The sequence below is a fragment of the Diospyros lotus genome, chromosome 11 (genome assembly GCF_014633365.1).
Source record: "Diospyros lotus cultivar Yz01 chromosome 11, ASM1463336v1, whole genome shotgun sequence".
Classification (NCBI taxonomy): Eukaryota; Viridiplantae; Streptophyta; class Magnoliopsida; order Ericales; family Ebenaceae; genus Diospyros; species Diospyros lotus.
The window spans coordinates 2,868,357-3,012,535 of record NC_068348.1 but is presented as its reverse complement, the minus strand read 5'-3'; the positions used below and the strand labels follow the sequence as shown (position 1 = coordinate 3,012,535).

Here is a 144,179-nt window from a genome sequence, read left to right as displayed (position 1 = left end):
CCGTTGCATCCTCCGCTCCCGCCGTCGCCTCGCCAATCTTACTCTAAGGTATGGCCAAAAGCTGTATCCTCCGCTCTCGCCTTTCCGCTGCATCCTCCGCTCTTGTCGGGCTGAGCTCAAATTTGTCTCAAATTTGTCGACCGAGCCGAGTCGAGCTCGGCTCGGTCGCAACCCCAGTTTCTACACAAAAAATAGAGAGAGAGATAGACCGTAGCAGCCCTATATATACCTTATTTATTTTGGAGCACAAAAAATAGTGAATATATTCTCTATGTATAGAGAGAGAGATAGCCGGATCCGAAAACCCGGATCGGCCCGTTCGGGTCAGTAGAAATGAGAACCCTAAGGTCTCCACCTTCTGCATTTTGTGCCGCTTCTCACTCTTTTTCCCAATTCTGCACTCTCTTTATCTCAACTCGCTCACCCTCTTTCAAACGAACTGAACAGCGACCCGTCCAGTTCCGGCAAGCCCGTAGCAGCCCTCCGGTAAGACCTTCAGCAACTCTTCCCCTTTTTTGGTTCATATATACGAGCACTGCATATATATAGACATGCGTGGTTGGGTTGAATCCCGGCTTCTATAAATAAAAATCTACTAAGATCCATTAGATCATTGCAGTTTTTAGATATGTGGCTCACCAGGCCAAGGGAAGTCCGATGGTCGGTTCCGAGCATCGGAATCACCGGTCACGGTGGCTGGCGGCGTTTTCCCGAAAATGTTCATGTTTGGCCGAAAATTAAAACTTAGATCTACTAAAATATGCAATTTCATTAATCTCTGCATCTCTCTGGCTCTCGGTCTCTTATCAATCTTGATATAGATACAATTCCCATTTAGATAGGATGTTGCGGACATATGGTTGACCCTTGTTTTATTCTCTTGGTTATTGGTTGAGTTAGTTCTTTGTTTCTCTTTCATCAGTTTGATAGTTATTTTAGTGATTCTGATGTAAAATGTGCTGCTCTTTGAATAAGGTTTTGATATGGCTGGTGGTGATACCAAAAATTCTAGTTCCAATGCAAAAAGCAGTGAGTACTGATGCTTTGGTCCAAACTTTTTGCAGACTGCTATCTTTCTTTGTCACTCCCTCTCTTTTATCTCCGAATAGTGCATTTACGTGGCATATATTCTCTGCATCTATCGCTAATTTTTCTTTGTTGGACAAAGGAAAAAAGAAGGAAGTGAAGAAAGAGACCGGTCTAGGCCTCTCTAGTAAGAAGGATGAGAACTTTGGGGAGTGGTATTCCGAGGTAATCATAAATTTCTGGTCATGTGTGACTGTTTTGTTGTGAGTATTCTCTCCTCCCCTGTTACCTATTTGACTGTCTGTTGTTTAGTTCATAGGAGGTGTAGCTAGAAGTTGTACAATATTTTCTTTGTAAGAGGAATTAGATTACTTGAGGGTTTAGTTGGCAACATTATTGTAGTCCAGATAAAGAAGATTAGGATCACTGACTACAAAAGAAAGTTATCTAAAAATTGAATTCTTAGAATTCAGGATTTACTATAGAATTTTTTCTGGACCACATACTCTCAGTCTATAAAAGTTATTCAAAACCAGAATGGATGGAGAAAATATTGAATACCCATACTGGAGGGAAACATTCAATTGTCTAGGTAAATCAAATTACTGAAATGAAGGTGATGGGCATGCTTAGAATACAGTGGTCTTTCTGTTGAAGCCTTGGAGCTGATGTGATTAGTTAATTGTTGATCATATTAGCCTGCCAAATTCATGTGGATGGAGGTTTATATTTATTTTGGTGTCTACTACCAGTCCCAAGCTTGGTTTGCCTATATTAGTCTGCTTTTATTTAGGTTATTTTACATTTAAATGAATATTTGAGTGTGCCAATTGTTGTATTATGTGAGATATGGACTTTACAATTAATGCATCTATTTATAATGGAGTTTTTCTGGATTCAGACTTCTCATAAAGTGCATATCAAATGTTCTACTTGTCTCATGTTAGGAGTTTGATTTGGAGTTAATTTGTTAAGTAGGTAATTTTGAAGTGGTTCAAAGCAAAGAATTGTATCCATATGGTATATGGCAGTGTACAAGTTTGTTTGTCTAGATAACATTGTTTAGAATTTTGATGTGCTGTTGTAGAAGAAAAGACATACTGTGTGATAGTGACTGAGGTTTTTGAACAATACATAGTGGTGTACACTTTTGTGGTTTCACAAACCTTTTCCTAATATTTATTAGTATAAAACAATGCATAAGGATATACACCCAGTATGTAGATATGCATATATAATTTGAATATCTTTTTGGTATAGCTACAACAATCTCTTAGGATAAAAAATTGCATTGAATCCATAACTCAGCTATTTGCCATATGACTTCATATCTCAATGTAAAACTTATTTTGTTTGTGTTAGAGATATAATCCTGACAAGGCAGAAGTTGTATGTTGACCTAATCTTCTGCCTTATTCAAATACTCTACACTCAAGACTACCGGAAAATGCTCATACACGAATTGCCTTAGAGAACAGAAAATGAAAACTGAAAATAAGAACATTCAATCACACAAGACCCACAAATTTATCCTGGTTCAGTTTCCGTTAAGGAAACCTACATCCAGACTGCTAGGTGCCTTTCTCCACTATCTTGAATATCAGAACCAATTACATGCACTGCCCATAGACTCTCTCTCTCTCTCTCTCAACCCAATACCAGGCTATACAGAGAACTAAAACAGATTAAAAAGCCCTCAAAAGCTTTCCTCTATCACAGCACATTCTCACTCAAAATTCCCCAAGATAGCATAAAGAACCGGTGAGAAAAACACCCGACCCGACCCCCCCTTATTTATAGAACATAAGGGTGGACTTTACAAGGTTTTAAAATAACTGAACACTAGGGATACAACTAAGCAAACAAACCTCTAGGAGAAATAAGCACTCCTGACATAAACTGTTTTAATCGAGACAACCAACTAATCTAATACAAATGATTTAACATTGTATGTGTGGGCTTCCTATAAGGTCTCTACTAAGGAAGAAATCAACTACTAATTCATTTTTTTTTTTATAATTATGAATTGGCTTTTTCAAAATCCCAAATTCATCACTATAAAAATGCTTAGAGATTCCCTCAGTAAAATCCCTGATAGATTCACTTGAAATTATAAGTGAAAAAACAACAGCTGAATTATGGACTCTGGATGTTTTCATAATTCCTTAAGTTGGTGGGTCCATTATATTAAGTATATTTGTCATTTTAATCCAGTGAGTAAATTCAGAATTGGACATTATGCTGACATGGATGTCAGAACTTATGTCGATGGATTTAGGTGATTCTTTTCTAAAACATGGAATGCCCTCTTCCTAAATAAGAAAATCATTGGGGGTGGAGATCCAGTTATGTGACAAAATGTCAAACTGTAAAGGTTAAATATCATTTGGAACATTGATGTGCATGGAAGAATTACTTTTGAGCTTTGCATATTGGAAGGTATTGCCAAATCAGTGCTGAGTGCTTGAACCAAAAATTTGTTTTGTACATGATTTAGATGTAGATGCTGCATATCTATAATTTTTGGACCACATTAGGTGATTGAAGGTGGTGTAGAGTAAGCCCTACAACTTTTATGAAGTCCTTTTTCTAGGTAATAATGCTAGTTTTCTCTGTGAAATAATTTTAGGAGCATAAAGCAGGTGGAAAAATGGATTGATGTGCACAAAGACACTCATTTCTGTTTTATAGCAAATTTGGAAAGCTGATAGGTTTCTGGTATCTAAGATTCTGTCCTCAGTGTGGGTTTGCTTCTCTAAGTAGCATGTATTCATGCAGTTGTTTCTTGTCTCTCTTCTAGCTAATTTATTCTTGACAGCATGTTATGATTAAGGGGACTCTTTGAATTTTCTTACCAGGTTGTTGTCAGTGGCGAACTGATTGAGTATTATGACATATCTGGTTGCTATATCCTGCGCCCATGGACAATGTCCATTTGGGAGATCATGCAAGTAAGTGATGAACATTTGAAAGAGTTTTCTTTTCCCCCAAGCATAGGGTTTAATGATGTGGTGTTTTCTATTTGTTGTTAGCTAAGGAATGATAAATTTTCTTTTGTCTTCTACAAGATAAGCTGATGCGATGTCACTGTTGTAAAATGAATGAATAAGTTACTTATTCTCATTTGTACTTTAATATTGAGAGTTCTTAGTTTTTAGTTTTTACATATCTATTTTTGGGGCTTGTATTTCTCAATCTGGTTCCTTTTTTCAAATTTGGGTTTGTGTAGGGGACTAATGAATGTGCATGTGCAGGCTTTCTTTGATGCTGAAATTAAGAAGATGAAGATTAAGAACTGCTACTTCCCTCTTTTTGTATCTCCCAGTGTTCTACAAAAGGAGAAGGATCACATTGAAGGTTTTGCTCCTGAGGTGAAAGCTTGAATGCCTTTGCATGGTTGAGTTTAGCTTGACTTTGTTTGACTTTTAGAGGAAAAAGTTACAGATTTGAACTTTATCTGAATGGTTCTCCTGAAACTTGTTGAAAGTTGTCTGTTTTTACCCCCATTAATTTTTTTTTTTTTTCCGGCTGAGATTGTCTTTCATTATACAACATTTCATAACATACTGGTTAACAAGGAATAGCAGCATGGAAATGCTGAGGCATGGATGCCTTCTTCTATTAGAGTCAAATTAGAGAAAATTTTGGACTGGATATTTGATGATTTCAGCCCACTGAGAAATTCCTTATTCCCTTTTTAGCAGTATGCCTATTCCAGAGGATCTACAGGGGAATAAAATTTACCGAGCATTAGGTCAGTGATGACATTGGTGTTATACTGATACTATTTTGTAATCTGATGGTGGTAACTCTTTAAGTACAAGTTTTCCATCCCATGTTTTTTGTGCTACAAGCAGTTTTTTAGAGCTGGCCATTCAAAATTAAAGTATTGGATAACATTCTGAGAAGTTTCTGATCCAGACCTTTGTGATTATTTTCTTTCCTTGAGGGAAAAAAATTGGTCTGAAATAAGATACAGAGCGGGGTGAGTTGAGGATACCAATAAAGTATCAACAGAGGCATGCCAATATTTGTATGCTTATGCTGCAGTTAGATTTTATTTGGACACTTTACGGTGCATTCCTTTGTATGTTTATGAGCAGTTGATATTTGAACCGTGGGTCAGTGACCAGTGACCAGTGCATGGCTTTGGCAATGCTTTGGTGATGTATAAATGTTGTTCATTAAGGTTTTACATTAATTATTGTGAAGTGATCTATTTGGAGTTTTTCTTTTCCTTGTATGTATGTGATTTTAGGAGTTTTGCTCTGGCAATCTGTCATATTCAAGTTGGCATGCGCAGTTTTGTTTGTGTTGATACTCAACAGTAGATTTTTGAAGATTTCTGCTGACTGTTCTTCCCTTTCTAGGAAGTTCTTTCTTTAATATTTATCTAAATTGACTTTTCAGGTCGCTTGGGTCACAAAATCAGGACAAACTGATTTGGAAGTGCCAATTGCAATTCGCCCTACAAGTGAAACTGTCATGTATCCCTACTATTCTAAGTGGATAAGAGGACACAGGGACTTGCCTTTGAAACTTAACCAATGGTGCAATGTTGTTCGATGGGAGTTCAGCAATCCTACTCCATTTATTCGGTAGTTATTTGGTGGATCTTCTGTTGTTCAGTTGGTTATTTATCCTGTTTATGAGATGTTATGAAAGTTTTTAAACTTTAAACTCTAGGTAAAAATTTGGGTGATACAAGCACTTTTAGTTTTTGTTTGAAGAAGAGACAAAAATGTATATTCTTATTTTATTCATGTGTTAGGTATATATACTACTTTACAAGGTACTGTCAGGTCTCGGTGGACTGACTTGATATTTTAGAGAATGGGAGAGGGAAATCAGAGAGAATTAAGAGAGAGAAAGGAAGAACAGGGAGAGAAATTGGTAGGATAGTGATATTACTTCTCAATGGAATCCAATCGGGAGAGAGATAGCCCATATATAGTTGGGATTCTCCTCACGTGCTGTAACCGATTACAGCTATAAGGAATGTACAAGTTTAATAAAGCAGCAACAAATTATGTACTACCCTCACAGCAGCTAACTAACTCAGCCTAACCTTTCTTATCCAGCCCTCCTATTACCTTTTATTGCAAAACTACCCTACCCAACGGTACATGACAATTACTCTGCCCTTCAAAACTTTTCTTGTCCACAAGAAATATGGAGGAGGCTGGCCACACGCGGGAATTGGTTCAAAATGTGTGGGAGGTACTCCCACGTATTATCTTCGAAGTGTTGATCAACCCATTTAATGAGAACTTGAGTGATTGGAGCACCTTGTCTATAAATCACCTTTTTGTCCAGTATAGCTATAGGTTCTCGGAGAGGAACTTCAGTTTGGTGAAGGTTAGGTAGGATGGAACTTGCTGGCTGTGCCCCCACTGCTTTCTTGAGAAGCGAAACATGAAAAACTGGATGTATATTAGTACCTTCCGGTAATTCCAAACGGTATGCCATTGATCCTATTCGTGCAATAACTGGAAAAGGCCCATAGAACTTCGGATGTAATTTAGAACTGGGATGGGGGAGTAGTGTCCGTAGGTGTCCCGGTTTCAATTTGAGATACACTATATCACCAACCTGGAATTCTCTTTCACTTCCTTTCTTGTCAGCAAATTGCTTCATCCTATTTTGGGAAGTAGCCAGCTCCTCCTTAATTCCCTACAAGGCTTGCTGCCTTTGCTGTAGGTATGTGTCCAGAGAGGCCACCGTTGAATTATCCACCAGTGTCGGTAGAAGTGGGGGTTTGTAACCATAAAGGGCTTCAAAAGGGGACAGTTTTATGGCTAAATGACGGCTAGAATTATACCACCATTGAGCCATCGGAAGCCACTTATGCCATGTTTTTGGTTGCCAAAAACAAGTACACCAGAGATACATTTCCAAGCACTGGTTAACCCTTTCGGTTTGTCCATTCGATTCAGGATGGTATGCACTAGACATCTTTAGTTTCACTCCCAGCAACCCCATCAATTCCTTCCACACTCGACTAGTAAAGATCTTATCCCTATCGGAAACTATGGCCTTGGGTGTTCCATGTAGTTTTACTACTCGGTCTAGGAATATTCTGGCCACTTCTTGGGCAGTGTATGGATGAATCAATCCCATAAAGTGCCCATATTTGGTAAAACGGTCCACGACCACCATAATGCAGTCTCTACTTTCTGATTTGGGTAGCCCCTCTATAAAATCCATCGAAATATCTTCCCATGGACCCCCAGGAATATTCAGAGGTTGGAGTAACCCAGGTGTTGCCACATTTTCTGGTTTGCACCGCTTGTAAGTATCACATCTGATCACAAATTCCATAACATCCTTCTTAAGTCCTGCCTATCGGAAGAGTTGTTTGACTCGATGATAGGTGTTTACAATACCCGAGTGGCCCCTATGGGGGAGGCGTGCAGTGCCTCTATAATTTTCCTTTTCAGTGCTTCCTCCTCCCCAATCACCAGCTTCCCTCGATGTCTAATCATCCCATTACTCAAAGTGTAGCCTGGTTTGGAGGAGGGATTGATTGCCAACTGCTGTAAGAGTTCTCGGGTCTTGTCACTTGAGAGATAACTAGCAGCGATCTCTTGGCACCATTCTGGAACAATGGTTGAAATGGCAGCTGCACTTCCCTCTTCAAGACATCTGGATAGAGCATCGGTTGCAAAATTTTCTTTACCCTTCCTATATTGGATCACATAGTTCAAACCCATTAATTTAGTCATACCTTTGCGTTGTAGTTGAGTATGTAGCTTTTGTTGTAACAAGAATTTGAGGCTCTCATGGTCAGTCTTGATTACAAAACTCCCTCCCTCAAGATAATGGCGCCATCTTTCTACCGCCATCAGCACTGCCAACAGTTCCTTCTCATATATGCTCAATTCGAGATGTCTTGGTGCAAGGGCTTGACTGAGGAAGGCTATGGGTCTGCCTTCCTGAACCAAGACTGCTCCAATCCCATTGCTGCTGGCGTCAGTTTCTAAGATGAACTGTTTGTTAAAGTTAGGTAATCCTAGAGTGGGCACTTCACTCATAGCCTGCTTAAGTTTGTAGAAAGCTTCCTCGGCCGTAGCATCCCACCTGAATCCATCTTTCTTCAATAGGTTAGTGAGAGGTCGACTGATTATGCCATACCCTTTAACGAACTGGCGATAGTATCCGGTTAACCCTAGGAATCCTCTCAACCCCTTCACATTTTGCGGTCGAGGCCAAGACACCATGGCCGTAACTTTACTTGGATATGTGCTTACCCCTGAACTAGAAATAATATGCCCAAGATACTCAACTTGTTGCTTAGCAAAAGTACACTTTGACTCCTTAACATATAGCTTATTGATTCTAAGGACTTCAAAGGTGGTTTAGGTGCTGTGCAAAGGTGGGACTGTAAATTAAAATGTCATCAAAGAATACTAGGATGAATTTGCGCAAATATGGTTCGAAAATTTTGTTCATTAACGCCTGAAAAGTTGCGGGGGCGTTAGTTAGGCCAAAGGGCATTACAAGAAATTCATAATGCCCTTGATGAGTGGTAAAAGTTGTCTTAGGAATGTCTTCAGGCCGCATCCTAATTTGATGGTAGCCTGATTGGAGATCTAACTTGGTAAAAATAGAAGCATTGTTTAGTTCATCAAGGAGATCTTCCACAATTGGTATGGGAAACTTGTTCTTGATGGTCATAGCATTAAGTTGACGGTAGTCAACACAAAACCTCCATGACCCATCTTTTTTCTTAACAAGCAATACAGGTGATGCAAATGGGCTATGGCTGGTTTGGATAATGGACTTCTTTAGCATATCTGTTATGAGTTTTTCTATCTCAGTCTTTTGTCTGGGTGGGTATCGATAGGCTCTTAGGTTCACTGGTTCTGCATGAGGCTTAAGATGAATAGCATGGTCATAGGGTCGCTTGGGTGGTAGGGAACTTGGCTTGGAAAAGATGTCCTTATAATCAATTAACAGTATGTTAAGGGAGTCAAATTCATGTGCCTGCCATGGGCTATGAGTGTTACTGCCCGGTGTGCGTGCCAGTTGAAGTTTTGCTCCTTGCTCCCCGAGGGTAACACCCATGGTATGGATAGAAAATAGTTGAGCCACTCATGGGTCTGACCTCATCCCCTGGGCCACTGATGAAGCTCGATACATAATACTCCGCGGAGAGCTGGGGATTATGTATCATCATCAGCGATCTAAGCTCCTCGAATTTTTGCTGATATATCTGGATCGTCCCTTCTTGTTTGAGTTTGTTAAACTCTTCTATGATGTCTCGCATGCATTTATCTCCAAACCTTACACACAAATCTTCTACAAACACACTCTAAGGACTCCCTTCCTTGACTGTGAGCCACCCTTGATACCAAGCATCTCCTGTATCATTCAAGTAAGCAGAAGCCATGGTGACCTTCTATTGTTCTGGAATTTGATATAAGGAAAATACTCATTCGCATCTTCTCGACCGCCATCTCGGGTTCTCTCCTTCAAATAAAGGAATCTCGAGCTTCAACGTGGGGTAATTCGGATGGTGTCGATTAGTCGTCGCTCCCAACCTCCTTTCCCTTACATTTTCTCCCATTGTGTCCGTATCAAACTCGAACTCCGACGCTCCTCCTGGTCGAGGTTCAACCCTTACTCCTGGAAAAATAGGCTCCGTTCCGTCTCTCGGAGGAAACTCAGGAGAGAGCCTCAATGGTTGCTGTTGAGTGAACATTCGCACGATCATTTGCATTTGTTCCATCATTTGCTCTCGAAAGAGAGTGTTCTGCTCGCGACTCTCCATCCTCCAACGTTCCATTGCTTGGTCAATTTTGGAATCGATTCCTGCTCCGATCGATAGTTCCAGTGATCCCACTCGATTTTGAACCTTCGTTATTGCCGTCGTCGTCTGTTGTAGTTGCGATTCCATCTGCTTCATTCTTGTCCCGTGTGCCATAGTGGTCGCACGACGCCCAAGAAGGATGCTCTGATACCAAAATGTCAGGTCCCGGTGGACTGACTTGATATTTTAGAGAATGGGAGAGGGAAATCAGAGAGAATTAAGAGAGAGAAAGGAAGAACAGGGAGAGAAATTGGTAGGATAGTGATATTACTTCTCAATGGAATCCAATCGGGAGAGAGATAGCCCATATATAGCTGGGATTCTCCTCACGTGCTGTAACCGATTACAGCTATAGGGAATGTACAAGTTTAATAGAGCAGCAACAAATTATGTACTACCCTCACAGCAGCTAACTAACTCAGCCTAACCTTTCTTATCCAGCCCTCCTATTACCTTTTATTGCAAAACTACCCTTATACCCAACAGTACATGACAGGTACAACTTAAGAAAGCTAGTAACAATGTACAAGGCTGAGCATGTACAACATTATAAAACTAACACTCCCCCTTAAGCAAGTGCACGTACGTCATTTGTGCCTAGCTTGGTACAAATGTAGTCAAGCCAAGGACCTTATAATGCCTGTGTAAGAAGATCAGTTAGCTGGTCATTAAATCCAACAAATGAAGTATTATTTTTTTTTTTAGAAATCAACTTCTATCTCATAGAGTGACAGTCTATCCCTTTCTTTTGTTTAGTTTGCTCATGAAAGACTAGATTAGAGGCAATATGAAGTTGCTTGATTATCACAAATAAGTTGCAAAGGCCTTGAATCTCCATATCTTAACTCCTTAAGAAGTTGTATGAGCCAAACCAACTCACATGTGGCTAAAGCGATGTTCTGACACTCTGCCTATGCATTAGATTTAGCAGCAACATTTTATTTCTTACTCTTCCAAACACTAAATTATCTCCAATCAAGACACAATAGCTCGAGGTAGGGCGCCTAATTGTAGGTTAACCAACCTAATCTGCATCCGCATATCCAACAACCTATTGGTGTCCTTTGTTCTCAAACAAGAAGCCTCTACCAAGAGCACTCTTAATGTACCTCAAGATACACACTAAAGCATGCCAGTGGCTATCATAGCGGGTGTTCCAGAACTGACTCACCACACTAACAGCTAAAGAGATGTCCAGTCATGTAATTGTGATGTAATTAAACTTCCCAACCAGTCTCCTATATCACCAAGGATCCTCCAATGGCTCTCCTTATACTGGTACAAGCTTAACATTAGGATCCATAGGTATATCTATAGGCTGGGAATCAAGCATACCAGTCTTCTTCAAGATATCCAAGGCGTACTTTATTTGAGAGATATACACACCATGTACAGATTGAGCTACCTCAATGTCAATGAAATACTTTAACCTGCCCAAATCCTTGGTCTGAAAATAAGAGTGCAATTGCCCAATACCAACCTCATCATCACCTGAAATAATGATATCATCTACATACACTACCAAGAATATTACTCCACCAGTAGAATGGTGATATAACATAGAATGATCAACTTTGCTTCTAGTCATACCAAAGGACTGAATGACAAAACTGAAGCGACCAAAACAAAACATCAGAGAGACTGCTTCACGACTGCAATGTTTTACTGCATTACTCAATGTTTCTGCATAGGAGCTTTAATTTATTTATTTATTTTTCACTTCTCATTTATTTATTTTTATTTTTTTCTTTGTTATTCTACAATATTTCCATTTTCATACCCACCCGTTTGAATGGGCTATGGTTTATGTGCTTCAATGGCTTATGCATGGTTGGCACTTGGCAAAGTTTTGTTCTCAGAAATAGAAGAAAATAAATGATATAGGAAGCATCCAGAGAAGGGCAGCTTCTGAAAAATGTTTTCTAAACATGTATGGAAACATCATCCATTAGGGTGTTCAGTGATAGAAAACTTCTAATTTTCAATTCCAATTTTTTAACTAAACATGTTGTTTCAAAAAGTAATACCATTCATTTCTAGAAAATTTAGAAAGCATCCTTTTAGATGTTTTACAATTCATAGTATAAAGTTGATAAATTAGAAAATTGAGTTTCTTATTTTCTAATGGGAGATTCAATCATTCAATAGAAAATTGAATTTGAAAAATTAGAATATGTTTTCTATGACAGAACAGGCCCTTAATTTCTCAGTCAAAAAGTTGATCTTATAAAAAGCTAAACTGAAAGGAAATTTATGCATTTTTTTTTATTTTCCCATTTTTATTTCCAGAAATACAATAAAGAAATGAAAAAGTAAAAAGATGAGACTAATTAAAATGAAATCAAACAGGCCTTTAGAAAATTTCTCTGTTAATCTATCCAAGTTTGAGACTCGTCATAAGCTGTTTCGTTGTAATATATCAGTGAATTGTATCTTTTGTGGTTGTAGGAGTCGTGAGTTTCTTTGGCAAGAGGGGCATACAGCTTTTGCCACAAAGGAGGAGGCTGATAAAGAGGTATCAAAGTTGTGATTTTTTGTCTTTGGGCCTTCAGATTAGGTTTTCAGATTGATTGCTTGTTTTCTACCAATATTTTTTGATATTGTATTAAAACCCCTGAAAAGTAACTTTGTATAATTGTTTGCTCTCCTAGCTTATCAGTTAGAACTGCACCATGTTTTTAGCTAAAAGGATAAGGAGTCATATTTCACAAGGTAGCAGGAATAAAAACAAAGCCCTAATATTCTTGTTTCAAATAATTTAAAAATCTCAACAAACACTCCTCCACGCCTCCTCCCCCCATTTTTTTTTTGGGGGGGGGTGGTGGGGGTGGGGAAGTAAAGCATCGTCCGAAAATCAATTACACAAGAGAGAAATATGTGCTCTTTTTAACTTTATGGGTTCTTTGCCACATGACAACCTGCTATGATTGCAATGACATTCTGTAACTCTTATGATTAAATTTTGAAACAAATATATTCAGGTGGCAAATGAATGGGTTCCAAACAGGCCATAGTTTAGAATTACAAATTTGAACCTAACCCAATTGAAAGTAGTAGGGTAGGATGCCAGCAGGGAAGACATGGTTCAATAAATACCCAGATTTGCCCGTTTTAGGGTTTAGATGTTGGAACTTTTTGTTCAGAATTGAAAACATGTAGTTTTGAAAATTATCTGTTGCTAGGTTGTTTTGGCACCATATTTACAATGTGATGTTTATTTCATTGGAGTTGGAGAATGCACGGGCATGTGCATATATAACATTTTTTCTTATTGTTAGTGATGTTAATGTTAGCACCATATTGAACTCACAGCAGATTGAAGTTTGGGGTTGCGATACTGGACTAGTTGCATTACTTGCTATTGTTGTTTCCTTTCATTTTCTCATAGAATTATCACTTGATTGTATGTGCCAGAAATTTATACTTAAAAAAGAGGGCTCATTTATCTTTTATTTTTTTAAGCTGTGCTTTTCTCACTTCTATAATCTGCTTCAGGTTCTTGAAATACTGGAATTGTATAGGTGCATATATGAAGAATACTTGGCTATTCCTGTTATTAAGGGTAAGAAAAGTGAACATGAAAAGTTTGCCGGTGGACTCTATACAACCAGTGTTGAGGTATCTAAATTTGCTTAATAGAGGCAATTGAACTGCTCATCTAATTTTGCTTTCATTTAAATAGGTTGTTTTATTGACCAATACTTGTTCTACTGCCAGGCTTTTGTTCCACAGACTGGCCGTGGTATTCAAGGTGCAACGTCACATTGTTTGGGTCAAAATTTTGCAAAGATGTTCGAGATAAACTTTGAAAATGAGAAGGGTGAGAAGGCTATGGTTTGGCAAAATTCCTGGGCATACAGTACCCGAACGGTAAAATAAACATACTTGTTTGTTTGAAGACAGTTTGTTGTTATATATATGAAACCAACCATCCCCCTAGAGCGGGAACACATTATTCTATTTATGAAGTACTATATTGTGTTATATACTCCATGTTATATAGTTGACTGTTCTTTATTGTTTGCTTAAGAATATAAAGTCAATGTTAAGCATGAGTAACTGTTGTTACTGTGGAACAATCAACTATTAATTCAGTTTAGCTATATGATATTTCATATTTCCTGTTTAAGATTAGAACATCTTGGTTCTTGGAGGTGTATAGGTACCTGTAGGTAATTTTGCTTGTTACCTTTCTTTTGCTCTATTCTGATCTGTTAATAGGGATTTGGCTTCTTTATAATTTTTCACTTAGTAACAGTAAGGGTCCCCTTTGTAAGCAAAAGGTCATGGGTGGGAGTTGTGCAAACAATCTCTTTGTGGGCAAAAAAAAAGGGGGGGGGGGGGGGGGAAGACTGCTTAAACATTCAACCTTCCCTCAATTTTCTCTAAGTCGGGAGCCTTGAGCACTAGGGATGTTTATAATTTTTTAACTCAGTCCAATAATTCCTCAAGAATGTGATAGTCTGATGGTTTCATATATTATTTGAAAGGATGAATTCTTTCATGGTTTGCAGTTAAAAGAACTTCCCCTGAACTTCTCTTGCCTTGATGTAATTTAATGCACTCTTTCTACTTAATGTTGTTAAAATTAGGAAAACGCTATTCACTCCTGTTGTTTGTAGTTAGATTTTGACCTCATGTGAATCTAGAACTTCTGTATCCATAAAAATTTATTGACATATTTATGTTACTATTAGAGTCCACTTGATGGCGTCCAATTAGGTTTCATCAATATATTGAATCCAAAGTCCATGGCTAAGAATTTCTTGAGCATGCAAATTAATAATAAACTTGGTGCACTTAGGCAATTTGATTGCAACTTGATGACATGAAATGGCTTACTGATGTCAAGTTGATAAGTTGTTTTCCATGCATTCTTTTTTAGTTATTTCACTCAAAGTTCTTATGCCATGTGCATGACCAAATATTGGAAGTTGGATGATGCGGAAAATATTTTCGGGGATTATTTTACAGTAGAAACTTAAGTTCTACCGGGCAGTGTTTAAAAAAGCAAGCTTAAGCGCAAAGCACAGCATGCTTAGGGCTTTTTGTGCATCAAGCTCAGCAACTTTAGCTGAGCGCAATTAATGCGTGCTTAAGTTATGCTTTTACCTAAGCTTCGAAGTGCTAAAAGTGTGCTTAAAAAATATGCCTTTTTTTTAATCAAACAGTATGAATGGTTGGATGTGTTTAAATTTTTGCAATGGTGTGGCTGCTTGTATGGAATCCTTACCCAAAAAAAGCTGTTATCAGATCTTAAACAAATCTAAATAAAACATATATAGATTTTTTTTAAAAAAGACTTAGCTGTATTTACCAAACAATTAATATTGAAGGAACATGCAATTAGGTGTAAATTACGATTGCTAATTTATTTTTCTGATTGATTGATTAGAGCTTGTTGTATATTTGGGGTTAATTGACTGGGGATTGTCGTAAATTAGGGATGTTTTTTTCTCCTTACGCTTTTTTGCTATGATTTTATGAACTTGTAAACGGGTATAAAATATAAATGAAAAATAGTATCTCAACTTTGTTAAATTTGCATCCTCATTCTTATTTAGTTTTTAATGACTTTTTAAATAGTTTCTATTTTTGATGGTTCTAAAAGTGTATATTCTTTATTTCATTTATGTGCGCTTCACTTAGCTTAAATGTGCACTTTTCTTTTCATTCAAACACCATAGGCCTCGTGCACTTAAGTGTGCTTAGTGCTTTTGGAAACACTGATCCCAGGTTAGGTTGCAATTACAGTCTTTTTATTCTCATCCTCTCTTCATTGTCTCCTTACTAAATTGGCAGATTGGTGTAATGGTGATGGTTCATGGTGATGATAAAGGCTTGGTGCTACCTCCAAAAGTAGCAGCTGTCCAAGTTATTGTGATTCCTGTACCTTACAAGGATGCTGATACTGATGGGATCATTAAAGCCTGTGAGGCCACCGTGGAAACATTAATTAAATCAGGTTTCCGTGCTGAAGTAGACTTCAGAGAAAACTATTCGCCTGGTTGGAAATATTCTAATTGGGAATTGAAAGGTGTTCCTTTAAGGATTGAAATAGGACCTAAAGATCTTGCAAATCAACAGGTAAAGTAACTCTCTTTTGTACTTCTTTATTCATTTGCAGCCTTTTCAGTGACATAAATTCAATTTCCATGATTTTTGTGATGGTTCCCTGAATAGGTACGCTGTGTTCGCCGTGATAATTCTTCTAAAATTGACATTCCAATGGACAAATTGGTTGTACAAGTAGAAGAAATCCTTGCTAATATTCAGCAAAACCTGTTTGATGTTGCAAAACAAAAAAGAGACGCTTGCATTCAGATTGTGAAAACTTGGGATGAATTCATGGAAGCACTCAGCCATAAAAAAATGATCTTGGCTCCTTGGTGTGACGAAGAGGTACAAGCTGTTTATATTATTTGATGTGTTGATCTTTGGAATATGTACCCATCTGTACTGAGTTCATCTTGGTAATGAGACTCCTGAGAGATAACCCATCCCTTAAACAATAATAAAAAATAAAGCAGATTGTTGTTGAATGATCATATGTAACCTCTCCTTCCATTGCTTTCATTTTCTGTTAATCTGGTAGATTGTGTATCCATATCTATTTGAAAGTTTCATACTCTATGTTTGGATGGAGGGTAGGAACGAGGAGGAGGGGAAGGGAGACTCTTTCCCTTTATGTTTCTTCCTTTACCACTCCATTCCTTTCTATTATGTAACATTATTCCATCCTTTACCCCACCCCTCTGCCTAATGTAGGCTTACTGTTTGTGTTTCTAATGCTCTAGGAGGTGGAGAAAGATGTGAAAGCACGAACAAAAGGGGAGATGGGGGCAGCTAAATCACTCTGTTCTCCATTTGAGCAGCCTGCACTAGATGAAGGTACCATTTTTTGTGGTTGGTAAATGTGTCTGATTGTTGTTAACAAACTTGTTTGTAACTAGATGAACAACATAGATCTGCTTTTAAATGGTTGGCCATGTATTTTGTCCTAGCCTTACACAAGTCATGCCATTAATTGAACTTGTAGACCTGGACTTTAGCTTGCTCACATATTTTGTCTTACATGTACAACCTTGTGTCTGTGACACAATTGAGCATTTTACCTGCAGCAGGTGCAGCAGTGTAGTCAAGGGTGAGCCTTGATAGAAGCAATAAGGTTGCTCTTTCATAATTGGAAGGTCACAGGTTTGAGTTGTGGAACAAAAACAAGCCTCGCTCAACCTTTGTAAAATGGGAAGCCTCATACATTGGAAACACCTTTCTTAGGTAGCAGTCTGGTCCTGCCTATTTCGTGCACGCCACCCCCGCCGGGTGGGGGGGGGGGGGGGGGGGGGGGGTTGGGTGGTCTTGATCACTATTTCTTTTGGTTTACAATCCAAACAGAGGAATTGCTCAAAAATTGTTTGGCATCCCTAGTTGGTTTCTTATTAAATGGAATATAAACTTATGTTATACTTCATGCGTCCAGCATATATTAATGGTGTTAAGGGTATAGTTTTATAGCCCTTCTAGGTGCATTGTTTTTACCATTTTCTTTTGGGTTTTAGCTTAAACTGGCCCAAGTTCGTCACTTTACTGGTGAAACAAACAGATCCAGTGTCCTGTCTCCACTCCAGTAGCGGCATGTCAAATCAAATTGTCAAATGTAGAAAGAAAATTCCCATTAGTTGAGAACATATTGCAAATTGATTGCATGTTATTTTGAACAATTTCGTTGTTTTTCTGCAGGCACGTTGTGCTTTGCCTCAAGCAAGCCTGCGAAGAAGTGGACCTACTGGGGACGAAGTTACTGATCGCCAATTCTAGTTCGTTTTTATTTACTCGATCATGTGTCTGTTTCCTCTATATGACAACTCTGATATTTATTGCCATGGTGTGAGCACCTTGCCCTTAAAATAGGAAGTATAGTTTTGCCCCCCATTTCAGGCAGCTTCTTACTTAGGGGGGTGGTCAGGAGGTTGAATTGATGACAAATTTTTTATACAATTATAATGTGAACTCTTAGAACCCTGACTTGGCTGGACCTGATCTGTACTTTACATATATGAATGTTGTCTCAACTGTCTCTTTATTCTCAATTATTACCTGAATCTTGTGCTAAAATGTAGTTGGAGGTGTAACGCCCCATTTTTAAGTATTACAACGATACTAAGTACATACTAAAAATTACATGCGGGTGTTAGGAAAATTTTTATCAGTGGAAGTAAAGGATTGACCTGAAAGCTAAAAATTAGCATTTCGACTATGTTTCTTGGGTACAGCTTAATGATAACACACAGCTTACACCCCTTAAGTTTTAATACAAAGTTCGGGATATACATAAAAAAAAAAAACCAACATTGTATCTTCTAGGGCCTTGATTATTCTTGAACCTTCTTATTTTGATCCCCAAATGCCCTAGGAAGAGGTTTCTTGCATTATTTATTGGTCCCTGATAAGGTTTTCAATACTTTTGATAAATTACATTTTCTCTTGAATTTTTCACGAAATTACGCTTTTGTCCTTGAACTTCTATGATTCCTTGAAAACATCATATTTCTTCAAATGTATAAGTTTTATAAAATCTCGGATATTATAGAAAGGACGTCAAATAAACCAGAAATGTGGCTATAGAAGCAGTGAGCCTAGCAATAATAAACCACAAGTCCATATGGACCTCTAGTTTTAGAGACAACTAAATCATGTAAGGGTATTTATGCAAATAACCTAAACCATAAGAGGTTTTAAAGAAATTTACCTTTAATAATATATTAAGATTGTTGTAACTGATTCATCTTTGCATTCATAGAGATCCTTTGAGACTATACATGTATGTAGGTGCAAATTAAAAAATAAAATATTTAAATAAAGATTCATTAAATGGAAATTAGAAATTATGAACGTTAGTGGTAGAAGAATTGCTTGTTTTATAACTTGAAGATCATGAATCCAAATTTTATTAATAAATTTTTTGTTTAAAAGAAAATATATAGAGTATTTTGGGAATTTACTAAAAAGTTTTATAACACCAAAATGCCATATTTGCTTATATAATAGTAAGTATAAGTATAAAGTATAGATTATATATACATACATATATATATATAAAACTTACCAAAAAAATATAAATGTTAAGACTTGAGCCTAGTAAACATAAAATAATTTTTGTGTAAAATACATTAACCTCTCTTGAGGTTAAGTGAAATTTTGGAGACTATCTATAATATCATAGTATTTTGAAAATAATAATAATTAATTTTTTATGTTTAAAATATTTTGATATCCATTAGAGTTATAATTGAGAAAACTAATGGCCTTAGAATTAGTGGGATAAGTTGAAAAAAAAGAAAAGGCCAAGTAAATGGGCTTAGAGTTAGTAGGTTAAGAAAGTGGGCTTAAAATTAATGAACTAAATGAAAGAATAATCTATTCAAAAGAAGATTTAATGGAAAATAATTAAGGTGACAAAATAATTAAAGATAGTGGTGAAATAATTGAGAAATGTGAGAGACAAAGTAGGGTGTAGACAAATAATTAAAGATTATGGGTAAGATTTAGTGGAAAAAAATTAAGAAATGTGACAAAATAATTAAAAATAATGGATGAAATAATTGAGAAATGTGAGAGGCAAAATATGGTGTGGACAAATAATAAAAAATAATGGGTGAAATAATTGAGAAATGTGGGAGACAAAGTAGGGTGTGGACAAATAATCAAAGATAATAGGTGAAATAATTGAGAAATATATGAGACAAAATAGGGTGTGGACAAATAATTAAAGATTATGAGTGAGATTTAGTGAAAAATAATTAAGAAATATGACAAAATAATTAAAGATAGTGGGTCACTATAATTATGCTAAACTTAATTCAACCTTTTATAAATAGAGAAAACTTGAAAGGTTGGAGGATTTAAATTAAAAAGAGAAAGGTTGTAAGAAAGAAAGATTTGAGAGTGAGAGAGAGATTTGAAAAAGAGAAAGAAAGAAATAGGAAAAAAATATAAAGAAAAATACCAAATTTTTTTAGAAAAATCCTATAGGCTGGATTTAGTAGTTCGTGTGAAAATTTGTAGCAGAAAGCGTCGTCGGATACGCAAACCGAGGCTTCATTGCAATATAGAAGAATACCGAATCGCTCCGCGGGAAGGTGAGTTATCTTTGAAAATTTCTTTAAAAATTTCAGAAATATGAGAATGATATTTTAGAATTGTTGATGATGAAATTGGAAGAGAAATGCATGATTGTATTTATTATGGATTTTTGAGGCAATAGATGATTAAAAATCAAAGATAAAATGAGAAATAAATAAAATATGGATTCTGAAAATTATGAGAAAATTTTTGGAGTTTAGGAATATGTTTTTAGGAATTATTGTGAATAGAATTTGAGAAAAATTTATAATAAAGTATTTATTTCATAATCTTGAGGAAATAATATGAGAAAATGAGATAAATTAGAAAAATTAGAGAAAATTAAAAATCTGATTTTTTTTAAGTAATTATGATGCCTAGGGTACATCAAGGTTCATAATTGAATATGATTGGAAGTCTGACGCGAATTTGAGGTAAAATTATGCTAAGGGCAAAATTATCTTTTTACAAGGTAAGTGGTACTTTCCAACTGGATTTAGTTTTATGAAAATGCTTGATTTGTAAGTGGTTCGACTCAAAATCTGATTTTACGTAAATGATTTTGTCATGTTGTCATGCCTTGATGTGAGTATATCATGTATATTGTATTTACATGTATTGATGATGAAATATGCATATAAGCATGATGAGATTCACATACGTTGCATGGGTTTGAGATTAGGTACTAGCGCTGTTGTTTTGCCAATGGTGCACCCATACACCCTGGTCTGGCAAAGAGACTGTAAAAAATGGCGAGTAATCTTAAGGTGCAATCGACCCAAACATAGAGTTACGATATTATGTGCATTACATACATACATGAGTATTAAATGTTTTGTTCCCTTACTTAGATAATTCATCATTTAACTTAGGTCTTATTCCTGGAATATTCAAACGTTCCAAATGGAGATTGTAGCAGAAACGAGGATGAATGAGGCATAAAATGGCACTTAGCAAAGTGCATGATGAGTTAAATGTATGTTATGTAGCCCATATATTTAAGTTCTGCTACTTTAAATTCTGAACGTTTTGAGAAATGATAATGTATAATCTTAATTATGGTTAATGAGGATGTAAGAATTAATTTATGATTAATGTTAAGATGTTAGGTTCGATTCTAGCTTTCGCATTTAATGTTTATGATGATTTTCTTTCGAGATAGATGTATAGAAATTTTGGGATGAATATAAAGAGCAATGATATAATTTAGTCATAGTTTTAAATAGAAAAAATTTATTATCTCAGAATTGTCTTAAATTATAGCGCGCTCGAAAAGTAGGGCGTTACATTATCCCTCTATTTTAATAAATTATAATGACTTCATTTGAAGTAAAAAACTTGACACATTTAACCCTTTACTATTAGATAACTATCGTTAAATTTTGAAAAATACCCAAAAGATTCTCAACTCTTTTATCTCTTTCTCTTTCTTTAATGTGGTATCTTTTTTTTGCTTTTCTTCCTTTTATTTTTTCTTATTTTTTTCTCTCTTTTTTTCAGCTCTTTCTTTTTTTTCCTTTTTTTATCTACCCTTTCTCTTTTTTCTCTTTCTATCTACTTTCATCCTTCTTTTATCAATCCGATGTGTCTTGGATCAAGGTCTACTTGTAAAACGATCAGACTCAATAATAAACAAATCCAAAAGAAACCTAAAGATGAAAGAGAAAACCATGAAGAGCTAGTAGACCTTCTCATTTAGGTTTCTGAGAGACGCACAAGTAACTCTTATCTAGGTGTTAAAGGAAAACTCATTTTCCTAGTGAATACGGTCTCAGTATGCCAACTAACCTCTGAAACTAATGCTTTGAAAGCCAAAACAAACAATCCAAAAAATAAGAATATTCTCCCATTTGTTAGCTTTAGTCTCTAAATGAGTGGCCTCATACATTTCAAATATGCCAAAAATTTTACAAAAAATTAATTTAGGTATCGGAAGACCCTCGCAAAAAACACCTCATGCCCTTCGACCATTTATTATTTTACAAGTCTCCTAAAGATTGATGATGACTCTCCCGCAACTATAAATTTATTATTATATCTTGATATCAATATTATCGTTTCTCAAAATCAAGCTAGGTTTTAGTATGGTCCCTAATGATAGTCACACATGATATATTTTTGTTTGTTTATTTTTTGAAATGAGAAAGGAGAAATAAATGGAAATAGTAGAATGAGAAATGAAAAAGAGAGAGGGGGAGGAGTAAAAAATGGTCAATTTACTCTTTTTTTTAAGAGTACGGTTCCTTATAATTTTTCAAAATGAAGAAAAAATCTTATGAATTTAGTCTAACCCTAAGGAAAGTCAATGTAATTTATCTTAATTTTTTTTATTTACAGTTAGTGTTAAGTCCAATAGTTATAAACATTCACAAAAGAAATGAATATAATCTTTATTTATTTTTTATTTTTTTAAGTAAAAGGTAAGAGTGAAATTTCAAAAGATATTGGAAGTCCCACTTATCATACTATCTTGTTTAGAACTCACAAGGTCAAACATACCCAAATTGCTAAAGAATCATGCTAGGTGTACACCCATTTTGTACATCTTGACTACATAAGGGGGTATTATGACCAAAATACCCTACGCCTCACATACGCCTCACGTGCCTCATGAATGATTTTTTTGTCATAATACTCCCTTATATAGCCCAAGATGTACAAAATGGATGTACCAATAGCATTTTCCATTGCTAAATATCCCAACAATGCTTCACCATGTTCGCATGATAGTGTCATATCCCAATCGAGCGGAGTCCACATGGGACCTCGTAAAATGTACTCATAATACAAGTGGATGGTTGGATTTGAACCAATGGGCTGATCTTGATGAGAAATAATATGGGTATGGGTCCAAGTCAAAGTCCAAATTCAGTTCTTCAGGCCAGATCTTTCATTTGGGCTTGGTATGCCCCCAAGTTGGATCTTGGTCTTGGACTTGGGATTCGTGGTGCCCATCGATCTTAACCCAAGTCTGAGATGTCCCTAGCCACTTGTCATCCTTAGAGAGCTTCCAAGGAAGGCCATTTTTGTAATTTCTCTTAAAATCAAGATGCCCCATCACCGTAACAAACACCCTAACCTAACCTAACCTAACCTAACCTAACCTAATCAAACAGGAAAGACAATCACAGCAAATCAAAACCACTCACCAAAATCCACAATCAAGTAATAACATGCTAACTGTGAATGGCGAGAATTGGCTAGTATTGAAGCAAGAAATTGGTACGAATTTTGATGCTAACAGAACAAACTCTGTGAAGCAAGAAGTGGAGTGAAAACTAATGAAGATGAGGCTCAAGGCCAAGAATTAGTGTTTTTCAAATGACATAAAAGTGAACTCCTTGTATCGTTCGATATTTATTTCATGTGAATTGAACCACAAAAGCAAGATGATTAGCCTAATCAATCTTCAAGGAATATTAAAAATCAGGGTCCAAAACCATATATATAGCAGGTTTGTACAGACATTAGAACATGTTATCAATCACAACAATGGAAGGTCATTGCTGAAGCACAATACCACCAAGAAGCTAAATAAGCAGCATCCCTCAAAGGTCACCATGATAGATTGAAATAAGGAAGATATAAGCAGAATTTCCATCTATGAACATGGTAAATATCCAACAAAGAAGACAAAATGAAAACAATTCAACCATCCGGTGTTGATCTGTACCAATATGGAGAAGTATATTTAGTTATTTACTTCTATTCTGTACCAATATGGAAAATTCTGCAACAACCGGAAAATTCTGCAACAACCATCCGGTGTTGATCTGTACCAATATGGAGAAGTATATTTAGTTATTTACTTCTATTCTGCCAATAATTACTGCTTTTGTGAATTATTCTTTAATTCATGATAAGAACAGAGACTGCAACATGGAGTACAATATAGGATAATGTAAGTTTGTCTCTACATGTGAATTATGTATTTTATACACATTTGAGCCATCTGATCTTGTCTTAAGCTCTAGTAACCAATTAATGCTTATGCATCCTATGAATGAACTGTAATATGTAGGAAGAATGCAAAAGGTTAATTGATATTCTTGAACATACCCTTGCTATATAAGAGGTAATATTTTTGGACCATCAAAATGTGTCCTTCGTAGTTTCTCAAATACATCCTTTTCAATGATTATAAAAGATTGAAGCTGAGGCAACTGTCGTCAATGCGGTTGGAGAGGGTCTCTGCCCTTCAACCCATCATGCTTGCTGGAATTTTCATACCAAAGCCCTGCTTTATTCTATCAACCCTGTCCAGTTGTCAAGTATGCATCCTTAAGTCAATCAATTCAGTGGTTATGGTACACTTAATTAAGGGAACTCAAATGAAAATCACAATTTCATAGCAAGTGTTGATCCATAATAAGTTAAAAATAGCTATCAACAAGTCTTATTCTAACTAGTGGGCCAGCTGCACTTATTTTAGCTGGCCAATATTTATCTCTGACCATATCTTCTATAAGTCAATTATAATCCATGTCACATGTAAAGACTTTCCTACCAAAATTTTTTCTTAGTCTGTTTGCATTTTTTTGTTAATTACCATCTACTTTCACTCCATCCACTCTATTCATGGAAGCATCTATTAGTTACCATTTTCTCCTATAATCAAACCATCTTAAATGCCCCTTATGCATTTTATCCTTAGTGAGAGCCACTCCAACCATATTATGGATAAGGTTACTTCTATGTCTGTCTTAAGATATCCTCATCTCGGTTACACTCATATTTGCATATTTAAGAACTTAATTTAGGGGAAGGAAGATTGTGACTCACGTCGGGGCAATTTTGCCAAGGCTATAAAGTTCTTCCCCAGTGAACTCATCAAAAACTCTACCAGAAATCTGGACAAGATACCGCTGATCCCTTATTGTTGGCAGGCCCCGGATAGACAGTATGAATAAATCCTTCTGATTTAGCTCTCTTCCATTCACAAAAATAGCAGTGTTTCCAGCAGCACAGTTCTCAAGCATTGGGTACTTGAATTCTTCAATAAATGGCTGCAAGAATAGAGTGATCTAGTGAGTTAGTAAAAATGAAACCAGCAGGGGTAGCTTGAGCCAAGTTAGTAGTTCATCTCACAGGAATTATGCCAAGGCAAGGCTGCCCCATCACACCCCAAAATCCAGCTTGGTAATCGTACCTGATCAGGCAGGAAGAATACAAAAGCAGCTATTAGAATAACAGCTTACTCATTAACAGAAGCACCGGGAAGCAAATGCTCCTTGTAATTGTACTTACCAATAGTTTCCTGGCTGAATAGGTCCAGCCATCTTTTCAGCATTCTTCACTGAATGATCTGATAAAGGTTGCCCATTAACAAAAACTTTTGGTCTTCCTGCCCGTAAATTTTGGCTGGATCTCAAGAAGCCTCTGAAACTCTTCTTGATGAGACTGCCAAAGATGGATTCACTTCTCTTGATGGTTCTAGGCCTATCTTCTTCTGTGTTCACCTCCCCGGAGTCTTGGGAGATGCTGCTCTGTGGAAATTTGTTGAAAGAAATTTCCATCTCAGTTGCCAATGAAACGTCTTTTGCAGAATACTGTCTTGAAATACTTCTATCAACGATCATCTTCTCTTGAGCATCACACTTGGTGTTTCCTGAACCGTAAACACTTAATGTATTATGAAAAGAAGCATAATTGGGATCTTTCTGACTAGAAGAGTTTGGAAGTGATGAATGTGCATCATCTTCTGCAGGCAGATCAATAACATGATTGGGAGGACTATGCTTCTCTAGAAGAATGGAAGATGGAAATGGTGGGTCCTGCTTCATATTAGATTGATCAGATTTTAGGCTTTGGTCAATTGATAAGACATTAGCTTCAATATCTTGAGACATGGTGCTATGTGGAAATTCATGCAAAGGAATTTCCATCTCAGTTGCCAGTGAAACATCTGCTGCAGAGTACTGTATCGAAGTACTTCTGTCAGCAATCGCCTTTGCTTGAACATCAGACCTGGTGTTGTTTCCTGAACCATACACACTCAATGTATCATCAGAAGCAGCATAGCTGGGTTTCTGACAAGGAGAATCCGGAAATGGTAAAGGTACATCTTCTGGAGGCAGATTGGCAGAGTCTGACATGTTGTTCCCCTGAAAAATCACACGATTGGAACTCTGCTTCTCTAAAGGAATGAAAGATGTAAATGGTGGCTCCTGTTCGATGCCAGATTCATCCAATTTTAGGCCTTGATCAACTGAAAAGACATTAGCTTCAGTATCTTGAGACATGCTGCCATGTGGAAATTCATTGAAAGTAATTTCCATCTCAGTTGCAATGGAAACATCTTCTGCATGTCTCAAAGGACTGTCAACGATCGCCTTCTCTTGAACATCACATTCAGTGTTGTTTCCCAAACCATAAACACTTAATGTATTATGAGAAGAAGCATAATTGGGATCTTCCTGACAAGGGGAATCTGGAATTGCTGAAAGCACATCATCTTCAGGAGGCAGATTAGCAAAGTCTGATGAAATGTCCTTGTCCCCATGAAAGATTGTACAATTGGGACTATCCTTCTCCAAAAGAATGGAAGATGGAGATGATGGCTCCTGTTTCATATCAGATTCATCAGAGCTTAGTCTTTGCTCAATTGATAAGTCATTTACTTCAGTATCTTTGTGGTCAATTGAATTATCTTCGTGGTCAGAGTGGGAGTTCATGGCACCATCACTCGAATAATTCTGTAAGGTCTGCAGGTTTTCGTTCAAGGCCTCACTGGAGCAATCATCATTTTTAGCACAAACTTGCTTGCTCTGTTTGAGAAGTGAAAGAAGAAGACCTTTTTTCTCAAACTCAATTGAGACTACAGCAGAACAAGCCCCACATTGCAGCTTCTGTCCATTCCTTGGCATTACCTTAAGTTTTGGCAGTTTCAGCAACTCAAAGCAACTAAGGCACGTTAAAAAGGGGGCACCACCTGTTATGGGATGGCAAATCCGTTTACTTCTACAAGCAACTGCCGTACTTCTTGGACGCTGGAAACCAAGAGGTCCAGGACCACCCATTCCTAAAGCCAAGTCAAGTGAGCTCCTTGTATTGGTCTTCCTAGTGAAAGCATGGAAATGGGGAGGATTAGCCCTTACGGGACTAAAATGCCAATGAAGAGAAGCAGGATTTATGGGGCTGTTTGATGACCTACTGCTAAAACCAGAGCACGTGTTTTGTTGAGGGATTTGTGAGAGACTGTTGTAGCACTTCGAACAAGAGCATGCCGGGTAAGGATGGTGCAAAAGGGTTTCGTCCTGGTGCGAACAAGGCAGTGGTTGATGCAGAGATCTGCCAAGTCTTTGTGGCAGATGGGAGCCTTTGCAACCCCCAAATTCACTCGGGAAATTCCATGGACGATAAACATCTTGCCCATCTGAACTGCATCTAGTGACCCAAGGAGCAGGCCCATGATTATGATTCAAATAAAGGGGCTGTGAAGCTTGTTTAGCTTGCATGTTTGGAGTGTACAAATTGGCTGGACCTTCCCGGAAATAACAATCCTGCCCAGAACGATGGCTGGGCAAGAATGGAGGTGGTGGCATCAGTTCTGAGGAAGCAACCTTCCTATCAACCTTAAGTATCCTTTCCCCCGGCTTTTGCATTACTTCACAAGATCTGCTAAGCTGATCCCTCAACTCGTCAATCTTCTGAAGGAGCTCATCTCTATCATGCCTCAAATATTCAACTCGATTAGGCACAAGCCCACAATTTGAAGGCCACCCTTCATCAGAATAGGACAAATTTGAAGACCTTCTCCTTTCTGCAAACCCTCTCCCAGTCCTACTAGAGGTCGCCAAACCATCTATCTCCACACCCCGCCAATCCATAACTCGCCGTGCTCTTAATGAAACTGCAGACTCACAAACTGGGAATTAAAGTTCATTATCAATAGATGATGATCTACAAATTCAGAGCTTTTCCCCTCTTCATTTCCTCAATCAATCCTTAAATGCATGGCTTCTCTTCTACACTTACTTTTTGTCAGATTTGTTCCCGAACTCCCTATTTTCTTTCCGAAGAACTAACTCTCCTTTTTCTCTTGAAAACAGAAACACAAACCTTTAAGTAACACAGCAAAAGGTCACAGACAGTTTCATGTAAACAATCTTAACATATATATAGGAAGAGAGAGGACCGTAACCATCTTTATGTAGCGGTTGGGCAGTTTCTCCTATCAAAATAACCGCCCACTATCCCACTAATCGGGCCACTTACTCGGGGAAATAAATCTTGTATTTTATGGCCTTTTGTCACTATATATAGGAAGAGAGAGGACCGTAACCATCTTTATGTAGCGGTTGGGCAGTTTCTCCTATCAAAATAACCGCCCCACTATCCCACTAAGTGGAATCCATCATAAATGGTTTCTATCGATTTACGTCTGGAGAGAAAAATTGAACCGAACTATTTTATTCTCTAACGAAGAAAACTATAGCGTCCTCATCATCGGTTAATTCAGGTACCCGTTTAGTTTTCAATATACAAACTAGCATGAACCCGTACAAATTTCACAATCTTGTTTATGTTTAATGCCTGTGAAAGGTAGAAATTTCTGATTACATATATATATCTAGAGAGAGTGAAGAAGCATATAGAAACTGTAATCAGAGAGCCCAGAAGCAAGATTTGGTAATAGAACACCAATTTGACATAAACCCAACCAGAATCCATACGGTTCATTTCATTTTACTTCAAAGCATCTCAAAAGTGAACCCAAAAATCTTTATTACACCAAACCCCAAAACCCAATTCCAATCAAAAGAAGAACCAGAGATAACCCATAATTCAGAAATAATCTAAACAAGAAAACAGGATTACTTAACATAAAACTATATGTACGCTTACTCTGAGATTTTGCTGTGTTTGTGTTTGAATCAATGTTTCTCAGGAACCAAACAGGGGAGATGGAAAGGTGGCAATTGGGCTGAGAGAAAATCCTCAATTCCAGAGAATAGGAAAAGGAAAAGGAAAATTTTGGAGGAAAGGGGAAAGGGTTACTACTGGTTTATGTCAAAGTGCAAGATCACCCTTCTAATCATTGAACAAAAATTAAAATTAAAATTAAAATTGGTTCAACAAACCTATTCATTAAGATTCTGATTGTCCAAAGTATAATAATCAATATATTGAGGGATAAAGTTATGAATTATTCAACGGGGGATTGATCAACATCTGTTGCTTGACAGTTGCATAATCAAATAAACTACTCTCAGTGGGTGAGAAGACTTTGTCAGGAGTATTATGTTGTAGTGACCTCAATAACGATCCAATTTCACAAATTTTGAAAAATAACTGGTAAACTTATAAATATGTATCTAATACACCATAATTCAACAACAACATATTCAGTCTTTATCCCATTACGTGGGGTCAGTTATATGAATTTAGACTTTTATGTATTTCTACCTTTTGTCATATCTTCATTTAGATCCATACACTTCACATCAAACTTTAATATCTCGCCTAAAGTCTTCTTGAGTCTGTCTCTACTTTTTTTTTTTTTTATTAATTGTTTCATTTCATCAACTCTTCTTTTCATATGACCAAATCATTTTAATCCAATTTCTCTCATTTTCTCCTCGATTGGCACTACTCCTATTTTATTACCAATAACTTCATCTAATACACCATAATTATTGTAGAAATATCATTATAGTAATATTTTATTTTTTTTATTTGTGATCTTTTTTAATTTAAGCTCATTACGTAAAATTTTTATGTTCTTTTGTGTGTTTGATGATTTATTTTTAATTTTAAATTCATATATTTTTTAATTAAAAATATAAATATAATTTACCCATGAAATAAACATGTATTTTTGCACAAAAATTGTTTCCTTGAAGTTGAAGCTGAATGTTTCAATATGATTGAGTCGTCTCTCATTAAAGTAAGAAATAATAATTTTAATTATGGATTAATATATGACATTATTTTAATTATGAAATAATAATTTTAATAGAAAAATTGAGTTGCCGACCTAGCTATACTATTCCATACTATATCCCATATTATTGCGGTTTAGTATAATATAATAATTAGAGATCATCCCTTATTTTTTAAAATATTATAGTTGATGTCCTTAAAAGATTAAAAAAATATAACACTTTGTCCCTTGTCAATTTTTAATCCAAAATGTCAATTTCTCTCTTTCCCCCTCTTTTAACAATTGAACCCATTGCTTTCTTCTTCTTCTTCTTTCTATAAAAGAGTATAGTAATGTTGGATTAGACCAATCTAGTAGGCCCATTTGTGAACTGAGCCAGCAGAGGCTCCCTACGTGTATTGTGACAAGCGTACCTTTTCTTTTCTTTTTTTTCTCTTCTTCTGTCACATGTGATAGAGCTTTTTGTTTATTCGAGTTATACTACAGGCTAGACAACCTTACAGGGAGGCTTATAGAATATAGTTGAAAAGACCAAAACACTTTCGCCCAAAATACAAATTTTCAATGGATGCCACTGCCAGCTCTCGCTCTCTCCTCTCTCGTTTCTCCTATGGTCGCCGACCGCCGTGCCTTGCCTCGCCCTAAGCATAGTCGCCTCGTCGATGGGCGGCATGGCGACAAGGAGAGGCGCTACAAAGCGACGATGCTGACGGCGAGGCAGTGCGGTGATATGAGGCGAGGCACGACGGTCAACAGTCGGTGGCCATAGGAGAAGCGAGAGAAGAGAGATGCGAGGGCTAGGGCACACGACTATGGGAGAAGGAGAAGAACAGAGAGGCGAAGACTGAGCGGGGGCAATTTCATCTTTTTACCCCCTTTTGATAATCCCATCAGTCACCCTCTCTGGCTTTCCAAACTTATCCTTATTTCTCCCTCTCATGCGATAGAGTGCTTTTTGCTCCTCTCTCTCTACTTTTTCCTAGCCTAAAAACATGAAATAATACAAAGACTGAAATATTTTGTTATTATTATACTAATATAAATTTTATTCAAAAATTCTTATTATAATTAAATATATATTTACTGAAAGTTTTGACATTATATTCATTTTTTAATATTTTTTATATTCTCAACGTGATTTAAATAAGTTTACATTACTTTTTAAGTTATTAGAGGTTCAGAATATAAAAAATATTAGAAAGTAAATATAATGTCAAACTTTCAATAAATATATATTTAATTATAATAATAATTTTAAATAAAAATTATAATAATAACAAAACATTTTTTTCCTTATATTTTTTCATGTTTTTTTTGGCTACTTACAGCTGACTCTAAGTTTGAGAGAGAGAAAAGCAAAGATGTCTGCTCCCACATAAGAGAGAGAAAGGAGGTCTACGAGTATAGCATGATTGGTATTCAAATAGCAGATTACAGGTAAAGATACAGGTTCAAATCATGTTAGTTGCAGTGTCAAAGTTTTACTTTTCTGTGAAATGATTCCTTATGAGCACCACTATGTCTCATGTCTAGGGGGCATTTAAAGTGAGAATTCACCATTTGCAGCCAAGAGAGACAGAAGGGGAGAGAAAAGAAAGGGCGCACAGACGGCATGAGAGAGAGAGAGAGAGAAAAGCAGAGGAAGCAGAGAAGAGAAAGGGCGCGCCTTCCACATGCACGTGGCGCGCCCCTGCGGTCCTGGTCCACGAGTCGGCCCCGTGGATCGGGTCCAGCATAGAATTTTCCAATTTTTTAGCCTCTGGCCCTCCACACCACGGAGCCATCGACACTTGTGTCTTCCTCGTCTTCTTTTGTTCTTCACTTCTTCGTATTCTTCCATTCTTCGTCCATCGTCCATCTTCTTCGCCTCTTGGGTGTGCAACTTGCCGCGTCAACCCATAACCCCCACAGCTCGTCATCGTCGCCCACCATCGTCTTCTTCGTCTCTCCCCTCTGCGACTTGTTGCCGTCGATCCACTCCCCTTACTATTCGCCAGCAACCAACTCAAACAGACGAGTCTTTCCTCTGCAATTCATCTTCTTTGTCCCGCTTCAACTTTTAGGTGAGTCTGTAATTTTATTCATCTTCTTCGTCCAGCTTCAACCTTTAGCCTTCGTCTTCTTCCTCTAGGACTTGTCTTCTTTGTTCGCCTATTCAATTAATCAAATTTTTTGGCCTATTCAATTTATTCGATATGTGTATAAATTCGGTAGACTCTATTTGGTTTTTTACATCAATCCAGTCTACTTAGAGGTTGTTTCATTTATTGCAAGCTTAATCTTGAATTATCGTTCTTGCGCGGTCCTCACTATTCGTGCCCTCAATTTTAGCAGGTGAACTAAATCGAAGGCGAGTCTTTGACCCTTACCTAAATCGAATATTAAACTCACGACTTACTAGAATTAACTTACTAGAATTAACTTCAGCGTATTACTTGTTCACTACTTGACTTATGTTCTGAAAATAATTTCAAGATTAATCTTTATTTTTCTTTCTCATTTAAAAAGAAAAAAATTTTAATGATGAAATAACATTATTGGTGGTGGTTAATGTGTACATTGCAACACCCGTGTCTTCACATTCTTAATTAGGTCTACCTAGTTATTTCTAAAATTATGGAGTTAAAAATTTTATTTTCAACTAGCCTACACTTAGATTAGAATATTGCACAATATATGTTAACCTCGAATCAAACAACACATATCCTCAAATCTAAGGTTTATACAAAGCCTTCGAGACTATTCTATTTTTGTGTTAAGTTTGTCAAAAATATTTTATTTTAATGAAAAACTAACTTGTTTTTAGATTAATAATTGTCTTATAGCAACCTCTTCAGACGTAATAAATTTTGTTTTATTCCACCATTGATAATGAATCAATTTTTTATTCATCATTTCGCATTCCCTATATATTTAATCGATAACTTGTTTCAATAAGTAAAACCATCAAGAACTTGTCAACAAATAACAAATTTAGAACCGAGGCTGAGTGAGACTGAACTTAAATAGACTGCCTAACATATATACATATAATTTAGTAGATAAAACTAAACTAATGTAATAAAACCAAATTCGTTATTAATATTTCATACCTTTTGTAAGTACCTTACTTTCTTTGTCTTCTTCACTTGAATAATAATTTAAAATTTAATCTTTGGCCCGTACTCCACGTAAAGATTTTGTCAACGAAGTAACTTGTTTGTGATCTTGGTCATAATTGTAAGCAAAATATTATTTATATATTTTTGTTGATACTTCATTAGTTAATTACCAATATATCCCTTACTTAATTTAATGTATATTTATAAGATTGTAAATATATATTAAATGAGGGGCATATTAGTAATTGAATAATAAGATGACAACAAAAAATGTCAACAAGGATATACAAGTAGCATTTTTTTAAGTGTAATGTTTGTTTAATGTTATTGTTTTAAAGAAATTTATTCATATGTATAATTTATTATATTTAATTTTAATATAACTATAATTCAAACACAATCAATTAACTACTAAAACATAGAATTATAATTAATTAGCATTACTATCCCAAAAACCAAATTTAATTATACTTAAATATTTGCTAATATGAGAGAAAAAAAAATAAAAGATAGAAAATTGTCCGCCAAAATCACGTACCAAACAGGGCCTTAGTCAGCTCCCTCGCTATATTACTTCAACACGTTTGTAGTTACTCTTCTGCCATTTGCTTCTCCATTGAAGACTCTCCCATCGCCGGAGATCCCCTGAGAGCGACCGAACGACGTCTTCTCTGTAGGTTTCCGGCGACTTAGGGCTTGAATGGCGTCGGAACAAGTAGTAGGTATGGCGAAGAAATGGCTATGTGGACTATCGTCTATCTGGCGGTGGATTGACGATGGATAGTGGAATTAGGCCCATGATTGCGCTTTCTTCAGCATCTGCAAATCTCCGGTCGCAGGCGGACTCACCCTAGGAGTTTCGGTTCGTACTCTCCTCTCTCGAATCTCGTTTTCAATTTCGCTGCCATGCAGTGGAACATACATTTCGATCGTTACTTGCTCTTCTTATGGAATCGTTCGTTCGTACTGATTCAATATTTATGTTTGAATGATCATATAATTGAGACTTAATGGAGTGCTGGATCATGTTACTTATGCTTTTTAGAAGCTTAAAATTGTGTACATATGCGTACATGATAAGTTAGTTGAAGCTTAATTGAAGTGTTATTCTATTTCGTTTAGTTTACTACCGTCTTGTTTTCGTTTGCTTCTCTCATTTTGTACTGTCTGTTGGAACGGAGCATATTTATAGTTGCTGGTTACTATGTTTTAGACATCCCTGTGTCTGAATTGCTAGCTTTAAGCCCTCTGTGAGACACCAGCTTCCGTATTTTATTGTGTTTTATAGCGTTGAACTCGTGCTATTCAGACGTGCATTCAGTACCTCGTTAGTTAAGTAATTGTTGCATTTTTCTGGATTGAAGTATAAAGGGAAATGATTTTTTTGCCAACACTGAGGTGTTGACTAGGGCTGCCAAGGGGAGAAATGCATTTCTCCCATTTCTCCCCTAAGCAGCCCACGTCAACACCTCGGTGTCGTCAGCAAGCCAAGGGAGAAATGGTCATTTTCACCCCTTGGAAGCCAAAGTCAACACGTTGGTGTTGGCAAAAATATCAGGGTTCAAGTAAAAATAGCTGAAGTCCAGCATCAGTTTTTTAAAATTTGACAATAAAAATGCTGGATTGGTTTGGGAATTTACAACAGGAGGCCATTTACATTTGCTTCAATATGCACATTTCAACCATTTTGTGAAAGCAACTGAGGCCATTAGATATTTATACACATGCACAGCGCCTTATACTTGCCATTTCTTACAGAAGAACTTCAATCCACTGACTCAAGGAGTTTAGCAAGGATTCCAACAAGATAAAGTTTGAATTGTAATGGCAGATGTGGTAAGGAAAATGAATGAGAGGGTGGCGTTCATGGTTGTCAATCTAGCAAGGATTTGAAGATAACTGGAGAAGGGATTATAGGTCCAGTGTCATGATTTCTTCAGCATCTGTATGTCTCTCACTGCCAGCAGCATCACTAAGAAGTGTTGGTTCTTGCTCACTCTTCTTGACTTCCGTTTTCATTTTCACTGCAATTCAATGGATGATGCATTTCAAATTTTTCTCAATCTGCTCCTTGAAATTGTACTGTCTCAAAGTTTAACTTAGAGTCATCATACAGTTGCAGTTGTGTTGCTCAGTTTTTGAATTGATATTTGTTGAAGTGATGTATCATGTTACTGTTGTTCTCCGTAGACATAAAAATTATGGAAATATGCAACCAATGTATTCTATATTGATTATTAGGTGTTATTAATTTGTAATCTTCAATGTTCACCTTCAAGGTTTATCAAATATGCACATTCACTGGTAATTGAATAGTTATTGTATTGCTGGTATTTTGTTTTATCAAATTAATGTTTAATTTTTGTTTTGTTTCTATCTTTGTTCTCTTGGTTGCTTTGACAATGCTGAACTATATAATTGTGAGCCACTTTGCCTCGATGTTCATGTACTAAAATTGGGAACTTCAGGCGCTTTTAGCTTCAAAGGCACAAGTTCTATTCTGTATTGAGCTTGAGCTATGCAGGCATGAAAATAAATACCTTACAGGTGAAGTTATGTGTTGCATTTTCTGATTAAAAGCTTAACAACATACTGGATTGGTTGGGAAATTTAGCATAGGAGCGCCTACATGATTGCTTCACAAAATACATTTCAGTCTTTGGTTTTCACTTTTCAGTAAATACTTGGAGCGGAAATTGATGAGTTGACATAAATTTAGGTTATGCTCCCTGGTTTCTTTTCTTTGTCCTCAAAAGCCAGTTGATGCCCAAAAACAAAAACATGTTTTAAGTTTCAATGCTGTGCAGAAATCACTGTCATACTAAACATAAAAGGCTGCTTTATGTTTGCTAGATGCTTGCTAATTCTACAGATTTACTTACCTCTTCATAAAGCAGTCCTTCACATAAAAACTGGTGAATATATTCAATGTCATACCAACTAGGTTATCATTCAATTGCTGGTTAAAGTAGGAGGCGTGACGGATTCTAGTGTAGGTGCTGGTGCACAGTCATAGGTTTGTGTTTTATGTTGGACTGGCTGATCTGATTTGATAATCCTGTTCAAATTTTACAGGTGGTGAAAGATAAATGCTTGTTGCATTTTTAACTTTTCATGTATGCCTAGGGGATATGAGTACAGAAAATAATCAGCCTAGTTAATTACAATTAATTTTTGATTCGTTTCTCTTTCAAATGGGGATTTATTTCCATTTTAGAACTTCTAGTAGTCATGCCGTTCATTTTTCTCCAAAGCACTTGAAGAGTTAAAAATCAAATTTTGAGTTTGAGCAATTGTTGCTAAATGGAGCTTTCTCCAAAATGAATGTAAAGAGATTGGAGTACTAAATCTGACAGAACCTTGGAAAGTTCAGAATTAAATTTGTTGAGCATGATGAATTAGGTCTTATTAAATGATCCAAAAAAGATGTATTCATTAAATTATGTGCTGGAACTTGAGTATCATCGCTTGCATCAATTCTCATAAGATGTAGGCCCTTGTGATTCTAATAGATGATGCCAAACAATACTCATATGAAATGATATGTTGAGACACAAGGGACTGACTTATTTTTCAGAGTGTAGACTCTGGCTTGACTTCCAAATTTTTGAAAATGTTATTATTTTTCTAAAAAAAAACAAAATGTGCTCATTTCAAGTAGCTTCTGGTTGGCATGAGATTATCACTCTGTGGAGTGGGGTTTGTTTTTCTTTCTACTAAGGTAAGATGGCTGTGATTTACAATATAATGAAGAATGCACATTAACTGGGAACCATGCATAATTTTTAACAAGAACCATATAAACCTCTATTCAAATAACTGCATTTGGTCTATCTACATTTCAATTAAAGTTAGCCGACCTCACATGGTGAGATTAAGGCTTGATATATTGTTGTGCATATGAATTAAAGTAGTGCAGGCATGTTTTGTTTTTCTGCCATTAGCTCTCGCAGAGATGATGACCTCACTCCTCTATGCCTTGGAACTGGAAATATGCTGGAATCATTACCATGTTGCAATTTACCCACTGGACATGGGATGAGAGAGGCTCACTGTGCAGGTAATGTTTTGAGATAGCATCTATATATGCAATTTGTTCAGTGTAGGTCTGGTCCTGCCCCTTTAGAGTGCAGGCTATACAAAAGCCGGATGGGTTACTTATTAAAAGGTCTGTAGGATGTGGCTAATAAAAGGGAGGGGGGGAAGAAGATTAGGAATTGATGGCTATAATATTTATACTGACCAGAGTCAATGCTCTTTCCACAGTTTTCTATGAAGAAGATCCCTGTGCTTCAAACAAAGGATGTGTTCCTTCCATAATGGAATTTGTAGGTAACACCTTGTTGGTCTGCAATTATTTTTCTGAGGTTGAAAGTTTAAGGGCCATTTAAACACAGTTATGAGTTTTTTTATTGTATGTTTTCTGTTTTATTTTCAATTTTCAAGTTCATTTTTCATTGTCATTTACAGAAAATGAAAAATTAACATGTCGTTTGACAACTTTGTTTTTTGGTTCTGTATTTTATTTTTTTTATCTCTGTTTTTTCTCCTCGCCCTCATCGCCAGTGAGCAGAGGAGTCACCGGCATGATTGCCATAGCCTCCCACATAGTTTCTCAAGATCTGGGAATTGTTTGACTCCCAGAAGGCTTCATTGCACCAGAAAACTAGTAATTTTTGGTTCTTCTTCGTGCAAACAAGTCAAAGAGGACAATTGTTTGACTCCCAGAAGGCTTCATTGCACCAGAAAACTAGTAATTTTTGGTTCTTCTTCGTGCAAACAAGTCAAAGAGGACCGTCGATTGACAGTTGGCTGCAAACAGTGAAGGGGAATATGCTTCCATTCTCAAAGAACAAAAATTTCTGGTCTGCTTCTTTGCTGTGACTGCAGCAAGTGGCAGTGTGCTAGGGATTTATTTATTTTGTTTACAGATTTACTTATCTTGTTTTGCTTTGGTTCTTTGCTGGGAGTTGCTGGAGTAGGGTTTCCAGTGACTGATGATGGTCACCAAGAATTCCTCCAGTGATTTTCAGGCAACCCAAGGTCACCGACTGAGAGGACAGGAGGGAGGGAAAAAAATGAAAAGGAAATGAAAATTGTAAAAACATTTTTGGGTTGGAAGTGACAATAACTGACCATGGGAACGAACTAACTGCCATACAGGAAAAATACAACCATACAAAGAATGAAAAATCTGAGAAATTGCAACATTGATGGCACACACAGACAAATGATATGCAAATGGAGATGGATTCATTGCAATTTCAGAACACTAAATCAGAGTCAGAGAATGAGATAAAGGCTCAGGAGATACTGCAATACTTTATTCAGATAGAGAATTTGCAAGAGGAGTTAGCCTGCAAAACCATGGATAAAAAGAGAATACTGGAGGAAAAAGAGACCCTAAAAATGTAGGTGCACTCCCTATGAAGCCAGAAGAGCAGATAGAAAATAAAAATCAGGAAACTGATTGTTTGAAAGGAGAAAATAAGGGATCGCAAGACAGGATTTCTGAGTTGGAGAGGATATTGAAAGAGAAAGGGGATGAGCTATTAACTGTCCCAAAGAAACTCGAGGATGTACTAGATGAATCCTTTACTCAAATTACAACCTTAACAATGCAGGTTAACAGTCTCCAGCAGGATTTGGATTCTGTCCAGTCTGAGAAAAGCCAAATGCAGTTGCAGATTGAGAGAGGTATTCAGGAATCTTCAGAAAACCTGACTCAAGCAGAGAATCAGAATACCGAGTTAGCACAAAAGGTTGTTGAACAGCAAAGAATGCTGAAAGAACAGGAGGATGCTTTCAACAAATTCAGCGAAAAGCACAAACAACTTGAAGTTTTGTTCCAAGAGTGCAAGGAAAACCTTGAAGCAGATGAAAGAAAGATTCCAGATATGACAGAAGAACTCTGGACTACTATTGAATCTAAAGAAAGTTAAGTTGTTGAAGTGGAAGACATAATTGAAGATCTGAAAGAGAGCTTGAAATGAAAGGAGATGAAGTAAGCACATTGATGGAAAATGTCTGGAAAATCAAAGTTAAGCACTGCCTGTCAAACCAAAAACTTCTACTGACTTAGAAGGAAGAGAGCCACAAGAGTAAAGAAGAGAAGTTGCACAAAGAACAAATGTTGCTCAAACAAAGGATCGCTATTTTGTCTGAAACAGTGGCAATCTACAAGCAAGCTCAAGTAAAGATAATGGCATACATCTCAGAGAAAGTCAAGAACACCATAACAGAATTTGACTCTCTTACCCTCAAGTGTGAAGAAGTCACTGAGCACTTTGAATCCTGCGTTTATGAAATCATAAACGAGCTTCAGGCCACAAAGAACTTGCTCGAGGCGGCAAATAGCGAGAAAGACAAATTAAAGCAGGAAGATGGACTCAGCGATGAACTGCCATTTGATCTCTAAAGAATGGTAACTTTTTCTGTTTCCTTAATGGTTACTGTTAAAATAAAAAAACAAAAAGTAGAAGATATACAGATATATATATATATACATATGAGGTGTTTTAAGAAACTCCTTACTCTATTAAATTCTCATGCAGCCGTTGGATGTTTAGTTCTCTCCCAACCCCTCTCTCCACTTATCACTTCTGTTATTAGTATCCTTTCTCCAGCATTTGTGCTTATGTGAGTTCACGGATTGAGTGTGATGTACTGTAAGACAGTCTATCACATAGTGGGGGGTGCTTCTGTAATTTTCAAAGATAAGCAGCCAACTGATTTTACATAGAGAAACAACAATATATCAAGTCTTAATCCTGCTACATGGGGTCAGGATGGGTTAGGGCATGTGATTCTAGCTCGCCAATCATCTCTATCTATGGTCATATTTGGTTTTACATGCTTACTCAAGAACAAAAATTTCATGTACTGAATATGTAATGTTGATGAGTTGGTTTTAACTTTTTCATGAACTATTATTGATGAAGGTGATTACTTTCTCTTGGTTGTTTTAGATTCAAAGATGAAATGTGTCGTGAATCTAGGGTTTAGCCTAGGGTTGGAATGACAATCGGAAGGAGCTGGTGAATAGAATCAAGAACAGAATATTTGAGAGGAAGAAATGGACAGAAATGGGAAAGATTGGGAAAGATTGTAGAGAGAAATGAGGGAGGGAAGTAGAGAGAAAATGAGAGGGAGATTGTAGAGAAATTGTAGAGAGAGAATCAAATTTCATTCATTTAATTCAAGCATATCCATCTCCTCCTACAATGGGCCTTTTTATAGGCATAGGTAGCTCCTTAACTAATTTCTAACAGCACCCATGTGCTCCTAACAAACAACCAAATATCTCCTAACAAACTAATATAAGCCTATTACAATATTATCCCTTTTATTATATCCCTATCCAATATTATCCTTCTAATCCTCCTAAGGACATGACAATTTCCCCGCCTTGAAACATGTCTTGTCCCCAAGACATGCCAAACCTTCACAGCTTCCATTATGCTCCCTTTTTCCTTTTCTTCCACAGCTTAGCTGGAGAAATTTTGAAAATATCTTTCACTGCCAATGGAAGGATCTCAGGTGACTTTGCTCTCCATGCATGGTATGAGTCTTCCCACTTCTAGTAACACCATAAGCAAACATTGTACCATTAATTCCTTGCATGGCACCACTTACAACCTGTTGGGCTGCAACATCAATTCCGGTCTTCAATCCTCCCTTCAACAAGGGTGACAAAAATTCTAATCGGCCAGCTGTAGCAACAACGAACATAATGGAATGAGACTTGTTCTTTCCAGCTAAACTCTCGACAGCAACATGGTGACACCATTTAGGATCAGCGAGACTTCCTCCTGTTGGTGCTGTCTTCGCCTTATCATTAGCTAAGGAATCCTCAGCATTATCCAACATCATAAGCAATGGAACCTTATCATTAGGAACTCCACCACCCATCCCCTTTCTTATAGAATTCTGATCTTGGACACCCTCGGTCACTTCATCAAATGCTTCCCCATTTTCCTCCTTCGACTGTTCCACTCTAAGGAATTCCTCCTTATTAAAACTTCCGTGATAATCATCAAAATATTCCATCGAAAAGTTGTAACGATAATTCTTAATAAGTATCATCGCAAACTCTTGCAGCTTCTCGCGTATCATAAGGCCAAATTCCTTACTCGTATCCTGTATCCCATTGCTTGTTCCTTTGTCCCTGTTGCTGCCAACTGCAAATGCAACCTTCTTTGGCTGCCATTGAGGCTCCATTTCAGCTGAAAATGAAGCACTCTTCTGCTGCAATTGAGGCTCCGATTGTCTCATGTGCGCACTGCTTCCCAAGGCTTCATGAGCAGGCCATCCCACTGAAAACGCAGCATCCTTCGGCTGCAATTGAGACTCTAATGGTCTCATATATGCACTGCTCCCCTTGGTTGCCTTTTCACCAACAACATACTTTGAAGACCAAGGAGCTATATACATACTGCTCTTTTTCAAACAAGTTAGCCAAAATTTTACAGCCAAAATCTACCTCTTGTTTCCTTTGCTCATAGCCTCAAGCACCAACAACCAACGAGCTGGATAAGCTGGAAGAGTCCACTTCTCACACTGCTCGCCGGAATTGAAATGGTTCAGCGATTTTCCCAAACCACGACTGCAACAGCTTGGACACAACAATGAATCAAACTGATGCTCCGCCTTCGCAGTCGAACCTTCCACTTCTCCTCCACAAGTCAAACCGGAAGCCCAGGGTCCTTCCTGTGAGTTCAATCAGTTTTGTTGCAACCTCCAGAAAATCAATTGACTCTAAAATAGCTGCTATGCCTTCGCCGAACTAAATTAATTAACTCTGTTGCTCTGAATCACTGCTGCACCTTCCATGTTTGAACTGAAGGGGCTCGCTTGCTTGGAGATTAACACCTTCCAACGCCTAACCACCTTCCAAATCTCCAGAGTCGCTGGAACACCGCCTAGCCAAGTCGCCTCCAAATCACCAACGAAAATCACTTGTTCGATGCTCCAGTCACTGGTTATAAGCTCGGTTCTCTCTGGGTCGATTCTTCTATAATGGTTGGAATCCCCTTTCAAACAAGGTGGGCAGCTCGTCTCACCCGAACGGTCAGAATTGCTTCTCGACCCAAAAATTGCAGCACCACCATGCCTTTCGATCCAGCGGCCACACCCATAGAATTTCGAACGGAATTCCCGAACAAAACTGCCATAGCCACACCTATAGGAAGCTTACCGGTCTGGGTTGTAATGGTCTGGACCGACCGCTTCGCCTCCGACGGGCTTCTGCTCGCCTTGGACGGTCGCAACACTCCCAAGTCCAAATTGCGACCTCCTAGCTGTTCGCGTCACCATATGGTCACCCACTCCACTCGTTTAACCAACCCGCGTCACTGCTGTCGCTCCCTAAGCTTGCTTGGATGGCCGAGGTCGGCTCCGTTACCATCCTTCAAAGTCACCACTAAAGTGAGTCTCGTCCTCGTCTTAAGCAACCTGACTCGCCTCCGACACTGCTACTTGACTTCGCCAAACGATGCGCAAACAGCAGGCCACGAGCTTCCGAGAATGCATTTGACGGACTCCCTCACCAATCGCGAGCGTTGTTCGTTCACAACGCTTTGCCTCACCCAGAATTGCTTCTCATCGTCTGGGTTGGGCTTGCTTGCTCATCTGGAAGTTCCAATCAACTGGAACCAAATCCACACGCCGCCAACATCCGCCTTACTGCAATCGCCAAGGAAAACCGCTCACCATAGTAGTCGCCTTCAACTGAAATCAAATCCACAGCCAAGGATTGACTGCTCTGATACCATTTGTCATGAACCTAGGGTTTAGCCTAAGGTTGGAATGACAATCGGAAGGAGCTGATGAATAGAATTAAGAACAGAATATTTGAGAGGAAGAAATGGACAGAAATGAGAAAGATTGTAGAGAGAAATGAGGGAGGGAAGTAGAGAGAAAATGAGAGGGAGATTGTAAAGAAATTGTAGAGAGAGAATCAGATTTCATTCATTTAATTCAAGCATATCCATCTTCTCCTACAATGGGCCTTTTTATAGGCATAGGTAGCTCCTTAACTAATTTCTAACAGCACCCATGTGCTCCTAACAATTAACCAAATATCTTCTAACAAACTAATATGAGCCTATTACAATATTACCCCTTTTATTATATCCCTATTCAATATTATCCTTCTAATCCTCCTAAGGAGATGACAAAATGGTGCTTTCTCATTTTCCATGTCAAGATTCCAAAATACATGCTTCATCTCTGCATACCATATGCGAGTCTAAACTTTGCTGTATATGAATTTTTGAAAGACTGGTTGACCAAATCTAGACTTGTTGAAACTCTGAGTTAGGTGTTACTACAAAGCTTGTTTGTAGGATGGCTGCTGGAACTGGTAGCCACAATGACGAGAAAGTTGCTTATCCTCCCAATTTTGTCCATTGAAGGATGCAGATGATGGGCTGGAAGATGCCGCTTCAGTTCTCAACGGTGATGGGAAGAAGCGCAGGGCACCACTTTAGTATTCTGGCAGCATTGGACGGTTCAGAAAAACAGTTTTCAGTATGAAGGTTTTGGAGCTCTGTACAAGGTCTCGATCCCCAACTCAGTGAAGGTTTGTGTTATATGTTATGATTATCATCTTTTGGCTTGCATTTTCACTATTAAAAGAGAGTTACATTCTTTAGTTCTTTAAAACAATCCTTTTAAGTCTTAGCTGGGTGGATATTCATCTATCTGTAGCTTTTAACTTTGTCTCTATAGTAGTTTTAGTTGGAAATTATAAGATTAACATTTTATTGGCAGTTACCTCAGTTCTCGAGGCATTCTTTAATTGGTAGCTCTAATTTATGACCGTAATTATAACATTTAAAATTTTATTGCAATTGCCACTCTGTTTGACTCACCTCATGCAGGTGTTGACATCATTCTTGAAGTAAATTTCTGTGTGCGCGCGTGCTCGCGCGCGGGTGCGAGAGAGAGATGGTAAATTCTGGCCACCTTTCCTATTAAGTGTCTTTTTCTTCCTTTTTCCTTTTTTTTATTTATTATTCAGACTGTTTTGAGGAAGCTTGGAAACATAGCCTGTTCTTATCCAGTCATATACCTGCATAGGTTAGTTTATAACTATTTAGTTAGGGCATTCTTGGAGTTGAGATGAGGGTATCTGATTGAAAACACAGAAAATGTTTATTTGTTTGACTTTCTCCTATTTTTCCCAAAAAAAGAAAAGGATTAGAGAAGATAATTCTAGTCACTTTTTTCCATTAATCTTCATAAAAGATTGGCACAAATTGTGTTATAGTCGAGGTCTAATTTATGATATGCTAAACTTATTAGTGACACAAATTTTGTTTAGAAATCAATCTTGTGTCTAAATTAAGTAACTTCGAACTCGTTTGACAGAACTTTTAATTTTTTATTTTGGACTTTAATTTTTTTTGTTTAATTTTTTGTGTTAAGTTTTCATTTTTATGTTAAGAAAAATAGAACTAAACATGTTGAACAACTATGGTTTGTTTTGAGTTCTTGCTTCCATATTTATATAATTTTTTTAATTTTTCCACACTAGTCATTCCTGCCCCCATTGCATTTCCAAAAGACCATGGGAGTCAAATGAGGGTTTACCAATGACCACCACTTTTTGGCGATTTGTTAAGGGTGAATGAGTAGAAGAAGGTGGGGGGGGGGGGGGGGGGGGGGGGGGGAAGAGATGAAAGACAAAATAAAAATTGTGAAAGCACATCTTTCTTATTTTCAAAATTTTTGAATATGAAAATGATTGACTAAATGCCATTTTATGTTTTCTTTTTCAAAATAGTGAAAATAAAAACTAGATTGAGAACAGTATTTCCCTTAATTGTTAATATTGTATTAGATAAGTTATTGAATATGTTATTGATACAATAAAATACTAATATTGGGGATTACTAAGGTACCATTTTGGATTTATAATAATATAATCATATAAATTATAAAATATATAAATAGAATAAAATTTTCAATTAAAAAATAACATATCCTAACATAAACATACATAACCTACAAAATTACAATTATGCCAAAATAACCAATTTAATATAACCTAATTTAGTTGAAAATTGGAGAAAAGCCAACCCTATGTAAAAGTGTAATATAGTAAATTGTAAAAATTGAAAAAAAAAATGAAATTTAAAAAATCAAATCTAATTTTGGGGAGTACAAGAGGTACCCTGTATCTATTGATTTTGGCTGATAAGACCCAACAGTAATTTGCTCATAAAAAAAAGTGTTTTGTCTTTTGCTAGGAGAGTATGATACATGCCAATTGATATGGTATCGATAATTATAGCCTTCTCAAATGGGTCTTTAGAGACTGTAGGGTTGTATTTTTCTTCATTTCCTTTGTTTTGGAAACCAAAAACAATGATAAGAACTGAAACTTTGAAAACACAATTGTTTCCAAATAACTTTCATATCCATAAATGCATCAATTTCTGGAACTAGAGAAAATATTTGGTTGTTTTCTGAAATTTGGGTGTTTTGAAACAAACATTTCTTTGGTCCCAAAATTTGGAAACCTCATAACCAACTGGGCCATTTGAAATTTCCAGAAATGGCCTTTGCATATCAATGGGCCTACTAAAGAAAGCAACACTTAACATTTCCCACAGAGTTTAAAATTAAGACAATAAATTATTTGACTTTTACGGTTCATAATTTGATGAAAATTGTGAATTTGAATACCGCCCAACCAGCACCTAGAAGGAGTCCGATAAATAGTGACTACTCTCTGTCTTATTTTGGATAAACAAACCAATCAAATGTAATACTCACAAGCAAACCAAAAAAGAAGAAAGAAAAAAAAAATTCAGAATGAGACATAATGAAAAGAAAATCAATTACGGCCGAGTTCATGTTGCGATTGGCCTTCTGCCAGACATCTTTGAGAGAATTTCCTTGAGATAGTCGCATCGGCTTCGGTGATAGTCGATCCATATACAGAGCTGCCTGATGGCCTCCCTCTTCTCCTCTCCGATGCCCAAAATGCCTGCGTCCTTCTCGTTCATCCTCTTCTCCAAGTCCGCCATCTTCTCTTCAAGATGTCTTACGGCTTTCATTAAATTATGCTTTTCCTCTTCAGCTTTCTGCAGCTTTACCTGTAACTCTTCTACTTTCACTGTCAGGACTGATTCTCGTTCTTTCTTGTGTTGCAGGCTCTCCACCAGGTTGCTGACCTCCTGCTTCAATTGTTCTTTCTCGCCATTTGCCCCCTTGAACCAGCTCTTTGTGGCCTGAAGGTCGTTCATGATTTCATAAACACGGGATTCAAAGTGCCCGTAGTCTTCTTCAAACTTGAGGGTAAGAGCATCAATCCCTGTCATGGTGTTCTTGACTTTCTCTGAGATGTCTGTCATGACCTTCTCTTGAGCTCGCTTGTAGATTGCCACTGCTTCAGACAAAATAGCGATCCTTTGTCCGAGCAACCTTTGTTCTTCCTGTAACTTATCTTCTTTACTCTTGTGGCTCTCTTCCTTCTCGGTCAGTAGCTGCTCAGTTACCCGAAGTTTTTGGTACGACAGGCGGTGCTTTACTTCAATTGTCCGGACATTTTCCATCAACGTGCTTACTTCGTCTGCTTTCATTTCGAGCTCTCTTCTCAGATCTTCAATTGTGTCATCCAGTTCAAGAGCTTTACTTTCTTCAGATTCAATAGTAGTCCGGAGTTTTTCCGTCATATCTTGAATCTTCCTTTCAGCCGCTTCAAGGTTTTCCCTGCATTCTTGAAATGAAGCTTCAAGTTGTTTGTGCTCTTCGCTGAATTTGTTGAAAGCATCCTCCTGTTCTTTCAGCATTCTTTGCAGATCCGCAACCTTTTGTGCTAACTCAATCTTCTGATTTTCTGTTTGAGTCAGGTTTTCTGAAGATTCTTGAATACCTCTCTCAATCTGCAACTGCATTTGTCCTTTCTCAGACTGGACGGAATCCAACTCCTGCTGTAGACTGTTAACCTGCATTGTTAAGGCCGTAATTTGAGTAGAGGATTCATTCAGTATATCCTCAAGTTTCTTTCGGAGAGTTAGCAACTCATCCCCGCTCTCTTTCAATACCCTCTCCATCTCAGAAATTCTGACTTGCAATCCCTCATTTTCTCCTTTCAAACTATCAGTTTCCTGGTTTTTATTTTCTATCTGCTCTTCTAGTTTGCCTTTCTGGTCGACTAGGGAGTTCACCTGCACTTCAAGCTCATTCACCTGCACTTTTAGCCTCTCTTTTTCTTCTATCATTTTCTTTTCGTCCATGGTCTTGCTGGCTAACTCCTCTTTCAGATTCTCTATCTGAGTAAGGTGTTGTGCCATTTCCTGACCCTTTATCTCATTCTCTGACTCCAATTTAATTTTCTGAGATTGCAATGAATCCACCTCCATTTGCGTATTATTGATCTGTGCCGTCAAAGTTGCAATTTTCTCAGACATTTCAGTATTTGCAAGGTCATATTTTTCGAGTAGTGCAGCTAGTTCGCTCCCCTGGCCAGTTAATGTTGTTTCCAACCCAAAAATTCTTTCTTCCAGCTTCTGTTTTTCTGCTAACAGCTGATCAACCTCATGGTTTTTACCTCTTAGCTGCTCTTCCAAATTGCTTTTCTGGACTCCTAAGGAATCCAACTCTTGTTCTAGGTCCTTTACCCGTGTGATTAAACCTTCCTTCTCCTCAAGCATCTTATGTTCATCCGAGTTCTTGTTTGCCAACTCTCCTTTCAAAGTTTCTATCTGGACAAGGTACAGCGACATCTCTTGAGATTTCTTCTCCAGTGTAGATTCAAGATCAGTTTTCTGTCCGGTTAGCGACTCTAGCTCCTCCTGCTTTTGGTTGACCTTGCCAATTAAGTCATTTACTTGAGCTGATGCTTCATTACTTTCGTGTGCCATTTGCCGTTCCAATTCACTTTTCTGAGTCCGCAAGGATTCCACATCCAATTTCAGATTGCTGATCTGAGTCTTCATATCCTCTATTTGAGACAATGAATCTCTCTCCTTGTCTTCCAGTTTCTTTACCAGGGTGGAAAGTTCATCATCCTTCTGTTTTTCCATCTCTCTGTGTTGGGTGTGCAAAGTTTCTATCTGGACAAGGTACTGTGACATCTCTAGAGATTTCTTCTCCAGTGTAGATTCAAGATCAGTTTTCTGTCCGGTTAGCGACTCTAGCTCCTCCTGCTTTTGGTTGACCTTGCCAATTAAGTCATTTACTTGTGCTGATGCTTCATTACTTTCGTGTGCCATTTGCTGTTCCAATTCACTTTTCTGAGTCCGCAAGGATTCCACATCCAATTTCAGATTGCTGATCTGAGTCTTCATATCCTCTATTTGAGACAATGAATCTCTCTCCTTGTCTTCCAGTTTCTTTACCAGGGTGGAAAGTTCATCATCCTTCTGTTTTTCCATCTCTCTGTGTTGGGTGTGCAAAGTTTCTATCTGGACAAGGTACTGTGACATCTCTAGAGATTTCTTCTCCAGTGTAGATTCAAGATCAGTTTTCTGTCCAGGTTAGCGACTCTAGCTCCTCCTGCTTTTGGTTGACCTTGCCAATTAAGTCATTTACTTGTGCTGATGCTTCATTACTTTCGTGTGCCATTTTCTGTTCCAATTCACTTTTCTGAGTCCGCAAGGATTCCACATCCAATTTCAGATTGCTGATCTGAGTCTTCATATCCTCTATTTGAGACAATGAATCTCTCTCCTTGTCTTCCAGTTTCTTTACCAGGGTGGAAAGTTCATCATCCTTCTGTTTTTCCATCACTCTGTGTTGGGTGTGCAAAGAATCCAACTGAAGCTCCAATCCCCTCATTTGCGTTGACGTTTCTGTCTTATAAGTCTCATGCATCTCACCGTGTCCTGCAAGTTCCCTCTCTCTCTCACCCAATTCCTCTCTCAACTGGCTGGATTCAGTCACAAGTTCTTTTATTTTTTCCTGTGCCCTTGTAATCTCGTCTGAAAGCTCAACAATTTTCGAGGATAGAGACACATTCTGTTCCTCAGTAGCTTTCTGTGCTTGGATTAAATTTGTGACGTCCAGTTTCGAAGATTCCAGTTGCTCCTTCGTTGTGGAGAGTATTCCTTTAACATCTTCTATTTGAGACAATGAATCTCTCTCCTTGTCTTCAAGTTTCTTTACCAGGGTTGAAAGTTCATCATCTTTCTGTTTTTCCATTTCTCTGTGCTGGGTGTGCAAAGAACCCAACTGGAGCTCCAACCCTCTCATTTGCGTTGACGTTTCTGTCTTATAAGCCTCGTGCATCTCACCGTGTCCTGCAAGTTCCCTCTCTCTCTCACCCAATTCCTCTCTCAACTGGCTGGATTCAGCCACAAGTTCTTTTATTTTTTCCTGTGCCCTTGTAATCTCATCTGAAAGCTCAACAATTTTCGAGGATAGAGACTCATTCTGTTGCTCAGTAGCTTTCTGTGCTTGGATTAAATTTGCGACATCCAGTTTCGAAGATTCAAGTTGCTCCTTTGTTTTGGAGAGTATTCCTTTAACATCTTCGAGTTCCTGCCGCAGTGTTGTTTTCTCATTATTCAACATATTAGTCATGACCTTCAATTCTTCGATAATTTTCTCCCCCTCTTCAATCCTATTCATTGTTGTCTCCTTCTCTATCATCAGATCAGTTCTTTCTCTTATTATCTCTTCCATTTTCTGATTCTGTTCAGCTGCTAATATATCAGCGCCCTCCAATCTTTGATTTAGGTCCCTAATCTCAAGCAAAAGCTTTGATTTCTCAATATCCAATGTATCAGAATTAGTCTTTAAAGCCCCGATCATCTTCTCTGCTTCTTGGATTTTGTTCAACGCTGTCTGGTATTCCAAATATAAAGTTTCCTTTTCTTCTGTAGTCGATGTCAATTTCTTCTTCAAGTCGGCCACTTCTAGGGATGCAATTTCAAGTTCGTCCTTAATGTCACCTGCTGCCTTCTGAAACTCATTTTCCACTTTTCCATTTTTACTGCCCTTTCCCTTGGAAGAATAATCTGAATCTGAGTCTGAGCTGGAAGAAGAAGGCGGCTCATTTTCGTGTTTGCCATGAACTTTTTTCCTTAACTCTCCAGTTAGATGATCATAGCGTGCATAGAGAGACTGGTATTGTTTGTGGAAATCCTCTATCAATTCCAAGAGCGGCTCCTTCTTCAAGTTTCCTACTGCATTTCCAACTTTCTCATCCTCGTCTTCATCTTTGATAAGCTTCACTATCTTTTCAACTTTATCCTCTACTTCTGCAATCCACATGAAATTTCAATGTTCATATCAACTCTACTTAAAGATCCATGCTTCTAAAACATGTGATGAACACAAAGATGCCACCACTCAGGATTCCATTTAAACAGGAAATGCTGGGAAATTTTGGTATTTTTGAGTAAGAGGGTAGAACCTAAACTACTGCACAATATTCACTTCCGTTTCTGTTTTTTCCAAAACTGACTTTGTGGCATCAACTAACGATGTTCATTCAGACAGTTGGTTTTTCTTCGTGCATTATTTCGAGCACCTAAAGAAACAAGAGTCGTCACTTCACTTTTAACCCAAGCTACGAGCCCTGCTTAGGAACAGTTTGGCTATAACAAAGCATGATGAACTTTAGACTCACAACTAAAAGGAAATCGGATATAGTGAGATGGCTAAAATACAGGTCCATTTCGTTTTAGGTTGTGCTAAGTCACAATGATCTTTACTCTTTAAAGAAAACTCATCTTGCTATGTTGAAGGTTTGTGCCCAGAGAGAAGAATGTACCTGTTTTAGTTCCTTTCAACTCTTCTTCCTTTCCGGGGTCTATGTGGCTTCCGAATAATGACTTAATTGACTCTCTCCAGCGATGCTTTGTCATATTAATCCACCAATTTGGCCTTTTCTTGTCAGCGAATTCACCTCCAGTTGTGCATCAGGACAAGGTCATCCCTACCTCCATATTATTGTCTCCAACCCTATAAGCAATCAGGATTTGACATATCAAACACCATAAAGCATTAGCCCAGATCTGAGTAAATTGGCTTTGAAATGCAAATCTGCTCGTTTAGAACATTGCGAAGTCCTACAAAATAACAATAGGAAATAAAAACACAGCTGGGTGGGCCAAAAATAGCAGATGCTGGCGCTCATTACTGTTGCAAATTTCAGCTAGAAACCAATGCAGTTGGATATATATATATATATATATTTAGAATTGAATTGGATTGAACTGCTATGCTAAATACGTATAGTATCACTGCAGTAAATCCTCATCAGCCTACAACATTAAATATAGATGAAATTGAAATATCATATGTAAGTTTAGTGTTCGGTTTTTTTTTTTCTTCAGGATAGTGGTGTATTGTAAAGACCCCCAAAGTGAAGGACTACACAGAAATAAAAATATAAAAAATACAAGGATTCAGACACCATTGAAACTAGCTATTTTTTAGTAATTTTGTTTTGCCTTTTCCCTTGGAACAAGTTAGAAGCTTTTGGTCCTTATTCTTGCTTAAATAACGCAAACTATTTCGATCAGAAACAGCCCAAAAGGCTAAGAAAACAAATGATTTTTTTTACTATAATGAATAAATATAATGTTTTTCTATGTTTACATTTGTATACAACTCTTATTTAAGATATAAAATTCCTTAGAATCATGGTACTACGAAAATGATCGACAAAAGCTTATTTTTCTTTAAAGAGTTATCAAACATTATCATAGCTGTTTTCAAATCAATTATTTTTTACTGTTTTTTTCAAATAAATTTGAAAACAATTGATGAGTAATGGGTCCTTCGTATTATTTCACACAAACTTGAATATTTGTAACCGCTTGTACAGCATGAAGGCTTTTAGGAAGAAATAAAACAACTTATCATCCCAAGTTTCAGTAGGTCCAAGTAGGAGAAGCCAAAATTAAATCCTTACCACTAGCAAAAGAAATTCAAATAAATGAACAAATTCCACTACCATTAAAATCAGTAGCAACATAAAAGAGCTGCAAAAGCAGACACTGACCATGAACTATGGTAATATTTTCATGCTTCGTATCACCAAATTTTTTAATTTGCACTAAATAGTTACGCCTGTTATGGAAAGTTTAACCGCCTGTTAGGTGTAGTAATGGTGGTCCTAACTAGAACTTCCTTTGCCATTCATGAGAAGAGCTGCAAAATGTTTCTCAGATAAAAAAAATTGGAAATTTGTGCATCTAATTTCATAACCCTTGGCCGATTATATCTACAGCACCCTCAAAAAATAATAATAATAATAATTAGCTAGCATATGAAAAGTGGGCATACAAATAAACAATAAGATTTACTCGTAGCCTCTGATAACTGACCATTAGATCCTTAATTCATTTTGGTTCTGCCCTATGGCCATCGTTAAACAGTCTCCAGCAGCATGAAATGTTTAATTAGAACAACCATCATGAGCTGGATGTTGGGCCTTCCACGTGCTTCCTTCCTGCTCCATAAGCTGGTTTCCAAGAGCTTCTGATTGCAAACTTTTTTGCCTATTTCGGTTTTTCTTTTTTAATTAGTTCAAGTCTTCACAACTTTTTCCAACACAAAAGACAAGTATCAAACAGGGCATCCCCGGCCCACTCATAGCTGAAAACTGCATGCATCAATAATCATCTCTCTCTCTCTCTCACTCACTCACTCGGACCACTCGTCACAAATTGAAAAAGAACACCCAGAAAACCGTAAAGAGAAATAGAGATTATTAATATTTTTCTTGATTATATCAAATTGATGCATCTAAAGATATTTCCAAGCAAAGCCTAATGCTATAATTATATAATTCATTGGATCCATAAAATTAAGTAAATGAATTATTATAGCAAAAACTGTTACTGTGGCTGTAAATATCTCTTTACTGTATTATTCTATTTAAAATTTATTTAAAAAAATCTATAGAAATAAAAATATCAATTATCAAACCTCAATCATTTTTAATGAGTGGCCAAATTCGAACCCCTAAAAGACAGCTAGATTTCAAATAAAAGTGATCTGTATGACCTCTTAATAGTCTTATTTCACTGAGAGGTCACGCAAGTGGCGTGTCATAATTTCAAATTTCAAATTTCAAAATTTTCACAAATTCAGAAAAAAAACATTCCCCCCAATAAATGATTAAACAGATTAATGCATTTCCGAATTTCTTATTTCACGCGAAACAGCAGAATCGGAACATCCGACAACTCCACCGAGATCTGAAAATTATCCCGATGGCAGACAGCTCAGCTGATCGATCAAGATTTTGAAAAGGAATTACGATTTCCTCGTTCATTGCAGGATTCTAAAAATAGGAAAAATCTTTGACAGACAGGAGCTTCGTCGGGAATCACATCGATTGTATCGAGAGAAAAAGCAACGAACAATCCATCAATGAAAACAGAATCGATCTCGTCTACGAGAGGCGAGAGCTTGATCTAATGGATTCAGACGAACCAGACATGGAAGGAGAAGTTACGGATTCAATATCACTAAAATAGGAATTTCTATTTTCTACTAACGGAGCCGGTTCGGAATTTTAGAAAATCAAATTCAGTTTCGTTCCAGCTCCGGACCTAAGTTCTTCGAGAGGAACATCAACAAAGACATCAGAATCTCTGAAATATCAAGAAAACACCAACCGTTCAATCAGAAAAATCTACTCGAACTAAACCGACTCCAACCTTCAAAAAAAAAAAAAACACCAATTGAAGCTTTATTAGCCAAAAAATCAATCAAAGTTCAGCTTAAACCGAACTTCAAACCTAACTCCGTCATCAGACAGATCAGACTCCCAGAAACACACGGAAAAACAACCAGAACTCGAAGAGCAACCGAATTCCAACCGTAAACTAATAAAACCGAATTCCAACCCTAAACTAATAAAACCACAGTAAAAATTGAGCACATAATCACAATCAGCATGTACATCTGTACATACATACATATATACATATATTATACATACTTCAAAGAGTTAATCAACAAACGGCTTACCTGATACACAGAGGTGCATAGTTCCCGAAGTCTCTGAAATCGAGATGTAAATTGAGAGAGAGAGAGAGAGAGTTGTGAGCTTTAACAAGCAGAGAGTGATCTGATGGATAGAATAGAAAATGGATTAAGTTATGCAAATGAAGCGATTGATGAAACTGGGGAAGCAGTTTTGTCTGCTACAAAGAGCGTAAAAGCGATGTGTCCCGCATTTGCAGCTTCAATCTTGAGGAGGTGGAACGCGAGGGAGGATGGAATCTTTGGAGTTTCTGCCTACCAAAGACCCCTCCTACTTCCACTTTATTACGGAAATACCATGGCTCTGTTCCTTCCTGCTTAAAGCCCGTAAATTCCGTCAATTTCTCGTCAAATCATTACACAATTATTATTCGTCTGCCTCAAGCCAGCTTTCTTACGAGAAATTATTATTTTTAATTTATAAATATTTTTATATTATTATTTGTAAATTTACTTTTATTGATTTTTTTTAAAACAAGGGTTTGAATCTTCGACTTAAATAATCTCATGAGAGTTCATGTACGAAGTCTTTCACATGTAAATTATCGCTAATGACTAGAGGTGTCATCGAGCACACGAGGTATTTTATTTTAATATCATAAGCAGAGCGTATAAAATTATTGGTATAATATTTTTTATTCATATAGTATGCAAAATATTTTTTGGTTTGGTATAATGTTTTTTATTTGGAAAATAAGCAAAAATTATTGGTTACCTCTATTTACTTTAATTTGAATTTTTTAATATTTTCTATCTTATTTTAAATTTTATTTTGAGCTCCTACCCTTTTGCAGCCCGTAACCACATTGTCGAAAAATTATTAGGAACAAAGAATTGTTGCGATGGCAAGGATATGGGAGAGAAATAAAACAAGAGTGAGATCATCAATAACAAAAATTTGTTGACGGTGGAAAAGATAAGGAAGAGAACTAAAAGAAATATTGTTAGTAAAGAAAAGTGTTAGCGGTGGAAAAGATATGGAAGGGAAAATGAGAGATGAGATTGTCAACACAATAGAGAATTGTTCGGTAGGAAAAATATAGAAGAAAAAATGAAAGGTAAGATTGCTGACACAATGGAGAATTGTTAAGTAAAAAAGATATAGAAAAGAAAAAGATAAAATTGTCAACGATAAAGAATCATTGTCGATAGCGAGAAAGATATGGGAAAGAATTAATTAAACAAGAGATTGTCAATGACAAATAATTATTATTGGTGAAAAAATTATGCGAGAGACAATAAGAATATATAAAGAGATAAATAAAGTTAAATATTTTTTTTATTTTTTAGTAATTTTGGAATTAAATTAATAAAAAAACTACTTTACCTCATTTTTCAATTTTTTATTATTGTTTGCATGTCCAAGCAAAGAGACCTTCTATTAGCTATTTGAAAAATTCCTATTAAGAAATATTTAAGATAATAATATTAATTTTTCCATCTTTAAATCCCATCAACTTTTTAAAAAAACGATCACTCATACAATCAAAAAATTCTAGGCTAAAAGCCCGCATAGGCAGCCCAATTAGTCAAGAAGAGGGGCACAAAGTGCCTTCCGTGATAAATCTTGGACCAAGACCAAGGATCGAGTCTCGCAAGCGACAGTGTGGGGTACCTCTCTCCAAAGTGAGGGGGCTCCTTATGCGCAATGAGCCTGGGTCTAGCCACTGCGTCCGGCTGGTCACCATGATTAACTTCCTCCCACGTCCTGTCGGGCCGGATGTGAGGGGCGCCCGGATGAGCGATTTCACCTTTTGGACCAAAAAAATTCTAGGCTAAAACTTAAGACCTTAAATCCGGACCTGTAAAGTATTTCTTATAAAAAAAGTTATAGCTTAGCAGTGTAGTTAGAATTTCTCTTTAACATAGAAGAAAGTATGTGATAAATTGGTTCTTAAAACTGCTTCTGATCATTAAATAATAGTTTTACAAGTCTTGAATATCGTTATCATGCATAAATTACATTGATCCAAAGAGATTTGTTTAATATAATGGGACAAAATGGAGTAGATAAACAAATTATGAAAGAATTTGTTGGCACTGTAGCTGGGCGGCCAAAGTTGGTTCTTTCTTCAAGAATAAACAATCCTTCTCAGCTAAGCTTCTTCAGTTGACATGAATGAATGATGATTAAATACTGATTGCAGATTACTTAGCTATATATACATTTATATGTGTATATACACAGTGAGTGCAGATTTGAAGTTTGAAACACTCACTCTAAAGGGCAAAGTTCCAAAAAGAGAATCTTTGAAAAGACGGCAAATTATACAAGTTATGGTGAATATACAACAAAAGATGCTGTTAGTTAGTGTTAGTTTCTGTACAATCTGGAGGGGTAAAAATGAGGGGAAAATGAGAATTCTCACCTGCATCTAATGGCTGAAGTGTGAGCTGTTTGATGGGCAGGGCAAGGTTCTTCCATGAGTCTGAAGCAAAATCTTAAGAATGGAATGGAATGTTCCTGAGCTGTGCTATGGCTTGGCTTCTAGAAGCATTATTCATCTCAGAGAGTTGAGAAGGTTCTTGAGATGATTGCAGCGAGTGCGGTGATGATCGATCCACACGCATAACTGCCTGATGGCCTCCCTCTTCTCCTCAGCCATAGCCAGCATTCCTTCCTCTTTCTCTTCCACAGCCTTCTCCAGTTCTCTCACCTTGTTCTCTAGCTTCCAGGCCTTCTCCCTGAGTTCCAGTGTCTCCGATTCCTTGGCATCCAGCTGCAGAAGCAGCCATTCAGCCTCTTCGTGCACGTGCTTTATCGACTCACTTCTCCTACTGATCCAGTCCTTGGCGAACAAGACTTCGCAAGAAGCCTTGGAGATTCGATTATGGAAGTCCCCACTGCATGCCTCCAATTTCAGGGCCACTGTTTCTAGGCCATTCAACATGTCGCCTGCAATCAGCGACATGTCCTTCATTCTCCTGGCAGCAGCTTCTGCAACTTCGGCAGTTGCAACTCTTCCCCTGAGGCTTCTGAACTCTTGCTCGCACTTCTCTTTCGTCTTCCTGTACACGTCGCTGTTCTCCAAATGTAACTGCTCTGCCACCTGAATCCTCCGGCTCAAGATACGCATGCTATCTTCGAATTTCTTGCACAACTCATCACCGCTCTCCATTACTGATCTCTCCAACTGATAGATTCTACTATGTATCCCTTCTTTTTCGATTCTCAACTGATTAGCCTCGTCGGTTTTGTTTCTCATCTTCTCTTCTAGTTCACTTTTCTGGCTGTGAAGAGACCCAACTTCCAGCTCCAGTTCCTTCACTTGTCTTTCCAATTCCTTTATCTCAATTGGTTCTCCACTTGCACCAGCTTGATGAGCTTTCCTGAGAGAAAACAATTCCTTCTCCCTCTCCATTAATTTCTCCTTTAGTTGGGCACATTCACTAACGAGTTCCTGGTTCGAGCTCTCTGTTTGCTGAGCTTCTATCCTGAACTCTTGAATGATCTTCTCATACTCTTGTATTCTGCTGTCATATGCCATGAATTTTGAATAGAAATCTTCCTTTCCCTCGCTGATAGAGTTCGATCTCTTCCTCTGGAAAATGGATTCTGAGTTTGAACGTTCAAGTTTGTGCTTGAAGCCATTTCTGACCACCCTCTGATGAACAAGATCATGTCTTGGACTGCTTCCAGGACTTGCTCCATCCATGGAGTAATTCGATTCTGAGTCGAAGCTGGGGGTAGAAGGAAAGCCCTCGTCTTCTTTGCAATAAACATTTTCTCTAGATTCTTCTACAAGGTTATCAGTTCGTGGATAGAGTGTCTGGCACTGCGTAATGAAGTTATCTGTGAGTTCAACAAGTTCCAAGTCTTTAGTTGACTTCCCATCTTTTTCACTTTCCTTCTTCTTTATAAGCTTCATAATATTTGCCAAGTAGTCGTCAAAATCTGCAATAAGAAGTGAATTTAGTACAGTAGAAAAACTTGTCAGGAAATAAGGAGTGTAGGAATGAGGACATAACAGGGAAACATGTCCTGTTCTCATGGAATCAACTTTAAGAACTCAAGCCAGGAATGTATCAAAATCTCTAGTTAACTAGGAGAACGATGTGACTATGTTGTACGAAACTATGGAGGCGTAAAGAATGCCCGTCCATGCCAAAAGTCAGTGCTGAAAAGAAAGCAATCATGGAAGAAGGAAGCTGTTAGAAGGACCACATTCGAATAAAGAAATGATATAAGCACTTCTAACTCAGATTGAAATTCACTTGGAAATAGAAAATCCTCCGGGCAGCCAAAACAAAAGATCAAACATATTTGGTGTTTCTGAGAATCAAATTAGATGTAGTTTTCCAACAAAGATGAAAAATTTGTGAACTTGGCTGGGCTGATACGGTAAATCTATGCAAGTGTTAGAAAAAGCTTTCCCCTGCAGGGCCTTTTCTTTGACAACTAAATCCGGCAGCTATGCTTTTTCTTCTAATTTCTTCCCTTGACAACCCTAGGAACAAGGCAATATAGAAAACAGCTTAAAGAAGAGACGAGGCAGATGCAAAATTAAGTAACATAATCTCACTGGTGCAGTAGCAAAGAAGATGAAGAAGAGAACAGAAATAAGGGGGAGGAGATCTAACACAAGAAAGAATATAGAAGAGGAAGAAGAAAGATAGAAAGGGATCATTAACCAAGATAATCTATATTCAGAAAGTATTACAAAACGCTAATTTTTAACTTTTTTAGACTTTTTCTTCCTCTCCTTCTTTCAATCCCATTATAAGTACAAAATACCCGTTCTTGATCCCCACCAGAAATGGTGTTGTAGTCAATTCATGCATCTATTTATATGGAATTGAGTTGAAAATAGTAGCTTCTGTTTTCATGGAGATAAACTCCTGATTCTTAAACAAGGTCTCTTGCAGCCCACCTCCCCCAAATAGGTATGTTAACAAGCCTTTTATGTTCTCAGGCTTTACATTATTTAGTTTCAGGTATGCTGTGTCATGTGTACTATTGTGTTCTCTAGTTTGTTTGCTTATGTTTTTTTCAGGCTGACTTTTGTCAAATCTCTCTTGCTACCAAGTTCTCGCCTTTCACCGGGAACATTCTAACTTTAATAACTAATATATAAACATGTAATGCAACCAGAAGCTTACACTGTCTGGGAACCAGCAGCATATTACTAGCAGATTCTGGGGGCGCATACCATAAATTTCCACCTGCTGGTTGTAGAGCTTTATATTGCAGTTTTTTAGTTTCTATGGAGTTGTTCCATGGCCTCCAATGATTTTGCAAAGGTTGAGGCTTTTTTGATGATAAATTTATGTCAGACTTAGTCCTCCCCAAGGACATTATTGAATCCCTCAAGCGACTCTTCGCCATATCTACGCTGCCCCCGTAGAAAACTTTTGCTCAAGCAGGGATTGATACAAGGCTCTTCATCTCAAGAATGACAAGTCAAGGTACAGTCATTTGTAATTAAGAATCCTGCTTTGCAAGAAGGAAGAAAGAGAACGGTTCAGTTTCTGAAACTGTGGCTTCAAGCCTAAAACACTTAAGGAATATTATTGTGAGGACGGAGAGAGAACAAACATAATTTGTATACATTAACAAAAAAAATGAGAAGACGATTCAAATACCAAAATCAGGTTACTGCAAAATCTTTTGTACACAATTTTCCTTACACCCAACTGAAAAGATAGAAATTACAATCATTTGATCTGCAATAAGTATTAGTTAAACTTCCTTACAAGTTGGATAACCTTTCTGAATTTCCAGAACTTTGTTTCCAGTTGCATGAACTATGGCATAAACATTTCAAAGCTCGGTCTACTAGGTTTGATGATCTGTATCAACATTCAAATGTCTTCAACATTTGGTTCAAGATAAACCAGCCTGTATATATTTGTTAATAATCCTTCATCAACTTGTGATATCCTCGGATTACATAGAGATTAAAACTTTTAAGCTAGATAGTCATATTTCTTGTTTTCAACCTTCAAAAATTGACTACCTGAAAACCAACAAGTCACAAGAGATGTTTCTTTAACAAATCCAATGCTGTAGTGTAAGATTTCAACATGTGGTCCAGCCCTGATAGCATCAGTAAGAATTTGAAGGTCACGGATTCAAGTTGTGAAAATATCTGTTTGTAAAGCAAAGATAAGGCAAGACCGAGTACAAAAATGACCCTAGCAAAGCAAGAAGACTCGTGCCATCTTACTCAAATATGTCCATGTCATGAAGTAGAATGATCCATCAAGATTCTTCCCATGGTTAAAGGGTCATTTTCACACAATCATGATGCTGACATCATTCCAACCCAAATTTGCAGCACAACAGGCAAACTCAATGGCAGAAATGAAAATGAAACAATGGAAAACGCAGTCAATCTAGTGAATTGTGAAAATTCAGGATCTCCCTCAAAAATCGAGCAAAAAAATTCAGTTTCCCGATGTAGAAAATGCTGGAAAATAGTAATCACAGCAACAAACAATCTTTCTTTCAAGAAATAAAACAACGAAAGCAGAAGGGAGAGGAGGAGGACATCCTCTCTCCTCTCTTCTCCTCTCCCCTCTTAATCTTAAATTAATTTTCTCATCTTTGAACCAAGAAAACAGGGAGCGCGAAACTTTCACATTTTGGCAGTTTGGAAGAAGCCAACGGGAACGTGAATGTAACAGAAACAAGATTCCAAACGCATTCACTTTCCTCTGCTTTTTCGCAGCAAACAAACGCCAAACCTCGCGGAATCTAAATTACCTGCGATTCCGCAGGCGCAAACAAAGCTCCAAATTCGTCGCTCATCTTTAGGAAACCAACAGAAACAGAGAGAAAGACAGAAACAGAGCCAGCGACAGAGAGAGAGAGAGAGAGAGAGAGAGATTGAGAAGATTTGTTTGTTTTTTAGTAATTAATTTATTTTTAGTGATTTGGATTGGATTGGATCGCATCGGTGATTAGATCTCTTAAACTCACAACTCAAGGCTCAAACGTGGTTTATGGGGCGTGCGTACGGATGTAAATGAATGTACGTGGAATCTTTGTCGATTCATTATTGTGCCCTTTGGATTTCTTTTATTTACTTTCATGCCACCGTTCATTCATCTTCCCCTTCAGTCATTTTAGTTTAAAACTCTTTAGTACTTTCTTAATTAATTAAATTAAAAAATTGTTCTTCTTTTTTAAATTAAGAATTAGTTCTGTACGGCCATGAAAATATAAATTAAACCAAAAAAATGATAAGATTTCATTATTTTCAAGTAAAAGCTCCTCTCCTCCCTGAGCATAAAGTCCGTAATATTCTTTAATCAAAAATATATTTTAATTTTTATACTTATACATTTTTTATTTAAATATTTAAATTTTTTACTATTTTAAAATATTTTTAAATTATATAATATTAAATTAACTATATTTTTAAATTTTTTATTATTTTAATTACACCTCTAAATTTATTATTATTGACAAATTTATTAAAATATACAATTAACTCGAAATTATATAATTCAGTAATATAATTAAATAATAAAAAATTAAAAATAATATAATTAATTCAAAATTACAAATTTAACTGCCATTAAAATAATAAAAAATTTAAATATTTAAATAAAAAAACGTACACCTATAAAAACTAAAATATATATTTTGCCCTACTTCTCTTGTAGTTGTAAAAATTCAAACTACCATATCATATGCAAATAGTGAATAAATAGCACTCACCCAGCAAATTTAAAATTTTCATTCTTAAACTTTACCTCCAAAATAATCCCATCCATAATAACATAAAAAAAACTCTTCTTGATATCTCAATTAGGTCTCCCACGTAAATAGGAGAGTTTGAGATATCGTAAAATCGTGAATTTAATTTAAAATTAATTATATCTATCAGAGAGACCGAGTCTTGAACTTTGACTCATAACTAACTTACGATATTTCATCTTTTGACGAAAAAAAAAAAAAAAAAAATCCACTCCACGGTTCTAGAACAATGAATCACATAAGAGTGATGAGTGGGGATTCCTTCCAATTCAGAAGACTAGTGATTCAGAAACAAGATCTTTAAGCTCTGAAAACAACACACACAGTATTTACACAAGTCAGCCTACAACCAACAAAAAAAACACAGTCCAACCGTCGTGGCTGAGACGGCTAATCCTCATCATCCAAAGCAACTTTCTGTTTCTTCCACTTGTAAGCTGCTTCCAAGATCTTGAGATTTGTGGTCTGGGTTTCCTCAGGAAACAGGTAATCTATGTATTCCTCGTACCTGTCCAAATTGTGTACAATTTTATTATTAGCATATTAGCATAAGCAATATAGCCCAAAGAGAAGAAGAAAAAGGATTGGCAAGAGCGCTCATCACGCACGCTAGATAAAACAAGACTCTGCCTGAGAATGTACAGTTAAAATACATTGGCGACACCGTTGGAGATGGGTAATTTGTCAGTTTTAACAGGACGAAACAAATGGAAAGAGAAATAATAAGTCTTGTGGAAGAAATCCATACAGGAAACTATCTCACACCCCACACGTGTGAGGTCGAATACCGATAATTTGGCACAAGACAGACGGAGAGAAATGGGATACGGGAACTGAAAGTTTGGGGGGCACAAGCCCTTTAGCCAAGGGGCCCAAATTTCAGAGCTCCAGACACTAAACTTCCAAGACAAGGTAAACTTCCCTATTTCTTTTTTAAGTTTTACAACTACCCAATTAAGAGAGGACATATAATGAGATCGATGAACATACTCAGTTGGACCATCCTCCGTTTCTATTTGCCGCCGCCTCTTGAGTTTCTTTGGCATTTTAGCTCGGACTGAATTAGCATCACCAAGCTCGCCAAAACTACTCTCCATGCTCAACCATTCCTCCAAAAGCATTGCCCTTTCCTCTTTCAATTCAGGTGTAGATGTTCTATAGTAGTTAACTGCTCTCTCAAACACCCCTGATCCATGAAAGTAGAGAAACTTTAATGATCCATATAAAACAAAAAAATCTAAAATAAGTAACCAGCAATGGAAGTAAAACTGAAATATGTGGGGATTGCTTACTTCTTGAACGCTGAAGGCATAGCTGCTTCTGATCACTGAGGGATTCCTGGGCACCATCTTCTGGCAAGTCTGAGCTGGGGACATCCTCTTCCATAGAAGACGCCTCAAACTTCGCATAACTAATCCATACCTTCAAATGCTTTGTGCGGTCTAATAGCCTCTCGTAAAGTTCTCGAGTTCTTTGATATTCATTTTCTGCTATCTCAAAATCAATATATGCCTATCACAATTTCCAAGATTGGCAACCATTAGAATTTGAATTTGACACAAAACCACCCATAGATGAAAAGAAAAAGAAAATGCTTTAACAGAACAGATCTTTCCTATTCCTTTTTCCCCCTTTAAATTCCTAACTGGAATAGATACTATATTTATCTTCCAGCTATTACCATTTAATTAGGAAGCCCACAATCTGGAACTGGAAACAATAACTAATAAATGGGAGAAGAAAAAGAAATATGAAAACAAGAGTGGCCAGAGAATGAGTAATGTTGCCCGACTCCAGGATATGACTACTACCGTATTGGCAAACTAAAATTGCATGAGGTGCAATTGAACTAAACATTGAAAGGGAAGCGCATGTAATGCCATTCCAAACCTGTTTCAGGCAGAAAAAATAATAAACAATGTTTTCTATCTTTATTTCAATGTTATGATGGGGTATTTCGATAGAAAAATCCAATGCTCTGAAATAGCAGACTTTCCATGTGAAATCTGTGGAAAACTGGTTAAAAGGTATTGTCTTTCTGTGAGAAGCAAGACCATCGCAAGTGGAATTGAAATAGCAACCAGAAAATCACGGCATTTCAAGCATGCACCAACATGGAGCTTTCAAAAGATAGCTTCTAGAGATTTACTTTAAGGAGTTATCTCAAGAAAAAGTACAGGAATGGACATGACTACAACAGAGTACTGCATATAGGAAAACTGCAACAGAGAAACGCCAGCCCCATGAAACAAAATCCCAATTCTAGACTGGTATGAGGCAATCTACACCAAATAATATGATCACAGATGAAGAGTGGACAGAATGAGGGAAAAAATTCTAACAATAGTGGTAGAGAATTCTTTTCTTTTCAAAGATAGTGATAATAATATGATCACAGATGAAGATGATTGGCCAGCTAGAACCCGTAAAAATAGTTAAAGCGGACCCCAAGGTTTGGCATCATTGTGTTCTACAAATGTCAGGTCTCACCTGCAAGTATTCCAGATTAATTAATTTTTTTCAAAAATGAACTGTTAATAAATAATAACTATATCCATGACAAGTCTATGCTTAAGTTTTTAAGGATTCCTGAGGAACAAAAAAACAAAAAAATCACCATAAAATATAATATTATAATTATAGACAAGCTGACTGTGCATCCAATTTATAAAAATTCTTCTAAGGAAAGTGAGAGAGAGAAAAAAATGAACCTACAGTATATGAAAAGAAAATTTTATATGTTATCTCAAACCAACAAAGCATTTCAGCAGCAATTTGGACTAGCTGCATGCATCCTCAGCTTCCACTCTACCAACTGTAATCTTAGTTAAGACATAATATAACATCTTTATTTTAATTATTTTAAGTCCTAGGGGTAATATGGCGTGCCTATCTTCATTATTTCTATCCAGTTAATTTTAGCATTCTGCATCCCCTAAAGTTGCCTCAAAGTTAATATTCACTTTTGCCGACCATTATAAGTTCTCTAGTCTATTTTAAAAATCATTTCATATCTACCTATGAAATATATATGCCTGATCTGTGTCATTTTCAAAAACTCTTGTCTTCTTCTAAAAACATGAAAAATAAAATTAAGAAATAGAAAAGGCAGTTAGCAGAACTACCATGCAATTTTTTTTAAAACATCCCATTATGGGAAAAAATATTAAATTTATTTTCCCTTCCCGAATATCAAATCCAAAGAACAGATTAAGACAATATAGAACAATTGTACTTAAAATTTCAATCATCCAGCAAGAAGGCTGAAGAAACTGAGAACAAAAATGAGAAAAATGGAAATAATACCAAACAACCCTCTGACTTACTCCAGCCATGGTATGATATTTGGCTAAGTCAAAAACAATACCATCAACCACATGGCCATTACTATACAAAAAGAGAACAAAAAAAAAAAAACACTACCATTTAACCATCCAATCAGCAGGCAAATCTGTGTCTTTCAAGAAACAGTTTTCATCAGCACGTCAATAGATAATTTATGTTCACCTTTCTTTCTTTGGACACAAAATATACACAAATAACTTTCTGTCCAACTCCATCTCTAAATAGCAAAATCACATGACCCATATAACTCAAGAGCCCATCCACTAACCACCTACAAAAGTGTCTAATGCTTTCAATATATACCCATTTGCTCTATGCATATTTCTAGGGTCCAGTCAGTATACAGCACAAACATTGTGTTCAGACAATATCTTCTAGTTTGGGGAATTTCAACAGCAACTGGAACTAGTTCAAAATTATAAATTTACTATATTAAGATAAATTTTATTCAAAACAAATTTCAGCATCATAAAACTCAAAGCATAAATAAATTTGTACCTTCCACAGCAACTCTGGCATGTCCAATGCAGGTTGTGCTATTGCGAGCTCAAAAATAGCTCTGGCCCTCTCAGTTTCACTAAGAGATCTCTCCAACTCAGCATACTTGCTCCATGCATAACAGTTCTCTGGGGCCCATTCCAGATATTTCTCATACAGCTTTCGGCAACGATCTATGTTGCCTAGTTGTAACTCTATCTCAATATACTTCTTGAATATCTGTTTGCCGATACGGGAGGTGACAATTTAATATTACAAGATTCATCAAAACTTTGAATAATCTTAAAAAATTCATCAAAACTGGATTCAGACAAAATGCCATGAAATTAGTAGTTACCTTATCTTTGGGAGCTTTCCCAATAGCATTACCAAGAATTTGGCGTGCACCTTTGAGGTTTAATTGTCGAATTTCAAACTGCGCAGCCAACAACCACATTTTTGCAAATGAAAATTTCTCATGAGGAATCAGCTTCAGACATTCCCTGGGAAATATCAGAGCACATAAGAACCAACCTATTGATGTGTGTATGTGTGCACGCATGCACGCATGCATGCATATATATATATATATATATAGATAGATAGATAGATAGATAGATACACAGATAGATATATATATATATATAGAGAGAGAGAGAGAGAGAGCCCACTCAAACAAATAATAACATTAGCTTCTGTGAAATCAACATACGAACTACTTTATTCAAAATTTTCTGAATAGTAACCCTTTAAAAACATAATATTTTGAAGCAATAAGTAACACTTTTGTGTATGATTTTATGTTATGCAGTTTCATAGATGTAAATTATCACAGCAAATAATAGATTAATAATGACAGTTAGTCGGTCACTGTATCAGTTATGAGAAGTTGTTTAGATTGCTTGGGAGAAAATCTAAAAACCTGTATCTCAAATGAGACAAATCAATCAGAACTTCAGACTCTAAAGGGCAAGTTAAAAACAACTTTTATGAATAGTGAATGACATCAATAGAGGCTGCTTATTGGGACAATAAAACCATTATTTCCAATGCATAAAGAACCAACATTGAAAGAAAACATGTAAATCTTCAAATAAGATGCATAAATCTTAGATTACTTTGCTATTTCTTACTCTGCCAACCGTACAAAAGCTGAAAAACTAGATATGAATGGTAAACTCATGAATCAATAAGTCATAGAAAACAGTGAGAGAAGAAGAACAAGAATCTATAACAAAGAAACTAATAATTGGCTCAAATTCCTTAAGGAAATCAACTTGCTTGAGATTAGTTCTCTGAGTATCACAGTTGCTAAATAACCACAATTGGTACTAAATACGACATAGCCTTCCATCAAAAAGTAGCATTCAAACACACAAGTCTCCCATGAAATAATTTTTCAACTAGGTGGATGACTTGTTACCTACCTATACACTTCTCTAGTCCGCTCCATGTCCTCTGCTTCAAGCTCCTCATATAATGCATAGTTAATCCTGAAGTGGAGACAAGCAAATAATTTCAGGAATGGTGTAAACCAGAAGAATATGCACAGCACTCTTAAACAATTAATACCAAGCTACATTCTGTAACAACAACAAACTTACCACAAGTAAATGTATCTTTGCCAGTACCGCTTCTCTGCAGCAGGAGGAACATTGGCAATTGCCCGCTCATAAACCTCACGAACACGATCTTTACTACCCACACTCTCTTCTAACCTAATGTAATCAAACCATAAATCATAATTAAGTGGATTCTTCTTCACTTCATCCTCATACTGAAACCTCCTCTTCCCAACAATGGCATCCTCAATCCCTTCCCTATCCCCGTACTGCTTCTCGAATGCGACAAACTTCCTATATAAATCCTCAGCACGGCCCTTGGGAATGTGATCCAGTGAAAACTTGTATATACACCTCGCCCTCTCAGTCTCCTTACACCGCTCCTCAAACTCAGCAAACGCCACGAACAACTGCTCAGCCTCTTCATCATCAGCCAACTTACTAACAGCTCTCTCATAGCAGTTCCTGGCTCTATTGATCTCCCCATTCTTCATCTCAAACTTTGCGTACCTAATCCAGGCTGTTACTTTGGGATGACAATCCACAAACCTCTCGAAAATTGATCGAGCCCTATCGATTTCATTGTACCGAAGCTCGAATTTGATGTAGGAGAGCCAACCTTGCTGGTCCGGCATCCAATTCATCCATCGCTCGAAGACTTGCCTGGCGCCTGCAACATTGCCGAGGATCTCCTCCATGTGAATGTACTTGTACCACAGCTGATCAACCCTAGGCAAGAGCGCGACGGCCCGGTCCCAAACGTTCCTGGCGTGATTGATGAACTTGTTCTTCATCTCGAACTCGGCGTACTTCAACCAGAGCGTGTGGTTGCGGTAATCGACCTCTAGGGCTCGCTCCCAGACGGAGCGAGCCCGATTGAAGTCCTTCTGCGACTCTTCCCACAGGGCGTACTTCACCCAGACGCTCGTGTTCCATCGCACGCGGCGAATTAGGTCCTCGAACTCCTTGCGCTTGCGGAGGCGGTAGTCGTTGAGCTCGGTAACGTCGGTGATTTTCTGCTTGGGCGGCCGGATCTCGGCCTCCTGGCGCTCGCGGGCCTCCCGGAGGATCTGCTCGGCGGTGATTTGGATCGGCGCCGGCGTCTTGTTCTTGACTCTGGTCGGACGCGGAAGCTTCACCTCCGTGTCTTTTCTCGTAAGGTAGCCCAACGACGGGTCTGAATCTTTTACGGCCCCCATGGTTGAATGAAGCTTCGAAAATCGTACGTATTATCTGTATTTATAGCCCTGCGTGCGCCGGCGATGTGGCGGCCGGACTTTCCTATGGGGAAGAAGAAGACGAAAGAGAAGAAGGCGTCGTTAGGGATTGAAGGACAAGGATGAGGTTCTGTGTTGGGTCTCAATTATTATTATTTCTTGTTACCCAACTCCCAATAAGGCTTCAGTTGTGATAATACAAATAGTAAATTTGCTTATGTAATGGAATATATATAAAGTACCATTCTGATTCGAATTTTATCAGTTATGGTTTAGGATGCAGTTTAAATTTATGAAATATAATTTTTATATGAAAGATATGCTTTTAATCTTTAATATATATATTATATTATAATAAAAATATATCCATATAAAAGTGTTATATATATATAATTATTGTAATCAATAAAATGAAGAAAAAAAACATAAACTTATTCAATCTTTGAGAGGCCTCTTTATAAATGACGAATACTTTAAAAAATCTCTTAATATCATTAGAAAATTCTTTTGAGAATTTTTTACTCCCCAAAAGACATAAGAATCAATTAAATCATGAATCTACAAGAATACATCAAACTCACCTCAAAGAAGTTAGTACTCTTTCACATGTCAACTTCACTTTTTGTAATTATAAAATAATGATCGATGTATGATTAAAACTCTGCTCAAACTATATAATTACTATTCATGCATATTCACTAATTACTATTCATGTATATTGACTTAGTGAGACTAACTTGAACATTAAAAAATCCACACACAAAATATTTCGTGCCCCTAATTATTTTTTTGTTTTACAAAGTCCCCGAAAATTAAAAGCTCAATACATGTACTCTCCTAAAACTACAAAATTATTATTATATCTAAACAACAATAATAATTTATATTAATTTTTTTTGATATGGGGGGAGAAAAGAAAAGTTCCCACATCGCGGAACCGAAGATGCTAGGGTTGCCCCATAACATGAGTGGAAACCCATCGCGAATTTTAAGTTTAGAAGGAACTTATACCTTCCTTCCTGTGCTATAAAATAAATTTTAGCCTACATTAGTTTAAGGGTTCAATAAGGCTGGACTTTGTTGAGAACATTAAGTGGGATACACATAACACAAGTCCTAATGAATGTTCCTGTCCAAATCCAAATGTCGGGATATCAAGCAAATGTTCTCCACCATGCCCGGGTCTTCATTCCTGCACAATGACACCCATAGCAAGAGGCAACATGTTATGTGTTGGGTCACACCAAGACTCATACCTAACCTATTAGGATTACTCGACTCAAAAGACTCATACCCAACTTATTAAGGTCACTACCCAATTCATTTGGGTCACTACTTAATTCATTGGATCACTTGCATCTCACTCTCATGCACTATAATTGAGCAACCACATTATGCAAATACTGATTGATGATATGCTCATCTCTTTTGTCCAATTAGAAATTTTCTCCCCTTCTTCCGAATATTACATTTTGGTAACTGAAAAGTTATTGAGTTCAAGCACCCGACATGGAAAAACGGGGCCAAGTTCGGATATTTGGATGATATAAAGATACAAACATATATATAATAACGCTAATTAATCAGCAATTCTTTCAAATCTAATGCTCCCCTCATCAACGATGGCCAGGTGTTTCCTCTTCTTGGATAGCTTAGTTGAGTTAAACCCACTCTGTCCGTCGCTAAACTGAGCAGCCGTTCGAGCCCGCAGTTCTTCCAAGGTCTCGCCCTCCTTTGCCCTTTCCAGGACCTGAAAATTATGGGCGAATTACAGTCTCTCTTAATTTCTATGCTATTGGGATGATGGATAAAAACTGTTGAAAATTTTGGGTAAAATACACACCAGATGGCGACCGTAGAGGTGGGTGTTTGAAAGGGCTTTAAGTGCATTCTGGGTCTCTTGTTTTGTGACATACTCTACAAAAGCAAAGCCTCTGTGCTTCCCGAATCTCATTGGCAACCTCAAACGTTTAATCTGCAAATGACGAGAAATATCAAATCAATTACCAGCATTCACCTGATTCGTAAAGGTAAATAAACAAATTAAACCCTTGAGAAATCAGGAGCATAGCCAGACAAATGGAAGTTCTTGGGGGCTGGGGGTGTTTGCCATGTTATGCATCTTTTCTCTTTTGTGAATGGTATTTGAAATCATCTGAGTTTGGTAATTTTAGGAGGACTCTGGAAGACAAAATTGTCATTACTTTTGAACTAACGAAATGTCTGTTGGTAACCTCTTCCCTAATTCGTTTCTTATTCTTTCTTCTTCACACCAGTATTCTGTTGATACCTAAATTACATGCTGACAGCAGAGATATTTCAGTATTACTATTACATTGGACGACTGCATTTGGTAATGCACGCAGAGCACGTACAAGGATGACTGCATTGGACGACTGAGATACATGTTACAAATTACAATGTTCATGACATGCCCACACACCCAGGAAAAGTCAGTTACTAGTGTTCATTGATGATTTTTTCGAGAAAGCATTAAGCTGATTAAAGTTTTGAAGATGATAGCTTATCATGAAAACCTTTGAAATGCAAAACTTCTGTATAACAATTCGAAACTATAGAATAGAAGCAAAAAAATGGGCAAGCAAAAATGATGTAGATCGGGGGGGGGGGGGGTGGAATGGTCAGAACTAAAGGAAATCTCATAGCCATGTAATGTGCTATTAAGCAAGCATCATGTCACAACCTGATTAATTACTACTCAAATAAGTTGTCCTTTCAGGGAAATCTCATAGCCGATGGGCACCTCCACATAGGAAGTAATCTTGGGTTTCAAGGTATCCCACCTGTCAAATCTTTTTTACCCTTGTAACCATCCTTGCTAGTAGATGGCATGTCCCTGCTTTGTTCCATGCTACTGACCCTTGTCTCCCCGATACCTTAGTGAAATTAAACTATGCATGGCGCTTTGGCACAAAGGACTCTTTGGCCTCAGAGTAGTCTATCAATTACTGGACAATGACAATTGAAAGAGCAAGTTCTTGCACCCTATGATGTCTTACTCTCATTGTCTCCATGGTTTCAACCCATCCATGAAGTTGAAGATCAACTTGGTTGGGGCCATATTTGGAAGCCTTAGTTAAGAGAGAGAACTCCTGAATAGACCCGTCCTCCTACAGGTTTAGTTTCAATAGAAAAATTTGTTGAACCGACCACGAGCTGATTATCGGAATAGGATAGTAACAGAACCAAAGTTACTTGAGTAACTAGACAGGTCTAGTCGAGTAATTCAACAGAATAATTCAAGTAGCGAAACAAACAGTCAAGCAAGGGAAAATTAATCGATTAACAAGGGGAATTAGTCGACTAATTAAAGAGGGAAAACAAGAAACAGGCAACTCGCCACTAAGTGATAATGCAATGCAACCACACTTAGATAAGAACTAAGAAATTTCGCCACACTTTGAACAAGTGATGAGAAAGGACAGAAATTGAGAGATTATCAGAAGTTTCTTTCAAAAGTGCTAAATGACTAGTCATGTCTTCCCTTATATAGGAGAGAAGCTCATGATTACATTGAATGTTTCTGGGAATTATAACAGACACCTAGGGACCTTTGATAGTTTTAAATGTCTAGAGTTCTGGGAATTCATAGGAAATATAGGTTAATTACTACTAGTGGCATGGGAAAGACAAGAACTTGATAATGACAAGCTTCTAAAAACCAGCTGCTTCTTCGAGTTCTTCCCATAGGGCTGATGAGCTGTCACCCACTGGAGAGTTACCAGGTTGATGGTGGGAGACAGGTTGACGGGACTTGGGCTGGTGACAGATGAGTTGGAGGGCCTATCTTCTTTCAGGGCCAGATTTGGGGAGATGATTTTGGAGATGGATCGGGTTATTGGGCCATGATATGTATCAAGTTTTCTCTTCATCAAGAGGCTGTCATCTTCAAGATAGAACTGTCTTTTGATATCCCTATTTGACTTGTCCTGCTTTAGGATAGGGCCATCACTGTACCACATGCGCCACAATAGCAATGTGTTATTTGTGAGGCAGAGAGTAGCAACCAGGACCATGGAGCCATTTCAACATACACAATGTTGAAATACAGCTCTATTCCCCATAAGAAGTTGGAGATCTCCATCTTATCCTAGTTGCCCAGGTAAGCCTTTGGTTTGGGTACCTCATCCACAGTGGTAGCTCCCTGCGCCACCATGGGATATGAGGCAAGTGCCTCCTTGCACATCACCCAATTTCCCTAAGCATAAATGTATGGCAGCTAAGTAAGCCTAACTTGATGTGCTTTAAGAGCTATTCAAAGAAAGAGCTAGCAAGCTACAATAAGTAGACACAACTAATAGAATACCTCAGAATTTCAAAGATTTGGAGGATGATTTAAAAATGAGGCATATGCATAGATACCAACTTAACAGATAGCTAGGATCTAATCGATCCAATGGCTCATTATCAACTTCTAGAATTCACTACTAAAAAATCTAAGATATTGTCTGGTACACAAGGACATGTAGACCCTTAAATTACTCTTTGTTTGACAAGATATTTTTAGGGGATCTTAAAAATGTTAAAAGTGTACATGCCATACAGTAACTTATGTTGCATCCCTGCTGCGCTCACATGGCATTTAGCCTTGAGGTGTGGCAAACAGGTTAAATGCTTGTTCATTTGTGATTTTCAAAGCTCAAAAAGGAAAAAGCAGCATAAGAAAACGATGCTTAAAGTCAGATCATGCAATTTCAGTGAGAAAGAAAGAAAGAGAATAAAAACATGACAACGGGCCCATCCAGAATGATCAATAATTGTCAAATGTTTAAAACTGGTTTGGTTCTGCAGATTACTTCTGCAACATTTGTCATGAATTGCCTGTACTATTTGTTAAGAATAATGCCAAACGAAGTACCACATAACATCAACTAGCCATCATTTTGTCTATAATGAAGGGAAGCGATGCACACACTTTGGAATTCAGTTGAGTGGTGCAGCTTCTTTATATTTTGAAACCTTGTTTTAATTCTGCATTTTTACTTTCCTTTGGAAAATGGGTATTTCAGTTTTATTCAGTCTAACCATAAGCCAAACTGGCTAAAATGGTCTATTTAATCAAAGACCCTAGTTCTCAGGTGAAAAAGACGGGATTGAAACAGTCAGGGTTTGGGAAACCATAAAAGCTCAAATCATACACTGACTGCACATCAGTTAACAGATCATTTAATCTTTATTCCTAACCACCAATTTAGCCCCAATCCTCAAACCTCCTTAACAATGAGGCAATGCAGGTCCAGATCCAACAATGGCAACAACAATCACAAGCCTTAAATCACCCTACGTTGGGTCGGCTACATGAATTAGAGACCTATGATGAGAGATTGGGCAGCAGGAATTGAACCTGCAGAGGCAGAGCACACGTGATTTCTGGTTATGCTCTCCCTCAACAAAATGGGCTGCGAAAAGTGATAACAGCACACAGCATAAAAAAGTGATGACAGAGATAAAAGAGAAGCCCAGGTGCCGTCAGAGCCATCAGCAAAGTTATTAATGGGGCTCCACATTCTCGATGACCAAACAATGAAGGCTACTTATTACTACCTACTATCACTTAATGGAAATAAGAGAAATTACCTGACCAAATGGATTAAATAGTTGTCTGAGATCTTTCTCCGTTGCCTCAAAAGCTACATTTCTTACCATTAATTTTGTTGAACTGCCATCCTTGTCAACATTTTTTACAACTTGGTCATCCTTCTTAGGATGACAAAATTGCAAAATAAGTGCATGTCCATCCAAAACAGTTCCCTGGGAATAGAGAAAAAGCTGAGAGTCAATTTTTGGGTGAATGATGTTTAGCAAAGTAAAAAGTAAATATTACCTGTAGATTCTTGCAAACATTCATTGCTGTTTCAATAGAATCAAACTCTATAAAACCAAAGCCCATGGAGACATTCTTTCCATTTTTCAAGTGCTTCTTCACCTGCACTGGACAGAAGAGAACAGTGATAAGAGAAAAAGATGCTATTGAATGATATGTGAAGAAGGTGCTTGGAGTTGGGAACCAAAAGACTTACCCTGACACTTAAGATTCTTCCCTCTTTCATGTGTTCACTAAAATGCTTCCTAATAGATTCATCAGATGTCTTAAAATTCAGGTTCTTCACAAATAGTGATCGCGACTGCAACCAAAGGTTATGATAAGAGATTATAAGACAACAGGAACACAATTATAGCTCCGGCAGATCAAAGCTATACTAGCATGCACCCAACGAACCATGAATTTGATAGAAAGCCTTTATTTCATTTCACTGACTATGCATGCATGTTTGCCAAACTGCAAAAGTCATATTGTAACAGATCTACCTAATTGCAGATTCAAACCTTCTTGATGCGAGAAACTAGTACTGAGTTTGAATATGTAATGTCTCATGCTATAATCATATTGACCTTATAATCACATCACATCATGGTCTTGAACTTGATAGGAAATTTGATTTGTTTTAATTTTGATATAAAAACTTCGATTTTGCTTAAATCTTGTCATTTAGACTCGTAGCTTTTACTTTTAGTACATCAGTTTGAATAACTGTAATCTGAAATTTTATCTTTTGTGCTTGAACTTTAGCCTATAAATAGCCATTAGTGATGTAAACAATATACAGTGAAGGCATCCACTGATTAAGACAAGCCCAAAAAATCAATCAACCAATGATAAATGAGGACACCACATGATAGCTGCATCCCCTCAATAAAAAATTGCATAAGCTATTCTTCCAAAATGAAATCTTGCATATGCATCACCTTTGCACATGAATGCTCGACATAAGCTAGAGGATCTTCAGAATTCTGCTGATTTTTCCTAATGAGATGTGTAGTCAAGTGCTCGCCCACAAAGAATAACTTAACAACAAACATCTAGACTATGCCATCCCTTGATGATACAGATCTAGGAGCTAAATTAGCATACAAGTTGTGTGCCTTATTCGTAAGGGACTAGGAGAGTAGTCTTCAAGACAAAGGCTATGATCAACCTTTAAAATTCAAAGGTTTCAACCATTCACATAACAGCTCTTTGAGATTACCCAGCTTCCCATCAAACCTTATGAATTCAGGCATCTCATAATCTCCAGCATACAAGACATAAGCTACCTGCAGGATAAGGGGGACAATAATCCATTTCTATTATGCATAAGTGATTTAGTACGCTTCTAGGCAAGAATGCAAAAATTTATTCTTGCATATGAGACAACCTAACAAGGACCTTCACTGGAGGGGTAACACCATGGAGGCAACTCCAAACATAGGGGTCACAGATGGAAGAATATGCAGTGCTTAATCCTTGGCCAACAGAGTTCATCCAAAAGGGCTGGGGTTGATTTATAAAGCATCCTGCTAGAGAGTCTTATTAACATGACAGGCTATAGAAGCTGGTGCAGTCTAAAGTCTTTTAAAGGGAAATTATTGATTCCATCATCTTTTGTTGCATTTGTTGCATGCTCAAAATGTTCAGACATGATGCAGACAAAGATAAGCAAGAACGGCAATGCGTCCCCAACCCTATCTGCTGCAAACCAACCAAGTTCCACCACCACCTATCCTCCTTCCCTAATTCATACCCACCCCCCCAGTAGCTTCCAAATGTCATCACCACACCTACCCATCCCATCTAATCTCATCCAAAATACCCTGTCCATTCATTGCCAACCACCATTCCTTCAACTCCTATTGGTCACCACCAAGCCTTCCCCATGGCACAAGCTCATTCCTTACCCGATCCACTGCCAACAGCCACTCCCTCCACTGCATCAACCACACCAAGTTTATCCATTCTATCCAAAAGCACCTGTTACCTGATCAGCCAGCAGGCCATTCCTTCCACCTGCCTCCCCTCCCCCAAAATAAAAAAGAAGTGCTCATCTACCCCTACCTAAACTCAATTCAGCCCAGCCCTCCCTGATGAGCAGCCAACAACTCTCCAGCTGAACCAGGAAGCACCCAGCAGACCCACGACCCCCACACAGCCGCAACCCTCCCAAAAATAAATAGATAAATGAAATAATAAAAATTGCTAATAGATCACCAACCACCACCATGGCCAGCCAACCATCATGGAAATTTAATCACCCGCCAACCCCTTTTTATTCTATCACCTCCTCCCATCCCACTTGGCCACCACCCATACCAAGCCTTACCCATCTTGTCCCACTCCAAACCCTTGCAGAATCATTTTTCCCTCCGCCACCACCAAGCCTAGCAAACCACCACAACAAATGAATAGGTCCCAGCGAGAGAGGTAGGGAAGGCAACGATGGTCCTACATACGAGAGAGAGAGAGAGAGAGAGAGAGAGAAATGGTAAAGGGTGGTTTCTATTGAAATCCATGAAATCATCATAAGCCATTGCCGTTATCCAATGGTGGCCTGTCAAGTGCAATCAAGCTCACACTTATATAAAATGTCAAGTACATAAATGCTGTACAAATAAGACACATGAAAATCATTTGGATAAGTTTCTTACCTGGGAAAACAAAATGTGGAACATTGCTAATCAAAGTATAGGTGACAGGCTGTTAGAATCAAAAAAAGAGGGCCAAACTTGGTAGGTTTGCAATGGTGGAAGAGTGCTAACTGTAATTAATCCTTTAGCTTAAAAAACCATATCTTTCTTAGCTGTGTAAAAGCAATTAGGGCAATAGGAAACCTAGGGCACAAAATACTGAAACGAGAGAGAAAGAAGAAATGCTCTCGAGAACTTTCAATTGAGAGAATGAAAAACTGAACTCAATATTACAAGAGAAAGGCTCACTGAGTTTATATACAGCCGAGCCTAAGCCACTAAGCTAAGCATTGTCAAACTAATTAGCTATCAAAACATGCAGCATATATATCAAGACACAATAGCTAACTAACAACAACACAATAGATAATGAAAACTGAAATGAATTCAATCAAGTTCTTCCACAAGCTGAAGGATGATAAATCAACTGCCAATTACAAAAGATTGCCCCATCAATCTAGAAAGTTAAATTTCATTAAATGCAACAAGTATAGGGAAGCCTTTGACAGGTGCTGTGTCTGTTAGGTACCAGACACAAGGCAACTTCTACAAATGTCAGTGCTTCCTAAAGCAAGGTTGGTAAGACACAGCTTGACATTAACCAGGCTATGTCTTTGCTTTTCTCCTTTTTCCATCATCATCTTTGTAATAAAAAATCTCCTCCATTAGAAATCTTTTATACCAAATAGTGTTTTACCTTGTGTATCCAGAGTTATTTTAATTAGAAACAACTACACCTCCAAGAGAGAGGATGTAACTCAAAGGTGCACAATTCACTGTAATAAATAACTGAGGAACAAAGGTCAAGTTACACCATATATAGCTGATTTACAGATTCTTCTCAAAAACAAAACATGACACCCCTCTGTTTGGGGAACTTTAACTCACCAAACTCTTTTTCTTTATTAATATGAACTTAAAAAGACAAGCATGTATTCAACAAAATTTCAATTGTGGGATCTAAGAATGAAATAAGAAGAAATGTGAGTGGCTTGTCAAAGATTGGGAATGCTGCAAAGGAAAATAAATGTCAAGTTAATGTGATGTAGCATTTCTTAACTCCTGATAAAGAAAACAATATGAAATTGCTCTATCCAAATAGAAATAATAACAGCTTTCTAGTGAGGGAGATTTCTTAGTATGTTACTACCTTAAAACACCAAGGTAAAGTAACTCTAAAGTAAAGTAGAAAGTCCTTCCAAACTATGAAAACTACTAAGCTTAAAAATTTCCAGCCTGTAATTTTGGCTTCTATACATAATGTTGGAGAGAGTCATAGCCCATGAAGAAGTCACGGGAAGCAGGATAAAGAGGCTGATTCAGTAGATAAGCCACCAGCAGTTCAAAAGAAAGAAGATAAAGAAGCAGCTAGATAAGTTCCTAAAATTTAGGAAAAATAATAGGAGAAGATAGAAATATTCTTATCTTATTTTTCTGTTGTATATTAGCTCCTAATTTATAGGATTAGATAGCAATAGAATCTTGTATAAATAGGTTTCCTATCTATTGAATCAAAGTAAGCGAGTTCTTTGATCTAAACTCAACTTGATTTCAAATTTTCAAGTTCCCTACTCTAGGGACCAAATCTGTTCATGGTATCAGAGCTCGGTTTTTATAGCTGAGCATCTCAATCAAGATGGCTAGCCCTAATCCAACAGCCATTCCAGCGACTGAGGAGTCTTCCCTCGGATCAGCGTCTCGGCAGTCTAGCATGCAGCCCACCAGCACCTTCTCCATGGATAGCCAAACTCTACAAATCACACAGCACAAGTTAAACGGCAGAACTTTTCGGGAATGGTCTCAGTCCGTGGCTTTAGTGATTAAGGGCAAAGGAAAATTTGGCTACCTTTCTGGAACCGTCCCAACACCTCAAGAAGAGTTCGAGGATTACCAGCGATGGGAAGTAGAAAACTCCATTCTCATGGCATGGCTAATCAACTCGATGGAAGCAAAGATAGGCCTAACCTATCTGTTTTATAAAACTGCAAAATAAGTGTGGAGTGCAGTCCATGAGCTATATTCAGACCTTGAGAATACTGCTCAATGTTTCGAGATTAGAGCAGCCATTCGAACTACAAAACAAGGTGGACTCTCGGTTACTGAATATTACAACAATCTAGTAGAGTTGTGGCAAGAAATGGATTTGTACTATGACCCAAAGTGGGAATGCTCAACTGACAGCCAGAAATATAACAAGATGCAGGAGAAGGAGCAAGTTTTCGACTTTCTTCAAGGCCTCAATTCAGACTTGGATAAGGTTCGAGGACGCCTCTTAGGCATCAAGCCTCTACCAACACTTAGAGAAGCATTCGCGGAAGTTAGACGTGAGGAGAGCAGAAGGAGAGTCATGCTTGTTTCGGCAGAACCCAACACTGGATCTGCCCTTGCTACAACAAGAAAAGAAGAAAATCTGAAGGCTAAACAATGGTGTGAACACTGTAATAAGCCCTATCACACAAAAAACAACTACTAGAAACTCCATGGAAAGCCACCAAATTGGCAACCAAGAAACAAGAAGGAGAAGGAGAGGGAAAGACCAGCCTATACAGCTACAAGTATGCCTACAACTGCAAGTCCTCCCAACAACGAAAGAGGTATGGGATTGAATCTAACAGCAGATCAAGTAGATTTCTTGCAGAAATTACTGAATGGAGCACATATTCAAAAGGAATTAGATGGACCAACAGCAACAACTCCAGCACCATCTTTCACCCAAAGAGGTAACACAGTTTTTTCCTTAACTACTAGGAGGATAAGCAACAGCAGTTGGGTTGTGGATACAGGAGCATCCGATCATATGATCGGTTCCATGGCTATGTTCGAAAATTTTCAGTTGGAAAATAGGGATCTAACTGTGTTAATGGCAAATGGAACAATATCTTCAGTTAAAGGAAAAGGGAAAGTATGTGTGGCTGGTTTAGTACTTGAATCTGTCTTATATGTGCCAAATTTGAAGTGTAGCTTGTTATCTGTGAGTAAACTCACTAATGACCTGAATTGCACCATGACATTCTCTTCTTCACATTGTATTTTTTAGGATCGGTCCACGGGGAAGATGATTGGCAGTGCTGAGGAGAAGGATGGGCTTTATTGGGTATTGGACAACAAGGCTTTTCTTAGTCAGTTGACTCGTAGTTTTTCTTTTTCGGTTAGTGTGAATTCAGAAATTTTGTTATGGCATAAACGTCTTGGTCACCCTAGTTTTCAGTATTTGAAACATTTGTTTCCCGATTTATTCATCAATAAAGCTAATTTGGAGCTCAAATGTGACCATTGCATTCTTGCCAAACAAACTCACAGTTCCTATTCTCAAAAGGCATATAATCCTTCCAAACCATTTCATTTGATCCATAGTGATATATGGGGTCCAGCTAGGGTTTCAAACTTGAATGGTACCAGATGGTTTGTGACATTCATTGATGATCACACAAGGGTATGTTGGGTATATCTAATGAAAGAAAAATCTGAGGTATGTGCAATTTTTCAGAATTTCCATAAGCTTGTTCTAAATGTCTTTCAATCCTCTATTTGCATCCTTAGGACTAATAATGGCCGAGAATACTTCTCTTACCCATTTACCCAATATCTCACTACAAATGGAATATTTCATCAAAGCACATGCCCCTACACTCCCCAACAAAATGGGGTAGCAGAAAGAAAAAACCGCCATTTACTTGAAGTGGCTAGATCCTTGATGTTCACAGGTTCTACTTCTAATAGGTATTGGGGGGAGGCAATTCTAACAGCTGCTTACTTGATTAATAGGCTCCCAACCAAAGTTTTGAAATACCAAACACCCTTGAACAACCTGATGACTACATTTCCTTATGTTCGGATTCTCAATACTCTTACCCCAAAGGTGTTTGGATGTGTAGCCTATGTCTATCAAACCAGCCCAAACCGTCACAAACTAGAACCAAAGTCATTCGAGTGTATTTTCATTGGTTACTCTCCTACCCAAAAAAGATATAAATGTTATTGTCCCACATCACAAAAATTCTTTGTTTCTTGTGATGTAATATTTAATGAAACAGCCTTTTATCACACCGGTACTGCATCTGAAGTGGAAGAAAGTCATTGGGATCCCACAATTTCAATGCCTATTACACTGCCTATGTCTCCCACTACTACTTGTGATGATCCTGCAGCTGTTTGTTCACAGCCTGCAATGATTGAACCTAGCAACAAGCCCAAAATTTGATCACAGTCCAAATGAACTAGGGGAGACTGACCTAAGGGAAGAATTGAATCCAGAAAAACAACTTAAAGTGTACTCAAGAAAGCAAAAAAACCCTGCTCCTCAAATCAGCCAGTTGTTGGAACCTGAGATCGATCCAGAAAATGAAGAAAACAGTGCAGCAGCTAAAGATGATTTGGATCTACCTATTGCAGTCAGAAAATGAGTAAGGTCTTGTGTGAAATATCCCATATCAAATTATCTAAATTACTCTAAATTATCCCCACAGTTTAGGGCGTTCACTGTAACTATGGATGAAGCTTCCATTCCCAGCAATATACATGAAGCTTTGGGTGATACAAACTGGAAGAATGCTGTGATGGAAGAAATGAAGGCTTTGGACAGCAACAATACATGGGAACTGGTGGACAAACCGAAGAACAAAAAGGTAGTAGGCTGCAAATGGGTTTTTACTGTTAAATATAAATCAGATGGAAGTATAGATCAGTATAAAGCCAGGTTGGTAGCCCAAGGGTACTCTCAAACCTATGGTATAGATTATGAAGAGACATTTTCCCCGGTTGCAAAGTTAAATTCCATTAGAGTACTTCTATCCATTGCTGTTAATTTAGATTGGGAGCTACTTCAGTTTGACATCAAGAATGCTTTTCTAAATGGAGAGCTAGAAGAAGAGGTATATATGAAGATTCCACCCGGATTTGAAAATGAAGAAAAAATTGGGAAGGTATGCAAACTACACAAATCTCTTTATGGTTTGAAACAATCCCCTAGAGCATGGTTTAAAAGGTTTAGCTCAACTTTAACAAAATTTGGTTACAAGCAAGGTGAGGCTGATCATACTCTATTTATTAAACACTCAAATGGAAAAAGGTGCAAATTGATCGTGTACGTGGATGATATAATTGTTACAAGGGATGATGCCAATGAAATTATAGCTCTAAAACAAAGATTGAAAGAAGAGTTTGTGGTAAAAGACTTGGGAAATATTAAGTATTTTCTGGGAATGGAAGTAGCAAGAAGTAAAGAAGGTATTCTAATATCTCAACGAAAATATACTCTTGATCTTCTAAAAGAAACAGGAATGCTTGCGTGCAAACCAAAACAAACTCCACTTGAGAGGAATTGGAAGTATATGAAGAAGGATGATGATCCACCAATAGACAGAGAGAGGTATCAAAGGTTAGTTGGGAGATTGATTTATCTGTCTTTAACACGCCCAGACATAGCCTATTCAGTGAGCATCATAAGTCAATTTATGCATGCCCCAACTCAACAACATTTGAATGCCGTATATCACATTCTGGGATGCCTAAAGGACACTCCAGGTAAGGGACTGTTGTTTAGAAGACTGATGAACGAGGAGCAGAAGGTTTTTCTGATGCAGATTGGGCAGGGTCAGTGATTGATAGTAGGTCTACATCAGGCTTTTACACAAAGCTATGGGGTAACTTAGTCACCTGGAGAAGTAAAAAACAGTATGTTGTAGTAAGAAGTAGTGCTGAAGCAGAATTTAGGGCAATTGCCCAAGGAGTTTGTGAACTAATTTGGGTAGCAAGATTGATGGAAGATTTACAAATGCCACTAACTAAACCAACATGGCTCTACAATGATAGCAAGTCAGCTATAAGCATTGTTAACAACCCCATACAGCATAATAGAATGAAACATGTCAGGATTGATCAACACTTCATCCAAAGAGAGATAGAAGATGGAGGTATAAAACTTACCTATGTTCCCACGGCAGATCAAGAGGCAGATATATTCACTAAATCCATGGCTAAACCAGGGTTTGAAACTCTCATCGACAAGCTAGGAATGAGAAATATCTATTCCTTAGCTTGACAGGGGGTGTTGGAGAGAGTCATAGCCCATGAAGAAGTCACGGGAAGCAGGATAAAGAGGCTGATTCAGTAGATAAGCCACCAGCAGTTCAAAAGAAAGAAGATAAAGAAGCAGCTAGATAAGTTCCTAAAATTTAGGAAAAATAATAGGAGAAGATAGAAATATTCTTATCTTATTTTTCTGTTGTATATTAGCTCCTAATTTATAGGATTAGATAGCAATAGAATCTTGTATAAATAGGTTTCCTATCTATTGAATCAAAGTAAGCGAGTTCTTTGATCTAAACTCGACTTGATTTCAAGTTCCCTACTCTAGGGACCAAATCTGTTCACATAAAATTAATGCTGACCAAGAATGTAAAAACAAAAGATGTAAAACCGCAAGCAACACCAATGACTAACGTAAATAAATTCTCAATTTAAATACTGATGACAATTATAATTGCTGAGTACTTGTCTTCTTTATTCACTGCCCCAGCATTCAGCATAAAAACACATGGGGCAAAAATATACGCAGTATATGATCCCCCCAGACTATAATTTAAAATGCAAGACAAAATCTACAGGTCTCAGAGTTGATGCTTTACATGTCTGTGTCAAGCCCCTGATCAAAGGCCAGGCCTATTCTGGAATTATAGGACAGTTAGAGAGAATCTGGAGGGAGAATTCAAGAGAGAGAAGTAGAGAGAGGGAAAGAATTGATATTCTCATTCATGATTCCCATCCTCTTGCACATGGCCTTTTATAGGCTTCTCCCTTCAGTTGTAATGGCATAACCGAATGGGTACAAACCGCTTAAGCTGTAACTGCTTAGTACAATAGGCTTATTCACTATCAGTCTAATTACAGTAGTACCCTTAGGGTCATGACACTATGGTTATGCATAAAAGTGAAGGCATGCTTCCACTGCCCCAGTATTACAATGGTTCTGCATAAAAACACACAAAGCACAAAATCTATGCAGTAAATGATCCCCTCAGAAATAATAACTAGAATCTGAAATGTCAGATAGGTCTTCAGTGTTAAGCAGTGGCATATGTCTATGTTTATGCACAAAAGTGAACACTATGAGAAACCAAAAATTTGGCATACTTTCTAAATAATTTATAATGTGTCCATTAAATATTGTTAATTGAAATAGAGATATTAATCAAGTACATTATTCAGTAAACAACTAAAACAAAATGATACAACTGGAAAATAGAATGATTTATCATACCTCAATTCTATCAGGATCAATCTCTCCATCTGTTATTCCTTCCACTTGTTGCTCCAATATTACCCTCTTGACTTCATTCTCACCAACAATGACAGTATTTGCCGCATCAATAGATGTAGTATTTTGATTAAGAATATGATCAGGTGCCCATTCCAAATATAGTGGAGCATCCCTAAGTGAAAATTAAGAATCAAAATGAAACTGTGATCCTGTTTGACAAGCTAACACCACCAGGATGCAACATATGGTAGTGAAATTTTAATACCAAATTTGTATAAAAAAAATGAATATCTGTTATATTTTGGAATTAAGAGAGTGAAAGTATCCTTGCTTAAATATATAGAAATTAAAAGGAAAAAAAAAATCAACAGGCAGTATAATTGTGTGTATTAATATACATATACATATATATATATATATACGAGAGAGAGAGAGAGAGAGAGAGCACTAGAAGTTCACTAAGGGTGATATTGGCTATACATATACTGAAGCAGAAGACCACAGAACATTATTCTTAATCTTAAAGATCAACTGAATTTTCCTTCAAATAGGCAAGCAAAACTTGAAGTAGCATATAACAGCCATCAACCAATAGCCACGTGATCTGAAGGATGTGAAATCATCTCCCAATATTTTCCATCACGCTACTTAGCATCAGAAAGATTTATTAAGCAATATTTTTCAGATATCTCTGCAGTTTTAACACCTTCACAAAATTTTTAACAGATTTTCCTTGAAGATCAAACATACATGTGTAGCACAGCATAAAGGAAAACGTAACTCACACAAACTCATATGAAAGCATTTTCTCTAATAATGGTCTCAGTGCTCTGTCACAAGATTTATGATAAGACATTTAAGTACACAGAATCACTTGCTATAATTCCTTTAAAATGAACAAAATTTCAGAACTAGACTGTCTTCAGGAAACAATGAAAAAAGAAGAAAGCATGGCGACTTGCTTCCAAATTTGAAAGATAGAGGTATCACATATTGATGGATATTAAGTTATTAACTAACCTCCAATTGAGGTTTCAGAATTACGAACTTATATCTTCATATAAAAAAGGGGCAGGGACATCCCCTTCTATTGGGATCCATCTACTATTAACTAGGACAGTATGGCTCAATAAAATAACTATTCTACTCCTACATGTTAGCTTACAATGTCATCTATGACTACGTAATCTAATAGATAAGGTCTAAACTAGAAGCATATGAGATATTAAAAGTTTGTAAAAAGTAAATCATATAATACATTGTCAAAAAACACACACTGATGCGTATAATGATACTCTAACCAACAAAAAAGAAAAAAAGAAAATTCATATCCTTATATATGTTTAGTTGAGCTCCGAGGGTTTTAGGATATAAATTTCATTGAAAAAGAATTCGTGTATATAGTCTTTAGTGGTCCATAACAATATACAAAACATAAAATCATCTTACAGATTATTATAGAATTTGCATTCAAGTTGGTACATTTTTTTTCTTTTGAAAGAACATTTGATTATATTATATTAATGCATAAAATGAAGGCAGCCACTTGGAACATCCCTACCAAACAAACAAACCCCAAGAAAACCTGAACAAAACGAAGAATTAGATGCTAAAATCACATGGCCATGACAACAGAAATCACTACCAAGCTATAATGAATATTCAACACCCCCAAATATGAAACAGAGTTCACCACACTGTTCCCAGAAATCACTACCAAGCTACCAAGTTGGTACATTTGGAAGGTAACAGGAGCACTAGTGTCATACTTACTCTCTTTATTTTTCTTATTGAATTAGCATAATGAAAGTCAGGAACCAAATCAAGATCATTGTCTGACTTGGAAATTCTACAATTACTAGGTAGCAATCCTCTCAAGCCATGAGGGGAAAACATAACAGAATCATCGTTAACCAAGGAAAATGAGTAGGCAAATTGAATCCATGACAAGTGTCTGTGCAGCAGATTCAAAAACCTCAATAGACTAGATGGCTTTCATGCAATAAATGATGAAGTGATTATTAAAATATCCTTTACGCAATAGTGATAAGTTTTGGTCAAGATTAGATGGTTTTCATATCCCTACCAAATCCAACCTGATATAAAAGAGAGAAATTGCTGCCTCCCTTGGTCTGTTGAGCAATGATACTAGTACCACAATTTTACAAGTAAGTCTACATTTACTAGTTATTATTTTGTTACTAGTGCCATTATTAATGAGTAAGAGAGACAAAAATCGAACCTCAGAATGTTTGATAAACTGAAACCTTGGTACTGGAAACTTTTAATTACTGAATTTTTAGTGCCAAAGATGCAAGCATCGATTTTAGAGTTTAATCTTTATATATATATATATATATATATATATATAGATAGATAGATAAACCATGAAAATGATAACTACCTTTCATGGAGCAAACCCAACATCCAGTGGTAAGTCAAGTTCGTTTCACTTAAAATCAAGGTGCAATTCCAATCAATTTTAAGCTTCAAATCATAAGAGCTCATTTATTATCTGACACACTTATTAGAAGATAACTAAAAAGTACTATATTTTAAACACTCCATTTTGTAATCAAACGGCGCCTTACTTGTAACGCTTGTAAGCTAAACCTCTGAAAGCTGCACGTGCCTCAGCTGGTTCAAGGAAAACAACCTGAAATGTTGTGAATAAAAGCATTATAAGCAAATGCAGAAGTAAATAGTTGGTACCATTATGAGTCATCTCACTAATACCCACTGAATCTTTATTAATACTTGGTTCAATCTTCTGCTATAACGGTTTGGTCATGTGAGACATGGTTAAAAATGGTTTGGTTTTGTGAGAAGAAGACCAACCAATAAAGGCTCCTGCGAGGAGTGCAAATGAAATGGAACAAGTTTCTAACAAAAGAGGTAAAGGAGGACCAAGAAAAACTTGGTGGGAGAATCTTGGCTATGACATAAGTTAGAAGAGCCTTCAAATGATATGGTATGATAGAAATGAGCCATCAAATGATAAGGCTTGCTATGTTGCTGTTGTAGTAGTTCAATGTTCACTGCCCAACTCTTCTGATTATTTCTTTCCTCTGTCACCATATAACATTAAAACAATCATCTATATCCAGTCATGCACTTCCCATAATATTCTCTTCAATCATAGGTCTCAACTTTTTTAGTTAGGAAAACTACCTCAGTTCAGAGTTGGTGCCTTCAATGAATGTACTAGTTGTTTAAATAAATAAATACATAAACCTCTGGATTGTGGTAAAACCTTTGCTAATTTTGGAGGCTGACACCCTTACCAAAAGAGAATACGCACTAAACGGATTATAACATTCATGAATGCATTTAGAGAATAAATCAAAAAATCCAAGAGAGACAAAGGCCAAAATTCACTGAAAAGCAAACACATTAAAGGGATTGCACGTATGCATTTCAACCCAGAGCAATCCTAGAGAGACACCCAAAAGTGCAAAGCACATACCAAAGCCAAAGTTTTTGTTGGAGGGAGAATAATTTTGTCCAAGCTGGCAAATTTCCCAAACATCTTAGCAAGTTCACCTTCAGAAGAACTGTAAGGCAAGTTCTTGACTAATATTATGTGGTTGCTTCTCTTCACACCAACAGTTTTCCCACTGGAAAATTCTTCTAATGAGGTTATATTAACCCCTGCATTTACAAGCGCCGTTTTTGTCTCGGCGATCACTTGAGTTTCTCCCAAAGCAATGCGGACAGCAAGATCGTCAGCTTCTCGGTCAAGAAAATCACTTTTACTTGTACCAAATTTTCTAGCAACATTTTCAACGACCTATTCACAAAACATAAAAGAAATAATAAACAAAAAGACAAAGTGAGAATGAAACGTAGGTACTTAGATCATAACTAAAAGAAAGAATCATGCAGACAAATAAAACAGCTATCTAATTACATCAGTTAGGCCTAGGGTAAGAAACTAAAGGGCCTAGTTTTGAGAGAATACCATGCAAAATTCAATAACCTTTAAATGCGTCCAATTCATGTTCTAACAAAAATGTGAAAGATAACCAACCTGGAATGATTCAAGCTAACAGACAAAGACTTTAAACTACATTAGATCGCAGTGGATATACCCACAAAAGAACATGCAATAATTATGAGGAATATTTCAGCAGCTCTACCTACAAAGTATACTTGCTACCGAAGCCCTTCTCTTCCAGCATTAACACATATAACTAGAAGAAGGTGCAATGTGAAAAACATTTTAGTGGAAAATCAGTGAACTGATGAAATAACTATTACATGGTGAGGTATTGGCATCAACAACCATCTTCCTAATCCCTTTTCAACCTAATTGTGATAATTTTACATAAGGACTTATAGGTCAAGAATAGCAAGATAATGCTTCCCAACTTACACAATCAGTACCAAATTTCCACAAATTTGATAACAAAACAGCTTGGGGTAAATCAATTTTCATAAGTTAAACTTGAGAGACTATGTTGGAGTTAGCACCCCATATTCCCATCCCAATTGCTAATCCCTCCTACAGAGAGAGAGAGAGAGAGGAGAAGAATTACAACTATTGTGTCATGAGTCACATAAATAGGTGTTGGTCTCAGATACTTGTAATAGAGATCACACCTCAAGTGTAGGGAAGAGCCGGATGAATGTGGAATTTTCTAGGGAGAATTCTAAATGCTTCCATTGTAAAACGTTCCAGAAGTATCTAGAGTATCCTACATGGTACTAGAAGATTCTAGAAATTGTAGAGGTCATCTAGAGTTCTTTAGAAGATTCTAGGTGTCAAGCCTCGAGTATGAGGCTTGGGCAATTCTGGGAGAATCGGGAATTTGAGAAGGAGAAAGGGAGGGAGATTTGAATTAAGAAGAGGGAGAGAGGAAAAAGAGAGAGATTAGAGAGGGAAAGATCCGAATGCATTGATTGATAGATCCCATCCTCACATACAATGCCCTTTTATAGGCTCGCTCTAGCTAGTTGTTATTACAACCGAATCCCACAAGTGGCTTAGGCGGAACCGCCCGCACATGCAAACTGTTATTACATTCTGCTATGCCTCTTATAGCTATGCAACTCTAGTTTATTACACTTAAGCCATTAGGCTTGTGACACTAGGGTCCCTACAAGATTCTAAAGAAGAGTAAGATATTGTAAATATTTCTAGATTTTCCTAGTAAGTTGTGTAAATATCTCTACATGTATATTAGATGACCGACATGTGGCACAACCCTAGCCACACACTCTTCCCATTGAGGCCTATAAATAGAGGAAAGCCTTATTTGTAAAGGCATCCAAGACAGATGTACTATTTTGAAGTGTAATACAAGAGACCTTTCCAAAACACCCTTGAGTGTTTGATTTGCCATTCTCTTTATGTTCTTTTGATCTCACACTACATTTTGGAAGGAAAAAGGCTGAACTTAGGCTCTCTCTTGTGGAGGAAGTGAGAAGCTTAAGTGTCACACAAGTGCTGGAAGATTGAGCACATGACAATTAACCTGGCTTCCTTAACTTATTGATTTTGCACCTAAAATGTAATATACCAGATTATAAAACATAAAGGTCGTAACCAGTGCATGAGGCTACCCACTTTGTGAGGGTTGAGAAAGGTCATTCTTATACACAGCCTTGCCTTACATTGCAAAGAGGCCATTTCCACAACTTAAACTTGTGGCCTGCCAGTCACAAAGGAGCAACCTTACTGTTGCTAGAAAGGCTTGCACTTACCAGATTATAAAGCTCATCCATCAAATTTCTCTCCCAAAAGTTTCGCTATGACAACTTCTTTCCATGATCAGGTAAAAAAGGCCAAAATAAATTTGAAAGTTTCATGAAAGAGTGCACAAATGCATGGTCCTACTATCCTATGCACTTATTTCTTCTTCAAATGCTTTTAGCTATGCTCATTTCTTTTTCCAATACTACAAGCTAACTGATGTGGCAATCCACGATGCCCTGCAATCAGTCCAACTGTAACCAAGATCTGCCAATTATAAAAAGAGAAGAAGATCATAAAATTGTTAGCTTACTTGTCACTTTGTTGTCCCATCACATTTGGAATCGAACTGTTAGTCATGGAAATTCAGCATGTCTGACTTAAAAGCAATGTCGAATAGGAAGGTAATATAGTTTAGGATTCCTAGTTGTTTAAGAATATATTTTATTTTTCCTTTTTGGTTTAGGATTCTTATTTCCTTTTGGTTTTGGATTCTTATTCTTATTTGCAGTTGGATTCCAATTATAATTATTTGCCTCTTTAGTAAAGGATTCCCTTCTATAAATAGGGGTGCTATGTAGTAGTTTTTAATCAAGTAAAATCAATTGAATAAAAAACAGTTTTCTTTAGAGAAGGATAAATCCTCTTGTTTTCTCTTCTCCCTTGTGGTGGATTCCTAGGGATTAGGGTATAGCTGTATCCTTGGGGTGGCCTACCAAGGTGGTGATTTGGCCGTTCATCAACATCAACTTTGTTCATTCATAGTGGGGTTTCAACCTGGCCAAGATCGGATTGAAGAGCCCATCCACATTCCAAATGCCAAAAGGTGGCAAAACAATTATAAAAAAAAAAAAAATCAAACATGGGCTTAGAAGGGATAGCTACTTTGAGGAGATACTTTCATTTCTGCACTATAGTCTACATGATGAGCAAGGAACAGAATTTCAAGAGATGGATTGGGAGACCAATGTGATAGAATCGGATAACTATTTTGAACAATATGAAGTTAATAATGACCACCAAAATGAAAAGCTTGGGAGGCCTTCAAAAAAGTATTCATGCAGACAACCTTCTGTTTAGAAACAAGGATAGAGAAAGCTAGAAGATTTCTAAATTTCTATCATGGCTTCAGACCCTTGCTGTTAGATAAATAATCAACATTTAGGGTTTAATGTTGGTTTCCAAGATAAAGCAGCTATTTGCTATCAAAAGATACTGCATTTAATTTCATGAGAAAAGCAGTTGTAAATGTCATAATACAGCAGAGGTGCAATACTTCTAGGAACAACAGCACAAAAAAGTTTGTTTGCTCCATTGGCATTTCTTGCTTACCCCCACATAGTGGGATTAAGACTTAGATATGTTTGTTGTTCAGTTTAGTGCTTCTTGGTCACCTAATTAACAATCACACATGTTCATCTTTTACAAACAACATAAATTTTACTAACAATGGAAAGAAGGCAAGCAAAAGTAATGTGGAGTGCAGAAAATTGAGTTCTCTTTTTCATTGAGTGTAAACATACATTTCATTTTTGGTTATCAGGGAATCTTTATGATTCCTCTTCCACTTTTAATAATTTTACGAGGGGATATGTACTTATAAGAGAGGATATATTTCCCTCTATATCCATCCTGTGCACAAAAGTGGGTCCCATTTTGGCATAAAAGACTATACCTGTCCAAAAAATTAAAAGCATGCTTTATCACAATTTTTCATTATGAAAACAATGGCAACAATCATATTCATTTTCAACTGGCATATCTCCTTATCTAATTACCTACTTAGAGGGGATGCATTTGACTAATGTTTTCTTCCTCAAATGAATTTCATCCAACTCTCTTTTTTCTCATTATTTTCAAACTAGCTAAAATTCATTTCCTCACCAGTCACCACTGCAAATCATGTTCAAGTTTTTCTTTTCTTAACAATAATAAATCATGCTTTCTAAAACCATATGAATGTAACAACATTCAAAAATTGAGACCTCGTTTTCTTTTTGTAAACAATTACAACTATAAATCATGCCTCCCAACATCATATGGCCATAACAACCTTCCAAAATTGACTTCTTATTTTCTTTGTGTCAACAAATACCACTATAAAATCACTCTAAACACCACAGCTGCAACAACCTTTCAAATTTTACTTTTTCGCTTCAATTCTTCACATTCAGACAGGCTGTCTGTGCCTGATGGCTCAGACAAAAACTATAGTCCTGCTTGTATGGAATTTGACCAAATTTCAATGAACATATAGCACAGTACTTGCAAAAATCAATCTTAACGAGCTAAAATGGATGACAATGTGACATGGGACCGTCTCAAGGGAGATTTGGATGGGTTTATTGTAGGCATAGGAGTAGATTTTAGGATGTATTTATGTTTGGGATTGTTCTACATTTTTCTGTAATTGTGGGTATGTTCGTTATTTTTTGTTTGGACAAATATATATGTGTGTGTGTGCTTGAATGTGAAAGGAAGTCAATGTGATCATATTTCAGAAACCCCCTTTCTCAACTGCTCTACCAATCTCCTCTCTTCTTCATCTCCTTCTCTTCTCTACTTCTTCTTTCTTCTTCCTTCTCTATTTCCCTTCTCACTTTTCTCTCTTCTTTTCTCCATTCCCTCTTCTCCTCCATCACAATGTCGCAAGTTTCACCAGGTCTCCTCAAACGAGGATGAAACTGGATGAAAAACAGAAAGCAGCACTCTTGGTCCACCAATGAGGACCAACAAATTTGATTTGTTTCAAATCCAGTTACTGTGATAAAGCAGGATGGATACAAATGACACATGCCGCACATCCTATTAACAAATTAGAAATATCCTTCCATTGCATCTGTAATAAGTCTTAATGCTATAATAGTCCTGAAACATACAGTATCAGGTCGCATGAACAAACTGTTCCATGCTCGTGTATTTCCGCTGGCTTCAGATGCCTTTTTCTCATCCTCCCTTCTTTGCTTAAATCTCTTTAGAGATTCATTTGCAGAAGCAATGCTCCTATAGAAAGATGAAAAGTGAAACATCAGCACCACAATTTTATTGACAATGGAATATCATGATGCTGCTAGAAAGAGGAAAATTGAAACATCAGCACCACAATTTTATTGAAAATGGAATATCATGATGCTGCTTACTCTTGCTTCTCCAAAGCAATTTTTTGCTTTGCTGGCATAATATGCAATAACCTTCCTTGAAAAATTGAATTGTCCAACTCTTCTAAGGCTCTGAATAAGAAATTGCATGTCAAAAATGCCAATAATAGAGTATTTCCCTATAACAGAATATGAAATAAGGAGATGAAGAAAGAAACAAGAAAATAAGGTCAAATTTTAAACTATAGAATTAGAAACGTCGTAACTATACAAGAAAAGATGAAAAATGCAGTCATCCATAATAAGATCAAAGTGGCATCTATTAAGGGCAAATGTGTGAGACACAATTAAGATGGTCCAATCATGTGAAAAGAAAACCAATACAATCTTATGAGAAGAGAGGATGAAATGGACAAAGTTTGCAGCACAAAAGATACGGGGAAGACTAAAAGAAATTTAGTAGAAAACTCTTAAGCATGATAGGATATAATAGCTTTACAAAGTATATGGCCATAGGCCCATAGATAAAGAATACTGGCAAGCTGGAATTTATGTGGTCAACCCCAACGAGTAGATAAAGGCTTGGTGTGTTGTTATTATCATAGTTACATCTTTTCACCGAACACTACAATCTTTTGCAATTAATATATAAATATAATGTACATTTTTGTTTTCATAATCATTGTTGTCAAAGTCGCCAATCAACCTGTATGAATTTACGAGTCATGTAGGTTTAAACGAGTCAACTCGCTTATAAACTTGGATTTTCATATAATCGGAGTTGACTCACAATTTAATACTATAAACTCGGTAACTCAGCAGTAAACTTGGTAAACTTTGAAATTTACATTATATATAAATTAATATTTGAAATTTTGATTATGGATGAATGATGACAAATGATGAACTTAATATTTAGAAATTTCATATTATTTAGTATTTTTGAAATCAATAGATGAAGGTATTTTGAAATAAGTACATACATGTATTATATTCATAAGGTTTACGGTTGTTAATTGCAATAATCATGTTACTAAGCAATATTAATTAATTTTTTATAAAATTATGTTATTCTAAATATATATTTACATACATTAAATGGTATTTTTAATTGTCTCTAAAAACTTACGATTTTACGATCCGAATTTACAATTTGATTTTAAGGACCATTCTTCGATCCCACTTAAAATCTCGATTTTAACAACCATGTTCATAATCAATACATTTTTCCCTCAAAATAATCCATGTTTTAACAATAAGATTAGAATTCTTAATATATTTTTAATACTAGGACAACATTGCTGTCTTTTGTTAAGTTAATTTGGTAACTAACGGCAAAAAATAATGCTAGAGTATCTAAAGGCATAAAAAATCTCAATATTGAGAGTCCAACTTTATAAAGAACATATCTAAGAGGAAAATGCAGCTATTAGTGGGTTGTATCCCAAAAGCAAATATCTTGGACCTGAAGGGGGGTCAGATTGTAGATCTTGCTAGTTAAGCTGAAAGGCAAATACCTGGAGGCAGATTCTGGAAGTGAATAATGAACATAAGCAGTTCCTTTTGACCTCTTCGTATCTTTATCAACAACGATATGAACTTCAGATACATTGCCAAATCTGCTAAAGTGCTCTTCCAGCTCATACTCACTGAGTTCCATCAAATAACATTAAGGCACAAAAAAAAAATAGTAAATCATAATCTTACATTAAAATTAAAATAAACAATTAGCAATATACCAGCACATCAAATCAATTCACTTATTGCATAAGAAATATGTCATCCAATACAAAAGGAGAATAGAAGCATACCTGGTAGTATATGGCAGATTGCGGACAAAAAGACGACCAGTCTCTAGAAGTTCTCTGTTATCATCTTTCAATCTTGGTGATTGATTGCCTAAATCAATCATCTTGTGATCAGAACTTCCAGAAAACTCATCTTGGGCATCCTCTTCAGAAGCTTCTCTTTTTAAGGAATCAGGTTGTACCCTTGGACCTACTTTCCGAACATCCTGGGCCTTATTGCTTTTCTTCGGAGAATGCATTCCACCACCATCATCATCGCTGTTATTGCTGTCATCCTCCTCATCACTACTTTCAGAATCAGACCACTCTTTCTTCATTCTACTCTTGAAGTAATCCACATCTGAGGTAAATTCATCAATGGCCAAATTGTTTGATTTTTCAGTTGGTTGAATCTCTAATGACTCATTTTCGGCTTTCTCAGGTTCATCTATTATAGTCATCACTCGAGCTGATTTCTCATTGAGTAAGGCTGTCATCTGGGTGTTCTCATCATTAGCTTGTCCATTCTTCTCAACATTGGAAGCAATCAATGAATCATTTCCCCACAATTTTGACTTCACCCGGGGCTGCATTACTTGAAGAAACTCCTGAAGCTGAGGGTCATCATCCTCAATGTCCTTCTTATTATTTTTTCCTCCCTTGGAAATTTCAAGGCCCTCCCTCTTAGGAACAAAATTTTCTCCCTGAGTTGAACTCTGTGGTTTGTTAATGGAATACCGACTCCATGGACGAGGAATGTTTGGATCTCCAACTTTACGAGCAATCTGATGACAGAAAAAATCAGGATTACTTCCAACATATTATTTAGGAACATCAGCTAGCATTACAATACATGGAAGTCTAGAATTCATGTAGCCGACCCCACATAGTGGGATAAAGGTTGGATATGTTGTTGTTGTTGTTGTATTGGTATAGTATAATAATCAATCAATTAGTAATGCATCATTAGTTCCAACATTGCATGTTACCTATTTCCTATGCCATATGCTCATCAGCATATCCTCAAGTGCCATGAAGCAATCAATTTCATATATAAAAAGCACTATATAATTTTTGTTATATGTCTAACACCATGAGGATTAGCCAACCAGTTACCAGATATATGGTAAATTACCAAGAACCAATTCCCTTCAAAATATGTGTGACATAGTAACTTTCTTCGGATTCCGTTCAATTTGAACTTCTGAGCACTTAGCCATGTAGCATGCTATGGTCTAAGTATACTTAAACAGAGATATCCAAATCTGCATAGCCTCCCGGTTGACTTTAACCTTTTGAAGGTCACAGAAATCTGTGAGAAACTGATACAAACAAACAAAGGGAGATGCCACCTGAGCAGCCAAGGAGTAGTGCCAGGGGCAGAGAATATGAACAAGGCTCTTAGACCAACTGAATGCGGAGGAACACAGTGAGGCTTATGCGTACAACAGGATAATTGACTTGAGGGAGGGACCGTGGATGTGAGAATTTGTTAACATTGCAGTGGAGGTGTCAAGGGCGTGCTTGGGGATTGTTCATCTTGCCTGCTTTTCCATTTTTTATTAACTGAATTGTAATAAAAAGGGGCAGAGGGGAACATCATCAAATGAATTAAGAAGTTTCTGCTTCTTCATTTCCTTCCAACTCTTTTCTCTTCTTCCCCCAGAATTCTGGCGTGATCACTGCCCTTTCAGTGAGCCTAACAATTTGGTGCTCTCATTGAGAGAACCCTGATGTCAGATCTCAGATCTGGCAATGGCTTCCTCCGCAATTCAGACGGAATTGCACGCGAATGAGAAACCCAAAGGTAGTGAAATTAGAAGGAGAGAGATAGGGATAGAGAAAGAGAGAGAATTGAGAGAGAGATGAGTGAGGAGAAATGTGATTCAATTATATTTTCAGATACCCGCTAAAGGGGCAATGAGCTGGCTTATATACCCTCCTCAAGGGGGCGCCAAACATTTGAATTAAAATCAGCTAACTACCAGCTTCTACACACTTCTAAGCTCCAACCGCCTACTCCCATTATTACTACATTACCCCTTCGATTAACAGGCGCCCTTGCCCCTGTCCGTGACACCTGACAGTAAGTGAAGTCATGGCAAATTCCATGGCTGAAGGTACTCGATCAAAAATGGAGGTGGCAAACAAAATATTCAATCTGGTGATGGACAAGGTAAACACTCAGTTCGCTGAACTCAGACTCGGAGAGGGCCTTCTGGCCAAAATGCAGAACCAGAAAGAAGAGATTGGCTCGCATTTGATCCAATTGCAGATGCAGACATAGGAGCACTTCACATTTTTCATCACGTGCTTAGCTCAACCACTGCCAGAGATGAATAACCCTCGCACCAATGAGCCTAACCCCAATAAGATCACCCCAGATCCCCTGAATTCCACCCGGGAAGGATCCAGTAACACTCCCCTTTCAAGCGCAACCCCTCAATCATGTGGATTCCCTCAACCTGGATCAATTGGTGCCTATTTCAAACAGGAATTCCTAGGACTTTCCAAGTGGATTATCCTCTACTTAAGGGCCACCTGACGGATTTGTTGTTTAAGGCGCAACCATTCTTCAAATTCTATGGGATCCCTGGTGCCCTGAAGATCAGTTTAGTCTCATTCATTGGATGGTCCAGCTGCAAACAACCTGTTGGGAATGTGGGGAGAATTTGAAGCAGCAGTCAGAGTGCGATTTGGGCCTGCAGAACTCTAAAATCCTCAAGAAGCACTTGTCAAACTAACGCAAACAAACACTGTGCAAGAATAACAGACTCAATTTGAAAATCTCTTCACTGAGTAACTTGGACTTCCAGCTAACTTTCTCAAGAATTGTTTTATATCAGGACTGAACCCTGAAATACAACAAGAGGAGTTAGCAAACAAACCTAGTACCCTTACTCAAGCATTTGAGTTAGCTAAATAAATTACACGAGGACAACTGAAGGTTCCTAGGACCTCAAGCTCCAGAAATTCTCCTACCTTCACTACCTCATTGCTGGGATCTCCCCCACAGCTTAAAACTGCGGCTCTTCCCTCTACTCCCAAGCCTGAAACTAACTTAACTTCACCTATTAAACAAAGCAGGAATGAACTCAAAAGGGAGAATGGATTATGCTATAATTGTGATGAGAACTTCCCCCCCATGCACAAATGTAGCAGCAGTTACTAGTTCTTAATCAGGACACAGAGGTTGAGGAAGATGACACTAAGGAAGGGACCAAGGATCAAACCCTGATGGAAGAGCCCTCCCAAGAGCCCATGCCTGAGATTAGTTGCATGCCCTGGAAGGCCAAACCAATCCTAAAACCATCAGGCTATCTGGCAGTATGATGGGCCACTCAGCTCAAGTTTTGATAGACTGTGGCACTACACAACTTCTTGCAAATCAATACTGCAGCTAGAATGGTGCTAACAATGGAGAGATAGGTTTTTGGGGGGAATGGAGATTACATAATGTGTGAACACAGGTGGGTGGGGGTACCCTTGCAGGGGCAGCCGGTGGTTTTCACCCCAAATCTCTTTGTTTTGCCAATCAAGGGAGTTGATGTTATGTTGGGATACAATGGCTAGAACTGTTAAGTGTTGTCCAGATAGACTTTAAGGCCTTCACTATGAACTGTTATGTGAGATGGAAAAGCTGTTTCTCTGCAAGGGAACACTAAGGTCAGGGAAATTCCTCTGAAGGACAGTCAATTACAGAGGATGGAGAGCAGTGGGGAAAGTGCAGAGTTCTTTCATCTTAAGATAATCCATAGTGAAGAAATGCTGATGTCAGACGAAAAAGGATTACAATAATTAATTGAACAGTATTAAGACGTGTTTCAAGAACCAGCAGGCCTACTAATGTCATGCACCAAGATTTAACCTAGGGTTTGTAAGGGAATTTGGAAGCAATCAGGAAAGAGAGAATAGAAAGGGAGGGAGAATTAGACAGATAGAGAGGAAGAACAGCAAGAATAGAGAGAGAACAGGGAAATCAGAAGGGAACGAGAGAGAGATTATGTTGTCCCAGTCTTCTGCCTCACTTAAACACTCAGCCCTCAAGATAATTGGAAATACCCCACACACGAAAGAAAAGAAAGACAGAATATGACAGCAACAAAATAGAAGAACACGCACACACAAGAAGACACAAAATTTATCCTGGTTCAGTTGCCTTTCGGAAACCTACATCCAGACTGCCTTAGGCCTCTTCTCCACTATCTTGAATCATGAAATAACAATTACATGTACTGAAAACTCTCTCTAACTGCCCTATACCCAGGCTATACAGAGATTACAACAGATTACAAAGCACTCACTAGCTTTCCTCTTACACAGCACATAGGGGCAGACCAAGCACTCACTAGAACTAATGGCCCCCGACCCCTTATTTATAGAACATAGGGGCAGACCAAACAAGAACTAATGTACCAACAACCTTGGTTGTTATAACTAACCAACTAACAGTAAGACTAATTAAATGAACTACCGAATACATCCCTAACATAACTATCCACCCGAGACTCTCAACTTATCTAATACAAATGATTTTAACAGATTAGAGTTGAGAGAGAAATAAGAATTCAATTATCATTTCACATAATGATTTCTTTACAGCTCTAGTAGCTTTATATAGCTACGTCTCCTAGGTAAGTAATTATGTTACTGAGTAAAATGAAAAATACAACTACTAAAATAACAAAATAACTATTGCTAATTACTATCATATCCTTGGGGTCATGGCAATTACCTCCATTCAGGAGAATTAATCGCCAAAAGACCAAGCCTGTAAATGCCAGGCCTTATAGGCATGAGAGAGACAAGTGCAAAAGATGTTGGACAGAGGAGTGATAGGATCAAGCATTAGCCCATTTTCCTCTTCAGTCCTGTTGATTAAAAAGAAAGATGGTTCATGGAGGTTTTTGTCAAGCCCTTGAATTAGGGTTGGCACTGTCGATAATGCCGATTGTAAGAACGAGAGAAGAGAGAGGGGAAGAGGGAGAGAATCAGAGAGAAAGAGATCGAGAGGGAGGAAAGATTATTCATTCATTCAATCGGTAAATCCTCCTGTGTGTCGTAGGTCTCCATTAAAAGGACCTCTAGTCATACAACAATTTCCTCTAACCACTTAAAAGCCTACCCTAGCTGTTACAACCATTCTTCCCACCTTCTAACCCCCCTAATGGTCTACAAGAGGTAAGTAATTACAAGATTACCCCCCCGGGTCGTGACAGTTTTGTGTCAATTACAGGGCATTCAATGCAATGACAGTAAAGGATAAATTTCCCATCTCCACCATTGATGAATTGTTGGATGAGCTTCGTGGGACATTCTTTTTTTCCAAACTGGCTATCACTAAATTAGAGAGCACAAGGACATTGGGAAGACAACTTTTAGAAGACAACTTTTAGGACTCACCAAGGGCACTGTGAATTCTTTATGAACTTTGGTCTCACTAATGCCCCTTCCACCTTCCAAGCCCTCATGAATGAGATTTTTAAACCTTACTTGAGAAGATGGGTGGCAGTATTCTTTGATGACATTTTGGTTGTAAGGATAAGAAGGACCGTCATCAACCCCTATCCCAAGTGTTGCTCCTGCTGAAGCAGAACTAGCTCTACTAGAAACTCAGCAAGCGTGCTTTCTTTCTGACTTCCACTGGATATTTGAGTCACACTGTATCAGAGAAGGGAGTGGAACCTGATTACAAAAAAAAAAAAATGAAGCCACAGTATAATGACCTAACCCTACCAATCTAAATGGCTAAGAGTATTTTTGGGACTCACTAGGCACTACAGAAGGTTCATAAGGAATTATGCCATGGTGGCAGCACCCCTGACTAACTTACTCAAAAAGGGAGGTTGGAATTGGGATGAGGGAGCAGCACAAGCATTTCAGGGCCTAAAGACCCACATAACACAAGCACCTGTTCTAGCCCTACCAGACCTGACTGCTCCTTTTAGCATTGAAACTGATACATCCAATGTGGGAATAGGGGCTGTATCGACACAAGGCCAATATCCCCTCACTTATTTCAGCAAGAAACTTCCCCCAAGGTTGCTGCAGGCCTCAGTTTATGTCAAGGAACTACATGGCACTCCAAGAGTGGACGAATATCTCCTAGGAAGTTCATTTACCATCTGCACAGATCACAAAAGTCTCAAAGAATTGATGACTCGGTTCAGACCACAGAACAGCAAAACTACATTAGTAATTTATGTGGTTACAACTACGCCATAGTGCAAACCAGGAAAGAACAATATCGCAGCCGATGCCTTCTCCAGGAAAAGTTGATCTGAACAGGAAGGGGAGAATGTCATCTCGGTTCAAGCCATGATGATGGTCATTTCAAGGCCTACCAGTGACCTAATGAAGAAAATACAATAGCAAATTGAAGCTGTCTTTGAATTGATGGGACTACATGGTAAGTGGCATCAAGACAAGCATACTGCTAGTTTGTATCAGGTGAAAAATGGACAGATATGTTTCAAGGGAGGGTTATCTTGGCCTGCGACTCTCCACTAAAAACATTGATAATCCAATAATTCCATGACTCTCCTATTGTGGCATGCAGGGATTGCTAAAATCTTCAAAAGAGTGGCTGCCAACTTCTTGTCACGCCGTGATAATGAAGTTTGCCTTGAACCAGTGAGATTCAAGAGTAGAACGGAGCTAAGGAAGAATGTTGGGGAAAGAAGAGAAATGAGGGGGAATATTGAGAGAAAGAGAGAGAGAGAACGTTGGGGGAGAATTATCAGAAGTGTTCTATTAATTCTTCAATATCCTCCCACAAAGCCGGGATAGCTGATATACTCGCTTGGGTGGGTGTAGGTGCAGCAAATTACTCCCCATCGAGCGGTTACAACCATATCTTTTGTCCTTTTCCTAGGGCCTATCACGTGGCCTTTTGATTCTAACAAACTTACAGCTGGAAATTGAAATACAACACTAATAGTAATGCAACAAGAGCCCTAACAGCAACAGTAAGGAAATAAACAAAAATTTAAAACAGCATAGTCGTGACAATTTCCCCCCCTTCAAACTTTTCTTGTCCTCAAGAAATGCTCAAGAGACTTGCCGCCCTTGGAAAACGCTGCAACAAGTTAGGTAGATACTCCCAAGTGTCACCATTAGTGCCTTCTAGTCCCCATTTTACTAAAACTTGGATGAGGGGAACTCCTTGATTATAAACCACCGTCCTATCCAATATAGCTTCTAGTTCTTTCTACTCGTCTTCCTCCTCCGGCAGTATAGGTATCTCTAGGTTGGTCCGCTTAGCCCCAGTGGCCCTCTTTAATAGGGACACATGAAATACCGGGTGTATTTTAATTCCCTTAGGTAGCTGAAGCTTATATGCCACCTTTCCTATCTTGTCCGTTATAGTGAACAGACCAAAGTACTTGGGGGTCAATTTATTCACTGGCCTTGGGCTGATGGACTTCAAATGCGGATACCGGAGCCTCAAATACACCTGTTCTCCCACTTCCAACTCTCTGTCGCTTCTCTTCCGATCTGCAAATTGCTTCATTCTATTCCTGACTGAAGCCAATTCCTGTTTTAGTTGTTGTAAGACCTCTCTCCTCTGCTGCAAGTATTCCTCCACTGATAATTCCGCAAATGGTCCTCCTACAGCTGGTAACAGCAAGGGTTTATACCCATATAGTGCCTCAAAAGGAGACATTTTTAGAGAAGTGTGGTATGTGGAATTATACCACCATTGAGCCAAGGCCAGCCACCGATGCCAATGCTTGGGTTGTCTAATACACATGCACCTTAGGTAAGTTTCCAGCACTTGGTTAACCCTCTCCGTCTGCCCATCCGTTTGTGGATGGTAAGCTGTCGACATATTGAGTTTAATTCCCATGGATCCCATTAGTTCCTGCCAAAAATGGCTTGTAAACACTTTGTCTCGGTCTAAAATAATGTTGCTCGGTACTCCATACTGAGTAACCACTTTGTCCACAAACACCCTAGCTACTTCCTTGGCTGTGTAAGGGTGAGCTAACCCAATAAACTAAGCAAATTTTGTAAACCGGCCCACCACCACCATCACGCTATCCTTACCTTCTAACTTAGGCATTCCTTCAACAAAATCCATGGCCACACTAGTCCAAGCTCTTTCCGGTATTGGAAGGGGCTGCAACAGACCTGGGTAGGACACATTCTCCAGCTTACACCTCTTACATATGTCACATGCCAGCACAAACTACTTGACATCCCTTCTGAGGTTGGGCTAATAGAATATTTGTTTAACCCTGAGGTAGGTGTTTTGGATACCCGAATGCCCCCCACTGGTGATCCATGTAGAGTTTGCAATATTTTCTGTTTGAGGTTTCCTCCCCCCCTCGATTACAATCTTGCCTTTAAACCTCAACATTCCATCGAATATGGTGTATCCGTCGACCCCATTAGGTTCCACTACCACTTCTTCTAATATTTTCCTCATCTTTTCATCATTGGCATAGTTGTCAATAACTTCTTGGCACCATTCTGGCACCACAGCAGTGATTGCTACCGAACTTCCTTCCTCTTGGCACCTAGACAATGCATCGGCCGCCACATTTTCTTTGCCCTGCTTGTACTATATCAAGTAATCAAGCCCCATCAGCTTGGCCATACCCCTTTTTTGTAGCTGAGTATGTAACTTTTGTTGTAACAAAAACTTAAGACTTTCATGATCAGTTTTAATAATGAATCTACCTCCTTCCAAGTAATGCCACCATTTCTCCACAGCCAATAAAACGGCTAGGAACTCCTCCTCGTAAATACTCAACCCCAAATGCCTTGGGCCTAAGGCTTGGCTCAAAAAAGCCAATGGTCTGCCTTTCTGAACTAACACAGCCCCAATGCCAACCCCACACGCGTCCGTTTCCAGTATGAATGGTTCACTGAAATCTGGCAATCCTAAGGTTGGGACTGCACTCGTTGCTTCCTTAAGTTTTTGAAAGGCTTCTTCGGCTTCCTCTCCCCACTTAAAGTTCCCTTTTCTTCAAAAATTCTGTCAACGGTTTGCTCATCACTCCATATCCCTTTACAAACCTCCTATAATAGCCGGTTAACCCAAGGAACCCCCTCAATGCTTTTAAGATTGTGGGCTTAGGCCAGTTGATCATGGCGTCTATCTTCTTGGGGTCTGTTTTGACCCCCTTTCCAAATATCAAGTGACCCAAATATTCAACATGTTCCTGGCCAAAGGAGCATTTAGACCTTTTGATGAAAAGCTGGTTGGATCGGAGGACCTCTTGGGTGGTTCTCAAGTGTTCCAAATGCTGGTAAAAGGTGGGGCTATAAACAAGAATGTCATCAAAGAACACTAGTATGAATTTTCGCAAATAAGGTTCAAATATCCGGTTCATGAGCAATTGGAAAGTGGTCGGGGCATTAGTGAGCTCGAAGGGCATCACAAGGAACTCGAAGTGTCCATGGTGGGTTCTAAAGGCGGTTTTGTGGACATCTTCCGACTTCATTTTAATCTGGTGGTATCCTGACCGAAGGTCCAGCTTGGAAAAAATGGTGGCGTTGCTCAATTCATCCATTAGATCTTCTACTAGGGGTATGAGGAATTTATCTTTTATGGTTATGGTGTTTAGCTGGCGGTAGTCCACGCAAAATCGCCAAGAACCATCCTTCTTCTTAACTAGGAGCACTGGTGAGGCGAATGGAGAATGGCTAGGCCTTATGAAGGACTGGTTCAACATTTCCCTCACCATTTTTTCAATTTATGACTTCTGGGTGGGAGAGTACCTATAAGCTCTAACATTCACAGATTCAGAATTAGGCATAAGGTTAATGGAATGGTCAAGGTTACGAGTGGGTGGTAGGGTTTTAGGCTCAACAAAGAGGTCCTCAAATTCCAACAGCAGTTTATCAATAAGGTGCTGAGAGTATACTCGGCATTTCCTTCCATGAGGGTTGCTAGCTGACAGGTTGAGCTCCCCCATCATCACCTTCTCTAGTCCCTCTTCTACAGCTACAATAGAGAACAGCTGAGTCAGCTTATTCCAGTTGTTCCTGAGGGCTTTGTGCAACCTCTTCCCGGTTATCATCTTACAAGTGACGGTTTCTCTTCCCCATTTAGTGTCACCCTCTTCCCACCTTTATCAAATGAGACCTCCATTCGATTGAAGTCAAAACTTATGGGGCTCACCCCTTTCATCCAATCAACCCCGAGGACCACATCACAACCACCTAGTTGCAACAGCCTAAGATCCGCCTCAAACCCTTCTCCTTGCATATCCCACTTAAACCCGTAGCAAGCTGAGTTGCTTAGCACCTTGCCCCCGTTAGCCACTGTCACACTCAAGGGTAGAGTGTTAGAGAGTGGGCACTTCAAGTTTCTGGTTGTATCCTCATCAAGGAAGTTGTGGGTGCTTCCGCTATCTATCAGAATTAACAAGCTCTTATCCTTCACTCTACCTTCTACTTTGATTATCTTATTGTTGGTCACCCATTTCAGCGCGTGGAGCAATATCTCACCACTGTCCTCACCCCCTAAGTCCTCATCTTCTTCGATTTCACCCCCTTCTTCTGCTCTTACCTCCCCTATACTGCCCTCTAGAAGTAGTATTTGTCTCCTACATTGGTGTCCCAGAAAATACTTATCCCCACATCTGAAGCACAATCCGAATTGTCTCCTCTGGTCCACGTTCCGGCCTGTTGATTGAGGCATCCCCTGTGGCCTGACCACAGCATTACCCCCTGTCCACTCACAGTTCACTCCTCTACCACCTAAGTGGGACGCCCCCTGTCATAGTTTTAGCTTGCTGCCTCTGTTTTTTCATCAAGGCTTCCCCAACCATTTCTTGTAGCCTAGCACTTTCCACCGCCTGTTCTACCGTTCTAGGCCTGATCATTTTGACCATTGGTCTTAGATCATCACTTAGGCCACTCAGGAAGCTGGACACAAAGTAGGCCTCCGATAGGTGTGGATCTTGGTTGCTCATAAGAGACCTGAGTTCTTCAAACCTCTTCAAGTAGATTTTCAGCTCTCCTACCTACCTTAGTTTGTTGAATTCTTCAACAATGTCCGACATACTTCTCTCCCCGAACCTTTCACATAGTTTTTCAGTGAACTCACCCCACGTAGGTTGACCCCTTACACTGGTCCAACCTTGGTACCAAGCGTCGACTACGTCATCAAAATAAGCAGCTGCTAGGGACACCCGCCTACCTTCTGGTATGTTAGACCATTCAAACATCCTTTCGCACTTCCTCACCCACCAACGAGGGTTATCTCCCTCAAAAACGGGTATCTCCATCCGAGGCATGAGAAACCCCGTTTGTTGGCACGGTCCCTGCTCTCCACGACCCCTATCCTGCATTTTCCCCTCTTTTTCATCCTGGCCACTCCCCACATCAAGAGTTACCGGCCTGATATGACCCCTGTTGTGTCGTAACAAAGGTTCATTTCTATCACAAGGAGGGAATTCGAGGGCCATACTAACTAGGTTTTGACGTGTTGTCATGTGTCTCGGGTAAGAGGGGTGCTTATGTAATAAAGATATACTATGAGTAAAAGATAGTATATTAGGAGTTTGCATTAAAAGGTTGTAATTAGTTTGTTGCCGCTTTGGGAGTAGTACATTCCCAGCAACGGCATTCTGTTACGCACATGGGCGCTGGTGGCTGGCTTTATAAGCAGCTGTCCAACTCGTGAATAGGCATGAATGAATATTCTTAGAAGTTGGACAGCTGCTTATAAAGCCAGCCACCAGCGCCCATGTGCGTAACAGAATGCCGTTGCTGGGAATGTACTACTCCCAAAGCGGCAACAAACTAATTACAACCTTTTAATGCAAACTCCTAATATACTATCTTCTACTCATAGTATATCTTTATTACATAAGCACCCCTCTTACCCGAGACACATGACACTAAGCTTTACTGTGTTCCTCACTGATCAGTTGGTCTAAGAGCCTTGTTGGTATTATCTGCACCCTGGCACTTCTCCTTGGTCCAAGTGGCTTGGGTGGCTCAGGCGGCAGGTCCCTTTGTTGGTTGATATCATCCCTCCCTCCTGAAAAACAAACTTCTCCTAAAGTTTTCAGGTCAGGTTAGAGCTCCCAAATTGTTGCTAGTCCTCCCAGGTGGCTTCTTCTAGGGGTAATCCTCTCCACTGCACCAGAATCTGCCTTCTCTCCTCGTCCTTGAGTAATACCACTCGGGAATTGAGGATTGTGAGGGCCAAATTAGGGGTTTGTTGGTGTAGCTATCCTCTGGAAGATCAATAGGCTGAGTATTGTCCCTAGATCCTGTGACTGGTTTCAATAGGGACACATGGAACACGGTGACATTTTGAACTTGGAGGAAGTTGGAGCTTGTAGGCTACTATGCCTATCTTCTTGATGACTTGGTAAGGTCCGTAGTATCTTGGACTGAGCTTGTAGTGCCCCCTGTGTTCAAGAAAGTGCTGCCTGTAGTGCTACAGCTGCCACTCCCAATCACCTGCCACAAATGTCACTTCTATTTTATGCTTGACATACTGGGATTTCATTTCTGTTGTGGCCTAAGCAGTTTGGTTTTCAATGCCTTGAGCAAGTCTGTCCTCTGTAGCAATACTAGTTCTGCAACTTCCAGAGTAATCCCATTCAACACATAATCTGGGATGCCTGGTGGTTCTCTTGCAAATAAAGCTTCATAGCGTGCCATTTTGAGGGATGAGTAGTAGGAGTACTGTACCACAACTCGGCCCAGGGCAGTAGATGCACTCAATTTGCTGGAACTTCAGATACATATGACCTTAAATAAATCTCCAAGATCCTGTTGATCACCTTAGTTTTCCTGTCTGATTGGGGATGGTAAGAAGAGTTGTAGTGTAGACTGGTCCCACTGTCCTTGAACAAGGTATGCCAGAAGTTACTGAGGAAGAGGGGGTCTCTGTCTCAGACTATGCTCTTGGGAAACACATGTATTTTTACCACCATTTGGATGAATAGCTGAGTCACAATAAAGTCTTGTTGAGGTATAGGTAGGTGTTGTAGGAGTCCACCTGGTTTTTCTGTTTAGTATTTCATCTGCCGACAAGTGAAACACTGTCTTACATAGTCCCGAACATCAGCTTTCATGTTTGGCCAATAGAAGTGTCACGACTATGCTGTTTTAAATTTTTGTTTATTTCCTTACTGTTGCTGTTAGGGCTCTTGTTGCATTACTATTAGTGTTGTATTTCAATTTCCAGCTGTAAGTTTGTTAGAATCAAAAGGCCACGTGATAGGCCCTAAGAAAAGGACAAAAGATATGGTTGTAACCACTCGGTGGGAAGTAATCTGCTGCACCTACACCCACCCAAGTGAGTATATCAGCTATCCCGGCTTTGTGGGAGGATATTGAAGAATTAATAGAACACTTCTGATAATTCTCCCCCAGCGTTCTCTCTCTCTTTTTCTCTCAATATTCCCCCTCATTTCTCTTCTTTTCCCAACATTCTTCCTTAGCTCCGTTCTTCTCTTGAATCTCACTGGTTCAAGGCAAACTTCATTGTCACGGCGTGACAATTGGATATTAGAGCTCGACCTCAGCCCGGATTGTTGCTAGCCCATGGCAGAAGGTACACATATGAAAAACATAGAGACTCAGCTGCAACAAGTCAGCTCATCCATGTCTAAAGTCCAGAGGCGAGTCGACCAGCTCTAGCTGGGAAATGGTCGTAACCATGAAGCGATCATGGCGATCGATCAAAAGCTGGATGGTACGCTGGGTTAAATGCGAGAAGAGATGGCACAGATGAGGGAAAAGCTGGGTAACCAACTTCAACAGTTCATGTTAATGTTCACACGTGTCAGCTTCCGAGGAGCTGACTATGAATTTCCGATAGAATGATACGAATGGTTTAGGGAAGAGAGAATTAGTAGGGAGAAGAGAGAAAGGAAGAGAGAGAATAGAAACTTCTAAGAATATTCATTCATGCCTATTCACGAGTTGGACAGCTGCTTATAAAGCCAGCCACCAGCGCCCATGTGCGTAACAGAATGCCGTTGCTGGGAATGTACTACTCCCAAAGCGACAACAAACTAATTACAACCTTTTAATGCAAACTCCTAATATACTATCTTCTACTCATAGTACATCTTTATTACATAAGCACCCCTCTTACCCGAGACACATGACAATCTCCCCTCCCTCTAAATTCTTCTTGTCCTCAAGAAATGGTGAGAAGTCCCGCTGCCTTGGGAAATTGTTTGAGAATATCTGGAAGGTATTCCCAAGTGTTGTTGTCGGAATGTAGATTAGACCACTGCACTAGCACCTGGATGATGGGCGCTCATTGGTTGTATATCACTCTCCTGTCAAGTATCGCTATAGGTTCCTTTGGGCTATCATTTGAATCTGGAAGGCGAGGTAGCTCTAGATTGACCGCTTGCTGCCCAATTGCCTTTTTTAGCAAGGACACATGAAAAAACGGATGTATATTGGAATTTTCCGGCAGTTGTAAACAATAAGCCACATTCCCAACTCGAGCTAACACCAGGAAAGGGCCATAATACCTCGGATTGAGCTTTGAACTGGGCTTCCCAAGTAGAGCTTTCAGATGGCCTAGCTGAAGCTTAAGATACACCCACTCTCCCACTTGAAATTCCCGTTCACTTCTCCTTCTATCAGCAAATTGTTTCATACGATTCCTAGCGCTGGCCAATTCCGTTTTGATTGACTGGAAGGCTTGTTGTCTCTGTTGAAGGTAAGTATCCAAGGCTGCCACTGTCAAAGAACTTCCCAGGTCTGGCAGTAAGGTCGGTTTATAACCATATAGGGCTTCAAACGGGGACCTCTTTATGGAGTTGTGGTAGTTAGAATTATACCACCATTGTGCCAATGCGAGCCACTCATGCCAAGTCCTCAGCTGTAAGAAGCAAGCACATCTTAAGTAAGTCTCCAAACATTGGTTTACTCGCTCGGTCTGACCATCGGATTCGGGATGATAGGCCGTCGACATGCTGAGTTGAATTCCCAATATTCCAGTCAATTCCTTCCACAAGAGGCTCGTAAAAATTATGTCCCTGTCCGACACTGTAGTCTTAGGGGTTCCATGTAACTTCACCACTTGGTCTAGGAACACCTTTGCTACCTCTTGAGCTGTGTAGGGATGTGCCAATCCGATGAAATGGGCATACTTGGTGAATCTGTCCACTATCACCATTATGCAATCTCACCCCTCCGATTTGGGTAGACCCTCAATGAAGTCCATTGAGATACTTTCCCAAGGCCCTCCTGGAATACTTAGTGGCTGCAATAACCCGGGGTGGGCCACCGATTCTGATTTACACCGTTTACAAACATCACAACTCAACACCCAGTCCATCACATATTTTTTTAGCCCGGGCCAATGAAAGTGTTGCTTAACTTTGTGATAGGTAGCAACTATTCCGGAGTGGCCCCCTATTGGAGAACTGTGCAACGTCTCCACAATTTTTTTCCTCAAATTCTCATCATCTCCTATTACCAGCCTCCCTCTGTTTCTGATAAGTCCATTAGTCAAGGTGTAACCTAGTTTAGCACTAGGATCCACCACCAGTTGTTGTAGCAGCTCTCGCATACTCTCATCATTTTCATAACTCGAGGCCACTTCCCTATGCCAGTCTGGAACCATCACCGTAAGAGCAGCAGAATGCCCTTCCTCATGACACCTTGACAAGGCATCTGTAGCTAAGTTTTCTTTTCCCTTCCGGTATTGGATAACATAATCCAATCCCATCAACTTAGTCATCCCCTTTCGTTGCAATTGTGTATGTAATTTCTGTTGAAGTAGGAATTTCAGACTTTCATGGTCAGTTTTGATCACAAATTTACTGCCTTCTACGTAATGCCTCCACTTTTCTACCGCCATCAGCACCGCTAACAGCTCCTTCTCGTAAATGCTCAACCTGAGATGCCGAGGAGCCAATGCCTTACTAAGAAAGGCCAAGGGTCTATCTCCTTGTACCAGGACAGCTCCAATTCCAATAGCGCTGGCGTCTGTCTCCAATACAAATGGCTTGTCAAAATCCGGCAAGCCCAATGTTGGTACTTCGCTCATAGCTCCCTTTAGTTTAACAAAAGCCTCCTCAGCCCGGTCATTCCATTGGAAGCCATCCTTTTTCAGCAATTCCGTTAGTGGCCTACTGACAACTCCATAATCCTTGACAAACCGGCGATAATAGCCAATTAAGCCCAGAAATCCCCGTAAGCCTTTGACATTTTGAGGCCTCGGCCACTCCACCATGGCTGCTACCTTGCTAGGATCGGTGCTGACTCCTGCATGAGATATTATATGGCCCAAATACTCCACATGACTTTGTGCAAAGGAGCACTTAGACTTCTTAACATACAGTTTATTGAGTCGAAGAACCTCGAGGGTAGTTCTCAAGTGGGCTAGGTGTTCAATGAAAGTGGAACTATAGATCAGAATGTCATCGAAAAAGACTAGAATGAATACACGCAAGTAGGGCTCAAATATTTGGTTCATTAATGCTTGAAAAGTGGCTGGGGCGTTAGTGAGTCCAAAGGGCATTACCTTGAATTCGTAGTGCCCTTGATGAGTTTTAAAAGCGGTTTTAGGGATATCCCGAGGCTCCATTCGAATTTGGTGGTACCCTGCTCTAAGATCCAGCTTAGTGAAAACTGAAGCGTGCTTCAATTCATCAAGCAAGTCTTCTACAATGGGTATGGGAAACTTGTCTTTGATGGTTATGGCATTGAGTTGCCTATAGTCCACACAAAATCTCCATGAACCATCTTTCTTTTTGACAAGGAGTACGGGAGATGCGAAAGGGCTATGGCTGTGTTGGATAATCGACTTTTGTAACATGTCTTGGATGAGTTTCTCTATCTCAGTTTTCTGTTTGGGAGGATAACGATAGGACCTAACGTTCACTGGTTCTGAATTGGGTTTGAGGTGGATGGTATGGTCACAGGGCCTTTTTGGAGGCAATGAGCTAGGTTCGGAAAAGAGGTCTTCGAACTCAAATAATAGCATGTTAAGAGCGTTAGTTTTGCGTACCTTTAACTGGTCATGTGGGTGGCTACTCAATGTAATTGCCAATTCTCCTCCCTGTTCTGGTTCTTTCTCGAACACTTCCAAAGCCTGGATAGAAAACAGCTGCACTACTTGGGAGAACTTGCTTTTGAGCAACCGTTGAAGTCTCTTTCCCGTTATCATTTTACACATACCTGCTTCCTGACTGCCCTTGAGCACCCTTTTTTTTCCATCCTTCTCAAAGGTCACCTCCATCTTGTTGAAATCGAAGCTAATGGGACTCACACCCCTCATCCAATCAACCCCAAGTACCACATCACAACCCCCCAATTTCAACAGCCTCAAATCTGCCACAAATGCTTCCCCATTCATCTCCCAGCAGAATCCCAAACACGAGGATTAACTCAGTACCTTGTTTCCGTTTGCAACTGTTACCGAGAGAGGGTGGGCATCTGAGACTTCACATCCCAACTTCTTCGCCATGCCTTCATCCAGGAAGCTGTGGGTGCTTCCGCTATCAATGAGTACCATTAGCGAACATTGGTGAGCTCGCCCTTCCACCTTGATGATCTTGCTATGTGCCACCCCTTTTAGGGCGTGTAGGGAGATTTCTCCTTGATCACCTTCTTCCATTCCTGGAGTTTCCTCCACGAGTCCTTCCTCGTCCTCCCCTTCCAGCAACAAGATTTGTCGTTTGCATCTGTGTCCCGGAAAGTATTTATCCCCGCACCTATAACATAGGTTAGCTTGGCGTCTCTGCTCCATTAACCCTCCTCCAGTCGTCAGATTAGGGGCTGCAGGAGGTAATGCCAGGACCCCCTTACCACTGTGCACCGCATCTCGTCCTTGAGTCCTGCTACCAGTCTGCCAACCCCCGGTGATCACTCCCTTCACTTGATTGCGCTGCTTTTTTAACAGTGCTTCAATCATCATTTCCTGCAACTTTGCACTCTCGGCGGCCAACCTCACTGTTGTTGGCTGCATCATTTTCACCATGGGTCTTACTTCATCTCCCAAGCCACTAATAAAACTCGATACAAAATACTCTTCTGATAGATGGGGATTGTGTATCATCATTAAGGACCTCAGCTCCTCAAACTTGAGCTGGTAATTCTGTACCGTTCCAAGTTGCTTGAGCTTGTTAAACTCTTCAACTATATCCCGCATACTCCGATCTCCGAATCTTTCATACAAGTCATCCGCGAACTCGTTCCATGGGCTACCTTCTTTCTCCGCCAGCCACCCCTGGTACCATGCATCAGCCATGTCGTTCAGGTAGGCAGAGGCTAGGGTGACCTTCTGCTGTTCCTGCACCTGATACAAGGCGAACATCCGTTCGCACCTCCTTACCCACCATCTAGGATTTTCTCCATCGAAGAGCGGAATCTCCAGTTTGGGTACCGGAAAGTTTGGTTGATAACGATCTCCCTGAGCTCTCGCTCTTCTCTCCCTTATGTTATCGCCAGTCCCTTCCGGCTCGAATTCCATCTCCGACATTCCCACTGGTCGGCGCTCCATTCCTACCCCTTGAAGAATGGGTTCCGACCGCTCCCTTTGCGGAAAATCAGCGGAAAGTCTCACCGGTTGTTGAGTTGAGAGCATTCGCATAATCTGCTGCATCTGTTCCATTACTTGCTCATGGAACCGAGCATTCTGTTCTCGATTCTCACCCCGCCACCTCTCCATGGCCTGATCAATCCGAGCATCTACCCCTGCTCCAATTGAAGATTCGAGAGTTCCCATTCTCGTCTGCACCTCCGCCACTGTTGTAGCCACTTGCTGGAGTTGAGACTCCATCTACTTCATCCTCGTTCCTTCGGCCATATGGATATTCTTCTCTGCCTCTGCTTGCGCTCAAGAAGACCGCTCTGATACCAAATGTCAGCTTCCGAGGAGCTGACTATGAATTTCCGATAGAATGATACGAATGGTTTAGGGAAGAGAGAATTAGTAGGGAGAAGAGAGAAAGGAAGAAAGAGAATAGAAACTTCTAAGAATATTCATTCATGCCTATTCACGAGTTGGACAGCTGCTTATAAAGCCAGCCACCAGCGCCCATGTGCGTAACAGAATGCCGTTGCTAGGAATGTACTACTCCCAAAGCGGCAACAAACTAATTACAACCTTTTAATGCAAACTCCTAATATACTATCTTCTACTCATAGTATATCTTTATTACATAAGCACCCCTCTTACCCGAGACACACGACACTTAGGAATACAACAAGAGATAATTGACTTGAGGGAGGGAAAGTGCACGTGAGAGTTTGTTAACATGGCAGCAGAGGTGTCAAGGGTGTGTTTGGGATTGTTCATCTTGCTTTTCCATTTTTTATTAACTAAATTGTAATAAAAAGGGGCAGAGGGTGTAAGGGAACATCATCAAATGAATTAAGAAGTTCCTGTTCTCTTCTTCATTTCCTTCCATCTCTTTTCTCCTCTTCCTCCTGAATTCTGAGGTGATCACTGCCCTCTCAGTGAGCCTAACAGAAACTCTATAGGATGTTCTTCATTCCTTTTTCCCTCTTAATTCGACTTTGGAAATCCCTTCATATTGAACTTTTGAGTACTCAGCTATACAGCATACGTTATCTAAGTATAGCCAAACTGAGAGATCCAAATTCCTTTGCCTCCCGCTTGACTTTAACCGTTAGAAGCTTACAGCAATATGTGAGAAACTCTATATGTTGTTCTGTATTCGTTTTTTCAGTTTTCCCTATGTCACAGAGAGCCTGAAAAGTAATGATATAGACACACATACCTCACAAGTAATTCTGCAAGTATCCATGTAAGATTTGTTGAAGTATTTGAGAGCTTCCTCAGCTTCCTGCTCGGTCCGAAAACCAACGAAGCCAAACTGCCGGCTCTTTCCATCTCTAGAGAAAACCATAAAAAAAGGAAGATTACAAGACTTGATTCAAACATGGAATATAAATACTATTTGGGGGTAAAACGAGTATGTCCGTATGTATGAAGGTAATCATACTTGGTGCGCATTAGCTTGGCATCTGTTACTTCTCCTTTCTGTGAAAAGAAATCCCTGAGGCGCTCCTCTGTAGCATACTTCGGCAAATTCTTCACGCATATTCGAGACCTTCACAGAATTTCAGTCACTATTAATATAACTTTTATATGAATCGGTGCTGAAGAAGAAGCATCAAAGGCGCCCAATACTCACATCCTCGTTCGATGCTGGAAAGCCTGCGAAACAGTGCAGTGAAGTGCAATGGATGGAGAGAGGAAATCATAGAATTGGCAGACCAAAGTTTAGCATGAAGATAGAGAGACTTGGAAATAAAATATTCATGCAAAAAATAAAAGGGGACATCACCGGCAGAGGTAGGAAACAGCGGCCGTGCTATGGCGGCGGATGGCAGAGGCGGCGTCGATGGCGAGGGCGACGGACGGCGGCCACGAAGGCGAGGGAAGCGGGAAGGCGAGGCTGACGGCTGAGATTGGAGGAAGGAAGGAAGACGAGGGATTAAACCCTTATTCCGTCTCTATATCCGCCTCAGAGACCAATTTCTTCTCAGAGACGGTGTCTCATCAAAAATAATATTTGAACGAGACACAGAAAAAGTTCGGTCTCTGCTCAAAAATATTAAATAATAAAAAGTTTTTTCGAGTTTGGAGAGAAGTTTTCCATCTCTAACCACCTCCCTATTTTATTTTTTATTATATTATAAATAATTTATTTTTCAATTTTAACTTATTATAAAAATTATATATACTCCAATCGCACTTCATATTTTTTTCTCTATTTTACTCTTTATTTTGGTTACAGGTATTTCCTACTCTACATTATACGGGTCGGACTTAAGCCAATGGGTCGGCCCAACTGCTTAAGATTCGAGAAACCTCGAGTTGAGTCCATCAAAGCGAGCTCACACACTGTTGGTGCCCATGCTTATATGACGAAACTAAGCGAACTCCCGGTAATGCCACTAATTTATCAACGTACTTTGGCGAGCTCTTGGCTACATTTTGAGTAAGCTCCCAATGACCCTTGCATTTCGTTGGCGCAACCGATCAGCTCGCATAACGGGAATGGTGTATGCCACGGATATCATTTGGCCAGGGGTCGTCCCAGCTGGACTATTCAAACCCATTTTCTCGACCCATTTGGCTGGCCCACGTTGGTCCCATCTTGGCCCCTCTTTTACAACATCATTACAATCGCGTCTGGGTTTCCGCGCGTTCACCTCATATCCCATCCTCAGTAATGGCAGATCTCATCCACATTAATGAGGGTCTCGTCGACACCTTGTTGCGACATGGCCGTCCCTACCGACGCCGGCTATTCCATCTCATCATCTGTATACGTACAGGAGAGACAGAGAGGCATGTCCTGGGGTATATATCAGCCAGCTCTTCTGAGAGCCATGTATGTTTTTCTTGAGTCCACGAACAAATACCTTACACACTTACTTGCTCGCTCACTGACTTGGGCATCGGAGTACTTTGCAAGGAAGGGCCAGCGGATCAAAAGGCTGAACCAAGCATCTTGTTTTATTCTCTCTCGAATCCACCGCACCGGAACGGGCCAATGAATCATTGTCGACCAATTCCGAACGTCGACAATTTTATTTATTTATTTTAATAAACTTCAATTTTATTTATTTTATATTTTTATAATTTTCACACATACACAAATTAATAATTAAATATATAAATTAATAATCAAATATAAAATATCAATCATTCAATATAAAAATAAATAATAAATTCTTACAAAAATAATAAGAAAACTTGGGATCATTCTGCTCGAAGAAAACGCCGTTGCTTGAGGTGGTTATCGTTGCTCCTCGCCATCGCCACTTTCATCGAATTTGGTGTCTAAAAGTCATGAGCACGCCTACAAAGCTCGTTCTTCTCTACCACCACTGCTGTTATTCGTCATCAATCGTTTTCTTCCGATTCAAAATCTACGAGAAGGATCCATTGGGACAAGAAGAATTGTGAGCAATTTGAAGTTCAACAATTTTAATGAGCAATTTAAATATCAACAGCAATTTCAAGCTCAACAAAAATTTGGCGATGGACAAGACAAATAGGGAGCTCTATTAGAATGAATTTTCAGTAATTGTCTCCCCATATTTTGGCTTGGCGAGCATTTTTCTTTCACGTTGGAGATGGTCTAATTAATTTTTTGTCGTTAGACAGTCATTTCTATTAAAAAATAATAGAAAAAAATGATCTTTAACGAGAGAATTTCCTTCTCTAATTATTTTTTTCTTGAACAACAGATTTCATATTTTTTAACGATGACACAAATTTACCCTCAGACACGAAAAAATCTCATTTTTGATCTTTTTTAACTTATAGATGGAATTGTTCTTATTCCAAGTACAAATTATTGGTTTTCTATTCATTTATCTCTAATTCAGTCTCTAAAATGTCCCTAAATAAATTCCAAAGGCACCCCTCTATTGAGTACTGTGACAATTTCTTCACACATATTTGAGACAATCACATAATTTTTACCGTTACTTTTATATGAATCAATGCTAAATAAAAAGCATCAAAGGCATCCAATGCTCATATAGTCCTTTGATTTTGGAAAGCTTATGGAACAGTGCAATAGAGAGAGAAAGAGAGATGGGAAATCAATTGACAGGACAAACAACCAAAATAATGCAAACCGAGCCATAGAAATGTGCCCGAGGCTTTGCCCAACCCTAACTCCAACTTTGAAAACTTTAGTTTATTTTATTTTACGAATATACTAAGGTAGCGTTTGTTAAAATAAATAAGATAAGAAAGTATCAGAATAAATTTGGAATGATTTTCGGATCAAAATATGAAATGATCAAGATAAGATTGAAAAATATTTCAAAATTTTTATTAAACTGTTTGTTAAATTTTTTGAAATGCATTAGAGGACATATGTGGCATTTTTTTCTTATATGTAAGGACCAAGATATGTTTATTTTGAAGGGAAGAAGAGATATACATATCTTGAAAAATCAAGATAAGAGGTCACAAGATGATTTTTCCAATAATGGTTAGATAAGCTTAACAAACATGTTAAAAATAATAAAAATCTGAAATGCATCCTATATCTTGACTTTTCCACCATCTTAATTAACAAAACAAAACAATGCATGTAATATTATCTGGACATGTATAGTGTAAATATTCCAATAACAATCTTGACATTAATGTTATTTTGATATCTAAGTTTAATATTTATGATAATATTTTATATTGATGTTTTGTATTATGTATGACATAAATACAAACGTATAATATATTAATACATAGAATAATAAAGGTGTTAAAATTCAAGGGTTCAAATAGTATATCTATTAGAAATTATAGTGATTGTCCTTTACTTTTAATTTGTTTTGTTGTGGTTTTTTTTATTATTATTGAACTTTAATTAAATATTTAATAATAATTAAAATATTCTTATATTTTGAACTATTTCCCTTCATTTGTCATTTTTATTTCTCTCATCTCATTTTATAATTAAAATTATGGGAGATCATGTTACTTGATAGTTTCTTCTTGTTCGCTCGTCTCTATCTTTTGCTTTAGGTAACCTCGTTACACCTTGGGAGATAAGCTCAACTACAATGTTGAATCCATAATTGGGTATGAGTTGGGGTGGGGTTGCAATAACCCAAAGAGGTGAAGAAAAATGAAAGAAAATAAAAAGAAATATGAATTGGATATGCAAAATAAAAAATGAAGATGACTATATGCAATGAAATAGTTATTGAAATATTGTCAGACTCGTATTTCTTTTGTTATAATGGTTTTGCGACGTGAGTTTTTTAGTGGGTTCAGTGTCAACATCAAATTAATGGAATTCTCATTCTTACACACGCATGCATGGATGTCTCTTTTTTTTTTATTTATTGCAATTGCTAAACTCATCGGAAGTAGGGTTTTGAAGGATTAAAAAAAACATAATCAATGAGTTTTAGATAGTTGAAACCCTATTTGTCGTCAAGGCATTAGATATTTAAAATATCATTATACAAGGTTTCAAAAATGGGTATTTGCTTAAACTTTGTCAACGATGAAATTTTTTGACAAGGGTTTTTTGTTGACCATGGTTACTAACACAAAACCTTTTATTTTTATTTGTTAATATATGTGTATGCATTTAATTCATATATATGTATTATACGTTTCATTTATATAGATTTGGGAAAATTGATTTTTAATTAAAAATACTAAATAATGATAAAGATAAGAGGGAGAAGAGAGAGAGAAAAATAAAATAATTATTTAACCAAATTCTTATACAGTAAGGGACATCAATACCATTCTTAAAGCATAAACCCCAAAAGTTTTAATGCAATTTTATCTTATCATTTTTGTGATATTTGTCATTTCTAATTGTACAAAAAGAGTTTGAATACAATTGAAAATTACCCATTTACCCTTACTATTATTGAAATTTGGCTTAAAATAATATGGCACCCCTGATATTTTGAAAATTACAATGAATCTTGTTTAACTTCAAAATATTGCATTACTTTACATAATAATAGTTCTTAAAAATGTTTAGATGCCAAAAGTACTCTTATTTATCGTTCTCCCACTATATCACTTCCTCCCTCCCAATCTTTGATTAGTTGACGTTTCCCTTATTCTCTACAGCATCATTGGTAGCAACGTCGACGACTGCAATTTCATACTTATTTAAGAGGTGTTAAACTTGTATATTGATTTGGTTATAAAATCGAACTTTAATAAAAAAAAATAGAGATAAAATTAAATAATAAATACATCTTATAAGAATATGTAATAATTATATTTTATTTTCAATATTCAAATAATTTGATTAGTTAGTAAAATATTTTAAAGGTTAAAGTTCACTAAACCCTCTCAAAGTTTAAAACATGAGACATGTGTTCTCTTCATGTTTTAATTTTAAATTTTAAATTTATTTTTAATTTTGTGTTTTAAATGTCTGTTTTGACATTGTTAAAAACGTGTTCTTTTTGTTTACAGCATTTTTCACATTTTAAAAATTTTGAGTGTATTTGTGATAAAAACAGTCAAAATGGCCTCTCTTTTTTTTTTTTAGTTTTATTTACAAAACTTTTCATTATTTTCGAAAATGCGTTTTTAAAAATATGAAAGTAAATACATTTTTATTGTTTTTGAAAACTGAAAATGAGATAAAAATAACCAAGAGAATATAAATTTAACTTTATTGTAATTTTATTTTTTATAGAGAGTCATTTGTAGTTTTATTTTTTACTAAAAAGTCCATTTGACCTTATTTTCCAGCAAAAATAAATAGATTTACATACCAAAAAAAGTAAATGTTCATTATGTCTCAATTAATCTTAGACAATTGCACACCATTTTATTATTAAATATCAATTAAAAATAAAAATAATAAAATTGCCTTTAAATAAAGAAAGGTGGCGCCAATTGATAATTTGATATGAAAAAATAAATAAAAAGGTAAAAAATGTAACCACTAATCTTAATCAGTTCCTAAACTCTTGCAAAATTCAATTTATTTCTAATGAATTGCAAAAGTCAATCAGTTTATAACCTATGTGAAATCCGATCCATTTTTGAATCATATAAGCAAATTAGCCTTCAATTTGTATTTGATTAATAATGGAAGCAAAGTAATTTCAAAATAATTAAAATATTAGGGAAAGCAATATAACATAATTTTTATTTGATTATATTTACTCGTTCTTTCTTTATTTTTTCCTTAACAAATTATTAAGTGGCGTCACTTTCCTCCACTTAAGAGTAAATTTGATATATTTTTTAATTGATTTGTAATAATTAAGGTTGCATTCTCTTTACTATTTTGAAGTCATTTTTAATTTTTAATTTTTTAAAATAATAAAAATGCATTCACTTTACTATTTTTAAAAATACATTTTTGAAAACAAAAAAAAATTATGAAGAAAACTCAAAACAATAAAAAGTTGTTTTGAGTGTTTTCATCTAAAACAATTCTAAACTCAAAACATATTTATTTATTCATATTTTAATATTATAATGGGAAAAAATATTACAAAATTCATTAACTTTAAAATGTATATATATTTTTAATAATATATTAACGTTAAATATTTTTAATTTATTGAATAGTCAAATTTATTAAATAAAATATCATTAAAAAATTATTTTTAAAATTTTAAAGAAAACGCGTTTTTAATTTTCTGTTTTAAGAAATAGTTTTTCAAAATGATAAAGAGAATATGTTTTTAATTTTCTAAAAACATATTACTAAAATAAAAAATTAAAAATAAATTCAAAACTCAAAATTAAAAATTAAAAAACAAAAAGATGACAGTCTAAAACTACGTAATTTTGCTTTTCAATAAAAAATAAAACTACAATTAACTTAAGCGTTCAAATTATCAACTTTTAGAAGATTTAGTAGATCTCAGTCTATTTCAAAACATGAATAGTTATTAGCAGCCAATATATAAATGTTGAGTTTTATTAATATGCAGTATACTTGTTAAGTTACGTTTAATACAATTTATTTTTAGTATATTTAAACATTTTTATTGTCTAGTAATAAATGCATTGTGTTTAAAACATTTTATTTCATCCATAAGAGTATTAAAATCTTAAAAAAATAATAATAATTTAATAAATATCCTAAGACACTCGCTAGACTATAAACATTTGGGAATTATCAACATGTTATGCATTTTGTTTGAAAATAAAAAAAATATTTATTGCACCTTAACAAATGTTATTAGGATGTTAATATTAACAATTGCTCTTAAACTCCTCAAGGTAGCAAAGACGATATTGCGCACATATTCTGGAGCTTGAGTGCCACAAGATTGTGGGTTCGAGTCTAGATCCATGTGAATAATGTATTATTTGTATCTATTCGATGGGTTAGGGCCAAATTTTGATCTAGACTTACCGTTAGCCCAAGTGGGCGAACCGTGATTTATGGGGAAAATGTCACAATTCAAGGGCGAAACTGTTGTGTATCGAAAATCCGTCGATTTTCGAATAAGATACAGTTATTTTACTTATTTTTACCTCAAAAATACTTATGTTGGTTGAATATAAATGGGTCACATTTGACAACATCTTATCGACTAATAAAATTGTTTTGAAACTAAAGACAATATGTAATAAATACATGTTATCTAAAAAGTAAAAGAAAAATATAATAAATATATATTATCTGAAAATAAAGTATATTTACTATATCTTAAAGATAATAATGAATATTATTTAAATAAAATTATTGTTAGCATGTCTTTCGAAAAAGAGTTCTCTTAAGTAAGACATCATTCTCGAGATAAGAAATTCTTCTAGAGAATCTCGCATATAATTCTCCCAAGAACAGTTCTACTAAATAAATATCGTGCACACAACTCATCTACTTGAGCCATTTTTCATGTGAAGAATATGGAAAAAAAAATTTCCATATAACTTTATCCTACGTTATCCCGGACAACGTAACTTGCCTACAGTAGGCTTTCTTTCCTCCAAGGAACCATTCCCATAGGGGTTTTCTTCACTTAACGTTGCTGACTTCTTGTTGAGTTTTGTAAAGATAAATAAATTTTAATTATTATATTTAAACAACAATAAAAATATAATAGATACACTATTTAAAAAATAAAGACATTAAATGCTTATTAACAATACCCATTCTCCTATAAAAAAAAGCGCAATTGTTTAAATAAAAATATTATTTAAATATTTATTTGTGATATTTTTATTTAATATAATATATTAAAATATAAATATCATAAATGAGTGTATAAATAAGATGTGGATGGTTCAAAACCACCAATCTTGAAGCCACCGGGGAATCTAATGGATGCGCTATTGAAAATTAAATATATTATAATATAATTTTTCACATAAATCTTTCTAACCTGGTTGGCCTCCCAAGTGCATGCATCCCAATTCTCTAAATTAAATTACTTTTTCCCCCCATAAATTATAAGAAATTACATGTTAGTTTGTTTGTAATTTTATATATTATCACGTTGTTCTCCATCTTCCCCTCCAATTTTCTTTTTACGTTCTTCGCTTATTAAGATAAATAATAAGAGATAATTAAATATAAATTTATTAAGATGTGAGTTAGATGATTTTTATTTTTATTAGATAAATGCTAAATGAGTCGTAATTGCCCAATCTAATGATACAAATAAATCAAGTATTTTTTATAAAAAATTACTATCACAAATTGTTATAATTTATCCTTTGGACGGATATTTTCGGGAAAATATCACAAGGAAATTATCCTAAGAGAATAACATGAAGTTTTCCTGAAAAGGCACTCCATGATAAAGCACACTTGATTGACCCATCTTCATGAGGAATAACAAGACATACCTTTCTCTGAGATGAGTAATGCCCTGTATTGTCCTGAATAATGGATCTCGCTCAGACTAGACTTTCCTTCACCCAGGAAGATTTTTCACCAGGCCTTCTTTCTACCTTAAACCCAGGATAATACTATGTAATTGCTAAGGTAACGTTGCGTTCTTATACATAAATGCCATGTGCCCTAGTCAACAACTTAAAGGTATAAATACCTCTCGACCCTTCATTTTCAAAATTTTTTTCTAACCTTTGAACTCTTAGCATCCACACAACAATATTTTTCTCGATAAAACCTTTTTCTCTCATACAACTCACACATCTGCGTACTCATACATATACTTTTCTTGGATTTTCACAACACCGTGACCTCTTTTTAACTTAAACATTAGGGGTGTATTTGATTGAAATTGTTTTTCATGAAAAATGTCACATCAATGAAAAAATTTTCATATTTGCATATTTGATTGCTTAACATTTTCCATGAAAATTTTTTATGATACAACACATTAATGCATATTTTAATCAATTTTCCATAGAAAATTACAATTAGGGAGAGATGAGAATTATTTTTCATGAAATTAGAAAATATTTTTCTTTTGCAATTTTCTATGAAAAATGGATCAATCAAACACGCCAAATATGGCCCACACAAGATAAAATTTCTATGTGCATTCTGACCTTGTTGCTATCTTGCATAAGCTTTTCTCGAAAACACATCAACTCTCATAAACCATTTTCTCCCATACGCATACTAGCTCTCATGGACAACAAATCAAGCTTATCTGAGGACAACCACAATTGTTCTCTCAGACTATTACTGGACATCCTTTTTTGCATCTGGTCTCCTGTGATCATATATATTTTAATTATTGTATCATGAGTAATAACACAAACAAATTTGCTTTAGTGATCATGTTATTGTTGCATGTTGCCACTTTCTTAAACATATTATTGGATACAATTTTTTCTTATTCTCCATATATCTATTTAGACCGGTCATTATTATATATTTGTACATGTTAGTTATATTATTATTGTCATCGTTTAACTCTTTCATAGCTAACTTCTTGTTATTGTCACCATTGAATCGTAAAATCAATTGTAGTCACCAGGAAGTCCAAAAATCATCCATATTATTATATAAGTAAATATTAAAATTTGATGTTGCGAGATCTTATTAATAAAATATTTTTTCAAAAATATATTTTGCTTAAAAAACAAAACTTAATTTTCTTAACAATATTTGGACTTATAATCTCTAAATAATAATAATGTTTCAAATAATTTTGCAATTACGTCAAATGTCATTTTATTTATAATTTTGACTAAAAAATTAAAAGAAAATTATTATTGTCAAACATCACCCAATAAACTTTTAAGTAATTTTTTAATTTTTATATGTGTGTATAAGACAAGCCACACTTTTATTTCTAATTATAATAACTCATATATATATATATTTGGGGATAGTCTGAGTAATACAAAGAGTTAGTTTTAAGCAAAAATAATTTTTTCATCATATACCTTTGTGGCAAATAATAAGGAAAATTCAATACAATTACAAGCAATCATATAATAACACATAATTAAACACCTTGTGCTTATTTGAGGCGTTTATTAGTTTACTCTCAAAATGATGGTAATGGTCATGGACAAAAATGTCACTTTAAATGTTTTACACGAGAATGACACCTAATACACTCGTAAATTTTAAGAATTTAACATGTGATAAGGCAAACTTAATCTTGCACCATTACATATCAATTTTGTAGGTTAATTTATTTTTGACGATTCTAAATTTAAGTGAAATAAAACACTATCAGATACTAAATAAAGTCAAGAAACTCTAAATTTTGATTTTGAGAAGTATAAGAAATTTGAGTTTTAGCCTTTGATCTACCATAAAAGATTTTAAAGAAAAAATAGACAATGTTGTTCCAATTAATAGTATCTCAGTGTAGGATAATTTTTTTCTGTTGATTCCAAATATAAGGGAAATATGACATTTTGAGTTACTAAATAAAATTTAAATTATGATCTCGTGAAATATTTGATACTTAAGTTTTAACCTTTGATCTACCATATAAGACTTTAAATAAGAAATAGACAATGTTGTTACAAATAGGCCAACATCGCATTTATATTTTTACAAGCCAAACTTGACTTCATTTATTTATGGCCCAACATTAGCCTTGTCTATTTTGTGGGCTCGACTTATCCTTGTTTTTTGTTGGACCAGATATAGGTTAAAAACTTGTTTTGATAGTGAAAACTCTTAGATAATTTGAGGGGGACATTTTTATTGGAGTTCATTTATATAATCTCAAAATAATAATAATAATAATAATAATAATTGCATATAATAAGACTAATTTTTCAAAATTAAACTAAGATCAACTATTCAACACCGAAAACAATTATTTGAATCAAATCCCCACAAGGGATTATCTCGAGCAAGTATAAATAGAGTAGGAATCTCATCTAAGGTTTGCATTTTCCAACCTTACTATTATTTACATACTTTATCTTAACTTTTCATTTAACTCGTGAATGAGAATGACTCTTTTGTGCCAAATTCGCAGAGCTCGTTTATCCAATGTGCCTGCCAAAATAAGTCGTGGTCCGCGTCATATGTCGTGTTCTCAACGAACACGTGAATTGGTGGGCCTAATCCATTGAGTGAGCGGGAACCATTGCAATTTCACAAAAATAAGGGGTGCTGCGTGATATATTCGAAAACTTATAGGGCGCAAACGGAGTTTACCTTTCGGCCTTGCCAATCTACCCAGGAAGGCCGATTTGCAATGTTAATTTGAATGGTTTGATCCATATTGCCGAAGGCAGAAACAAACGTGTGGGTGGCAGAGAATACAGATACTTTTGCCATTTGAGGTAAGTACGAGCTACCCGTCTCATCTCCTTCGCCTTGTTCACACGTTGCAGGTCTAGGGTTTCTATTTTCTCGCTTCGCAAAATAAAATTTCCCCCCTCCTGCGCTCTCTATTTCTGGTTTTCCTCAATCAATTACAGCATCTTCTTGCTTGATTATCCCGATTATGGATCAGGTACGCTCAATGGTTCAATACCCTTCCGCTGCTTGTTATGCCGAACTATTTTGATTTCTTTACAGTATTGGAGTTTGACGACTTCTTGTTTGGTTGCTGGGTAAATTGGAAGCTGCTCTGAACTGTATTGCGCTGTTTTGGCGGGTGAGCCTTTGTAGTTTAATGGTTAATTCAACCCTGTGTTTTGGCTTTTTTTTTGCATCTGTTTTTGTGTTTACATGTATATATATATGTGTATCGAATACACTAGGGTATGCTAATTAGTTTGTAGACAGTTTGTTCTGCTGTAATGTTTGAATTCCCGCTTTATCCTTATACAAGCAAAGTCGATATGCACGCATGCATATGTTACTGCTGTGTTATCATGATTTCTTGCCCTTAATGCTTCAAGTTGGATATTACTGTATGTTGCCTGTATGCATTATTTTCTTGTCTTTTTCTTTCATCTCCTTTTGGCGTTTGGTTGAGCTCTATACTACATTTTGAACATTTTTTTTTTCCTACCCTTTGAATTGTAGAATATTTAATGGGGTTATCTCGTTTAATTCTTTGAATTTTAAAAATTCATCACAACTTCTATTAACGCATTGTTTATCTTCTTCTTCTTCTTCGGTTGTTGTTGTTGTTGTTGGTCTGGAAAATAGCAGAATGTTATGCTGTTCCATTAAGCAGATGATGGAATGAAGTTTGCCCAAACAGCATGGAGCCAGGACTGGGTGACGAAGTGGCTGCAATAGATGCTGTTGGTGGGAAATACCTGCAAGGAAAAGATGGTGATCATTCACTGAAAGCAGAAAGTGGCAGTTTATTGGAATCACATGAAATGACTACACCTGGTGAGAGCCAATATTATAGGGGCTTCTCCCCTGCACTTGGAACTATTTTGGAGGGTAAGGAACTGGTTAGAGGCGGCATGTTGGAACATCAATGTGCTACTCCTCATTCTATAGGTGATACAGGGATCATGGTTGAAGAGTTAACTCTGAAAAACTTTAACAGCCAAAGCTTACCTATAGTGGGAACCTCCAACAATAGAGATAAAGCACAGACTAGGCAGAACCAGTGGCAAAATTTCTATCAGATAACAAGTGGGATAGGAACTGCCAGCACATGGCCAGGTGCTCTACAAGACTGTGGCCAGCCTACAGCAAGTGCATGGGAGGATGTTGGTTACACAGTTTTTCCTGAGTTATTGAGCCAGAATCCGTCAAATGAGGATCACAACAATGACATGGAACATCAACCCAATAATGAAAACAATGCTGCTGCAAGCAATGTCTCAACACCATGTGGAGGTATCAGGACAAAAATTCTTTCCAACTCTGGGTTCTCCCAGTATTTTGTAAAGAATACATTAAAAGGTAAGGGGGTTATATATAAAGGTCCTGCTCGTGAAGCATCTGGCATGGAGCTTAGGGGCAAGACTAGTTCAAAGGCTGCCAGTAATGCTGTGGTAGCTATCAATGCACCATTATGTTCTAGCATTAAGACTTCAGTGATTCCTACTCGTGGTATTGTTGGGGGTGAACTGGGGCCTTATCTCAATGGTTTTCATGATGGAGTCACTTTGAGAGAATGGCTCAGAGGTGGGAAATATAAGGCAGATAAAGTCAAGAGCTTGTATATATTTCGGCAGATTGTGGATCTTGTAAATTTCTCTCACTCTAGAGGAGTTATGTTGCATGACCTACGGCCTTCTTGCTTTAAGTTGCTACCATCAAATCAGGTTGTATACATTGGCTCTTCTGTGCGGCAAGGAACTGCCAAGGATCTTATAGATCAAGATAGTCGTCTCTTAGAAAATGATCGAAATGAGAAAAGGCCAATAGAACAGGCCATGCACCCTTATCTTAGTCAAGTGTTAAAGAAGCAAAAGTTTGGGGAAAGCCTCAACTCAGTCAGACAGTGGCCCATGTTTCCATCACGATCTGGCTCTAAAGCTTCCACTGCCAATATTGCTGGTTCACATGATTCCTGGAATGAACGTAACAAGGAGCACAGACTGAGAAGTGCATGCAAGAGTGAAGGCAACTCTGCCAGCCCTGATGGATCTGATACATCTCCATTGATGTCTGCTTGTGGAGGTGATCCATTGGAAGAGAAGTGGTATACCAGTCCTGAGGAGCTTAGTGGGATGGGTTGCACATTTCCGTCAAATATCTATGTTCTGGGTGTTTTTCTCTTTGAGGTAACATAATTGTTTTACATTGTGTTTTTGGATTTTCTTCATCATTAAAGAGTTACACTATTAGCCTTTATAATTTTTATTATGCTGAAAAAGTGCAAGATATCAAGACCTGCTAATCTTAATATTAGATATAATATAAAAATGCTTGTCTTTAGATTTATGAATGCCATGCTTTTTCCTCTGACTAGTGAATTTGATACATGCATATACCTTGTTATTGAGATCATAATCCAAATTCCATATGATTAGTCATTGGTCTTTTTTCTGTAGGACAATGAGTTTTCAATCTTGCTTGGGTTGCCATGGAAAAAAATTAGCTTCCATTGATGGATAGAATTATTGTTTTTTGGGTAGTTGCCATTTTGAAAAGTTCCTCTGAGGATGGCATTGGCAATTTGGCATCATTGCTTGGCTGTGAATATACTAAATACTTAAATGTACAAGTATACTATTACAATTGCCCACTATGAATTCTCATATTAAGCATTCATAATCGCTTCAGTATTAACATTGGTAACCATAAGCTTAAATAATTCAAATTTAATAATAGGCATCCAACAATACCAATTCGATAAAAATGAAATCATAAATAGCGTAATCTTTAATGTTCTATTTGTTTCTCAAACAATTGATTATTACTAAATATAAAGCTAGAAAAAAAATCATATAAAAGGTAGTTTCATTTTTGAGTGAGGTCAAATAATTAACCTTAAATTATATATATAAAATAAAGGATAAAAAATCAATGGGTCAATTGACCCCACTTAAACAATGCTTGCTTTGCTCCTGTTCCTTCCTCCATTGTATGCAGAACTGCTTTTGGGCTTGTCTTTAAAACCAAGTCAATATTTGGATGTGGTCATAAAGACGTTTACACGGAGGTATTATGGTTGGAAGAGAAAATATTTACTAGGGAAGGAACTCCTTTTGGGCTGGTCTTTAAAACGAAGGCAATATTTGGATGTGGTGATAAAGATGTTTACAAGGAGACATTATCATTGGAAGAGAAAATATTTACTAGGGAAGGAAGGCTTATTTGACTAGAAGCATTTTTGCTTAGTCTATTGACTTCCATTGTATCGTTGTTTGCTATTTCAAGTGTCATTGGTGGCTTGGGAATTTAAAGCGATTTTCTCTTTTCTCTTTCCTTTTTGTTTTTTTTTTTTGTTTTTTGTTACTTCTTGGAGGGAGGATGGGGCAAAGGAGTTCATATGTCATTTATGGAGAAGAAAATTGTTATAAATATGGCCAAAGGTAACATGAGTTGGAAGAGAATGGTGGTGGGTTTGTAGAATTGAGAACATAGTAGTTAGGTTGCGAGGAGGGTTGGGATACTCATGGCTTTTTGACCTTCTGAAAAATACTCTGGAATGGTTTTTTGGGGGAAGGGGGGATATGCTTTCATGTATGCAATAGGCATGGAGAATGTTGTTTTCGGGTGATGAATGGTGTGGCCATGATTAGTGGGTTGGTTTTCAGGTACCTAGGCCTTACACTGTAATGGGCTGGCTGGATTTTTTGAGTGAGCCTACTAGGATGCAATTTTTATAACAAAATAAAAAATAAAAATTACAAAATTACAATTTTGAATGTACAAAAATTTAAAATAAAAGGTAATTTACAGTCAGATATACTGTGATTTGGGCCATTTACATAGAGATCCCTTATAGTTTAAAAATGTCTTTGGAGGTCCTTGTGATATACTTTTTTTTGCTTGGATGCCCCTTCCTTAGTTTAAAATTTTCTTTGGAAGAGGTGTCTGAACAAAAAATGTAAATCACAAAGACCTCTAACAGTTGTAAACCAAAGAGAGAATCCCTACAAATGTCCCAAACCTTAGGGGGGCCTATGTGCAATTTACCCTTAAAATAAACATTGAGATGATAATGGCCTGTGCTAAATAATAACTTAAATTATTTTTATTGTTTTAAAATGTTGGCAAATGAAGGGTTACAAAGTACATACAAACTTACAATTTAAAATATAATGTATCAAATTTCAAATAATACACTAAAAGAATGCTTAAATAAATAATGCCTCAATATATTTTATTCTCTGAAAATATTTTATTCTCTGAAAATTTTGATGAATGAAGAGTTACAATTTACAATTGTAAATTTGAAAATTTATAATTTTTATTTCTTGGGCCACAGGCCATGGGCATGCTGTAGGTCGCATGGGGGCGTTGTGTCACAGCTTGTTTGACACATTAGCATTAGATAATTCTGTTTGGGGTGATGCATGGTGTGGTAAAAATCAATAGATTTGCTTTTCAAACTGTTGCAGATAAAGTGTTTTTATGGCATTTGTTCTATTTGTGGCTGAGGTTGTCTAGCGTTCTAGTTAAGGATGGATTTGATGAGGTGGAATATGAAATTTTGTTAAGAGGAAATAAGAATATGAAGTTTTTCCATAAAATGGCAATGGACATGGGAGAAACAATCTTATCGTTGAGAGACTTGGTTTGCAAGGTGAAGTAGTGGTTGGGATGATTTGATATCCAATGGTAGTGTTGGTTACTTTTTTTGGACAATCAACGGTAATGTTGATTACTGCAGGTTGTTCAAATAGAAGGGGTGATTATTAAGGATGCTACTCAAGAAATCAATGCCAGATGGTAATGTGAGAATAGCGGCCAGCATTTATGAGATTGTAAATTTTAATTTACAAAGTGAAGTTTTGTAAGACCATCTTTGTGTATATTACCAACATCTGCAAAATATAAACATAATTGAGATGAGAATGTTAAAGTGAATATGATGCCATACAAGAAAAGACAATATTAGAAATGAGATTATTTGTAATGAGGTTTCAATGGCATTAACTAAATGAAAATTATATGCATGAGATGTGATCAAGATAATTTAGACATGTGAGAGGAAGGCCAATGGATGTACATGCGAGGAGCGTGGATGGAATGGAAGAATTTTGTAGCAAGAGAGGGTGAGAAAGGTCGGAAAAAAACTTGATGGAAAACCCATTGACATGACATGAGATATAACGACCTTATAGAAGATACGACAATAGATAGGGATGGTTGGAGAGCAAGAATTTATGTAGCTGATCCCACCTAGTGGATTAAGGTCTAAGATGATGATCAGTGTTGATTACTGCAATAGACTTTTTATGGAAGAGGAAGGCTTGATGTCTAATTTGTTAGGCCTTCAGTTTAACTCCATCTCAAAGGATCAAAAGATTTGCCTTGAGAGACCTTTTAGTGAGAGGAGGTTCTTGGAGCCATACATAGTTGTAATGAGGATAAGGCTCCTTAGCGTAAGCATGGTTTATGTCTAGGCTTTCTTTTGACTGGCTACCATGGGTTGCTTCTATAAAAATGAGAGATTTGAGAAGAAGTTGGTGTCACGGCTGGTGACTCGGGCTGGCTAGTTAACTTAGAATTATTTAACGACAACAATAATGAAGTGAGGTAGAAAGGAAGGAAGAGAGAAAGAGCAGAGGGAAACAGAAGAATATAGAGAAAGAGAGTAAGGGAGAGATTTTGATTGCTATTGATATTCTCGTTAACGGACCCAAAGGGTCTAGGAAGGATATATAGGCCTCTTAACATGGACGCAGCCATAGAGGATTCCTTCCCCTAAGCGGTTATAACAACCGGTTTGTCCTATTCTAGCCCTTACACGTGGGCCTCCTCTGGAATATTCTCTAATAACAAACTATTACAGCTGGAAATTAAAACAATAGTCATAATAAGCAATAACAAAATTAAAGCAAGCAATTACAACATGCAAAAGAAAGAAAATCAGGGAGTAATATCGCCGTGTGTGACAATTCCCTCCCCCTTAAATCATTTCTTGTCCTCAAGAAATGCTAAGGAGACTGGCAGCCGTGGGAAACTGCTCGAGAAGACTTGGTAGGTACTCCCAAGTGTTGCTTTCCTGTTCTCTGTGTTGCCACTTCACCAGCACTTGGATGAGGGGTACTCCTTGGCGGTAGATAACCCTTTTGTCTAGAATGGCCTCAGGCTTCTTCAAAGTCTCCTTCTCTTTTGGATTGGTGGGCAGTGCTGGATTAACCGGTTTTGCCCCAGCTAATTTCTTCAATAAGGAGACATGGAAGACCGGATGAATGTGGGTCCCCTGGGGAAGTTGTAGTCGGTAGGCCACCTTCCCGACCCGAGCCACTATGGGGTATGGACCAAAATATTTGGGCTCAGTTTGGACACCGGTCCTTGGGTGAGGGCCTTCAGGTGGGGAAACTTCAATTGCAGATACACTTTCTCTCCCACTTCAAATTCCTTCTCACTCCTCTTCTTGTCAGCATATTGCTTCATCCTGTTTTGGGCTGAGGCCAATTCCTGCTTAAGTTGTTGCAAAACCATCCTCCTTTGCTGCATGTATTCTTCCACAGCGACCGCAGTAGCCTGCCCTTCTAAGGCTAGTAGGATGGGAGGTTTGTAACCATAGTTGGCCTTGAAAGGAGACATTTTTAGGGTTGTGTGGTAGTTAGAGTTATACCACCATTGGGCCAATGCTAACCACCGACGCTAGCTCTTGGGTTGTAGAATGCACACACACCTCAAGTAGGTTTCCAAGCTTTGATTGACTCTCTTCGTTTGCCTGTCCGATTGTGGGTGATATGCTGTTGACATATTAAGTTTGGTCCCCATAGACTTCATTAGTCATTGCCAGAACTCACTTGTGAAGATCTTATCACGATCTGAAATGATAGTACTTGGGACTCCATGCAGCGCCACTACCCTGTCCATAAAAGGTCCTTGCCACCTCTTGCGCTGTGAAAGGGTGAGACAGCCCTATGAAATGGGCAAATTTAGTTAGTCTGTCCACTACAACCAACACACTATCTTTCCCTTTAGATTTAGGCTACCCCTTGATAAAGTCCATTGAGATGCTAGTCTAGGCTTGGTTCGGTATAGGCAGGGGTTGAAGAAGACCGGGGTAGGGCACATTTTCATGTTTGCATCTCTTGCATGTGTCACAAGCCTGGATGAACTTCTTAACGTTAGCCTTTAGTTTGGGCCATTGAAACAACTGCTTTACCCTAAGGTAAGTATTTTGAACTCCCGAGTGCCCTCCCAAAGGGGATTCATGCAAGGACTGCATAATCTTCTTCTTGAGGTCCCCTTTATCGCCAATAGCAATCCTGCCATTAAATTTGATCAACCCTTCATGTAAAGTGTAACCTTCAACCTCCTTAATTCCCATTGCCAGTCTTTCCAGTATCTTCTTCACCTGTTCATCTGCTTCATAGCTGTCGACAACTTCTTGGTACCATTCTGGTACTACGGTAGTGATTGCAGCCATGCTTCCTTCTTCTTGGCACCTCGAACGGGCATCGGCAGCTACATTCTCCTTGCCCTTCCTATATTGAATTATGTAATCTAACCCCATCAATTTTGCCATCCCCTTTTTTTGCAGCTGTGTTTGCAATTTTTGCTGCAACAAATACTTTAAACTTTCATGATCTGTCTTGATTATGAACTTCCCATTCTCTAAGTAATGCCGCTATTTTTCCACCGCCATAAGCACCGTCAAGAACTCCTTTTCATAGATGCTTAATCCCAGATGCCTTGGGCTTAATGCTTGGCTTAAAAATGCCAATGGTCTTCCTCCTTGTGACAGCACAACCCCAATGCCCACCCTGCAGGCATCCGTCTCCAACACAAAAGGTTTAGCAAAGTTTGGCAGCCCCAAAACAGGTACTCTACTCATCTCTATCTTCAGCTTCTCGAAGGCTTCTTCAGTCTCTTGGCCCCAACTGAAATTGCCTTTCTTTAGCAGGTTGGTTAAAGGTTTACTCACCACTCCATATCCTCTAACAAACCGGCGATAGTACCTGGTAAGGCCAAGGAACCCCCGCAGAGCCCTGGCTGTTGTGGGCTGTGTCAAGTTAACATGGCTTCTACATTTTTGGGATCAGTCCTAACTCCTTCTTCTGATATCAAATGGCCCAAATACTCGACTTGATCTTGCCCAAAGGAACACTTAGACCTTTTGATGAAGAGCTGGTTAGATCTAAGGACTTCTAGGGTGGTTTTGAGGTGTTGTAGATGTTGGTTCAGGGTTGGGCTATAGACAAGGATATCATCGAAAAATACAAGTATGAATTTCCTTAGATAGGGTTCAAAGATTTGGTTCATTAGGGCTTGAAAAGTGGCCGGTGCATTGGTGAGCCCAAATGGCATCACCAAGAATTCGAAATGTCTATGATGGGTTCTAAAAGCTGTTTTATGGACATCATCAGGGTTCATTCTTATTTGGTGCTATCCCGAACAAAGGTCTAGCTTTGAAATTTTTTTGGCATTGTTCAACTCATCCATTAGGTCTTCTACCAAGAGTATAGGATGCTTGTCTTTGATAGTTAAGGAATTTAATTGGCGGTAATCCACACAAAAGCACCAAGATCCATCTTTTTTTTTTTACAAGGAGAACTGGTGAAGCAAAGGGGCTCTGGTTGGGCCTTATGAAGGATTGTTTTAGCATCTCCTTTACCATTTTCTCGATTTCTGTTTTCTGGACTGGAGAATAACGGTATGATATGATGTTTACGGGTTTAGTATTGGGTTTGAGGTTGATTGAATGGTCCAAGGCTCGGGTTGGGGGTAGAGTATCAGGTTCAGTAAATAAGTCCTTAAACTCTAACAACAATTCATCAATAGGGGTCTAAAGGTGTACCCGGTCAAGTTCACATCGCTGGCTGCTGACAGTCAGGTATAATTCTCCATACAGCTTCTGCTCGGCCCCTTCTTCTGCTGCTGCAATGGAAAACAATTGGGTCAGTTGGCTCCAATTGTTTCTGAACACCCGATGGAGCCTCTACCCAGTTATCATCCTACAAGTCCCAAACTCTCTCCCTCCCGTGAGTCATTCTTCTTCCTGCCTTGTCAAAGGATACCTCCATCCTATTGAAATCAAAGCTTATGGGGCTCACTCCTTTCATCCAATCAACCCCTAGTACCACATCGCAGGCCCCTAATTGCAGCAACCTCAGGTCCACTTCAAACTTCTCACCTTGCATCTCCCAATTAAACCCCTGGCATACTGACTCATTGATCACTCTATTCCCATTAGCCACCGTCACACTTAGGGGTTGAGTTTCCTTGAGGGAACACCTCAATCTTTTTGCAGAACCTTAATCCAGGAAGCTATGTGTGCTTCCACTATCAATTAAGGTCAACAAATTGTCATCCTTCACCTTCGCTTCTACTTTAATTATTTTGTTATTGGTCACCCCTTTCAGCGCATGTAGTGAGATTTCACCCGTGTCTCTTTCCCCGAGCTCATCATTTCCCTTTCATCTTCATCTTCATCTTCTTCTTCTTCTGATTTCTCCTTTGGATCCCCTTCTAGTAACAATAGTTGCCGCCTGCATTGATGCCCGGGATAGTATTTATCCCCGCATCTAAAACATAACCCTGGTTGCCTCCTCGGATCATTGTATTTTCCCCCCAAGCTAGGCCCCCCTGAAATTCTAACACCTTGACCGCCTCTACCCCAATCACAGTTATGTACCTTCTCTCCTTGATGGGACGCGCTTCCAGTGGCAACCTGGTGCTGTTGCCTCTGCTTCCTCATCAAGGCCTCCACCACCATCTCTTGTAGACGTGCACTTTCTGTCGCTTGCTCCACTATTCTAGGCTGAATCATTTTAACCATAGGCCTCAGGTCCTCGTTGAGCCCGCTCAAGAAGCTTGACATAAAATAAGCTTCCAAGAGGTGGGGGTTGTTGTTGATCATTAGTGATCTCAGCTCTTCAAACCTCCTCGGGTAGGCATTCACCTCTCCCACTTGTTTTAATTTATTGAATTCTTCAATAACATCCGACATACTCTTTTCCCCAAACCTCTCGCATAGCCTATCAGTAAACTCCACCTATGTAGGGTTATCCCTGACCCTTATTCACCCCTGGTACCATGCGTATACCAGGTCATCAAAGTAGGTTGAAGCCAGGGCTACCCTTCTTCCCTTAGGTACGTTGTACCAATTGAACATGCTCTCACATTTTCTCACCCACCATCGGGGATTATTCCCGTCAAACATCGAAATCTCCAGCCGAGGTATTGGGAAGCCCGGTTGTTGTGGATGATTCTGTCCTTCTTGTCCACCTTCCATCACATTTCTTATATCACCCTCCAGTTCCATCCCAACTCCCTCATTTCCCGCTACTCTGTCTCGCTTGTTGTTTGGTATTAATGGCTCTGTTCTATCTCTAGGGGGAAACTCGGGGGCCAATCTTACTGCATTTTGGCGAGTGAACATAACCATAAACTGTTGGAGTTGGGCTCCCAGCTCTGCTCTCATTTGCGCATTATCCTCCCGCATTTGAGACAGAGCCCCATTGAGCCTTCTCTCAAGTTCTCCTACCGAATTTTCCATCATGCGATCCAATGCTAAGATCGCCTCGTGATTGCGCTTCTATCCTCGCTCCAACTGCTCTACGCGACACTGGAAGTCTGTCACCGTCAAGCCGAACTGCTGTAGCTGCGACTTGAAGCTCTTCATGCGGGTACGTTCCGCCATGGAAGAATGCTCTATTAACTCCAACCAAGATCGTCGCTTTGATACCAAATTGTCATGGCTGGTGACTCGGGCTGGCTAGTTAACTTAGAATTAATCAACGACAACAGTAATGAAATGAGGTAGAAAGGAAGGAAGAGAGAAAGAGCAGAGGGAAACAGAAGAATATAGAGAAAGAGAGTAAGGGAGAGATTCTGATTGCTATTGATTTTCTCGTTAATGGACCCAAAGGGTCTAGGAAGGATTTATAGGCCTCTTAACATGGACGCAGCCATAGAGGATTCCTTTCCCTAAGCGGTTATAACAACCGGTTTGTCCTATTCTAGCCCTTACACGTGGGCCTCCTCTGGAATATTCTCTAATAGCAAACTATTATAGCTGGAAATTAAAACAATAGTCATAATAAGCAATAACAGAATTAAAGCAAGCAATTACAGCATGCAAAAGAAAGAAAATCAGGGAGTAATATCGTCGTGTGTGACAGTTGGATGCTTCTTTCATCGCCTATTCATAACTAGAGGAAAAAAGGGAGTTCATAATGGGGTGATTTTTCACGTACAAGAATATGGTGAGGCTCTATGTTTTCTTCTTCACATTGATTGTGCTAGAGAGCTATGCGTCCTTTCTTTCTTTGTTTGGTGTCCATCGGGAGAGAAAGATGTATTGTTGAAGGAAGGAATGTTGTAGAAGATTGTGAGGAGGCATGGTTGGTGGCACAAATGTAATTGATATGATACATTTATTGCATTTCAGCATTTGAATTGGAAGAGGTTCCAACTTCAACTCAGAAGTATTATTTTAACGTTTGGTATTTCTTGTTTTCATGTGACTTGTATAGTAATAAGGGATTCATAATTTTCTATGATGTTGTAAAATGTGAATTGGTAGAGTTTTTCTTTTTAATATGTATTTTGGCACAATACCACTTTTATGTGGGACACATGGATGATTGTTGAAATTCCATGTTTTTATTTGGGGAAAATCCTAGTTGACATCCCTGAGGTTTAGTGAAAAGTAGGCAGTACCCCTGTATTCCTTTAAATGGCAGAGACCTCTGTTGACTTTATTAAATCTGTTTCACTTCACCCTTGCTGTCAGATGACAATGGTTAAAATTTAAAAAATGCCCAAGATATCCTCACAACACTCTTTCTGAGTAAACCCCATCTTATTTGATGGTGGCAAAGCCATCTTTTCTCTCTCCTATTTTCTTCGGTAGTTGACAAACCCCACGCACACTTGTGTTGAAGATACAAGCTTTTGATATTTTTGATTTTCAATCTTCAAAATGGGGATTATTGTGTTTGTTTCAAAACTTTGTTGAGAAATTGATGATGTCTTAACCTCTATTTGTTGCTTATTTGAAACAAGAAAAATTTGTCCTCTTCCTTATTTTGGTTCAACTAATGGTTTGTCTTGATGGAATGAGCATGAGGGGTATCTGGTGGCAATTGAGTTTTCTTCTGCAACTTTTCATGGAAAAGATAATAAAAGAAACTACTACTAATCTGTTGATTAAATCCACCTTATTTTTTTTTTTTGATCGAAAGGTAAATATATAGATAAAAAATATACAATGTACACCGGGCATACCCGGGAAACAAGGCAATTGCCAAAACAACTAACAAAACATGGCAAGGGCCTCAAATTGAACTAAAACCTGAGGATACAAGGAAAACATGGCCCTGTATACACTGGTTTTAATCCTATGAATGATACAATTGAAATGGGCTGGGAGCCCTTCAAAAATAAGGCGATTGCGAGCAGTCCAAATGTGGTAAACGGTGCAGCCCAACGCAATGCGCTTGAGCTTGCTATGCCAAGAGGTGCCACGGGCCTCCTTTTTCAGCCACTTGAGGGCACTAGAAAGAGTGGACATTGCACGGGAGAGTCCCACCCAATTCCTTATGTGATTCCATATCCTAAAAGTCGCTGGACAGTGAAAGAAAAGGTGCTGCACAGTTTCCTCCGCTGACCCACAGAATTGGCAACTGCCATCGAGATCCATATATCGAAGCTTGTCCTTGGTAAGGATTCGGTCCTTGGCACAAAGCCACAAGATGAATGAATGCTTGGGGATGATGCTGGAGTTCCAAATAACTGAAGCCCAAGCCCGCTTGCTGCCCCTCGGCCGGAAGAAATTATAAGGATGAGCCAGATTTAGAGATTCGCCGCTGGCCCAATCCGAAAGCAAACTAATGGCAGCTGAGGGAGAACCTTTGGCAGCACACAGAGCATCCCGTAAGGCAAGGATCCTCTTAATGAGGGGCGAGTCATCCCTCTTGGCCCTCAGCTCCCATATAGAACCAGAGGCAAGGTAGCGCTGATGGACCCATTGGACCCACAAGGAGTCCTTCTTGCGATGGATATTCCAGAGCACCTTAATCAGCAACGCAGAGTTCCAACTCTGAAGGTCTTTAAGGCCAAGCCCCCTTTCAGATTTAGGAAGGCATATATCACGCCATGCTACAAGAGTAGCCTTGGAATTCCATAAGAAAATCCGGCACATCCTATAGATTTTCTCTAAAACAGCTGCAGGCATTGGCAGGATAGAAAGCCAGAAGCACTCAACCCCCTGCAAAACTGCTCTGATAAGCTCGCATCTGCCAGCATATGAAAGCGAGGAGGCAGTCCAGGCTTTGATGCAGTCCGGAATTCTGTTTGTAAGAGGCCCATAATGCATGACTTTGAGCTTCACAGCAGCAAGGGGAATGCCCAAGTAACGAAAGGGGAGATCTCCTCTAGAGAAGCTTGGTGGCCGCAAGGATGTCGCTTAAATCGCTGTCATTTATACCCGCTGGAAAAATGCTGGACTTTAGAACATTTGCAGACAGCCCCTGTAACACCCCGTCTTGCCAGGCGTGTCACTATAAGGGTATTCCCGGGATTTTTTTTTTTTTTTTTTTTCTCTTTAAGTTAAACACGCGTGGTATTTCAAGAACAATCTTCACATGCAGAAACAGAACCCCGCGAACCCCAGTCTTGCCCGTTTAACTATCAAGATCAATAATCTTAAACTAAACGAGTCTTAATACAACGCAGCGGATACACTAATACCAAACACCATAGTTCTTACATTTTATTTCTATAGCAAAATACGTAATACAGGTCAAATGATAAAATTGCTATATATAACTGTTCATTTACAATTTGAAATGCATATTAAATCCTTCAAATGTTACAGCGACTTAACAAACTAAGCACCATTGGCCCTCAACCGGCCACATCCTTGCCCTCGCAGCAGTTCCTGGCTGGAACATTAAACGTTCTAGGGGTATAGCCCAAGTTAGATGATAAACATCTAAGTGACGGCATAAAACAGTTCATACAATGCATGAGAGACACACGAGCATGGCATACTCAGACAAACGTAAATATGCAAGACATGTCTAACTCGAGATATCACCTTGACATACTTAATCCCTCGAATGCCCCACTGTGGCACACGTTCACCTGGTCCAACGTTAATCTCTCGAGTGCACCGTCGTGACACTCGTTCACCTGGTTTAACATTATTCCCTCGAGTGCCCCAGTGTGACACCCGTTCACCTGGATTAACATTGTCCCAATCTCAAGTAGACCCCATCCCGCCCCATACGGACCCAACGATACAATTAAACTTGACCCCAAATGATATGAAAATTTACACGCCATGCACCAACATTTTAAAATAAAACAGTTAATGCAATGTAGCGAATATCGACACAATGATCATAAGCAAAGCCTTGTAAAATAATTTATGTCTAGGAGGGTATAACCGCTCACTAGAACTCACCACAAGCACCTAAAAACACTTCCAAAACAAGGAAAAGTTGGAATCAAACCACTCACCTAGAATGTATTCAGATCGCCTCAATCCTCGCGCAACGCCTCGGTTTGCGTGCCAAATCCCAAATGCTTGAACTTATACTCAACCTCGAGCCACAATACTTCCTAAACACCATATTTAATTAAGGAAGCATTAAAATCCATTTTCCTCAATTTTCCTTAATTTTTCCTATTTTCTCCCAATTTTCTCCTTGATAATTCCAAAATAATTATTTCCTCAAACATTTTCCAAAATGTTTCAACATGATAAATCCTCAAATAAATTAACAAAAATACTGGAAGAGGAAATACCCAAAATGCCCACTTCACGCGCCCTCACGCGCCTGGCGCGTGGGTGCGTGTGGAGACTGGCGCGTGACTGCACGCACCACCTTCTTCCTCGTTGAACCAGTCTCCGGCGGTTGCTCCGATGGCCGAAATAAGGGCACCCCCTTGAAGCCCTTTGCAAGTCGATCCCAACGGCACCAATTTCAGGCCGAAAGGCCACCGGAAAATGCCCCTAACGGGCAGTTGCAGGCGGCGGAAGGCGGTCCGCCACCCATTCTCGGCCAAGCTTCGTTTGGCCTTTAAATTGATCCAAAATGCTTCAAAACACTCCCATTTTCTTCTCCTTGACACAAGGATCAGAAACCCCTTAACCACTCTCCCAAAATCATTCGAAAACAAGGTCGATTTCACGCCCCAAAATCCGAAACCCTCGGCCCCTTTTATACCCAAAAACTGGTCGAAATCCGGCCAATCACCGGCCATAACTTGGTCACCAAGCATCCTCGCGCCGGCTACCACCTCCCCCAGGTCGCCCTTGGCCATCCCTTCGCCGAGATCGGCCTCCACGTGCAAAGATTTGCGGCGACCGAAATCTGGTTGCTGTGTTCACACTATGCAAGTTTGATAATTTGCACTTTCACCCCCTTGACTTTCCAAATGACATTTCTGCCCCCTTCCAAAGCACCCCTAATAAATCCAATTATATCACCATGTCCCGCAAGTTTAGTACATCTCATTAGGCCCTCGAAACTCCTGAAAAATTACCGTTTTGACCTCCCTCGGGCAAAATTAGAAAACTGCACTTAGGCCCAGCTGGTCAAATTGACCTTAAATCCTTTTGATTCAACCTAAAATCGCTTAAGGGTTGTTCTACACATTAAATACTAGTCCTTGACGTGCTCCGTTGATCTTCTGGACGTTTCCTACGTCGATTCGGTTTTCTTAGCCCGGTCGACAGCTGTACCGAAAACTGTTCCCGATCCCACTTCTTTCATCACTAAAAATCATAATTCGAATCACTTGTCGATACTGTACAATTTTATTTAGCTATCAAAGGTCCGGGTTACTCCCTCCGACTGATTTGATCGTCTAAAACTGCGTTAATGTGCCATATAGCCTTATTCTTTTGCTAATTCCAGTTATACCCTTCCTTAAAAATCATTTATACTCTTAATAACTTCCCGGGTATTACAGCCCCGAACAAGCTTCGAAATTTCGGAGACATCCCATGAGAATTCTGACGGAGGTAACATCTCCTCTAGCAAATAACATCAAATCATCAGCAAAAGCAAGGTGAGAGATGCCCAGCTTGCTACATTTCGGGTGGAAATTAAAGTAAGAATTCGTTGTGGCCTTCTTGAGGGATCTTGACAAATACTCGATGCAAAGAACGAATAGAAAAGGAGACAAGGGGTCTCCCTGCCTAAGGCCTTGCTGGCCTTTAAAAAAACCGTGCATAGCACCATTAACCATAATGGAATAAGAGGCCGAACATACGCACTCCATGATCCATTTGGAGAAAACAGAGGGGAAACCAAGGCCACTCAGAATCTGCTGAAGGAAGCCCCAGTTAACAGAATCAAAGGCTTTCCGGAGATCGACCTTTATGAGGCAACGAGGAGAAGTCCTCTTGCGGCAATAATTTCGAAGAAGCTCTTGGGCTAAATGAACATTCTCCATTAGGTTCCTGCCCTTAACAAAGGCTGACTGTGAACTGTCAATAATGGAGTCCAAGACCAAAGCAAGTCTTGAAGCTAAGATTTTGGAAATGACCTTGTATGTTACAGAGCAGCAAGCTATGGGCCTGAAATCTCCAACTGAACTGGCATGCCTTGACTTGGGAACAAGAACAATGGCAGAGTGATTGATCTGTTTAAGCAGAGACCCTGAGGAGAAGAATTCGTGAATGGCCTCAGTAAATTGCTCACCCACAATGGGCCAAGCTTGCTTGAAAAAATGGGAGGAAAACCCATCAGGGCCAGGGGCCTTATCATCCCCAATGCTAAAAAGGGCAGCCTTGATCTCCTCATTGGAAACACCTTGGGAAAGAGCTGCAGCTTGTTCTGATGAAATAGAGGGCCCAGAATGCAAGATCAGGGGGTCAATGGCCTCACAAAGCTTGGAAGAGCCCAACAAGCCTTCATAGAATCGAATAAACTCGCTGGCAACCTCATCTGAGGAGGAAGTAACGGACCCATCCGCCCTTAAGGCTGCAATGAAATTACGCTTAGAATTGCGCTTAACAATAGCATGGAAGAATTTTGTGCACCTGTCATTGAGCTTAAGATAGCTTCATTTTGCTTGTTGCTGGAAAAAAGATATTTAAGGCACGCTTCCGCATCATGGAAATTTGAGCTAGAAGGCTCTGGTCATGAGGATGGGCATTGTGCAAAAGCTGGGCTTCCTCAAGATCTTTATCTGCAACAGCCACTCTGGAAGAGATGTGATTGAAGTGCTTCGAATTCAAGCACCTAAGAGGCCCCTTGAGAAGCTTAAGCTTCATACATAAACTGAATTGCTTAGTACCCGATACATGTTGATGAAAAATAGAACTGACGATGCTGAGGAAATCACTATGATCCGCCCACATATTAAAGAACCTAAAGGGCTTCCTTTGGGGCCTTTGCTGCTGGAGAAGAGACACTACATATGGGGAATGATCTGATAGACATCCCGCTGGCAGAAAGTTGGCATGACCCATAAGGTTGCTAGCAGCCCAATCGCGATTTATCATCACACGGTTTAACTTGGAACAAACAGAGTTGTTCGTCCAAGTAAAGAAACATCCGATGGAAGGTAGGTCCGAGAGCCCCGTAGATAAGCAGCAATCCGACAGCCCAACAGTTTGATAAGGGGTGACATCTGCCCCGTTGATCTTCTCGTTGGCCCGGAGAACGCAATTAAAGTCCCCCATAACAATCCATGGCCCCAAATGATTAGACCCGAAGTCCCTAAGATCCTGCCATAAAGAACGCCTGCCCAACACAAAGTTTAATGCATACACAAAACTTGCATGAAAAGAGCTACCAGAAATCTTACACCGAATGTGGTAGTGAATAACTTGGGGGGAGATCCCCAATGGCTCCAAGCTGAGCTTAGATGGGTCCCAAAGAACCAAGATGCGCCCAGCAGAGTGCACTTGAAAATTATTTATCTCATCCCAGCCAGGGAATTTCCAGCTCATAATCTTGAGCAGCTTAGACGGATTTAGCTTGCATTCCAAAATGGACATAATATTTACTTGATGTTGGTCCATGAGGCGCTTAACCCCATTTTGTTTCAGAGGCATGTTGAGGCCCCTGATGTTCCAGCAAGAGATAATCATGATTGTGAACGAAGGGCAGGGCCCTTCCTCCTTGAGACATGGGATTTAACGGACTTCTCTGCCAAGCGGCTATCAGAAACATTCGGGGCTTTAGATGCCTTATCTGATTCCATTGGAATCTTGATTGCCTTAGCTCCTGGACGGGCTTGGGTAGGATTTGAAGCCTTCGGAGGCCTGGGATCTGGCTGACTTTGGGG

The 144,179-nt window shown here is 38.1% G+C and overlaps 7 protein-coding genes and 1 long non-coding RNA gene across 21 annotated transcripts in view; 3 read left to right on the top strand and 5 right to left on the bottom strand.

The window, feature by feature from the left end:
* Positions 1-318: 318 nt before the first annotated feature.
* On the top strand, positions 319-17,928 carry LOC127813216 (proline--tRNA ligase, cytoplasmic). Its single transcript, XM_052354076.1, has 13 exons — positions 319-486; positions 976-1,029; positions 1,169-1,251; positions 3,885-3,977; positions 4,281-4,397; positions 5,437-5,624; positions 12,287-12,353; positions 13,334-13,456; positions 13,556-13,708; positions 15,641-15,925; positions 16,022-16,240; positions 16,636-16,729; positions 17,579-17,928. The coding sequence occupies exons 2-13, from the start codon at positions 984-986 to the stop codon at positions 17,641-17,643; spliced, it is 1,533 nt and encodes a 510-aa protein (XP_052210036.1). The 5' UTR covers positions 319-486; positions 976-983; the 3' UTR covers positions 17,644-17,928.
* Positions 17,929-23,774: 5,846 nt separating this feature from the next.
* LOC127812494 (uncharacterized) lies at positions 23,775-28,881 on the bottom strand. Its single transcript, XM_052352894.1, has 5 exons — positions 28,808-28,881; positions 25,208-28,000; positions 25,049-25,109; positions 24,743-24,966; positions 23,775-24,216 (listed from the first exon to the last, which is right to left on the bottom strand). The coding sequence occupies exons 2-5, from the start codon at positions 27,787-27,789 to the stop codon at positions 24,159-24,161; spliced, it is 2,925 nt and encodes a 974-aa protein (XP_052208854.1). The 5' UTR covers positions 27,790-28,000; positions 28,808-28,881; the 3' UTR covers positions 23,775-24,158.
* Positions 28,882-31,723: 2,842 nt separating this feature from the next.
* On the top strand, positions 31,724-44,565 carry LOC127813781 (uncharacterized). Of its 5 annotated transcripts, none has more exons than XR_008026190.1 (5): positions 31,724-33,809; positions 34,706-37,007; positions 37,214-39,371; positions 43,363-43,529; positions 43,852-44,565. It is a non-coding gene; the product is annotated as an uncharacterized LOC127813781 (long non-coding RNA). The 5 variants fall into 5 exon arrangements; XR_008026189.1 differs by having other exon boundaries at positions 43,831-44,565; XR_008026192.1 differs by lacking the exon at positions 43,852-44,565 and having other exon boundaries at positions 37,214-37,275; positions 37,514-39,371; positions 43,363-43,811.
* Positions 44,566-45,671: 1,106 nt separating this feature from the next.
* On the bottom strand, positions 45,672-54,127 carry LOC127813019 (COP1-interactive protein 1). 4 transcript variants are annotated; one of them, XM_052353691.1, is made up of 5 exons: positions 53,894-54,127; positions 50,679-50,869; positions 48,473-50,163; positions 48,025-48,120; positions 45,672-47,673 (listed from the first exon to the last, which is right to left on the bottom strand). In XM_052353691.1, exons 2-5 carry the CDS (start codon positions 50,770-50,772, stop codon positions 45,808-45,810), a joined length of 3,747 nt encoding a protein of 1,248 aa, XP_052209651.1. In that variant the 5' UTR covers positions 50,773-50,869; positions 53,894-54,127; the 3' UTR covers positions 45,672-45,807. The 4 variants fall into 4 exon arrangements, with proteins under 4 accessions (XP_052209651.1, XP_052209649.1, XP_052209648.1 ...); XM_052353689.1 differs by adding an exon at positions 52,240-52,413 and having other exon boundaries at positions 45,672-48,120; positions 53,894-54,126; XM_052353688.1 differs by having other exon boundaries at positions 45,672-48,120; positions 53,894-54,126.
* A 2,012-nt stretch (positions 54,128-56,139) lies between these two features.
* On the bottom strand, positions 56,140-60,689 carry LOC127813407 (COP1-interactive protein 1-like). 2 transcript variants are annotated; one of them, XM_052354363.1, is made up of 3 exons: positions 60,615-60,689; positions 59,009-59,339; positions 56,140-57,803 (listed from the first exon to the last, which is right to left on the bottom strand). In XM_052354363.1, the coding sequence occupies exons 2-3, from the start codon at positions 59,232-59,234 to the stop codon at positions 56,410-56,412; spliced, it is 1,620 nt and encodes a 539-aa protein (XP_052210323.1). In that variant the 5' UTR covers positions 59,235-59,339; positions 60,615-60,689; the 3' UTR covers positions 56,140-56,409. The 2 variants fall into 2 exon arrangements, with proteins under 2 accessions (XP_052210323.1, XP_052210324.1); XM_052354364.1 differs by having other exon boundaries at positions 60,491-60,648.
* Positions 60,690-61,832: 1,143 nt separating this feature from the next.
* Positions 61,833-68,379, bottom strand: LOC127812868 (uncharacterized). The gene is made up of 7 exons (XM_052353390.1): positions 67,040-68,379; positions 66,863-66,928; positions 65,794-65,938; positions 65,457-65,675; positions 62,906-63,125; positions 62,604-62,799; positions 61,833-62,121 (listed from the first exon to the last, which is right to left on the bottom strand). Exons 1-7 carry the CDS (start codon positions 68,194-68,196, stop codon positions 62,004-62,006), a joined length of 2,121 nt encoding a protein of 706 aa, XP_052209350.1. The 5' UTR covers positions 68,197-68,379; the 3' UTR covers positions 61,833-62,003.
* Positions 68,380-69,621: 1,242 nt separating this feature from the next.
* On the bottom strand, positions 69,622-115,051 carry LOC127812867 (uncharacterized). Its single transcript, XM_052353389.1, has 16 exons — positions 114,840-115,051; positions 114,687-114,709; positions 114,495-114,602; positions 114,270-114,384; positions 94,600-95,360; positions 94,306-94,437; positions 92,831-92,920; positions 92,570-92,693; positions 87,462-87,785; positions 86,587-86,651; positions 83,996-84,167; positions 74,256-74,360; positions 74,060-74,161; positions 73,813-73,986; positions 70,058-70,189; positions 69,622-69,964 (listed from the first exon to the last, which is right to left on the bottom strand). Coding segments are annotated over exons 2-16 (2,577 nt in total). The 5' UTR covers positions 114,689-114,709; positions 114,840-115,051; the 3' UTR covers positions 69,622-69,793.
* A 10,512-nt stretch (positions 115,052-125,563) lies between these two features.
* LOC127812429 (protein SPA1-RELATED 2) overlaps positions 125,564-144,179 on the top strand; it is a 38,337-nt gene continuing 19,721 nt past the window's right edge. The window contains exons 1-3 of one of the 6 annotated variants that reach the window (XM_052352801.1): positions 125,564-125,707; positions 125,881-126,024; positions 126,528-128,068. In XM_052352801.1, the coding sequence (XP_052208761.1) occupies positions 126,581-128,068 (1,488 nt within the window). In that variant the 5' untranslated portion in view covers positions 125,564-125,707; positions 125,881-126,024; positions 126,528-126,580. Of the gene's footprint in view, positions 126,025-126,524; positions 128,069-144,179 lie in introns of all 6 variants that reach the window. The other 5 variants (XM_052352800.1, XM_052352803.1, XM_052352802.1 and 2 more) reach the window with 5 other exon arrangements.

Coding starts and splice junctions, on each gene's coding strand:
- LOC127813216 (XM_052354076.1), top strand. CDS start 984: ATGGCTGGTGGTGATACCAAAAATTCTAGTTCCAATGCAAAAAGCA. Junction 15,926..16,021: donor AAGATCTTGCAAATCAACAG/GTAAAGTAACTC, acceptor TTCCCTGAATAG/GTACGCTGTGTTCGCCGTGA. Junction 16,241..16,635: donor CTCCTTGGTGTGACGAAGAG/GTACAAGCTGTT, acceptor CTAATGCTCTAG/GAGGTGGAGAAAGATGTGAA.
- LOC127812494 (XM_052352894.1), bottom strand. CDS start 27,789: ATGGATTGGCGGGGTGTGGAGATAGATGGTTTGGCGACCTCTAGTAGG. Junction 24,967..25,048: donor CTTGCCTTGGCATAATTCCT/GTGAGATGAACT, acceptor CTATTCTTGCAG/CCATTTATTGAAGAATTCAA. Junction 24,217..24,742: donor CTTGGCAAAATTGCCCCGAC/GTGAGTCACAAT, acceptor ACAACTGGACAG/GGTTGATAGAATAAAGCAGG.
- LOC127813019 (XM_052353689.1), bottom strand. CDS start 50,772: ATGACAAAGCATCGCTGGAGAGAGTCAATTAAGTCATTATTCGGAAGC. Junction 50,164..50,678: donor GTTGAAAGGAACTAAAACAG/GTACATTCTTCT, acceptor TGTGGATTGCAG/AAGTAGAGGATAAAGTTGAA. Junction 48,121..48,472: donor TAAATGACTTAATTGGCAAG/GTCAACCAAAAG, acceptor TTAATTGGCAAG/GTCAACCAAAAGCAGGAGGA.
- LOC127813407 (XM_052354363.1), bottom strand. CDS start 59,234: ATGGCGAAGAGTCGCTTGAGGGATTCAATAATGTCCTTGGGGAGGACT. Junction 57,804..59,008: donor GCTGCTGGTTCCCAGACAGT/GTAAGCTTCTGG, acceptor TTCTTATTGCAG/ATTTTGACGACTACTTGGCA.
- LOC127812868 (XM_052353390.1), bottom strand. CDS start 68,196: ATGGGGGCCGTAAAAGATTCAGACCCGTCGTTGGGCTACCTTACGAGA. Junction 66,929..67,039: donor CAAAGATACATTTACTTGTG/GTAAGTTTGTTG, acceptor TCTCCACTTCAG/GATTAACTATGCATTATATG. Junction 62,800..62,905: donor ATGCCTTCAGCGTTCAAGAA/GTAAGCAATCCC, acceptor TTCATGGATCAG/GGGTGTTTGAGAGAGCAGTT.
- LOC127812867 (XM_052353389.1), bottom strand. Junction 95,361..114,269: donor CTTGCAGAATTACTTGTGAG/GTATGTGTGTCT, acceptor TTCTGTCATCAG/ATTGCTCGTAAAGTTGGAGA. Junction 92,694..92,830: donor ATTGCTTTGGAGAAGCAAGA/GTAAGCAGCATC, acceptor ATCTTTCTATAG/GAGCATTGCTTCTGCAAATG.